Raw genomic sequence first — 141,071 nt, 5'->3', positions numbered from 1 at the left:
TTCTGAGAACTTAGACTTTTGCTATAATTAGCCCCTTTTTTTCCCAGGCCATGACCTTGGGCCAGTGCCACCTCCAAATCATAAACACTAGGATCTGTTCCCAATATGGAAGGGGCTTGACACATGGACAAGGCATGACAGAAGCAGTCACCAGCGCTATTTTTAACTCTGAAAATGCTACGTCACACTCTGCTGACCACTGAAATGGTGACCCCGCATCACCCGACCTATGCACGGGTTTTGCACTACTGGCACATCCACAAATAAACCTTCTATTATGGGAGCAGAGTCCTACAAAACCCGGCACGTCTGTAAGAGTCTGTTGGAATTGGCCTGCTCTGCCCAGTTTAGCTTCCTTTCCATCTGTGGAAATTCCCTCCTCACTGATTGTGAGCCTGTGACAATCAGAGTCCAGAGGCCCCAGTGGAAGAACAGGGAGTCTGAAACCCCTAAAATAAGCAATTGAATCAAATGGTAATATACAATATTCCTGTACAGTAAAAGTGTATTGAGTAAGGTGCCATATAAAAACTCGTGACACACTGGCTATGCATGTGGTGGAATCTCCTTCCTTAGAGGTTTTTAAGGCGCAGCTTGACAAAGCCCTGGCTGGGATGATTTAGTTGGGGTTGGCCCTGCTTTGAGCAGGGGGTTGGACTAGATACCTCCTGAGGTCCCTCCAACCCTGATATTCTATGATTCTATGTCATTGCGGGATGTATGTGCGGGTTGTGTACAAAGAGTTATATATGCGTGCTGGAAATATGTTCTTAAAATGTGTTTGGGAGGCCAGGTGTGAACCTAGCCTGCCCTAGACATACGAAAGTAAGTAGATTCCCCATCTGCCCAGCTCACAGGCAAAGGGCAATGACAGGAGATTGATGGGTCAGGTGAACAAAGCCATTGTAATGAGACTTGTCTCTTCTTTTGCTCAGGATCACTGACATCTGTTTTCTGTTGCGATGATGAGTGGTTTATAGACTGCAGTCCGCCCCAGTGAACGGGAGCTAGATAGTGACTGGCAGTAGCCACTGCGGCAAGGGAGGGATAGGGGGTTGGGGGTTCCCCTGGGTGGAGGGACCCAGACTGAGGGGGTACTGCGGTGGGCAGAACCCCTGGGCAAAGGGCACCGGGGTCTGGGAAGGATATGGGGGGCCAGCGGCAGGCGAGACACCAGCCAGCAGAGGGCGCTCCGGAGCTGGAAAAGAGCTAATTCCCAGGACAACCAGCAGGAGGCACCGCAGCAGTGAGTCGTCACCCCGCCACAGGACCCCTCAGGGGGTTGTGAGGTTATTACATGGGGGGGTCGTGAGCTGTCAGCCTCCAGCCCAAACCCCGCTTTGCCTCCAGCATTTATAATGGTGTTAAATATTTTAAAAAGTGTTTTTAATTGATAAGGGGGGGGTCGCGCTCAGAGGCTTTCTGTGTGAAAGGGGTCACCAGTACAAAAGTCTGAGAACCACTGGGCTAGAGGCTTGGTGTTTTGCAGCCTTTTCATATAGGTTGTCGGCTTTGGCTTAGCTGATCAGTCTGGCAAATCGAGCTCCTCCCTTTTTACTATATAAATCCATGATATGCTCACAGAGAATCATAGAATATCAGAGTTGGAAGGGACCTCAGGACGTCATCTAGTCCAACCCCCTGCTCAAAGCAGGACCAATTCCCAACTAAATCATCCCAGCCAGGGCTTTGTCAAGCCGGGCCTTAAAAACCTCCAGTCTGCAGGGGTGGAGTGACTGTTTTCACGGCCCCTGCCGCCCCCCCTTCTTGGGACTTTGGGTGAGGGGGGGATGGGACTTTGTGGCGGGGGAGGGCGGTTAGCGATAGAATACAGAGGGGCTCTCTCCTCCTGCCTCCAGTCCTACAGAACATCTACAAGGCGCCGGAGCATGTCCGTTTGCTCCCTCATTAGTCCAGGCAGCGTTTGAGTCACCTGCTGGTCTTCCTGCCGCCACCTGTCCTCCCATTCGCTGTGTGGTCACTGGTATTGCGACATGTTCTCCCTCCACTGGGTCTGCTGTGCCACCTCGGCTTGGGAACAGACCATAAGTTCTGAGAACATCTCGTCCCGTGTCCTTTTCTTTCGCCGCCTGATCTGCGCCAGACTCTGGGAGGGGGATGCCGGGGTAGCTTGGAAGACACTTGCAGCTGTGGGATGGGAAAAAGGGAGTGAATTCCTCAAAAAGATACCTTTTTGCAAACAAGGAATATAGTCTTTCTCTGTGAACAAGACCATGCACAGTACCTATCACATGTGTACTCAGTACAAGGTCGAATTTTCTGTCTTCACATTGAGTGCCTGGGGTCTTGCTGTACAGATCACACAAGCGGGGCCAGACAATGGAATTCTGCTAGCAGGCGGCCATGGTAAACCGTAGACTTTTGGCTGTGTAAAGCTTAATTTACAGCAGTGCCCTCCTTTCACGTTCCAAGCAATGCTCCTAGCGTTGGCCAGTTCCTGCTGCCGGTGATCCGGACAGCATGAACTCTGCCTCTGTCCCACCCCCATTGCGGCTGTCCCCGGGAAAGATCCCTGCATGCTGCCGGCGAACCGCTCAGCAGGAACGGTTCGCATCCCCGCCACCACCGCGTGGCTGTAAACCGCTGGTTACAGTTATTTAAAGGAACAGGCAATCAGTCCCCATACTAAAATTCCCCTAATTCAAAGCAGGTCACCATGAGTGATATCACTCTGATGAGGATTACGGAGACAGAGAAAGACTGCATGGTGCGTGAATGCCACCAGGGGCCGTATGCCACCATGCTTTGCCAGGCAATGATACCGGAGTACCTGCTGCTAGCCTGGCGCGGAAAAGTTTCCTACCATGGAGGAGGCAATAAGGCCGCTCTCCCCAGGAACCTGATGCAAAGGCTTTCACATTACCTCCAGGAGAGCTTCGTGGAGATGTCCCAGGAGGATTTCTACTCTATCCCCAGACATGTTAACAGACTTTTCCAGTAGCTGCACTGGCAAGGACTAAAAAGTTAAGCGCCTAGGGCAAACTAATCATTAAAAACCCATTGCTAACATACCAGGCCTATTCTATTCAACATAAATGTTTAAAACACTTACCTACTGATCCTTCCCCTGATTCACGGTCTGGGTTACCGCCTTGGGAGGGTTGGTAGGGGATCTCCGTGAGGGTGATGAAGAGATCCTGGCTGTTGGGGAAATCAGCGTTGAAAGCGCTGTCGACTGCCTCATCCTCATCATCTCCTTCCTCATCTTCCCCGTCCGCGAACATCTCCGAGGAAGCGGCCGTGGACAATACCCCATCGTCAGAGTCCACGGTCAGTGGCGGGGTAGTGGTGGCGGCTGCACCTAGAATGGAATGCAGTGCCTCGTAGAAACGGCATGTCTGGGGCTGGGATCCGGAGCATCTGTTTGACTCTTTGGTCTTCTGGTACCCTTGTCTCAGCTCCTTGATTTTCACGCGGCGCTGCGTTGCATCCCGGCTGTATCCTCTCTCCGTCATGGCTTTGGAGATCTTCTCGTAGATCTTCGCATTCCGTTTTTTCGATCGCAGCTCCGAAAGCACGGACTCATCGCCCCGCACAGCGATCAGATCCAAGACTTCCCGATCAGTCCATGCTGGGGCCCTCTTTCTATTCTGCGATTGCATGGTCACCTCTGCTGGAGAGCTCTGCATCGTTGCCAGTATTGCTGAGCTCGCCATGATGTACAAACAGGAAATGAGATTCAAACTGGCCAGACAGGAAAAGGAATTCAAATTTTCCCGGGGCATTTCCTGTGTGGCTGGTCAGAGCATCCGAGCTCGGACTGCTGTCCAGAGCGTCAACAGAGTGGTGCACTGTGGGATAGCTCCCGAAGCTATTAGCGTCAAATTCCGTCCACACTAACCCTAAGCACTACTCTCCTCATCGGGAATCAGTACAGAAATCGATTTAAAGAGACCTCTATGTCGAAATAAATAGCTTCGTTGTGTGGACGGGTGCAGGGTTAATTCGAATTAACGCTGCTAAATTCGACATAACCTCCTAGTGTAGACCAGGCCTGGGACTTGTCATCTTGGAAAAGAGATGACTAAGAGGGAATATGATAGAGCCTTATAAAATCTTGACTGGTGTGGAGAAAATGAATAAGGAAGTGTTATTTACCCCTTCGCTTAACACAAGAACCAGGGGTCACCCAATGAAATTAATAGGCAGCAGATTTAAAACAAACAAAGGAAGTATTTCTTCACACAGTGCACAGTCACCTGTGGAACTTTTTGCCAGGGATGTTGTGAAGGCCAAAATTATAATAGGGTTCAAAACAGAACTAGGTAAGTTCATGGAGGTTAGGTCCATCAATGGCTATTAGCCAGGATGGGCAGGGATGCAAAACCATGCTCTGAGTGACCCTAGCCTGTTTGTCGCTCATTCCCTGCGTCTGACAGGGGATGGATCACTCGATCATTCCCTGTTCTGTTCATTCCCGCTGAAGCACCTGGAATAGTCACTGTCGGAAGACAGGATACTGGGAGAGATGGACCATTGGTCTGACCCAATATGGCCGCTCTTACGTCTTACATAATAAATAATTATAAGAATCAAAACGTTTAGTACAGAAACTCCCCAAGATAACGACCTCTTGAGATAGCGATGATGTGAGATAATGACCTTGGCAAATAATGCATTTTAAAAATCTTGGCCTACTAGGAAATGTATTTATATAAGTTTCCGAGTCACAAATCTAGCATTCTGCAGCAAAGTCACTAAAACATAGTCCACTGCTCTGGCCGCTGTTGTTTGTTGTGCCTCCGTTCACTCCACCGCTCCGTCCCCAATGGCCCTGGACTGTCACCTTCTGCTGCCACCTGCCACTGTGACCTCTGCGAGTCGGTCTCTCGAGGTTCCACCGGCTCTCAGAGATTTCAGCTCTCAGGGGGGGAACCCACTACTAGTGCAGGCTGGGCTGTCTCAGTTCAGCTGGGGGTGACCAGTGCTTAATTTGTAACGAAGGAGGTGCCGGGGCTCAAGCAAGCTGGTTACTTTCATAGCTGATGTGTCCAGCCCAGAGGTCCCAGGGCTCTGAACTGCCCAGCCTAGAGGTTCTGGGGCTCGGCCCTGACAAGCCCTAGCACAAATTAAGCTGTGGGAGACCCCCTCATTCAGGCAGGCTAAGTACAGTTCTGCTGCCCTTTACTCACCCAATAAGGAGAAGAACAGTTCATGACCCCCACATTTAATACTTCCGTGATTTGTAACCCAACAGTCTGGTATGAACGTCAGTCCAGACTGGGAGTTTTGTGGCTGGGCTTTCCAACCTGCCTGGACTCTTTGCAGCTGCTGCCTGGACAAAAGATTTTATCTCTGACCAAAGTCACTCTCAGCCCCTGCCGAGAAATGTCCAGATGTTTTTTGCGAACTCCCAAGCTCCCCTTTTAGGTCGTGTGTAAATCCCCTGTGGCCATCGGTGATTTCTGAGGGCACCTCCATTATTTGTTCCATTAAGGGCAACAGAAACACCAGCTCACAATTTCTTTCCTTGAAAACGGGATCCCAGTGTTACCACTTTTTTAACCTCAGTGGCTAGGCACAATTCAGGACCTTGCGGGTTATTTCCACTAGGCGGAGAAATTGGTGGTGGAGTCAGGGGTTTCTTTGGTGCAATCCCGTTTATTTTACAAAGTCCTGTTTCCCTGAACACAGAAGAAATCAGACAACAGGAGAAAGTTTCTTTGCTCAGAGCCCCACGCCTCTTTTCAGCCAGCACTTTGCCCCAAGAGCTCTCTCTTTCTCTTAGCTTTTTCTCAGGGCCACGCTACCAGAGCTTCTGCGGTGTTTGTTTCCTGGGCAGCCTCACTTGTGCCTGCGTTTTGGGTGGTGACATACAGAGCCGGCTTTAGGAAGTGCGGGGCCCGATTCAAACAGTTTTGACGGGGCCCTGGCAGGGATGACTGAAAAAAAAAAAAAACCACATAAAAAAACATGTGGGGCTTGTACTCACCGGGCGGCACTCGTAGTCTTCGGCGGTTTGTCCTTCACTCGCTCCGGGTCTTTGGTGCCACTAAAGGACCTGCTGCCGAAGTGCTGCCGAAGACCCAGAGCGAGTGAAGGACCCGCCGCTGAAGTGCCACCAAAGACCCGGAGCACTGCCGGGTGAGTAAAAATTAAAAAGGAGCCTCTAGCCAGGGAAGGGATTCTCGGCCACTTGCCCCCACCCCGGCGGCCCTGCCACTGGGCGCGGGGCCCTCTTAGGTGCGGGGCCCGATTCGGGGGAATTGGTGGAATTGGCCTAAAGCCGGCCCTGGTGACATATTCTTGTGCGTTGCAATGAGGTTTTAACACAGCCCATAACACATGAGTCAGCACAGAAGCCAGCCCTCTGCAAACGGCTCAGGACAATGTAAGCATGTTGCCCTGGCACCCTGCAAACTCTACTGTTTCGCTGCCTGATCCTGCTCTGAATTCGAAGCACGGGTCCTACCACGCTCCCAGGCCCTGGGCAGATGGGTAGGAATGTCCCTGCAGACTCCCTCTGAGATCTGCCCTTTGCAATATTTGCAAAGCCACGGTATCACCCCCCCTCCCCTCTGCTGTGACACTGACACAAAACTGGACCCTCTGTGGTCCCCCACTGGGCTGGCCTGGCTGAGCAGAACTGTTTTTTTCTTCCCCTGTGTTCCCCCATTCTGTGTGTATCTGCCTCTTGCCTCATGCTGAGGTTGTCAGCTCTCTTTGTGCTGTGTTTGCACAGCGCCTGGCCCAATGCAGTCTACCATAATACTCCTAATAGCCATAAAAATGTACAGCACCTAGCGCCATGGGATTGTGGGCCATGAGTGGGGCTCCTAGGTGCTACCGTAATACACCTATCAGTAGGGCCAGTGTTGTCTGGAAATTGCTGCGATTGCCGCTCCCCCCTACCCCCCGAAATCACCCTCCATTTCTGGAATCGCCAACCAGCGGCGACGTGTGAGTGGAGCCCCCGAGATTTCTTCCAGGAGTTACCCAACTCCTCCCCAGGACGCAGGGCAGAGGCTAGGGGCTGGCTGATATTCAGATTCGCCGCCCACTTCTCCCACACAGGCCTGGGCTCAGCAAAACTGCCACGGAGCTTCCCTGGGGCTGGCAGGGCGCTTGGCAGTGGGGTGCCAGGGCTCCCTCGCCATGCTGCAGAGCGGACGGCGCTCACACCTGCTCTCGGCAGCATCTCCAGCACCTCTCCCTCCTCCTCACCTTCCCTGCACACCGCCAGCCTGGCCCTGGCCCAGCAGAAGGTTAAGATTTATTGGGGCCCTGGGCATGAAGACTATTTCCCCCCCACCTCCAGCCCCCACCGCCACATTAAAAACACCAATGGATCAAAATGTATTAACACAAAGACTCCTTTCGGTCTTTACATCCTGCATTAATAACGAAGCAAATCAGATCCCCGCTCGTTATGCCTCGATTAACGGCTCAAGTTTTCAACATAGAAAATGAATCTGGCTCGCTATTATCCGTACCCTTTCACAAGGGCCTTCGCTGCTAATCTGGACAACACCGGTGTGACTAGAATCAGTCGTTCCCAGGCCAACAAGTGGTTTTTTCGTCTCCTCCAATTGTCTTAAACCTGGCGGTGACACTCTGTACCTCAAAATAGCACCCCAGAATCCCCATATTCACCACTGTGATATGAGGGCAATGTGTTTTGTACAATGCATGCCTTGAGAGGTATCACTTGAAAAGTCTTGATCGATTCAACATTAATATCCTGTTGGATTGTGTGTACTATCATTGTATAGGAAGTTATGAAGTATTGCTATGTGTCTGTACCTGAAATATGTGGTTAGTCAAAAACTTACTTTAGTTCAGGCCTCAGACCTCACACCGGGCCTCTACAAGGCCTTATGTCTCAGGCTTTCTATCTACTACAGCCCATAGCCAGCCTTTCAGTGGCAACAAAGGACACTGACAAGACAAATTTACATCAAGATTAGCCTGACAGCCATTGATGTCCCATTAAGGAGAATCCACTCTCCCAAATGGTACACGATGGAGGTGGCCGAACCCCTCTGACACAGCAAAGATCTTTCTAGCAGCTGGAAGAAAGTATAAAAGAGGGACAGTGACACATCTCTTGGCCCCTCTCCTCCCCTATCTCAACACCTGGAAGATCGCTGGGAAGACAAAGACTTTGAACTGGGGAGATTGGTCCCAGGCTGAGAAGAGAATTCAGCCTGGAACATCCAGTGGGGGTGAGTAAAGGTGCTTGATTCATGCCTTGCGTAGTCTGCTAGTGTTTAGGGTTTAGACTGCGATTTTATTTTTATTTCGCATGTAACCAACTTTGACCTTTACGCCAAACACTTGTAACCACGTAGCAGTCAATAAATGGATTTGAGTGCTTTATCTTTACCAGTAAATTTCCCTAAAGGGTTTGGGGAATCTGCTCCGATTGCAAAGACCGGTGCATGTCCACCATCTTCATTACTGAGTTTGCCTTGTTCAAGAGAAGGTCTCGAGCCGTGTCAGACAGCACATCACTGGGGTGCAAGGCTGAGGCTGGAGGGCATTGACTAGCGTTTCCCTGTTTATAATTCATGAGTGGCTTAGACGGCATTCATGCAACTCAGCTGGGTGTGTGTCTTCACATGGTGACGGCTGAGCGATCACAGCACCTGGAGGGGTTTGCGGCTTGTCACTTGCATAGAATTGTGATAGCCCAGGATGGAGAGTTTAAGGGGACGCAGAGGTCCCACAGGCTAGGTTGTACCCTGGGGGGACCATTACACATTCCCCCCCCCCCCCATCGATCGTGTTACAGTCCAGTTGTTCTACTGTGGAAGCGAAGATGTTTGAAAGACAACGGTCGCAATTCCAGAAAGTAACGTTATTAAAAGAAATAATCCTAACCTGAGGTAAAACGACTCCATTATTAAGAACTTTACGTTTCAGATCATGGTGCAAACTGGTTTAAAACAAAGTTTGCAACCGATCACATAAGCTCTGAAAAAGTGTCGAAAGACCCTGACAGGTGCCAAATCGACACTTCTGGCTTTCTGCCAAAGGTTATTCACCTCAAACTGTGAGAAAGTTGACATTTTACCAGTTCAGTTTTAGAACTAACTATTTCAGTTAATCAGAAAGTAGCTTATACCAATACATTAAATCCCACTTTTAAGAGGCCAGGTACGGATTAGCCAGCACACACGACCGCATGGTCAGTCATTACTAAACCAAGGCGAATATAGTTTTTCCAATAATACTGCAGGGGGAGAAAAGTCATCACTCCATTCTACCAATGCCTCATCGGTGGTGTATTAGGATCGGGTAAATAATGCAGGGATAGGGGCAGCCAAAGGTCTCGAAACCACAAATGGAGGCATAAAAAACTGAAACAAACCAAAAGACACGGGGCGGGGGCGGGGGAACTGGAAGAGGAGGGGGGAGACCAGGTCACGCCCCGGGGGAGAGAAGTGATTGAACACTGAGAGGCAAGGAAGAGGCGATGGGGGTGGGCGCGGGGGGAGGGAGGGTTGGGGGTTTCCAAGTTTCCTGCCTTTAGCAGGACAACAACGAGTCCTCTCATTTGGCTCCCCATATGTATGTGGGGGTTGCATTTCCCTGGAGGCTGACCCTATGGGTTGAGGTCATGGGGATTTCCCTAGCCTGGACAGTAGGGGCTGTGTGGGGGATTTTCCCGGCTCCCTTGGCTGCCCCCCCCGCCCCACTTACTTATGTTCTCCCTCTCGCTGACATGCAACGGGTTTCAGCCTGTGCCCTGGCAGCTCGGCTCGGGGCGGTAGGACTGCAGCCAAGAGGGGGCATGTCCCGTGCAGCTCGGGGCTGGAGGAGACGCGGGCAGCAGGAGGCGTTGTTTCCACTCTTCCTTCGCCACCTACCTCCGGCCGCCCGGCACGATGCAGGGGGAGCCCGTCACCGGTGGCGGCGAGAAGAAAACAACAAGCAGGAGAGGAAGGGGCAGCGGAGCAGAGGGCGCGGCAGCTAAATCATCCTGCCCTACAGGCTCCCTACAAGTGGGGGGGCCACCAGCGCCCAAACCGTGGCCCCAATGCCCCTCCTTCCAAGCCTCTGCCCTCTCTCCGCCCCCTTCTCCACAAGTCCCTGCCCTTGCACCCAGGGCCGGCTCTGGCTTTTTTGCCGCCCCAGGCAAAAAAGCGTCCGGCTGGCCCCCGCGTGGCAGGGGAGGGCGGCCGGAGCCCCGGGGGGAGGGCAGAGTGCCCGGCCGGGGCTCCGCTCTCCCCGGCGGCCAGAGCGCCAAGGGGGAGGGCGGCGAGTCCCGGTCGGGGCTCCGCTCTCCCCGGAGGCCGGAGCCAGAGCCGGAGCAACGCACCGCGTCGCCCCCCTCCAGGTGCTGCCTGTGACAATGCGGTTCTGGCGGAACCCAACTGAGAGTGCCAACTCAGGACAAATTGCTCAAACAGGGCAGTTACAGCCCAAGGCTGGGGGTTTTCCACCTCTAAGGCAAACCAAACCAGCCAGACTAAGAGGACTTTGGTCTCACCCCACTGGCTAACCGCAAGTCTCACAAGCAATTCCCTTAGACACTCCAGTTTCCCAGTATTACCACCAGTGCCACTCGTTATGGGGACAAATGGTTATGAAAACCAAGACCCCAGTAAAAGAAAAAAAGTTTTCCCGATCCCAAAGGACCAAGCCCCAGACCCAGGTCAATATACAAATCAGATCTTACCCACAAATCATGCTGTTGCCAATCCTTTAGAATCTAAAACCTAAAGGTTTATTCATAAAAGGAAAAAGATAGAGGTGAGAGTTAGAATTGGTTAAATGGAATCAATTACATACAGTAATGGCAAAGTTCTTGGTTCAGGCTTGTAGCAGCGATGAAATAAACTGCAGGTTCAAATCAAGTCTCTGTAATACATCCCGGCTGGGATGGGTCCTCAGTCCTTTGTTCAAAGCTTCAGCTTGTAGCAAAGTCCCTCCAGAGGTATGAAGCAGGATTGAAGACCAGATGGAGATGAGGCATCAGCCTTATATAGTCTTTCCCAGGTGTAAGAACACCTCTTTGTTCTTACTGTGGAAAATTACAGCAAAATGGAGTCTGGAGTCACATGGGCCAGTCCCTGCATACTTTGCTGAGTCTCAAGGCATATTTGCCTTCTCTCAATGGGTCCATTGTATAGCTGTTGGTCCTTAATGGGCCATCAAGCAGGCTAGGCAGAGCTAACACCAGTTTGTCTGGGATGTCACCCAGCAGCATAGCATAAGTTTGAAATACAGACAGTATAGAGCCAATATTCATAACTTCAACTACAAAACTGATACACACATGTAGACAGCATAATCATAACCAGTAAATCATAACCTTGTCTTAGACACCCCATTTGACCCCCTTTATACAAGATTTGGTGCCACTACAAGACCTTGGTTGCAACAATGATCTATACGGTCCCAGATTATATCAATAACGTCACACCGCCCGCTTGGTGGGCTGGTGCCTGGAGCCGACCCTGCTTGCACTACCCCTTCCCCTCCCCGAGGTCCCTCCCCCATGCTTCCCCTTCCCCTCATGTCCTACCCCCCCATGTGCTGCCCTTCGCCCCCGAAGCCTCGCCCTCGTGCTACCTCTTCCCCCCCTGACACCCCGCCCTCCCACTTGCTCCTCTTTGTCCCCTCCCCCCCGTCGCTCGCCCTTATGGCCAGTAAAAAATGATGGGGTCCTGGCCCCCCTGTTCCAGTGCCCCTGCTGCCCTAGCATCGTGAGATTTTTCCAGGGGCCCCCAAATTGGCTGGGGACCTTGGGCACGGCCCCGTGGGCCTGTGTGTTAATCTACTCCACTGCTCTAGCCCTCAGGGCCCAGCTAAGGTTACCACCTGTCTAAGTACACAAACCCAAACACCCTTGCCCTGCCCCGCCCCTGCCCCAAGGCCACACCCCCTGTCCCGCCCATTCTCCGATGCTCCACCTCCCCACTCACTCCAGCTCCCTCCCTCCGTCGCTCGCTCTCCCCCACCCTCACTCACTTTCACCAGGCTGGGAGAGGGAGTTGGGGTTCGGGAGGGGGAGTGAGCTCTGGGCTGGGGCCAAGGGGTTGGGAGTATGGGAGGTGTTATGTAAAGCCTCCGGTCAAATGTAATTATAAGATCTGTAACGTGTATCATTAAGTTCTGCAAACTTTTTGCAGACTCATAAACTTTAAGGTCAGAAGGGACCATTGTGATCATCTAGTCTGACCTCCTGCACAACGCAGGCCACAGAATCTCACCCACCCACTCCTGTATCAAACCCCTAACCTATGCCTGAGTTACTGAAGTCCTCAAATTGTGGTTTAAAGACCTCAAGGTGCAGAGAATCCTCCAGCAAGTGACCTCATGCTACAGAGGAAGGCAAAAAAAACCCAGGGCCTCTGCCAATCTGCCCTGGGGGGAAATTCCTTCCTGACCCCAAATATGGCTTTGTAACTTCAGTGATTGTTAGCATAGCCCAGGGGTCAGCAACGTTCGGCACACGGCTCGCCAGGGTAAGCACCCTGGCAGGCCGGGCCAGTTTTACTTACCTGCTGACACGGCAGGTTCGGCCGATCGCAGTCCCCACTGGCCGCGGGGACTTTGCCATCCCGGGCCAATGGGGGCGGCGAGAAGCCACGGCCAGCACATCGCTCGTCCGCGCCGCATCTCGCCGCCCCCATTGGCCCGGGACCTGCTCAGCAGCCTGGATTCGTGACCGCAGGTGGACACACCAGATCCACCACGCTTCGGCTTCTCGACCTCCATGCTGTCTCCGGTAACTCTCCGCCTGCGTAAGTGAGTGGGTGCATGAGGGTATGAATGCGGTGAATGTGTGCATGTATGAATAAGCGCCATCTCTTTTCGATCTGACCCAACAGCAGCATTGTAATAAAACTAATACAAGTGTGTGACCCTGGGTTGGTGTTTAGGGGAACAGAGGTAACATTAGTGGTGGAGATGCCGGGGAACCACCGATAGGGTACACTAGTGGAAAGGGGCGAGACGGAGTAGAGATCGCGTGTGGCGCCTGCTCCCCCTTCCAGGTACACTAGTGGAAAGGGGTGACACAGAGTAGCCGCGCCTCCGCTTAGGAGCTGCTGCCAGACAGGCCAGCTGCTTCTGGGAGCGGCACAGAGCCAGGGCAGGTAGGGAGCCTGCCTTAGCCCCGCTGCGCCACCGGACTTTTAGTGGCCTAAAATCTCCCAGATTGGCTTCAGTGGCCTCTGGGAGCTCGAGCCCAATTCTGGGAGACTCCTGGCCAAACCGGGAGAGTTGGTAACCCTATGCCTAGCATCTGTTGGAGAAAAATAGAATTTTTGCTTTACTTCCACACATCTGTCTCCCTTCCCCTGCACACAGCTGTCTCTTGGCCTTCCCACTAGTACACCACTGGCTCAAGGCGCCCGCCTCACATCTCGCTCCCACACACAGCTGGACCTTGGCCCAGCTGCTTGCAGGCTCAGTGAAGTTCCCCCACAGCTAGAGCCTCTCCCCAACCCTCCTGAAAGCCGATTCCTTCCTGTTTTTCACCTTGTGCTTCGGCTCTTCAAAGCCGCTTCCTAGCAATGCCTAGAATGGTTCAGCCCGAGGGGAGAGTTAAAGCATTCAGCAAAGATGTGCTCCATGTGGGCGGAGGGACGTTATTTTGTACCGTTTTGCAACCAAGGGCTTGACGGTGTGAAAAAGGACCGCACAGGCAACCACAGGAAAGGCGCCGTGACAGCAGCAAAGCCCCAGCTCACAATGACTGGTGTGCATACACGGCAAAAGGAAAACCAGACATACAGGGAAAAGATAGCACGAGATCGGGTGGAGGCCGGTGGCCGTGCAAACATCCCATTAGAAAAAAACGGACCATCCCCAAATGCGAGAATTCCTAAATGAAACGGGGGCTGTATCCCACAAGCGAGTCCATCTTCCCTGCCCGCCCCCGCCCATCTTTGAACAAAACCAGCGCCGAACAGAAGGATCAGACAGTAGCCGTAATTTTGGATGACTACACAGACAGCCTACACGGGCACGCTGCAAATATTCAAACACAGCGCATGCAGGTTTCAGACGGTTGCCCAGCTGCTGCCAAGCTCGTCGAAACAGTGGAGTTAGGACGTGTTAACTACTCCCTAGTTGCACGAGCTGTTACAAAGACCCTGGTACAAGATGACATTGACTTGTCAAATGCAGGGGCTTATGTGGCAGGTAATGCAAAATCCCTGTGGACGTCGTTCAAAGTGGCATTTTAACCAATGCATTTCTGTGACTTTCTGGGCACGTGTTACAGCTTTACCAGGCACCGTTTCTGTACCGAAGTGGATGGTCTGTGTGCTCTAATAAACCCTCCACTCAGACCTGCTCGCTTTAGAGACTACCTTATGGACCAAAGAGTTGAAAGCCCGACATTACCTCGGGAACCAGTTGCAACAAGGTGGAATACTTGGTTTAAAGCTGTAGACTATCACAACCATTGTGTGGAGTACGACAAGGGGTTCGTTGCTCAGGAAATCGACATGGAGGACACAACCGCCGTTTTAGAGGAGCTACATGTTTTATTGCAGAGCTAATCGCTTGTGGCAAATTTAATTTATCCAACTCCACTTGTTCAGACACTACTTACGTTTGAATCACAGTCGGCATTATCAAGAGCAGTGTACAACCTTGCATCTGATTTGCCGGCAATGCTTCCGTTCAAAGGACGGCGTGCACTGCACAATCCCAAGGCTCAAGATTTTCAAAGCCGTGCAGAGAAAATGCCGGGTACATAAATACAGACAAACGGCCAGCCTAGGTTGCCCACGACGTGAGAATCCTCGATCTCAAGCAAGTTTGTGTATTCTCCCACAACTGCAGTGACTGGGAATGGAGTATTTCACTGCTGCGCTTTGTACCTGTGGGTGAGTGGGCAGTTTATCTGAGCATTGTAAATGAACTTCCTCGTCCCAATGACATTTCTCTCTCCAGGTTTTGGTAAAAGCATGGACAAACATTTGCCAAAACCTAGCCAGACTGCTCGTGGTCTTTTGGCAATCCCATGCAATTCGGTTGACGCTGAACGTGGTTTCTCCAAATTTGGACAAGGGCTAACCCCGCCATGTCATTGGAAAGCGTGACGATGTACTTGTAATGTGCCCTAAGCGTGTCAATGAATATTTGTATGCTGATGCAGGCGATATGCAATAGAACATTGGTTTACTTTAAGCAGAAATGTAATTATGCCAAATTTCCCTGTGCTGTTAGATTATATTAATTGCATAGTCTTGCGCGGCAAGAATGTTGTTTTGTGTTGATAGCGATGAAGATGATCACTTAATACATTTGTTATGTTCTAAAACTGACCATTTCAGATGTCAAAAACCATTTCAAAAGTGTCTGTAAACATTGTAATGCAGGCTACTGCAGTCTGGTGCTGTAAAGGATTCCAGCTTGCTCGGGTTTGTCGATCTGTGTATTTTCTGTATTAATATAATGCATATCTGATATTTCCAAAATATACAGCTTTGAAAATCTGAAATGACTTTGTTTTCATTGCTGCAAAAACCCTGGGCCCTACCTATCAGCAACGAAAACGTACAGCACCGTTGTATTAATTTAGACGGAATATATGGGCCAAAGGTATCAACACAACCCAGTCACTGTCCAACATTAAACAATGTCCAACAAGGTTTGGCGTTTGGTATACAGAGACGTCAGCCTGCTTCGTCCCATGGCAAACACACCATTCAAAATTCTTGTAACCTTTTATTAAAGATAAAGAAAAGAAGGAAAACCAGAGACAGCATTTGCAATGTCAGTATTAAATAAGGCTTTCGTTTTAACAACATCCCTAGTTCCCCTTAGCAGGAGAGAGTTTTAGAAGGAAAAACTCCCTTCTTTGACAGTTTCTTAGATGGTTTGGAGTCTTGTTATATATAACTTGTTGGTTCCAGAATGAGAGAGAAACAGAGTGGGTGAGGTCATATCTTCTGTTGGTCCAATAAAAGATATTACTTCACCCACCTTGTGAGTCACTTGGACGGTGTTGAGGATTCAGCTGGCGCCAGCAGAGGTCACGGTGTCAGCTGGGTCCCTCTCTCTGGCCCAGTCTACTCAGAACATAGATTTAGGGTGACGAAATTCCAGCATCCCAGGAAACAGTAGGGGGGCGGCCGCTGTGATGGTCTTCAAATATTTGAAAGGCTGCCATAAAAAAGATGGAGAAAAGTTGTTCTCCCCTGCCACCGAGGGCAGGACAAGGGGCAGTGGGTTCAAACGACAGCCCAGCAGATTTAGATGAAATCTCAGGGAAAAACTCCCTCGCTGTAAGAGCAGTAGGAGAATGGAATAGATGCCTAGGGAGGCTGTGGAAGCTCCCTCACTGGAGACTTTCAAAAGAGGCTGTCTTGGATGGTTTAGACACAACAAATCCTGCATCTTAGACTAGATGACCTTGGCAGTCCCTTCGAACTCCATGGTGACGCTCACTCCAGTAGCATCCGTCTGTGCTTCCGTATTGTGCCCACAAAGTCTTTTTGTTTAATAGCCCCTCCCCTCATTATTTTGTCCACCAATCAGGCAAAGGCACCGCAGCAGACTGGCACGGCATGGCTTCGGCTGGGAGTGGAGAGGCAACTGGCAGAATCTCTGAGCCACCAATTTTGATTCATTGGCTTCCGAATTTACATTTTCTTGGTCGTCGGGCACGGACTTAACCCAGTCCCGGAGTTCTATCGGAAGCTGTTTTGTGCCGGCTAATTCCGGTTTGCTGTCTCCTTGGCGTGCCTCTTCCCACCAGCTTTTGTGATCATAAATTATTGGGACTTCTTAGGAACGTCCTCATGCTTTTTACAGCTGAGCTCACAACTGGAATAAATACTCAGGCTCAGTTGTTCAGTGGGGCCCACGCCTGGGGCATCGATGCCGACCCCGTGGGTGCTCTGGGGCTGGAGCACCCATGGGGGAAAATTAGTGAGTGCTCTGCGCCCACTGGCAGCCAAACTCCCCCGTGCCCCACCTCCTCCGCCTCCACCTTTGAGCGCGCTGCGTCCCTGCTCCTCCACCTACCTCCCAGCGCTTGCCGACGCCAAACAGCTGTTTGGCCGCATAGCAAACTCCAGGAGGGAGGGGGAGGAGAGGGAATGTGGCGCGCTCAGGGGAGGAGGCGGGGAAGAGGCGGAGCTGGGACGGGGATTTAGGGAAGGAGTTGGAATAGGGGCGGGGAGGGGGCGGAGTTAGGGTGGGGACTTTGGGGAAGGGGCGGGACAGGGCAGGTAAGGGGTGGAGTTGGGGCGGGGGGGGGCTCGAGCACCCGCCGGCGCGAGCAGAAGTCGACGCCTGTGGCCTGGGATGCTGGTAGGGTGACCAGAGAGCAAGTGTGAAAAATCGGGACGGGGGTGGGGGGTAACAGGAGCCCATATTAAAAAAAGCCCCAAATATCGGGACCGTTCCTATAAAATCGGGACATCTGGTCACCCTAGGCCCTGGGGTGCTACTGTAATACACCTAAGAGCAATAAAAATGTACAGGGCCTAGCACAATGGGATGCTGGGCCATGGCCTGGGTTCCTAGGCGCTACCGTAATACACCTAATAAGCAATCCTCACCACATCGGCACGGGAAAAGGAATGTAACTTGGCTGCCGCCAGCTGCCTCTCCAGCCCGGGAGAAGCCGGGCCGGGCCAGTCTGCTGCCATGCCCTTGCCGCCGAGCACGATGCGTCGGGGGAACTGAACAGTGAGCAAAAAAAGTCAAAATCAGCAATTTCGTCCGCAGTTCCCAGAGGCACTTCCCGCCCGTCCGGGACTCCTGCAAGTCCCTCGCAGCTCAGCTGAGTTCTCTTTGGCCTGCATAAGGGCCGGGTGCTTTCAAGCCATCCCCGAGCCCTAGCCCCACGACTAGGGTTACCATACGTCCGGATTTTCCTGGACATGTCCGGCTTTTTGGGCCTCAAATCCCCATCCGGGGGGAAATCCCAAAAAGCCGGACATGTCCAAGGAAATAGGGAGGGGCCGGCGCCGCTGGGTGCTGGGCTGGGGGCCGGGCCGGGGGTGCTCGGCCGGGGGCTGGCCCGGGGGTGCGGGGCCGGGGGCCGGGCCAGGCGGTGCGGAGCTGGGGGTGCTGGGCCGGGGGCCAGGGCCGGGCCGGGGCCAGCAGTGCTGGGCCGGGGCCCAGGCCGGGGCCGGGGGTGCTGGGCCGGGGGCCGGGCCGGGGCCAGCAGTGCTGGGCCGGGTATGCTCGGCCGGGGGCTGGCCCTGGGGGTGCGGGGCCGGGGGTGCTGGGCCGGGGCCGGGGTCTGGGGGCCGGGGCCGGGCTGGGAGCCAGCAGTGCTGGGCCGGGGGCTGGGGGTGCTGGGCCGGGGCCCGGGCCGGGACCGGGGGTGTTGGGCCGGGGCCGGGGCCGGGGCCGGGGCCGGCAGTGCTGGGCCGGGGGCTGGGGGTGCTGGGCCGGGGGCTGGCCCAGGGGTGCTCGGCCGGGGGCTGGCCCGGGGCCGGCACCCCAGGAGCCGAACCAGGCTGGAGACACTGGGGCCGGGGCCGGCCACCGTAGGGAGCCACTCGGTTGTGGGGTCCAGACTGGGCCGCGCCTCCTCCCCGCACTCCCCCCAGCTTACCTGCTGCCTGCTTCAGGCTTCCCGCGAATCAAATGTTCGCGGGAAGCAGGGGAGGGGGCGGAGTTGGGGCGGGGACTTTGGGGAAGGGGTGGAGTTGGGGCGGGGGCATGGGCGGGGCTAGGGGCGGGGCCCCATGGAGTGTCCTCTTTTTGGACACTCAAAATATGGTAACCCTACCCATGACCACAGCTGGGAGGCAGCCGAACAGTCACGGGAGGAGCTGAGACCCTCTCCCCTTAAAGGGCCGGTCAGCCTGTGATATACCCGCCTCCCCCACCCGCGCCGTCCTCACCCGCCAGGGGATGCGCTCCCGCCCACACCAGGAGCCAAGGCTCAGTCTGCCCCCAGCTCCTCCTCCTTTCCTACCCGGCTGGGAGATTTGAGTCCCCAGCTTAGCCAGCGGCTGCTGCTGCTCCCAGCCCCCAGTGTGCCCCCCCCCAGCTCTAGTCTGGAGTGGGTCTGCCCGCTCCAGCTGTGCACAGGGAGCAGCGGAGAAGGGGATGAGGGGCTCATGCACCGAGTGGGGCTGCTGGTACTCAGGCAGGTATCCTGGGCCACTCATCTCCCACCCTCCAGCCTGGGGATACACTCCCCCCCGTCCATCCCAGCCCAGGGAGACCCCCAGCCCACCACACAGACCCCACGGGGCATCCTGCCTTCCCTCCCCCAAGCCCTGGGGGCTGCAGGACATCCTGTCTGTCGCCAGCCCCGGGTTGACCCAGCACGGCTGCTAGGATGGAGAGCCGGCAGACGAGTGCTGGGATGTGAGAGGCCCTGGGGCTGGTGGGTGGGTGGATGAGGGGGGTCAGGGCCTGGGGCTTGGGGGCAGGGGTCCGGGGTAGATTAGGGAGACAAAGGGCCTTAAAACCTGTTTTGGAGGGTGTCACGGAGTCCCCGGGCAATGCTCTGGAACTGCTCCCCACAAAGCCAGTCAGGACTTTGGGGAGCCTCCTCTCCCTCGGAGCAGACTGTCTTCAGGGCAAGAAGCTCACACGGCTTCACCTCCTGGGTCTCTCCTGGGAGCATTCAGCATATGCCCCTCCGTGCGCTTCCAACAGCGAGTCCACCCAGGCGGGGTCCTGGGGAAGCCAAAGGGTTCTGCACCCCCACTTCGCAGTCAGACGTGACTCTCAGCCAGCCAGTAAAACAGAGGTTTATTAGATGACAGGAACACGGTCTAAAACAGAGCTTGTAGGTACATCGGCGAACGGGACCCCTCGGCCGGGTCCATTATGGGGTTCAGAGAGCCAGACACCCACGTCTGCCCTCACTCCTAGTCCCCAGGTAGTTCCAACTCTCAAACCCCCTCCAGCCCCTCCTTTGTCTCTTTCCTGGGCCAGGAGGTCATCTGATCTCTTTGTTCACCTTTAGCTATTTCCTTGCAGGGGGGGGAAGGGGCCCTGGCCATTTGTTGCCAGGGAGACAGAGTGTCAGTGATTTATGCACACTGGCCTTTCCCCACCACCTAGAGACTTAAGAAATGCATAGGGGAAACTGAGGCACCCACACAGTATTCAGAGGAAACATTAAGAACCGTCCCACTTCATCACAAAGGGCAGTAAAATCAAGCTGTTCTGCATGGAGAACACCCAGCCGGCAGCATCTCCCGCCACGGGACCCCGGCTCATTAACCCCCTGACTCCAGCCTGGCAGGATGGCCCAGAGGGAGAGGCTGTCTCTCAGGGAGAGCCCAAGCCACTTGGGGCTTTGTAGGTCCAAACTACCACCTTAGCTTTCACCCCAAACGGCAGAGAGCTGCTAGCCCAGAAGCCTCTATTTACCCATGGAGCAGGTACAGCCCAGGCCGGGCACGTCGCTCGCAGGCGGCTCCAAGTCCGAACGTTGTCTGCAGCATGTCCCCGGTTAACACCGTCTGGCCTCTCATCCTGCCACAGGCTGGGCGTCTCTAGACTGCCGCGTGGGCCGGCAAGCTGGCTGGTTTCTACGGTTTCCTGCAGCACTCACGAAGCTGACTCCATCTGCTCCAGCCACCTCTGGAATGCGCTGGAGCCCAGCCAAGAACCGCAGTGCCATACGGAACAAGCCGGGGATAGGAGCCGTTCCCTTTCCATAGCGTGATGACAGCCAGAGGGCTCAGCTGAGATCGGGGTCTCACAAAGCCGGACGCTGCCCAGACCCCAACTGAGATCGGGGTCCCACGGAGCCAGGCGCTGCCCGAACCCCGACCGAGATTGGGGCCCCACGGAGCCGGGTGCTGCCCAAACCCTGACCGAGATCGGGGTCCCACAGAGCCGGGCGCTGCCCAGACCCCAACCGAGATCAGGGTCCCACAGAGCCGGGCGCTGCCCAGACCCCAACCGAAACCGGGGCTGCATTTGTGCCAGGCGCTGCCCAGATCCCGACCAACATCAGGGCCCCATCTTGCCTGGCAGTGCCCAGACCCTGACTGAATCAGGGCCCCCACCGTGGGGGCGCTGCACAGACCCTGGCTGAGATCAATGCCCCATTGTGCCAAGCACTGTCCAGACCCAACTGAGATTGGGGTCCAACTGTGCTGAGCACTGCCCAGGTCCTGACCGTGCCAAGGGCTACCCAGACTCCAACTGGGATCAGGGCACTGTCATGCCGGGCGCTGCCCAGACCCACAGTCGGAGACAGTCCCTGCCCCAAAACACGCACAAACAGATCTGATGACAGAGGGTGGGGGACAGACGGGGTATTCTCCCCACTCACGTGGGCGTCACAAGAATAAACCATTAGTGCTTGCGAGGTGCTTAGCTACCGCTCCGCTGGGAGCCCGACAAACCACGACAAGAACGCTAGGCAAGCCGGTGAGCTGTTCCGCTTCGGGCTGTTTTCCTGGCTTCTGTCTTGACTCGTGGGATGGGGAGGAGAGCGCTACACCTTATCTGTTTTGGCTGGGGAGCTGCCAGCCTCCCTCCAGGGTGGGACACGTCAATGCTGTGATCTGACCTCCTGGCTGGGCTGTCTTCACCTTCTCTTCCCAGGGGCATTCCCACCTTGTCACAGAGGCGTGGCCTCGTCCCGCTCCGGCGCCTCCTACTGACCCATCTGGGAATTAGTTCGCCACATGGTCTGATGCCTCGTCCTGCAGTTGCTGACCTTGTCGTGCGTCCTAGCTCCCCACCAGGTGCAGCCTTTGGCTAATTGGCCTCTCTTGCCTATATTAACCCCTCCAAGGCTAGCGTGAGGGTGAATAGCACCTGTTCCCTGACGGAACCTGTTCCCTGACTGTGGGGTGGCTGCCTCACATAACCCATGACAGGCGTGGAAAAGGAATCTAAGCAGAGAAGAGGCCATCATCACCACGTCAGAGACAGGGCAACCAAAGCCAAGAGAGAGGGAGCGATTGAGCCCCACAGGACACATGGAGGGCATGAAGCCAGGACTTCCCCAGCCATTTCCAGCCCCACCAAACCAGCCTTGGAGACATCATCACGGGAGCTCCTTCAAACAGGGCCGGCTTTAGGCCAATTCCACCAATTCCCCCGAATCGGGCCCCGCGCCTAAGAGGGCCCCGCGCCCAGTGGCAGGGCTGCCGGGGGGGAGGGGAGAAAGAAGTGGCTGAGAATCCTTTCCCTGGCTAGAGGCTCCTTTTTAATTTTTACTCACCCGGTGACGCTCTGGGTCTTCGGCGGCACTTCGGCAGCGGGTCCTTCACTCGCTCCGGGTCTTCGGCAGCAGGTCCTTCAGTGCCGCCGAAAACCCGGCGCGAGTGAAGGACCCACCGCCGAAGACTAGGAGCGCCGCCCGATGAGTACAAGCCCCACATGTTTTTTTACGTAGTTTTTTTTTAGTGATCCCTGCCGGGGCCCCGTCGAAACTGTTCCAATCGGGCCCCGCACTTCCTAAAGCTGGCCCTGCCTTCAAAGCCGGGGGAAGAACTGGTGGCTCACTAGGCACTTACAACCTCCCCGGTCTCTGCTCCTCACCGGTAACGCTTCTCCAGACGTTTGCCTAATGACCTATGGCCCAAAGTCAACATTAGAGCCAGGATCAACCCACCTGCGAGACTTGGGCGTGGACACCTGCTGTTACCCGCACACGCTGGGACACCCCACCTTTACCCTTCCGTGGGCTCAAGGCATACCCCGATTAATTTAGGCACCTCGAGGTGTACCCAGTTCCTAGGGCTCAGGGCATACTCTTCTGTGGGTTGGCAGGGCCTTTTCCCAGTGAAAGAACCTTACACAGTAATTTCCTTAACCTCTATTTATTAACAATCACCACACGCTAAGCATACAATGCTCACCCAACTCCAGCACACAGGTGGACTTTCCTTGTTGGCCAGGCAAGGTTGGGCTCATCTGGTTTCTGGTCATGGTCATGCAGAGGATTCTAGCTGTTCTGATCTTGGGCTGTGTCTTGGAGATGAGTTTTTCTTCTTCATCATCTTCCAGGTCTTTCCTTCTTCTTCTTCTTTTTTTTTCTTTTCCTTTCTTTCCCAGCTGGTCTCCTTCTTGGACCCCAGTTTATATAGTGAAACTCGAGTCCCACTCAGCTCTCCCTGAACCAATCATTTCCCTAAAATATTACGAAATCATTCTTTGACCAATCCTAACATCTTGTGAAACAATTCTTTAACCAATCCTACCTCACTCCCTTAGTTTATTTAAATCTGGCAAAATGATTTATGCAACCGACAAACAATGGAAAAAAACCAGATGGAAACCATACAGATCAACAACAGCGAAGTAGGGACCATAAAGAAGGAGAGATTTCACATTCACACTGTTGATAAGTGATTCCTTGCCAGACGGAATGCCGTCGAACAATGTTTTCTTTAAGCATCTGTTTCCAGAGGCGTCAACTTCCCCAGTTCACCGGGGGGCTCGACCCCCGCTCCACCCCAGGCCCTGCCCCAGCGCCTCCTGCCCACCGCTGAACAGCTGAACACTGGCGGGCAGATGGCACTGGGGGAGGAGTTGATCTGCAGGGCTGCCGGTGCACCCACAGAGTTGGCACCTGCGTCTGCTTCTTTGTCTGGTGATGGTGGGCCCTGTTAGGACAAGCGCCTTCTAAACAGGCCGATTCCTCATTGTTTTAATGGAATTTAGGAAGAATGTGAGGATGGGACTTTCTGCTTTTTAGTTCATGGCTGCTGGTGTCCTACTGTCGCGGCAGAAAAAGGCCTCAGGCCTTACATCTGAGACTGTTTCCCCTCTGGGTGACCATCTCAGAGGAACACCAGCCAGCGCCTGGTTGTGTTTGGGGCCCCCAGCTGAAGACACCTGATGTTCCAGAAGCGCTGAGCACCCCCTGCCACTCTGGGAATCAGGCCCTTTTCAGGCAGCCCAAGCAGGGAAACCTGTGTAGACTGGATACACCCAACCTCACAAGCTGCCTGTTGAAAAGCTTGGCTGCTCTTAGCATTACCAAGCCCTGTGATGCAGCAGTGGAAAAGTCCTGTTAAGCCATCTTGCTCCTGCCCCTGTCTGGGATTGCTCTCTGCAGTACTGTACATTTGCTCCAGATTTTCCCGGGGGAAGGCAGTGCATGAGACGCTGTTTACAGTGGGGGCGGCCTTCCCCTGGGAAAATCTGGAGCCAATGTGGGGAACGTTCCTCTGGCGCTCAGCTGACATTCTCCCAATTCTGCAGTGCATTCTTCGGCTCCCACTAGCTCTGAACCACCCATGATTCTTCCTGGAATTTGCAGATGCATTTCCATCACCTCCCCAAAATACCACACCGGATTCCTCTACACTCTGTTTCCTCCCCCCTCCCTCCCCAGTTGTGAGAAAGTGGGGATTTTCCCTTGTTATGTTGTATGTGAGTCTTACTGTTTGAGTTTTACTGTTTTGCATGAATCATGTGGGTGCTTCAGTTTCCCTGTGTGCTGCACCAATACCCCGGTGGTGGGAAGAGGGGGGTGTGATTTTGGCTGAGACCTCTGGGGCGGGTGAGGCTGCTCCAACTGTCTGCATGGATGGTATGACTGGGGCCCTTTGTAACCTGAGACCCAGGAGGGGGACGCAACCAGGTGATGACCAGGTACCTCTTTGCCCAGGAAACGGGACAAAGACAAGGGGGAGGAGCAACGGGGGTGTCTGAGGTCGGGTCGCTGGCAGTCTGCTTGGGGGGACTGGAAGAGAGGGAGGCCCAGGACTTCCCAAGATGGACTTGGCTGAAAGTCACTGATTTCTGTGCTATCAAGTTCTGTTCTACGGTGTGTTCCTGTCGACTAATAAACCTTCTGAGGGGTACCAAAAGAAACTACACCATCTGCTTAAGAAACTCTGCGATAGCACAGGAACAAATCTACACAGACACATCCCTAGAGCCCCGACCAGGGGTATTCTATCTGCTACCCAAGATCCACAAACCTGGAAACCCTGGACGCCCCATCGTCTCAGGCATTGGCACTCTCACAGCAGGATTGTCTAGCTATTTGGACTCTCTCCTCAGACCCTACGCTACCAGCACTCCCAGCTATCTTCGAGACACCACCAACTTCCTGAGGAAACTACAGTGCATTGGTGAGCTTCCTGAAAACACCAGCCTGGCCACCATGGATGTAGAAGCTTCTTTACACCAATGTTCCACACGAAGATGGACTACAAGCTGTCAGGAACAGTATCCCTGATGAGGCCACGGCACACCTGGTGGCTGAGCTTTGTGACTTTGTCATCACCCACAACCACTTCAGATTTGGGGACAACTTATACCTTCAAGTCAGCGGCACTGCTATGGGTACCCGCATGGCCCCACAGTGTGCCAACATTTTTATGGCTGACTTAGAACGCTTCCTCAGCTCTCGTCCCCTAGCGCCCCTCCTCTACTTGCGCTACTTTGAGGACATCTTCATTGTATAGACCCATGGGAAGGAGGTCCTTGAAGAATTCCACCTGGATTTCAACAATTTCCACCCCACCATCAACCTCAGCCTGGACCAGTCCACACAAGAGATCCACTTCCTGGACACTAAAGTGCAAATAAGTGATGCTCACATAACACCACCCTATACTGGAAACCTACTGACCGCTATACTTACCTACATGCCTCCAGCTTCCATCCAGGACACATCACACGATCCATTGTCTACCACCAAGCCCTAAGATACAACCGCATTTGCTCCAATCCCTCAGACAGAGACAAACACCTACAAGATATTTATCAAGCATTCTTAAAACTACAATAGCCACCTGGGGAAGTGAGGAAACAGATTGACAGAGCGAGACAGGTACCCAGAAGTCATCTACTACAGGACAGGCCCAACAAGGAAAATAACTGAACACCACTGGCCATCACGTACAGCTCCCAGCTAAAGCCTCTCCAGCGCATTATCCACGATCTACAACCTATCCTGGAAAATGATCCCTCACTCTCACAGACCTTGGGAGGCAGGCCAGTCCTCGCTTACATACATCCCCCAAATCTGAAGCAAATACTCACCAGCAACTACACACCACACCACAGAAACACTAACCCAGGAACCTATCCCTGTAACAAACCCTGTTGTCTACTCAGTCCCCATATCTACTCTAGCAACAGCATCAGAGGACCCAACCACATCAGCCACACCATCAGGGGCTCATTCACCTGCACATCCACTAATGTCATATATGCCATCATGTGCCAGCAATGCCCCCCTGCCATGTACATTGGCCAAACCGGACAGTCTCTACGTAAAAGAATAAATGGACACAAATCAGACATCAGGAATGGTAACATACAAAAGCCAGTAGGAGAACAGTTCAATCTCCCTGGACATTCTATAACAGATTTAAAAGTAGCCATTCTTCAACAACAAAAAACTTCAAAAACAGACTGCAAAGAGAAACAGCAGAACTAAAATTCATTTGCAAACTTAACACCATCAATTTGGGCTTGAATAGGGACTGGGAGTGGCTGGCTCACTACAAAAGCAATTTTCCCTCTCTTGGTATTGACACCTCCTCATCAATTATTGGCAGTAGACCACGTCCACCCTGACTGGATTGGCCTTGTCAACACTGGTTCTCCACTTGTGAGGTAACTCCCGTCTCTTCATGTGTCAGTATATAATGCCTGCAGCTGTAATTTTCACTCCATGCATCTGAAGTGGGTCTTTTCCCCAAGAAAGCTTATGCCCAAATAAATCTGTTAGTCTTTAAGGTGCCACTGGACTCCTCGTTGTTTTTGCGGATACAGACTAACATGGCTACCCCTCTGATAATAAACCTTCCATTTTACCAGCTGGCTGAGGGTCACATCTGATTGCAGAACTGGGGTGCAGGGCCTTCTGGCTTCCCCAGGAGCCCCGTCTGGACGGACTCACTGTGGGAAGCGCCAGAGAGGTGGGCAAGGCTCAGGGGAAAAGCAGTGAGGTGTAGAGGTAGTGGAGAGAGAGCCTGGAGCACGGGGCCTGGGGCAAGACAGCAAAGCCAGGCCATGCTAGGAGCCAACGTCAGGCGCTGTCTAGAGCAGACACTTGCTTAGAAGTTCACCGTCTGGCACATGAACTTGGCAAAGGCCTGGCTAGCGGGGTGAGAGCCAGGAGCTCCTAAGGACTAGGCCCTGGGTGTTCCTCCCGGCACAGAGGTGCAGTACAAACACTCCTGGGAGATGGCACAGGGACACAGGACCCCAAGTCAGACCAGGATGGGAGGACAGGACGGTGCACTGGGAGGTTTGGGACAAGGCCTCGGGTTGGAAACTAACCTCAGGAGTGTAATACGGGACGTGTTTGTAGCAACGGGTACAAGGAGAAGTCATGGGAGGGACACCTTTGTCCAGCGGCGAGGGGGCAACTGCGGACTGAGCTGGTACCATAGTCATGGGCACAGATGCGTTGGCGTACCTGAGTGCTCGAACTGTCCTTCGTCGGCAATAAACCTGGCCAAGCACCTTCACCGCCCAACCGAGGCTATTGAGGTCTGCTGGGCCGGCACCCGGAGACAACTGACAACGTACAGTAGGTCAAACCTTGGCTGTCAGGGAGAGGGCCCCATGCCTTGTCTACCTCTCTGGCTCTCCCCTTTCTCCGGGCCTGCCAAGCCCCAATCCCTCTTCCCAGGGAGTAACTGTAGGCTACTTGCCTCCAGGCCCAGACACCCCACACATCCCTCCAGACTCTTCTGTTGCCAGCTTCCCCTAGGCTCCTCCAGTGGAGTCTGTTTCCAGTCAATTCCTGGCTGTCTCCTTCTCCAGATGCAGACTGTGGTGTTAATTGGCCCGTCTGGCCATCTTAACCCCTTCCAGTCCTGGGTGTGTGTGTGGGGTGGACACCCCATCGCAGTCCCCCTAATAAAACGGGGGACTCTATCCTGGAGCTCCATGACTCGGGAAAGGACCCCAGGGCCGGGGTGGACAATGAGAGGAGCAGATAGTGGAGGTGCCGGCTGAAAGCAAGAAGAGCTGGCCAAGAGAAATGAAATCATGAGCTGGAGACTTCTCAAGAGACATCAGGTGGCTTCCCATAAGGCGACTCGCCAGCAGACATAAAATCTTCAGTGTGACAGAAGCTACAAAGATTCTGGCTAGACTGGAAACCCCAGCTGCAAGATTCCGGCTGGACGGTTGTGGGGGGTCAAAAAGTTATCCAGGAAATAGGGGGTGACTACGAAAGCTTTGGACATCTGGGAACTTGCTAACAGGCCAGGGCTTCGTCTGTGCCTTTCCCAGCCCCTAGGACATTCAGTAGCCAGATTCCTGCTGGGATTGTTGGACTGCCCAGATCCAGGGCCGTGGGTTGAGGGGAAAAGGCTGGGGCCACGCTGCTGTGCTGCTTGCAGGGTTAAGGAGGCCACCACAAGGAGTGGGCCACGTACAGCGCGTGTGGGGGGCGGGCTTGTGCCACAGGCTGGGAGTGGTAACGTCTCACAGGCAAGCCCAAAACCACAACCGATCTGGATTGTTACCCACCAAAGGGATGGGGAGAGGGTGAGTCTCTATGGAGAACATCTTAATAATAACACGCTCTTATCTCGCGCTTTTCAGCCACAGATCTCAACGTGCTGTACAAAGGAGATTGGTACCATCACCCCCCATTTGATACATGGGGAAACTGAGGCAGGACGTGACTTGCCCAAGGTCACCCCGTGGCCAAGCCAGCAGTCCTGAGTATCAGACCTAGTGGGTGCACTACCTGTAACAAAAAGGAGACGTTTGCTGTAATATTTTTATGAACTGTGTCTGACTCTGTGCCTGACCCCTTGGTATCGCTACCCCTTGGGGCGGGGGACAATGGATTTACTCCCTGGGACATGGGAGATCAGGACTAGGTGTTTAGGGCATGTAGCCACTGTGGGTACGTTTACAAAGCGATCACACACCCACAGCTGGCCCGAATCAGCTGACTCTGGCTTGGGCTGCGGGGCTATGAAATTGCAGGATAGACTTTCGGGCCTGGGCTGGAGCCTGGGCTCTGGGACCCTCCTGCCTCGTGGGATCTCAGAGCCCCGGCTCCACTGCAATTATACAGCCCCAGAGCATGTGCCCCACAAGCCCAAGTCTGGAGAACCAGGCTCGGAGACTTGCTGCGGCTGGGTGTAGACATCCCCTCCGGGGACTGACTCCGCTAGCTGCAGAGAGCTGTAGAGAGAAACAAGGGCGGATGCAGCCCAAAGGCCCCATCTCCAAATCGTGGAGCCCACGTGGCCTGCCCTGGTGGGACAATGTGGCTGCCTCGGGTCCAGCATGCGGAGGGGGCTAACCCCCAGAGACTGGGCACGGACCAGGCGCTGAGCGTGCAAACCGGCAACAGCAACTCCTGGTTCTCGTGTCAGCGAGGGGCCGGGCTGTCCAGTTCAGGGCTTGCACTGCTCACAGCTGTGCGTGGCTGGGAGGCGGGAGGGGGCTGGCTTGGCAGCTCTCATTTAAGGCTAGACGGTACCTGGCAGATTCCTGGCCTGGATCCTAAAACTCTGGCTCTTGTCTTCTTCTTCTCCCCCACTCCCCCCCCCAGCCTCCAGCTCTAGGGCTGGGGGCTTGAAAGTGAGATCTGGCCTGAATCGTGCAGCCCTCGATGGAGCCCGTGCGCAGGGCGTGGGCGGGAGACGGATGCGGGGACGGGTTCTGTGGAGAGGAGCAATTGGGAGGGAACACACACACAGCCAGGAGTCTCCTCGGTCACACACACACACACACACACACACACAGCCCTGATTCTCCTGGTCTCTCCCCACACACACTCCTGCCCGCTCATGGCATTTCCATACCAAGGTGAGAGGCATGAGCGGGCAGGAGTGTGTGTGTGTGTGAGACTGGGGAGACTCCTGGCTGTATGTGTGTGTGAGAGACCAGGGGAGAATCGGGGCTGTGAGTGTGTGTATGTGTGTATGAGAGAGAGAGAGAGAGAGAGAGAGAGAGAGAGCAGTGGAGATTCGGGGCTGTGTGTGTGTGTGTTTTTGTGTGTGAATGAGAGACAGAAAGAGACATGGAAAATTAGGGTTGTGTGTGCACATGTGTGTGTGAAAGCAGAGGAAAATTGTGTGTGTGTGTGTGAGAGAGAGAGAGAGAGAGAGAGAGACCAGGGGAGAATCAGGGCTTGTGTGTGTGTGTGTATGTGACCAGGGGAGAATCATGGCTTGTGTGTGTGTGTGTGAGAGAGAGAGAGAGAGAGAGAGACCAGGGGAGAATGGGGCTCTGTGTGTGTGTGTGTGTGTGAATGAGAGAGAGAGACACACACAGAGAATTGGGGTTCTGGGTGCATGTGTGTGTGTGAAAGCAGAGGAAAATTGTGTGTGTGTGTGTGTGTGACCAGGGAAGAATCGGGGCTTATGTGTGTGTGTGTGTGTGAGAGAGAGAGAGAGAGAGACCAGGGGAGAATGGGGCTGTGTGTGTGTGTGTGTGTGTGTGTGTGAATGAGAGAGAGAGAGAGACACAGAGAATTAGGGATCTGTGTGCATGTGTGTGTGTGAAAGCAGAGGACAATTGTGTGTGTGTGTGAGAGAGAGAGAGAGAGCGCAAGGGAGAATCTGGGTTGTGTGTGTGTGTGTGTTTGTGTGTGTGACCAGGGGAGAATCGGGGCTTGTGTGTGTGTGTGTGTGTGTGTGTGACCAGGGGAGAATCCGGGCTTCTGTGTGTGTGTGTGTGTGTGAGAGAGAGAGAGAGAGAGAGCGAGAAAGAAAGAGAGCGAGAGAGAGCAGTGGAGAATCGGGGCTGTGTGTGTGTGTGTGTGTGAATGAGAGAGACACGGATAATTAGGGTTGTGTGTGCATGTGTGTGTGAAAGCAGAGGAAAAGCGTGTGTGTGTGAGAGAGAGAGAGAGAGAAAGAGAGAGAGATAGGGAGAATCGGGGCTGTGTGTGTGTGTGAGAGAGAGAGAGACCAGGTGAGAATCGGGGCTGTGTGTGTGTGTGTGTGTGTGTGTGTGTGTGTGTGTGTGAGAGAGAGAGAGAGAGAGAGAGAGAGACCAGGTGAGAATCGGGGCTATGTGTGTGTGTGTGTGTGTGTGTGAGAGAGAGAGAGAGAGAGAGAGAGAGAGAGACCAGGTGAGAATCGGGGCTCTGTGTGTGTGTGTGTGTGTGTGTGTGTGTGTGTGTGTGTGTGTGTGTGTAGAAGCAGGACTGGTGTGTGTTGGGCACGTGGGTCGCACTGCAGGAGGAGTGTGTTGACGTGTGTGTGAACGTTGTGCAATGCAGCCTGGCCATGTGGCGCACAGCTGGACAGTTTTGCCGAGTCAGCCCGCTGCTCGGCATCCAGGATCACTGCCAGCCGCTAACGGGGCCCTCGGGGGCTCTCCGGTGCCCCGTGGGCACAGCACCTTGGGGCTCGGGTAGTGCAGTGAGGTTGGCACTGGGTGGCAGCGGGGCAATGGGGGGCGAGCTAGCAGGGAGCACTGGGGTCGGTTTGGTGTAGAAAATGCCGTTAGGTTTCTTAACTTGTGTTGGTGTCAGTCAGGCCCACCCCCTCCTGGGTTCTGTCTCCAGCTCTGGGAGGGGAGTGGGGTCTAGTGGTTAGAGCAGGGGAGATCGAAGCCAGGCTCCTCTGGTATGCCCACCTCTGGGAGAGGAGTGGGGTCTAACGGGTTAGAGTGGAGGGGCTGGGAATCAGGAGCTCTGGGCTCTATTCCTGGCCCTGATGGGTGACCTTGTCTCCTGTGCATGACTCAGTTTCCCCAGCTACCAACTGAGGCTCTGTGGTCAGCATGGGCCGTTCCTCCTGCCTCGGACCACATACGTGCTATATGTCACCATCCCTGACCCTGAGGTGGGATCCAGATTCCAGGAGCGGCTCCTAGGTCGCTCGCCAGCGGACGGGACCCAACAGCTGTTCTCAGCTTCATCTGGCCTCTTTTAAGAGCACCCCACCCTCCCCGCGAGTCACTGATAGGAAACCAGGCCACTTCCAGACGAAAAGAGCTGCATTCTAGTAAACAACCACGGCTACCACCAGCCAGCCCCAACTGCTTCTTGTGTAACCCCATTCCCTTCGCAAGCGCCATGAGCAACAGAGCCAGAGATGACGCAGGACAAGGGCCAGATGGTTCCGATAATGCAGTTGCACACGGCCGGAATGCAACATCGGCCAGGGAGTTTGGGGGCTCAGGGAGAACCCCTCCCCCCCTCTTTGCCATCTTCAGCCAGGGGCCCCTTTCTTTGTGTCTTAAGGACAGGGCCGGCTCCAGCATTTCTGCCGCCCCTCTCCCTTGGCCGCCCCAAGCACCTCTGGCCAGAGGTTTAGAGCTGCGAGAAAAAAAATGTCACCTGAAATGTGGTTGTGATGATAAAATGCAGATCCCGAGATGCCAATTTCAGGTCAGTTTTGCCAGCTTGTTCTGGGAGGGGGGAGAGGAGAGGGGGAAGAATCCGAAACAATCAAAATGTTTTCATTTTTTTGGTTAGAAATTTCCTTCTGCTTTATTTGTTTTTTTTTAAATCGAAAATGTAAATAAACCCCTCCCCCCAAACCAGGGGCGCTGGAACGGGGGGGGGGGTGTGTGTGACATGGCCCCTCCCACTTTTTACAGGCGGTAAGAGCGAGCGATGGAGGGAAGGAGTGGAGAGGAGCGAGGCGGGGGGGTCTTGAGGGGAAGAGGCGGGGCGGAGTTGGGGTCTCAGGGAGAAGGGGGCGGTACGAGGGCGGGGTCTCAGGGAGAAGGGGCGACCCTCTGCTGCCCCCTCGACTGGACCAAGGTGCCCCCCCTCTGATTGCTCTTTCTAGAGTGGCCAACAGTCCCTTCTTACATCTCCGTACAAGACCGAGAGTTGCAAAAAGCAGCAAGAAATACCCCTGGCCAGTGGCCCGCCCCAGTGACCGCATTTGAGAAGCGCTGCACGAGGTCATGATTCAGGCTACGATTTAGTCACGGGTATTTTTAGGAAAAGTCATGGAGAGATCTTGGGCAATACACGAAAATTCACGGCCCGGAACCGGTCCATGATTTGTACTATAAATACCCCTGACTAAAACTTAGCTGCTGTGGGGGGCCTGGGGTCAGCTGCGGAAGTGTCACAGAATCCGTGACTTCAGCAACCCTGCATAACAAACCCGCAGCCTTAATCGGGATGGTCCCGTGGGACCTTAAAGCCCATGTGTCATGACTCCCGGGGCACAAACCCAGCCCCACAACGTTCATAGGAGCACCCACCTGCCAGCCGCCAGCCTGCTGCCCCTAGCCACTGGCACCCTCGATTGGTGGAATCCCGCCTGACTGATGCCAGCAGATGTGCTGGAAGCTGTACTAATAAACTGGGCTCCACCCTGCTCCTTGATTTCCTGGCATCCAAGACTGGCTGGACGCCTGGCTCCCGATATCCAGTTTGCCTCCTGCTTCTGACGTGCCAGTGTCCTGATTTGCGACTGTGGTCTCTGGCTCTGACGGTAATGGCTGGCCGCCCACAACCCAGCCATGCACGAGGAGTCTATGAGCTGAAAAATTCCGTTCTGCAGTTGAGCCTCAAATGAATTTTTTCCCCCGGATTTTTCAGACTAGCAGCCAATGAACCGATCGGTCCGTTAGTCTCCTGGCTCTAGTTAGAGCGAGGGTGGGAAATCTGTCCTCGGGGACACAGACAAGACAGACAGACACAGATGCCTGCTAGCGGGTCTCCTGAAATTAGGTGTTCCTAAATACAGACGTGTGTTTAAGCCTCTTGTTCTTTTGAGATCCTTTTCTCTTATGTTGCCCCTGGGTACTAATTTCACTGCTATAGACAGAGCATAAGTTTCTACGGCCAGAAGGCACGCCGTTACGGCCCGGGAGCAGCAAATGGGGGGGTTGCCAGGGAGCCCACCTGGTGAAGGAGGAGCTGTTACATGGTCGTGGGGGTGTTGCTGGGTGCTTGTTTGCTTGCCAGGTGCCTGCTTGAGATGAAATTCAGTGCCGATAAATGCAAAGCAATGCACACAGGGGAAACCATAATCCCAGCTCTGCATACGAAATGATGGGATCTAAATTAGCTGCTACTACCCAAGAAAGATCTTGGAGTCACTGTGGATAGTTCTCTGAAAACATCTGCTCAACATGCCGCAGCAGTCACAAAAGCGAACAAATGGAAAGGGACAGATAATAAGACAGTAAATATCATATTGCCACTAGATAAATCCATGGTACGCCCGCACTTTGAATACTTCATGCAGTTCTGGTCACCCCATCTGGAAAAGGCTATATTAGAATTGGAAAAGGTACAGAGATGGGCACCAAAAATGATGAAACAGCTTCCACATGCAGAGACATTAAAAAGATGGGGACTGTTCAGCTTGGAAAAGAGACGACTAAGGGGGGATATGAGAGAGGTCTATAAAATCATGACTGGTGTGGAGAAAACGAATAAGGAAGTGTTATTTACCCCTTCACATAACATAAGAATCAGGGGTCACTCAATGAAATTAACAGGCAGCTGGTTTAAAACAAACAGAAGGAAATACTTCTTCACTCAACGAATTGTAAACCTGTGGAACTCATTGCCAAGGGATGCTGTGAAGGCCAAAAGTATAACTGGATTCAAAAAAGAACTGGATCAGTTTCTGGAGGACAAGTCCATCAGTGGCTATTAGCCAAGATGGTCAGGGACACAACCCCTGCTCTGGGTGTCCCTAAACCTCGAACTGGCCGAACCTGGGAGTGGACAACAGGGGGTGGATCACTTGATAATCACCCTCTTCTGTTAATTTCCTTTGACACATTTGGCACCAACCACTGCTGGAAGACAGGATACTGGGCTAGATGGACCACTACTCTGAGCCAGGAGAGTTATGTTCTAGATTACATCACTTCCATTAAATTAACCACTTGCCCAAAGGCAGTCAATGAGTAAGTTGCAGAGCTGGGAAATGAACTCAGGCTCCTCAAGTCTGCAGCCGGTGCCTTAACCACAAGCCTGCCCTTCCTTCCATCGGGTCTGGGAAGAGCCTCCCAGGCTCTGCCCCCCTCCGGGAAGAGGTTAGTGGGATTACATCCCGCTGCACTCGGGGCTTTGCCAGCAGAGGGGAGCCTGCTCTGAAGGACGTCTGGGTCTCTTGGAACCGGACGGCGCCACACTCAGATCAAAGGAGCTTGCTAGCAGAGCGGGGGTGGGTCTTGCGATTAAGGCCCTGGCCTGGAATGCCGATGACTCGTTTTCCCTTTGTGTCTCTGCCACCCACCACATAACCTTTGGGCGTGTCCCTTCAGCCCAGATCCCAAGACCTGGCTCTTCATTATTATTATTTGTATCTGTATTTCCCAGGAAGACCAGGACCCCACTGTGCCAGGTACTGTACATTTCTATTGCTTTCACAGCTCACGAGGGGATATTGACCCCAGCTCGGGAAATCATCGTTTCTGCAGCTCAGCTCCCCTGCTGTGAAAGGTGAGAGTCTCACGCGCCCTTTCCCCCACCTGGCCCGGTTCGGGTGGAAGAGCTCGTCTGCAGGGGGGAGGTGTCCTGGCATGAGGGAGGGAGGGAATTTAAAGTGCTGGAGCTATTCTGAGATAAAGGTGTCCGGGGTGGGGTGGGGTGACTATTTCAGAAAAGCTGCTCTAGGCAAGGCCTCAGCGCCCTCCTCCGGGGATGGGCAAGGGTGCTACATTGATCGGGATCCTTAAAATGCCTCGTGAGAAAATAAGAACGGCCGTACTGGGTCAGACCAAAGGTCCATCCAGCCCAGTGTCCTGTCTTCCGACAGTGGCCAATGCCAGGTGCCCCAGAGGGAATGACCAGAACAGGTGACCATCAAGTGATCCATCCCCTGTCTCCAGTGGTGCAAGTGGAAATCATTTCTTGCTGGTACTGCACTCATGGGAGGGACACAAGGGGCAGCACATGACCTCCCCACGTGACCCTCCATGTGACACCTCCCCCCCCTCAGCCTGGGGCCCCCACGCTCTCCCTGTCCCCTCCTTACACCCCCCTTTGTATATACAAACATCAACATGCTTAACTACTCACTTTCCCTCCACGTAAGTAGTATTCAGTCTGTTTATATGGAATATGGGAGTTGGGTGAGGCGTCATTTCAGCATATGTCTGACTTATTCAAAGACAAATTTTAAGTAGAACTGTATCCTAAACTGCAATATGATATTGCACCCAAACATTGCATTTCAATGGGAGATTCCACTTCCTTTATAAGAACGGAACAGATCCCTGAAACTCTTACCAATCCGCAAAAGTAGTACATACTCATGCAAATAGTCCCATTGTCTTCAACGGGATTGATCAAATGATTACGGGTTTATGGGATTAGGTTCCAAGTCTGGAAATTGTTCTCGATGAAACTGACCATGCTTCAGCTGTCAGCTCAGAAGCAGCGTCATTCGAATAAAGGTGGGCAGCTGTGTGATAAGTCTTAGCTCCATTGTTAAGATGAGGAACATATTTTCAGCAAAGTTCTTGGCAGATGCTGGACAGCTGGAGAAAGCAGGGAATAGACAGAGCCCCCTCTACCAGCGTTAGAGATGGCTTCCTGGGCTGGCTAGCGACCGTCCTGCTGCCGCAACGGAGATAAAACATGTTCCTGCAGGGGGAGTTTTTGGGGGGGAGGATTAATGTAACTCCCCCCCACATTGAAACAATTAACTCCCCCCACCAAGGCATCTGTCCGTCAGTGTGTGTGGCATTATAACCTTCACTTATAGTTCTCTCACCCACAATGCTGAAAAACGAGGCATTTCTTTTCTTTGTTTTGCTGCTCCAGTTCCAGTTAACAAAATGTATGTTAGATTAGTTTGGCTGCAAAGACGAATTCTATGTACACTGGGGACAACACGTAATTCCCATCAGGCTGCAGAACTGGGCTGACATCAGAATCCAAACATCCTCTGGTCAGTGCAAGCAGAGGCATTCCTCTACTGAGCTGGACTTGATGTGATGCAATATGGATATCATGGATAATTCAGACCAATGGGGAGAAACAGAATCAAAAACACTCTTTAAACAGCTTCCACCCCCCTACCGTTCCCCTCTCGAGGACTCCTGGCCAAAGCCTTTGTTTAAGTTTGTTAGCATATATATTGTGCTGTTAAAGACATTTAAAAAATGAATGTCCTTCCTAGCTGTGTTCTGCTCCTTTAAGGAGCAGAGCGCAGACCCACACCCTCCGGAGGGAGGGGCAGGCTAGCCCCAAGTCTTTCCGGTACTCCGTACCTGCTAAAAATTTCTTGCCGGTACTGCATACTGGAGGGGACTGCCCTACCTGCACTGTTGCCTGTCACCCATTCCCAGCTTCTGGTAAAGAGAGGATAGGGCAGGGATGGGCAAACTTTTTGGCCCGAGGGCCACATCTGGGTACGGAAATTGTATGGCGGGCCATGAATGATGTAGAGGCTCTCTACACAAACATCCCACATACAGATGGAATACAAGCTGTCAGGAACAGTATCCCTGATGATGACACAGCACAACTTATTGCTGAGCTCTGTGACTTTATCCTCACGCACAATTATTTCAAATTTGGTGACAATATATACCTCCAGACCAGTGGCACCGCTATGGGCACCCGCATGGCCCCACAATATGCCAACATTTTTATGGCTGACCTGGAACAACGCTTCCTCAGCTCCTGTCCACTCATGCCCCTTCTCTACCTACGCTATATTGATGACATCTTCATCATCTGGACCCATGGGAAGGAGGCCCTGGAAGAATTCCACCATGCTTTCAACAGCTTCCACCCCACCATCAACCTCAGCCTGGACCAATCTACACGGGAGGTCCACTTCCTGGACACCACCGTACAAATAAGCGATTGCCACATTAACACCACCCTATACCGAAAACCCACCGACCGCTACGCCTACCTTCATGCCTCCAGCTTCCACCCCGGTCACACCACACGATCCATCGTCTACAGCCAAGCACTGAGGTACAATCGCATCTGCTCCAACCCCTCAGACAGAGACCAACACCTACAAGATCTTCACCAAGCATTCTCAAAACTACGATACCCACACAAGGAAATAAAGAAACAAATCAACAGAGCCAGACGTGTACCCAGAAGCCTCCTGCTACAAGACAGGCCCAGAAGAGAAACCAACAGAACTCCACTGGCCATCACCGACAGTCCTCAGCTTAAACCTCTCCAACGCATCATCAGTGATCTACAACCCATCCTGGACAATGATCCAAAAAAGTGCCACCGTGCTCAAACAGCAGAGTAAAAGAAGCAGTTAGAGGCAAAAAGGCATCCTTTAATAAGTGGAAGTTAAATCCTAGGGTACGTCTTCACTTACCGGAGGGTCCGGCGGCAGGCAATCGATGTTCTGGGATCGATCCCGGAAGTGCTCACCGTCGACGCCGGTACTCCAGCTCGCCGAGAGGAGTACGCGGCATCGACGGGGGAGCCTCCCTGCCGCGTCTGGACCCGCGGTAAGTTCGGACTAAGGTACTTCGAATTCAGCTACCTTATTAACGTAGCTGAATTTGCGTACCTTAGTCCGAAGTGGGGGCTTAGTGGGGACCAGGCCTAAGTGAGGAAAATAGAAAGGAGCATAAACTCTGGCAAGCGAAATGTAAAAATATAATTAGGAAGGCCAGAAACGAATGTGCAGAACAGCTAGCCAAAGACTCCAAAAGTAACGGCGAAACAGTTTTAAGTACATCAGAAGCAGAAAGGCTGCTAAACAACCAGTGGGGCCACTGGACGATCGAGATGGTTAAGAAGCACTCAGGGAAGACAAGGCCATTGCTGAAAACCCGAATTCTGTGCATCAGTCTTCACGGCCGAGGATGTGAGGGAGATTCCCACATCTGAGCCCGTTCTTTTCAGGTGACAAATCCGAGGAACTGTCCCAGATGGAGGAGGTTTGGGAACAAATTGGTAAATTAAACAGTAATAAGTCACCAGGACGGGGTGGGATTCACCCAAGAGTTCTGAAGGAACTCAGATATGAAATTGCAGAACTACTAACTGTAGTCTGTAACCTATCATTTAAATCAGCTTCTGTACCAGATGACTGGAGGGTAGCTAATGTGATGCCAATTTTTAAAAAGGGCTCCAGAGGTGATTCCGGCAATTACAGGCCATTAAGCCTGATTTCAGTACCAGGCAAACTGGTTGAAACTGTAGTATAAAGAAAAGAATTATTAGACACATAGATGACCAGAATTTGTTAAAAGCAACAGAGGGTCCTGTGGCACCTTTGAGACTAACAGAAGTATTGGGAGCATAAGCTTTCGTGGGTAAGAACCTCACTTCTTCAGATGCAAGTAATGGAAATCTCCAGAGGCAGGTATATATCAGTGTGGAGATAACGAGGTTAGTTCAATCAGGGAGGGTAAGGTGCTCTGCTAGCAGTTGAGGTGTGAACACCAAGGGAGGAGAAACTGTTTCTGTAGTTGGATAGCCATTCACAGTCTTTGTTTAATCCTGATCTGATGGTGTCAAATTTGCAAATGAACTGGAGCTCAGCAGTTTCTCTTTGGAGTCTGGTCCTGAAGTTTTTTTGCTGTAAGATGGCTACCTTTACATCTGCTATTGTGTGGCCAGGGAGGTTGAAGTGTTCTCCTACAGGTTTTTGTATATTGCCATTCCTGATCTCTGACTTGTGTCCATTTATCCTCTTGCGTAGTGACTGTCCAGTTTGGCCAATGTACATAGCAGAGGGGCATTGCTGGCATATGATGGCATATATAACATTGGTGGATGTGCAGGTGAATGAGCCGGTGATGTTGTAGCTGATCTGGTTAGGTCCAGTGATGGTGTTGCTGGTGTAGATATGTGGGCAGAGTTGGCATCGAGGTTTGTTGCATGGGTTGGTTCCTGAGTTAGAGTTGTTATGGTGCGGTGCGTGGTTGCTGGTGAGAATATGCTTAAGGTTGGCAGGTTGGCTGTGGGCGAGGACTGGCCTGCCTCCCAAGGTCTGTGAAAGTGAGGGATCATTGTCCAGGATGGGTTGTAGATCACTGATGATGCGTTGGAGAGGTTTAAGCTGAGGACTGTAGGTGATGGCCAGTGGAGTTCTGTTGGTTTCTCTTCTGGGCCTGTCTTGTAGCAGGAGGCTTCTGGGTACACTTCTGGCTCTGTTGATTTGTTTCTTTATTTCCTTGTGTGGGTATCGTAGTTTTGAGAATGCTTGGTGAAGATCTTGTAGGTGTTGGTCTCTGTCTGAGGGGTTGGAGCAGATGCGATTGTACCTCAGTGCTTGGCTGTAGACAATGGATCGTGTGGTGTGACCGGGGTGGAAGCTGGAGGCATGAAGGTAGGCGTAGCGGTCGGTGGGTTTTCGGTATAGGGTGGTGTTAATGTGGCCATCGCTTATTTGTACGGTGGTGTCCAGGAAGTGGACCTCCCGTGTAGATTGGTCTAGGCTGAGGTTGATGGTGGGGTGGAAGCTGTTGAAAGCATGGTGGAATTCTTCCAGGGCCTCTACATCCATGGTGGCTAGGATGGTGTTTTCTGGGAGGTCACCAATGCATTGTAGTTTCCTCAGGAAATCTGTGGTGTCACGGAGATAGCATTCTTATGATGTTTTTTTTTTTTAATTTGGGGTATAAATACAGTCGGGGTATTCGCCTTTATGATGATGTCTTTAGAAAGTTTCGACGCAGCTTGCAGGGATTTCACTTTTGGCAGTGTACCTTTAATTTCTGTTTAAGTAACATCCTCATTTTTGTGCAGTTCCCCTTTCTGAAATTAAATGCTACTGTGTTGGGCCGCTGTGGTGTTTTCCCCACCACAGGAATGTTAAATTTTATTATGTTATGGTTACTATTACTAGCTATATTCACCTCTTGGACCAGATCCTGTGCTCCACTTAGGACTACATCAAGAATTGCTTCTCCTCTTGTGGGCTCCAGGACTAGCTGCTCCAAGAAGCCGTCATTAATGGTGTCTAGCATCCTGTCCTGGGGTGACATGTGCCCGGTCAATATGGGGATAGTTGAAATCCACCATTATTAATAAGTTTTTTATTTTTATAGCCTCTCTAATCTCCCTGAGCATTTCACAGTCACTATCACCATCCTGGTCAGGTGGTCAGTAATATATCCCTACTGCTATATTCTTATTGTTAGAGAATGGAATTACATGATGGAATTACTATTACATCATGAGTGATGTGGAGAAAGTGGATAAGGAAAAGTTATTTACTTATTCCCATAATACAAGAACTAGGGGTCATCAAATGAAATTAATAGGCAGCAGGTTTAAAACAAATAAAAGGAAGTTCTTCTTCACGCAGCACACAGTCAACTTGTGGAACTCCTTGCCTGAGGAGGTTGTGAAGGCTAGGACTATAACAGCGTTTAAAAGAGAACTGGATAAATTCATGGTGGTTAAGTCCATTAATGGCTATTAGCCAGGAGGGTAAGGAATGGTGTCCCTAGCCTCTGTCTGTCAGAGGGTGGAGATGGATGGCAGGAGAGAGACCACTTGATCATTGCCTGTTAGGTTCACTCCCTTTGGGGCACCTGGCATTGGCCACTGTCGGTAGACAGGATACTGGGCTAGATGGACCTTTGGTCTGACCTGGTACGGCCTTTCTTATGTTCTTATGTACTATGCATAGAGATTCTTTGGTACAGTTTGGTTCATTTAAGATTTTCACTTCCTTTGATTCTACGCTTTCTTTCACATACAGTGCCACTCCCCCACCAGCATGACCTGGTCTGTCCTTCCGATATATTTTGTACCCTGGTATTACTGTGTCCCATTGATTATCCTCATTCCACCAAGTTTCTGTGACGCCTATTAAGCACTGTCCTCATTTAATATGGGGCACTCTAGTTTGCCCATCTTATTATTAAGACTTCTAGCATTGGTCTAGAAGCACTTGTCACTTTTTCGCAGGGTGGATAAAAATCAATGATTTAAAAAAAATAAAAAAAATCTGATTTTTTTTATTTAAATCAGATTTTTTTTTGATAAAATGCTTTTTGAGGAAAAAACCTATCTAAAGATAGTTTTAATTATGATGATGATGGGCGATCACTCGTTATCAAGTATGATCATCTTCCATGGGAGTTATGGGTCCTCAGGTGGCTAATAAGACCAATCCTTGAACCACAAGTTCTATTACAATGAGAGCAGATGTTTTCAGGCTCAGCGGGAAGCTGTTGACCATGACTGGAGACCAGTCTCTCCTTCCTCCTGTCCTCTTTGTCTTGTCAGCGAGCAAGTTCAAAATGCAGGGGACCATCACGTAGGACTTCACTCCATTTTAAGCGATCCTGGGCAAGTGTCTCCCAAGGATCAACGTCAATATTACATTTTTTTAGGTTGTCCTTAAGCAAGTCCTTATAACGCTTCCGTTGTCCACCCATGTGATGGTACCCTTCTTTCAGCTGAGAGAACAGGACCTGTTTTGGGAGGCGATGATCTGGCATCTGGACAATGTGACCCAGTCCAATGGAATCATTGCCTCGATACTGGTGGTCTTTGCCTCTTCCAGAACACTAATATTGGTGTGCCTGTCTTCCCCTTTGATCTTCAGAATCTTACGAAGGCAGTGTTGATGGTACCTCTCAAGGACTTTCAAGTGGTGTCTGTAGGTTGTCCAAGTTTCAGACCCATACAACAGTGTTGGGAGAATAACGGCTTGATAAACAAGAAGCTTGGTGTCTGTTTAAATGTCATGATCTTCAAAGACCCTGTGCTGTAAATTAGAAAAGGCTCCACTGGCACAGCTCAGGTGATGTTGAATTTCTGCATCAATGCAGAATGGATGAAAGATGACTTCAGAGAATATCAGGGTTGGAAGGGACCTCAAGAGGTCATCTAGTCCAACCCCCTGCTCAAAGCAGGACCAATCCCCAGATTTTTGCCCCAGATCCCTAAATGGCCCCCTTAAGGATTGAACTCACAACCCTGGGTTTAGCAGGCTAATGCTCAAACCACTGAGCTAACCCTCCAAGGTAGAGGAAATGATCAACATTCTCCAGTGCCACTCCATTGATTTTGATAGCTGGGGCATGTAATACCTCATTTGAAGAGGGCTGATAGAGCACTTTAGTCTTCTCAATATTAAGAGTGAGACCAGGCCATGCGTAAGCATCGGCAAACGCATTCAAGATAGTGTGAAGATCTTTCCCAGAGTGGGCAAAGATTGCGTTGTCCTCAGCGTACTGAAATTCCACAATAGAGGTTGTGAAAATGTTACTCTTGGCTTTCAGCCTGCTAAGCCTGAAAAACTGTCCGTCCATTCTGTGAGTGATTTCAACGCCAGCTGTAAACTTCCCAGCAACTAGGTAACGAATGACAGCAATAAAAACCGCAAACATGGTTGGAGCGATGATACAGCTCTGTTTGACTCCTGTTTGTACTTTGAAAGGTTCGCTCTGGGAGCCAGTGCTGCTCAGAACAGTCACTTTCATGTTATCATGAAGCAATTTTAGGACATTGATGTATTTATCAGGACATCCAATCTTAGAGAGTACAGTCCAGAGGGCACGGCGATTCAAAAAGCTTTAGTTAGATCAATAAAAGCCACGTACAGCAGTTGGTTTTGCTCCTGACACTTTTCTTGCAGCTGCTGTGCTGTGAAGATCATATCTGCAGTGCAACGACATGGTCAGAAACCACTCTGTGACTCCGGTAAAATTTCTTCTGATGGGGCAGAAGGCGGGTTGCAAGGATCCGTGCCAGAACTTTGCCTGCAGTGGGTAGGAGGGAGATACCATGATAATTTCCACAATCCACTTTATCCCCTTTCTTGAAGAGGGTGACCATCAAGGCATCCCTCATTTCACTGGGTATCTCCTCCTTTATCCAGATTTTAAGGATAAGCAGGTAAAGCTGGCAAATTAGCTCTGGTCCACCGTTTTTGAAGATTTCAGCGGGGATCCCATCTAGACCTGCTGCCTTGTTGTTCTTCATCTGCATGGTGGCATCGTGTACCTCATACAAACTGGGAGGGTCTCCGAGCTCGTCCCTAAATGGTCGTTGAGGGATTTGCTCAAGAACTTCATCTACAACCATAGAATTATGGTTAAGGAGATCGTCAAAACGTTCTTTCCAACAAGAATTGATGGCTTTGTTGTCCTTCAGAAGTGTGGTTCCGTAATTAAGATCCATTATAGCTCAAAGATATAGGAATAGGGATTATAAATTCTAATTCTGTAGTATGAGACAATATATTCATGTCATGTTTAAGAAAAGTTTTGTACATGAGTTCCAATAGTTCATGGATTAGGGACCCAATCTTATGGGGTTCCAGGGGCTTCTGTTTAGATTATTTAGGTTAATCTTTCTATCTACCCAATGGGACTCAGTGCTCAGTCTAGAAGATACCATCAGAGATGCTTAGTTTTGCAGTTCTCAAATGGTGGATTTGTGTTTCCAGAGATAACATGCTTGTTAACCACAAAAATGTTTTTAAATAAATAATATAGAGAGATGAGAAATAACAGACTTCAACCCTATTGTTCCTCTGCAAATTTGCGTACACAGAGTCAATCCCTTGCCTCTCTCTAAAAGTGCAAAGTTTCAAAAAGTTCAATGACGAGAAGATTGTTGGGGGCGGAATAGATCTGGACTAGGAGAAGAAGTCTGGAGATAAATGTGAGAAGCGAGGGACATATGCTTGGTTTGTTAAAATATTGTCTGTTTGCTGTTGAAAAAAAAGCCAGAATACTTAATGTTGTTGTTTTAGTTAAATAAAACAATTTAAATGTCTGTCTGGTGATGTTCTCCTCCTAATACAGCATGGCAAGAAAATCCTCCAAATATTAATGATTAACCTGTTGAATTGGAAATAGTTCACCTCCCAATGACTTCATAAATATCTGCTTCAGTTACCTTTGGTAAATTAAATAACCAAACCATCATTCGTTTTCTGATATAGCTGTAAAACTAATCTGAAAAGTTTTCGAAATAAATCACTGTTCTAAAAATCTATAGTGTGTACCTTCTAAAAATGAAATCTACATCTATCTCTGAGTTGTGAAGAATATGTATTAAGGTTATAACAACCAACAAGAATGCACTTTTATGTAGAAATCCATGATTAAATCGAGTCTTCCTGACTAGTGATTTAAATCAAATCCACCCTGCTTTTTAGCTGTCTCCCGTTACGTAATGTAATTAAATGGGCCTCTTTTTCATTTGACTGTTCCTCATCAGATCCTACCCATATTTTATCATCTTCCATCCTCTCCTTCTTACTAGGACATAGAGAATCTCCATTAACAGATCCTCCCCTAAGGGATGTCGCTGTCGGCTTTCCCCCGCCCTTAGTTTAAAAACTGTTCTACGACCTTTTTAATTTTATGTGCCAACAATCTGGTTCCATTTTGGTTGAGGTGGAGCCCATCCTTCCTGTATAGGCTCCTCCTTTCTTAAAAGGTTCCCCCAGTTCCTAATAAATCTAAACCCCTCCTCCCTACACCATGGTCTCATCCACGCATCGAGACCCTGCATCTCTGCTTGTCTAACTGGCCCTGTGCGTGGAACTGGGAGCATTTGAGCGAATGCTACCATGGAGGTTCTGGACTTCAATCTCTTACATGGGCAGTGGGTGAAGCTTTCCCATGGGGGAGGTTAGCTCCCTGTCCTGCCTCTTCCGCCCTCAGCCCCAGCCACACTCCACGCACCCCCACCTGGCCTCCTCCCTGCTCAGCCCCCGCTCCGTTGCAGTGTTCCTCCTCCCCCCCGCCCATGGCGAGACCCCCCCCCACAGCCTGCCGTTCACCATTGGCTCACTGCATCCCTCCTCGCTCCCCCGCCAGACCCTCCTCCCGCTGCAAGACATCCCCCACCCTCCTGTGGGGGGTGGAGAGTGAGGAGGGATGCTGCGAGCGGTGGGGACCTTAGGAGGTCGGGGGTGGAGTAGAAGAAGACTTGCCAGGCAGCAGCAGGCGGTGGGGGCCTCGGGGAAGGGGCGGAGCAGGGAGGGGAAGAGGCGGGGCCACCACGGTCCTGGTGTCCACCGGTGGCTGCACCTTCCCTGGCCTATTATACCCACCGCCTGTGATCTCTTACCCTGAACATCTTAGAACATCATCATGGTAGGCTTTTGTATTGGGCCATGCCTGGTGCCCGGACTGATGTCTCTCCATGCCCCGTGTGGAGCACAGGGTGCGGTTGTATCCACCGCCCCATCTCGTAGCTGGCCCGCTAGAGGATAACAGCCTACTGCTGCCACCGGCGATGGGAGCCGCTCCTTTAGCTTCGGCAGCAGACCTGCTATGCTGGAAGTTCAACGGCTGCCGAAATCCCACGCAGGGGCTAGTGAACCTGGGTGATAAAGCACCCCTGGGCCCCACCCCAGAGGCAGCATCCCGCAGCAGGCACTTGATATGGAGAATGGTTTCTGGCTCAGCCACTAAAGTGACCCGCCATGAGTCCCTTTCATTTCCCCCTCCTGCCCTTTGGTGCCCTCGCTCTGTCTGTCTGTGCAGCACATGGTGGATTCCCACAGGCTAATATACCATAACAATAGCAGCTGACTTCTTGCTTGAGAATAACTCCGGGAAGGCAGGCAGGGAACAGTGGGAGGAGGCGGGGGGGGGGCGGTCAGGGACATAGGCCATGGGGAGCCCGAGACAATCCTCTGGAAATCAAAAGAGCACCAAATACTCTCACGCGAGCGCTGGGTGCTGAGGGGCTGATGACAGGCTGAAGGGGAAGACTATGCTGCCATTGTAAGGCCGGCTGGTGGGTTAAATTTAGGGCTGCGGTAAAAGCAGGAATGTTCCCAGCGTTTTGTTGCTTTCTTGCTTTGCTTTGCTTTCCCCCCACTCAGAACAGGTTGGGCTTTTTCCCCCTCCCTTCCTCCTTTATGGGAAGTCACTTCCCTCCTTGCTGCAGCTGGAGTAGCAAACATCTGGCCGGCTCGGGAAAGTGGCGAACGAAAGGGGTGCCAAGCGGCCGGTTTCCATCATCCCCCCAAGGGAGGAGCGGATCTTCCTCTCCAGCGCAGTGGATTTCGGCACCACTTCAGCTGAGGAGGAAATCCATATTATTGTTCCCGGCGCTGCACAGACCCCAACCAAGATCAAGGCCAGGGGAGGTGGAGCCTTCCCAAAAGTGGGGGTGCCCGCTCCTCTTCCGCCCAAGCCCTGCCAAGCCGGAAGCCGGAGCGGGCCAGGAGCGGCGGATCCTCTACCTGCCCAGGGTGGGGGCACCCGAGAGCAGCCCCCAGACCATGTCCCTGCCCTACGGACCCCCCGCCCTGGGCAGGTGGAGGGTCTGCGCCTCCCCACAGCTGCCTGGGCTCCCCAGCCAGGCTCCTGCTGCCGGCCTAGCCGTGGGGAACCCGGGGGGGGATTTTGGGGTGGAGAGGAGGAGCAGGAGCGGGGTGGGGCCCATGGTGAAAAGTGGACATGACAGGCTCATCCACTTTCAAAAACTGGGAGGGGCAGGGCCCCCTCCCGCCCTATTCCGAGGCCCTGCTCAGGGCCCCCATTGTGCCAGGGGACCCTGACCGAGATCAAGGCCCTGTGGTGGGGTGTCCACCCCACACAGGACTGGAAGGGGTTAAGATGGCCAGGCCAACCAATTAGCTCCACGGGCTGCACCTGGAGGAGGAGCCAATTGGAAGCAGGCTCAGCTGGGCAGGAACAGGTGGGGCCTGTATAAAGCCAGGTAGCTGGCAACAGAAGGCGGCTGCAGGGACGTCGGCTGCAGTCACTCCCTGGGAGGAGGGAGTTGGGAGGCTGGCAAACCCAGGAAGGTAGGAGAAGGCTCAGGGGAATAACAGTGCAGACCCTGAGCTGGAACCTGGAGTGGAGGGTGGGCCTAGGTGCCCCTCCCAGCCACTGGGGACGTGGCACAAGCCAGGCAGAGGATAGCAGACTGCCTGGGAGGCCTGGACAACCTTTGTTACGGCTTCCCTGGAAAGGGGGAGGACGTAGGGTGACCTGGCCGGAGGGCTGAGCCCTGAAGAGGGGGCTGCGGTTCCTGGAGTGAGAGTGGGACAGATCCTGCCGGAGGGGCAGGGGGCACAATGGCTGGCCAGAGCTAATTCCCGGGATGGCCAGCAGGAGGCGCCACTAGCAGTGAGTGCACCCTGAGGCCAGGGCACTGGACTGGGCACGGGGCTCCCAACGGAGGCCAGGGCCCTGGCTGTACCGGGTACCGGGCTCCCGCCCGAGGCCAGGGCCCCCCTGACCCAGGATGTGAACCAGTCCCGGCCCAAAGAGCTTCCAGTCCAAGTCAACAGGCAAGACAGAAATCCTCTCCCCATTTCCCCGCTGGGTGAACCGAAGCTCGGAGAAGGGGAGGGACGTGCCTGGGCCGCACAAGGCGTCCGTGATAGAGCTCAGCCTTGAACCGACAGCTCCTGAGTGCCAGCCGCAGGACGGCACTGCCTCTCGTCGCTCCTTCCACCTGGAGCAGCTGCTCCACAGATGGGGTCAGCGCGTGTGGGACACGTGACCGCTCGGGGGGGGCCACTTGTGATTCTAACGCCCCTGCCTTTGGCACCGGGGACGGGAGGGGGGGCTGGTGATGCCAGGAGTAAAGAGGGACGTGTCAAAAGGACCCACTCTGCTCAGGAGCGGGCAGGGTCCTCTCCTTCCTTTCAGCTGCTGGCCTTACGGCTTCTGCTTTAACACAGGATCCCAGCTGGGTCCTGTTAAGGCCAGGGTCTGTGCCAGCAACGCCGGCCCAAGCCACCGGGCGCTCTGCCTCCTGCAGCCAGACGCTGCCTCTGGATTTACTCCCAGCCTCTCCGACACCAGGGCTGCGTCACTCCAGCTGCAGGGAACGGTCTGGGTTTGGCGGGCCCGGCCCCACCCGGGAGCAGACAGACCGAGCCAGACGATCCGCTTCGCAACGGGCACAGCTTGTGCATCTCTAGTGATTTCCAGGAAGTCACACCGATGCCTTCCATGGGTTCCTACTAGTTTGTACGTGTGTATTTTATCAAACAACCACGGGGCAGAGCAGCAATGCGGTGGGGTCTAGCGGTTCGAACGGGGGGGGGCCAAACTTTTTGGCCTGAGGGCTACATCTGGGTATGGAAATTGTATGGCAGGCCATGAATGCCCACAAAATTGGGGGTTGGGGTGCGGGAGGGGGTGCAGGCTCCGTGTGGGGCTGTGGGATCTTGGGTGGGGTCAGAAATGAGGAGTTCGGGGTGTGGGGGGGGCTCCAGGCTGGGACTGAGGGGTTTAGAGGGCGGGAGGGGATCAGGGCTGGGGCAGGGGGTTGGGGCACAGGAGGGTGTCAGGGGTGCAGGCTTCGGGCGGTGCTTACCTCAAGCAGCTCCCAGAAGCAGCGGCATGTCCCCCCTCCAGATCCTATGCAGAGGTGTGGCCAGGCGGCTCTGCGCACTGCCCTGTCGGCAGGCACCACCCCTGTAGCTCCCATTGGCCACAGTTCCCAGCCAATGGGAGCTGCGGGGGCAGCACTTGGGACAGGGGCAGCATGCAGAGCCCCCAGGCTGCTCCTACGCATAGGAGCCGGAGGGGGGACATGCCGCTGCTTCCGGAAGCCGCACGGAGCGGGACAAGCCCCGGACCCCACTCCCCGGCGGGAGCTCGAGGCCGAATTCAAATGTCTGGAGGGCCGGATGTGGCCCCTTGGCCGTAGTTTGCCCACCCCTGGGTTAGAGCAAAGAATTGGTTTTCAGACATATGGGTTTTTCCGGATCCCAGTTTTGGGCTAGAAGGGGAGTGGGGTCAAGTGGTGTAGAGCGAGGGGAGGGTGAATCTGTTTGGAAGTGTGTCACATCCTCTCGGGCCAGCAGCAATCCGGGAATGTGCTGAACGCGCTTTGCCAGGTCCGGTACGCACCTGGGAGAAGCCCTTCTCCTGAGCCACGACTAACCAAATTCCCAGCTCCCACATGCATCTGGGGCTGCTTATCAAGACACTTGGACGCAATAGCCCATGTGCTGCGACCGCGTGTAAAGCCCTCTTCAGTTCTCAGGAACTGGCTTCTGTCAGTCATGACGTCCTTTCACTTTCATGCGCTGACGGTGCCGCGGACACATTTAGGGTTATATTTTTCTAAAAGGGCTCATGATTTCGGGGGCCCAACCGAAAACCCCCTAAAGGGGCCTGATTTTTAGATATTCGGAGTAACCCCTAGCCCTCAGAATCGGTTGATCTCAAAGAGGGAGAGATTCAGAGATGCCGTGAAGGAGAAGGGCAAGTTGGTTCTCATGGTAGGAGACCTGGAGCACGAACGGGACGACTTTGTGGGCCCAGCTACGACAGTTCTGGGGGAGAAGGTACCTTCCCACTCAAGAGTTGCAGTCTTGAGCGGGAGGGTTTGTGAGGGGGTGTCCACCCCACACAGGACAGGAAGGTGGCCAGGTAGGCCTATTAACTCCACAGGCTGCACCTGGAGGAGAAGCCAGGGAGTAGATTGCAAACAGGACCACCTGGGCAGGAACAGGCAGGGCCTATAAAGCCAGGAAGCTGGCAACAGACAGGGGCTGCAGAGCTGGGAAAGGGAAGCCACTCCCTGAGCATTGGAAGTTGGAGGGGGTATACCCAGAGAAAGCGGGGGGATGAGGAGTGGCGGGAAGCAGTCTGGGGAAGGAGCAGGGAGGGCAGAGAGACTACAGCCCAGAACTGCTGTGTTGAGGGGTCCGGGTTCCCCTACCCGCCTCTGGGGAAGTGACACTGGCGGGCTAGCGAACGGGAAGACTGCCTGGGTTACTGTGGGAGCGACAGAGAATGTGAAGGACCCCGGAAGGGGAAACCACGGCCGTGATCAAGCCGGAGGGCTGAGTCATAAAGAGGCAGCTGTGGTTCCTGGACTGAGCGAGTGGCTGCAGAGAGACGACGCGACGACGGGCCAACTGTGGGAAGGGGCGTAGCACCTGGCAGAGCTAATCCCCAGGACAGCCAGGGAGAGGCGCTAGCCAGTGATGAAGAGAGCACCCCATGACATGGGTCAGACCAATGGTCCATCTACCCCAGTGTCCTGTCTTCCGACAAGGGCCACTGCCAGATACTTCAGAGGGAATGAACAGAGCACAGAAATTATCAAGTGATCCATCCCCTGTCATCCCATCCCAGCTTCTGTCAGTCAGCAGTTTAGGGACACCCAGAGCAAGGGGCTGCGTCCCTGAGCATCTTGGCTAACAGCCATTGCTGGACCCGTCCTCCAGGAACTTATCCAGTTCTTTTTTGAACCCAGTTATACTTTTGGCTTTCACAGTATCCCCTGGCAGCGAGTTCCACAGGTTGACTGTGCGCTGGGTGAAGAAATACTTCCTTCTGTTCGGTTTAAACCTGCTGCCTATTCATGTCATTGGGTGGCTCCTGGTTCTTGTGTGATGTGAAGGGGTAAATAACACTTCCCTAGTTACTTTCTCTACACCGATCATGATTCTATAGACCTTTGGCCTATCCCCTCTTTGTCGGCTTTTTTTCCAAGCTGAACGGTCCCAGGCTTTTAAATCTCTCCGCAGATGGAGGCTGTCCCATACCCATCTGCAAAAAATAACCCTTCATACTATAACTTATATAGTGCTACTATAACTTAGCTAGTCCACTCTCTTGGGACATCTTTCTGCTGTCTTTGTACATCACCTGGCACAATGGGGGCTGGCTCCTCGGTTCTAACACAAAATTAAGAATAAATAACGGACTACAGCATCAGGAAAAGGAATAGATCCCAGATGTCCTGAACACCGGTCCTCTCCTCTAACCACTAGTCTCCATTCCCGTCCAGCCCCAGGATGGGAACCCAGGCATCCTGCGCGCCAGCCGCCTCCTCTCACTGCTCGTTCTCTCCTGGCTGCACATTGTGCAGAGTGACCGGGCCGCCCTGTGTTTCTTGATGGCTTCACGCGCCCCAGGGACAGAGCGAGTGGAAAAGCGTGACCAGCAGAGCCTGGTTCGTAGCTTGATTGTGATCTCAACCCTGACGCGTGCCAACAGACCCGTGGCGGTATCTCTGTATGTGCATCACTCGCGTAGGCAGAGTCAAATTGGTTCAGCCAACCTCATTCATAGACCATGGGGACTTTGATAAGCTCGGGGGACTTCCTAGCTTAACGAGATCCTAATCAAAGCCCGGACAAATGGCTAAAAGCCAAGGAAATTTACAGGAAACAAACCTCGAATCGTTCGTTAGACTGGACCGTGGCTGCTATGGGGTTAAGAGGCAGCAGCACTTATCCCCATCCACCCACCCTGAAAAAGGTCAAGAGAAACAAATATTATTTTTTGAACAAGCTTCTCAAACCCCCAAAATGTTCTTTCGCAGCAGCCAAAAGCCAACATGTTTTTCAATTTAAAACAGATACCGCAAACTCAGCTATTTTCAATGGGAAAAAATAACACTATGAGGAAACTGAGGGGGAGTGGCTTGCCCAAAGTCAGCCAATGGCAGACCCTGGAATAGAACCCTGAGTTCTTGAGGCTCAGGCCACTAGGCCACGCTGCCTCTAAAACAGCATGTGATAAAGGGAGGGGGATAGCTCAGTGGTTTGAGCATTGGCCTGCTAAACCCAGAGTTGTGAGTTCAATCCTTAAGGAGGCCACTTAGGGACCTGGGGCAAAATCAGTACTTGGTCCTGCTAGTGAAGGCAGGGGGCTGGACTTGATGACCTTTCAAGGTCCCTTCCAGTTCTAGGAGATAGGATATCTCCATTAATTTAAAGACTGCTCCCAATGATGCACACAAGGTGGGGCAGCATTAAGGTTATGAGGACATCCTTAAACCTAGTGCTTGGTAACAGCTATGTGCTTGTCTTTGCAAGCTCAATACAGTTCTTTTAGTATCACTTTTGGGGGATGCAATTAACTACAACAAAAGGAAAGAGTCAGGGAGGGGGTGGAGAGGAGGAACTAAGACTCCCCCACCTGCCAAGCAGGAGATACCCAAGAGGCAGGTTAGAGGGTGAGGTGGCCATGTTTGTTGTGGGCATGGGGTTCTGAAGCCAGGAGCAAGGTGGGGAGAAGGTTAGAGGGTGAGGCAGCCATGTTTGTTGTGGGCATGGGGTTCTGAAGCCAGGAGCTAGGTGAGGAGAAGGTTAGAGGGTGAGGCAGCCATGTTTGTTGTGGGTGAGGGGTTCTGAAGCTGTTTTCTGAAGCAGATATGCTGAGGAACTAAATGCAAAGGCCATTTTCAGGGCAGCACCGGAGTATGGATTTGGGGGATCAGGCCAGTGAGTCTAGAGCTGGGCAAACAACAGATTTTTTTTTCAGTCCACTGGCAATTCCAAAACTTGGGGGGGGGGGGGGAATCATTTGGAGTCAAACCAAAACTGAAATTTTTCGACCAATTGAAAAGTTGGGGAAAAAATGAGGGTTGGGGCAAATGCCACATTTCACGTGGACAAAATTTAAATTTTTCACTAAAAAGTAGTTTTAGCCAATTTTTTTTTGCCAACGCCGACTGAGAGCCTAGCTAGAGTCTCTTCAGAGGCCCTTACGCATCCTGTTCTATTGTCTCCAAGCCCCTCTGCCAACACGAATGCCAGCAGCAGGTGTGTGATCAGTAGTGGGCTGAGGATATCCAGGGCAGGGACTGGGGGGTCAGCTCTGGGCTGAACTGCAAGCCAGCCCCCAACCAGGAAAAAGCTCCATCGCCCCTTCCCCAGATCCACCCAGTCCCTTTCATAGCAGCTGATCACGAACCCTGAGCGCCATCCTGCAAAACCCCACCGCCCCTCCAACGTATGGCCCGAGGAGCAGGAGGTAAGCTGACAAAGGGCTTGGGGAAATTGATTGGCATCACTAGGGAAGTAGAATCATTCTGCTCTCGCTCCACGGGTCAATTTCCCTGGGTAGATGGGGGCCTTTGGCAGCCCAGGCCAGTCCCACTCGGGGGGGAGGACTTGGCAAGGTCTGAGGAGCACTCAAGAGGCCCTCGGGAATGGGACAAAGCGTTAGTTCAAGGAGCAGATGGAAGCAGCATCGTGCAATGGTTAGAGCACAGCACTGGGACTGACTGCGTTCCCTTCCCAGCTCTGTCTCTGCGTGGGAGGCCGCAGGCGCACTCCTTTCCCGTCTCCGTGCCTCAGTTTCTCTAGCTGTAAAACAGAGAGGAGGCTGCCCCGAAATCTCCGGCCAGAAAACACAAAGCACCGTTCGCAAGGCTCAGGGCCAGCGCAGGTTAAAGGTTGAGTTGATGCTTCAGCTCCATGTGTGGTTCGGGACGACGCTGCCACGATCTGCCCAGTGGGAGATCCCACCCGGAGCTCAAGCCTGCCATACATTTTCTTGGTCCCCGCCAGCTGCTAGCACTGGCAGCTGATTGCGTAAGCCCCCAGGGGCGCAGCTTCCCTCGCTTTCCCGCCGCAGAGCTGGCAGACCAGGAGGGGGCGCTACAGCCTCTCAAGGCACGGGCAGGCCAGGACACAGGAGTGGCCAGCTAGCCCGCAAGGCTTATAATAATTACTTTATTTTAACATCTTTAATTACAGACAGTAAAACAGCTCGAGAGGTGGCGGTGGGGGGCGGGCTCCTGGATCCGGTGGTGCGCACGGCGACACCCAAGTGCTTTGGACGCATCTGCGTGTGGCACAATAGGCCGGTCGCTCTTCCTCGAGGAGGTGCCCAACGCTCCCCAGGCTGAGAGAAGGGGGCAAAGGTGGGGGGGTGGGCAAGTGAGGTAAAGCACCCCGAGAAATCCAGTCTGCTGCCCCCACTACCCCTGCTACACACACACCCCCACACACTCCCGGCCTGAGTTGGGGGCTGGGCCTCTGCCAGCCCAACACCCACACACCTATTGCTTATTTGTAAGGCTAAGATTAGGTCACGGGTTCCAGGACTTCCTGAGACCTCCGCGACATTTTCTGCTTCAGCCCTTGGGCGGTGGGACTTCAGCTGTCAGCCAGCAGGGGGCCCCCTGGAGCTCTGAGCCACCATGGTGGGGGGAAAGGGGGGGGCAGCCCGCCACAGACCTCCCGCCCTTACCTCCCCTGCAGCAGGGCTCGGGCTCTCATCCCACCCGTCAGCCGCATTTTGTCACAGCTCGGTTGAGCGAAAGCCAGGGACAGGTCACAGGCTTCTGAGAATTTTTGTTTATTGCTTGTGACCCGTCCCCGGCTTTTCCTAAACAAACTGACAGTCTTAACCTTACTTCTTTGTTGTGGCGGGCTGGAGGCAGACGCCTGGGGAGAAGGAATGTCTCACGGGGAGGGAGGGGCGTATGCTGCCCCTGTCCTCTGGAGCAGGGAGCTACACGCCTCAGATCAGAGAGCTCACACGGGACCTAGAAGAGGGGCACTCTGGGGTGAGAGCGCTCCTGGGAGACTAGGAGCTGGTGGTCCTGGGACCAAGACCCCAGCAGCCGGGGTCCTGGATCCAGATCCCAGCAGCCAGGGGTCCTGGGACCCAGAACCCAGTATTAGAGAAGTCCTGTAAGACTGGTAGCCAGGGATCCCAGGCCCAGATCCCAGCAACTAGGGGTCCTGGGAGCCAGATCCCGGTATTTGAGAGCTCCTGAAAGACTGGCAGCCAGGGGCCCTGGGGCCCAGATCCCAGCAGCCAGAGGTCCCGGGGCCCAGGTCTCGGTATCAGAGAGCTCTTGTCAGACTGGCAGCTGGGGATCCCGGGCCCAGATCCACCGAGCACAGACTGCCTCCAAGGATGTGATCTTTGATCCCTACTGGGCTGAGCTCTCACCCCCCACCCCCCCCCGAGCGGAGCCAGTGAGTGCCTCTGAAGCTGGTGAAAGCAGAGCCCTGCCTGTCCACCCTGGGTTTCTGATGCAGAGGGAGAGGATGACTATGGATGGGACCCCCCCGCGCCGACACCTTGCTTCTGCTCGTCCCCTGATCCTAACCTCTGACCCCACCTAGCCCCCTCGCCTCTCCTGAAACCCCCAAGCCCAAAGACCACCCGTCAGAGACACGCCTCAAAGCCAGAGCACTTGGGGAAGGGAGGGGAGGCCTCCGTGCTCCACCCTGCAAGCCAATACCGTCTGCCGGGAGAGATCGGGCCGCAGACAGAGCCGGCTTAGGTCCAGCGGCCTCTCTGCTCCAGGCCGGAGTCTGAGCGAGCCCTGGGAATAAATACAATCTTTCCAATATATTAAAAAAAAAAATACTCCTGCCTCTCGGCTGTGCGGCGCCAGCTCACGGCAACACTACAAATGGGCTCGGCGTGGGGGGGAAGAGAACCACGGCAACCCCCCCTCCCCGCCCTCGGGATGGACGCTCCGGCGCCTGGGCAGCCCGGGCTGATGGCAGAAGAAAGTAAAAAGGCCGAGGGGCCGTCTCTGCCTAGCATGGGGGGCCTCCAGGCGGGGGCGGTGGTGACCGGGGAGGTTACATCATCCCCAGCTGGAGGAGAGTGTTGGCGTAGGCCATCGGTTTGACGTTCGGGTGAGGCTGAAAGAGAAGAGGCAGCCAGGTTAGGGCCCGGCGGGGCTCTGGGGGCAGCACTGTCCCCCCTCCCGTGGTATCTGCAGAGCCCCCCGCCCACTCGGGGAGCAGGAGCACAAACGAAGAGGCTGTGGGGAGACTGTGATGGTAATCAAGGTGCTGGCTAGGGGGCGCTGTCCTCTCTCAAGCAATGTCTCAGTGTGGCACTAAGGGGCGCCATGCTCCAGGGAGCAGGGTGGGGGGCACTCTCCCCTGGCAGTCAGTGCTGGCCCCAATCTCCTGGAGCTGCAGTAGGGGGCGCTGTGCTGCAGGGCGTGTTTTTGGGGGTAATAGATAATATCAAGGTCTTGATTGCTTGTGGTTGTCAGAGGTGAAATGGGATCTCCCCTCCACACCCGAGCTGGGGCATTTGCCTCTTCCCAGATAAATTCTAATTGGATAAATATGGTCAGTGTCCCTATGTCAGGCCCAGGGTTTCTGTTCACTTTCAGCCCTGAACGGGGGTGGTTTTGCTGACAGCTGTTGGCAAACTTCTGTGCTTTACAGCTGTGCTTCTGCGCGGGGGGAAGTGACGGTGACGCACACACGCTGAGCCATTAAGCACTGTGGGATCTCAGACGCAGGACCCGCTCCAAGTTTTTTGCCGCCCCAAGGAAAAAAAATTTCCTGTGCTCCCTGGTCCCGCCCCAACTCTGCCCCTTCCCCACCCCATTCCAACTCCTTCCCCAAATCCCCGGCCCCGCCTCCTCCCCCTGGCGTGCCGCATTTCCCCTCCTACCCCTCCCTCCAGGAGGGAGAGGGGAGAAGCGGAGCGGCGGCGCGCTCGGGGGAGGAGGCGGAGGTGAGCTGGGGGGGGGGGGGGAGTGGTTCCTCTGCCCCCCCCCAGGGGTACTTCCTGTGACCCTCCCCGTGCCCCCCCCGCTCTGCCTGCTCCCCTGTGCGTGCCGCCGCCGCTCCGCTTCTCCCCCCTCCCTCCCAGGCTTGCCACAAAACAGCTGATTCGCGCAAGCTGGGATGCGGGGGGAGAAGCGGAGTGGTGGCGCGCTCGGGGGAGCAGGCGGCAGTGGAGCAGAGGTGAGCTGAGGGGGAGCAGTTCCTCTGCCCTCCCCTCCCCCCCCGGGGCTACTTCCTGCGGACCGCCGCAGCTCACCTCCACTCAGGGCCGGCTCCCAGCGCCCGAAGGAAAAAAAAAAGAGCGGGAGTGCCACCCAAGCACATGCTTGGAGGGCTGGTGCCTAGAGCCGGCCCTGCTCAGATGCTCCAGGTGGGTTGTAAATTAATTATTACAGGGGCTCACCAAGGCCCCAGTGCAGAGCCAGGGGGCACGGGGCAGATCCCAATGCCCAGGCAGGGTGTCAGGAGGCACTGGGGGGAAAAGGATTGCCCACGCAGCTGGTAAAAACGTAACATGGGGTGCCACCACAGACATGTGGATCACGACCCTCGACTGGGGATTAGAGCTGGTGACAAATTGACTTTCCCGTTCAGCGGCTGAACCAAAAAAATCCAAAACCACTTCCGTTCAGGTTGACCAAAACGAAAAACGGGGGAGGAGGGGATTCCATTTTGGGTAGAACTAAAGGGTCCGTTTTCTGGTGGGTTAATGGATGTTTTCACTCTATGTCTACACTACCCCCCGGATCGGCAGGCAGCGAATGATCCAGCGGGGGTCGATTTATCGCATCTAGTTTAGACGCGATAAATCGAGCCCCAAGTGCTCTCCCGTCGACTCCTGTACTCAGCCGTGATGCAGGCAGTTATCCACGTAGCTGAAGTCGCGTAACTTAGATCGACACCCCCCCCCGTGTAGACCAGGCCTAAACTATTCAATTTTTCTGGAATGTTTTTTACCTGTTATTCTTTTCAGCTGAAACTATTAACCAAATTTGACCTCAATTCACAAACAGTTTCGCTCCACCTGAAACTGCATTTTTCACCCAGAACTGCCCATCTCTTTTAGCCAGGGCTCCTGCCCCTTCTCGAAATCAGACCCTTTAGGAGTCTCAAATTGGGCCTTGAAGCACTAGGCACCTTGGCAAACATAACCCCGGAGGGCCTGTTCTCCCCCCCCCAGCCAAGTTACGGGACACTTGTCTCTCCCCTTCCCTTTGCTGGGGCAGAGGTTGCCCAGCTATTCTGAGAATTGGGCCCTGTCCCTTTAAGACCCCTCAGACCCCCCTGCCCCACAGGAGGGGTTAAATAGCCTTTGTCTCCCATGGTTCATTCCCCTCAGGAGCCTTGTTGCCAATGGCTGACTCCCCCCATAGCAAATGATTGCTGGCCTCTCGCCAGCGGGGCTGGAAAACTCCCTCAAGCCCAGAGATCCTCAGTGCAGATGACTTCGTGGCATGTAGGCAGCGAGGAGCAGAGCTGGGAGAAGGGTAAACATCCCCTCACAGCCCAGGGCTGATGAAACCTCAGCGCAATTCCTCCTCCCAGGGCGGAGGGTTAACACTGCAGCTCCCAAGCAGCTGGTGCCTGGCTGCTGATCGGCCTGTGTCCAAAGCATCCGCCGGAGGCGGACTCCATCGGCTGGGAGATTCGGAGGGGCACGTGGTGGGCACGTTTTTCCAGGATCCGGCCTCGTTCCAGTGACACTGGGCCCCATTCCCAGCTCCCCTGTCTCTGGGGAGAGGGACAGGGGGCGGCCATATTCTGGGCCCCTGAAGCTGCTGTAATTAACTCACGCTCTCTGCCCCCTATGGGCCCTGGGGGGCAGAAAACAGCAACGGCGCCGTGTGCTCTGAGCACAAGCCCGATCTTCCCTATAGGCCTTCGAGGGGGGCAGAAACATCCCCCACGTCCCCAGCACAAGGGGCCTCCCCACTGGGTGGTGCGGGACAGAACAAGCACATCCTAGAGGCCAGAACAAGCTCAGAGAGTTCACAATAGGTCTGGTTGCTCGGAGCTGGGTCTGGACGGGCAGGGAACCGCAAGAGGCAGGCGGCAGGAGCAGGGGAAGGACTGGGATTGTCGGCCTAGCCACGGAACCAGGCAGTGCCAACGAACCGCGCCCCTGGGCAGTGCGACAGCAGGAGGGGGTTGCCCCAGGTGGGCAGGCCCACAGGGGCGGGTGCAGTCAGTGCCCGGAGGCCCCGGGAGGACAAGCCAATCACTCACCACGGCTGTGAACTGGTGGAATTCGGGGCGCAGGTCCGACCCCCGCAGGTGGATGTATGAACCTTTATTCCCCATCTGGTCGCTGGGGAGAGAACGCACAGAGGGCTGGTCACATCCAGCAAAGGAAAGGGGAATCCCATACCCCGCCCACAGAGACCTCCCTGACCTTTACCCAGCGGGCCCGGACCACCCCGACCATGCTGCTGTGTGGGAGAAAACAACTGGCTGCTGCATCTGCTTCAGGAGTAGGGCGAGCAGTGCTCAGCATTTCCATTGAACCCTCAGGGCTGGGACCCCCATTCGACAGATGGGGAAACCGAGGCACAGAGCAGTACCGTGCCCAAGCACTTGCTGAGTCGGGGATAGCACCCTTGAGTCTGCCTCCCCTGCTCTAACCACTAGACCACACTTCCCTCCCAGCTCTAACTACTAGGTAATGCTGCCATTTACAACATGTGCGCACAGTCTGTTGGTTGCTTGCTGGCCGCACTGCTCCCCTTTCCCAGGCAATCCGCCCTCCCCGGGGGGGGGGGGGGGGAAGAAGAGGAGGAAATGCAGACGCTAATCAAGCTGGCTTTGCTCCTGCCCAGAAAAGACCAGCCTGGAGCCCACTGAATTTCACCCTGGAAGCTGGGCTAGGTCAGTACCTGTTCCATGACTTGAGACCTCCCGGAGGAAGCCAGAAACTGCCGGGAGGGAGTGGGGCAGAAGGCTCAGCAGGGGGTGCGCTCCCTGCTGGCCGCAATGCCCCAGCGCGGTGTTAGAGGGCGCTGTGCTGCAGGGACTCAGCTCTCCCCTCACGCTCAGTGCTGGCCAGTGGTGCTAGGGGGTGTAGGAAGCGTGGACAAGATTGACACATGAGATCCTGACCTCCTGGGGGTCGTTAAGAATCGACAGCACTTCTCACTGGAGCACAAAACTCGGCTTCATGGGAAAATCTAGCAAATTCCCCCGGCCATAGGCTTCTTTACGTCCTGCCCTAACCTTGTAGAGTGTTGTGTTATTGCTGATAAACAACTGCCACGCCCCAGAGGTGGCTGCATCTCAGCAGCAGGTGAGCCATCCCTGTACAAGCAGTGGCCATGTTCCTCCTCAGAGGTGGCTGCATCTCAGCGGAGGGGGAGAGGGAGGGTGGGAGCAGTGATCCCTGGGGTTGAGACTTCACGAGCTGAATGCAACAGGCTGGACAAGCAGCAGGGGCCCATACAGGCCAGGCCCTGGAGGAAACAGAAACGCTCCCTGCTCACTTCATGACGTGGCCACCCAGGGGTCCGCAGGGCACGGCCCGGAGCACTCACCAGTAGTTGGGTGCCGAGAAGACGGTGATGCACTTGCCCTCGTGCGTCACCTCGTAGCCCTCAGGCTTGACCTCGTGGCTCCGGATGATGTAATCGAGCTGGTTCCGCTCCAGGAAGCTTTTGGTGACGTCGGGCCCGAACTGACAGCTCACGCCGCGCTTGCTGACCGACCGGCCGTTCTGGAAAGGCGGGGGGAGGGGATCCCGTCGGAGTCACTGAACATGTCCAGATGCGGCTGAGCGGGGGGAGGGGTCTGCACGTGGGGTGGGGAGCAGAGATCCTACAGACGCAGGCTCACAATGCAGTGTGGGCGCCCCCACCGGCTCTCAGTCTCCTTTCCGACCTCCCAGATGCCGCTTAACTCCCTCCTACCTGCCAGAGCTTTGGGCTGGCGCTAGGTACTACAGACAGCCCTGGGCAATCTCCTAGTCATCCCCGCACTGATAAACCTCTAGGGGGCGAAGGGGAGTCAGTGTCCACGGCCCTCAGCCTCACAGCAAACGAGCTTGTGCTAGTGGAGCCGGGCAAGCCCCTGCCACGCCTCTGAGCCCACTAAACTTACCCACCCCAGCCACTGTCAGAGGGTGAGACTGACCCTGGGCTAGCACCAAGCAGAGCAGCAGATGGTCCCTCCCTCCCCCTGCAGTGAGCGGTCAGCTGGGGTGGAGAACAGCCCCACACAGCTCCCTGGATGCCCCATGCTGGTGAGGGCCAGCAGAGGCCGCTCTGAGTTAGCCCACCGGACCCTCCACCCTGAGCAGTGACCCGCTCGGCCTGTGATCGGCAGATGGGGGGGGCAGAGGACAGTGGCTCGGCGCAGAGCCCGCACCGGGAGCTGAACTAGCCGCACGCCCATGGTGCGGGGCATTTCACTGGCACTCACCTGAGGCTGCGGGTCGGACCAGAGCAAGTCGCACATGGGACCTGCCAACGAGGAGAGAGCACATGTCACTCCACGCAGGGCGTGCTGGGGGAGCGCCACCCTCGCACCAATCCTACACCAGCTAGCGTCTATGACTGAGTGAGCCTTCCTCCCCCCGCCCTGTCCCCTGGGCCCCTCCAGCCCAGACCCTCCCCCCGCCCTCCCCAGCTCAGTCCCCTGGGCCCCTCCAGCCCAGACCCACCCCCGGCTCAGCCCCCTGGGCCCCTCCAGCCCAGACCCTCTCCCCCCACCCTCCCCAGCTCAGCCCCCTGGGCCCCTCCAGCCCAGACCTCCCCCACCTTTAGGGAAGGATTTATTAAAGTGGACACTCTGTATCAATGGTTCTCAACCTTTCCACATTTCCGAACCCTGTTCAGGAGTCTGGTTTGTCTCGCGTACCCCAAGTTTCCCCTCACTTACAAACTACTCGCTTACAAAATCCGACACCGAAATACACAGGTGTCCCAGCGCACAGTTACTGAACAACTGCCGACGTTCTCATTTTTACTATCGAGTGATAAACGAAGGCGACTGGACTACGAATACGGTACTTTCATTTCCAACGCGCTACCTGAGCCTGGTTTCCACTCGTGAGCCTGGTCACTCCGGGAGGCGGCGGAGCAACACCAGCAATTAGGTTTTTCTCCACCCTGAGTGTCCTCCTGCTCTTCAGCTTGCTGGCAGTCAGAGCAGAACACGAGACTTCACTGATATGTTAACCCGGAAGGTAACAGAACATCCAACGCCTGGCTCCCAAGGTCAGTGTCCTCCCTCTGCACTAAACACCAGAACTGGGCGAGTGTGGAGTCATTAACATCATTCGCAGACCCCGGTCTGAGGATAGCTCAAGAAGGTATTCTTGCAGGCTGGCAGAGAGCGAACATCTGACAAAATGAATGGGTTTTTTACCGACCTGAGCGGAGTTGTGTTGAACGGCCTAGCGTGGACAAATTTAGACCATTCCGCTTGCTAAATATATCTGTGAGGCGGGCAAGTTGAGCTAACCACACGTGTTGTCAAAGACAGAAGCAAGAGGGGATGAACGATCAGAAAGAAACACGAGAGCTTCCGTGCGTAATTCAAACACTCTGTTCAGTACTTTCCCTCTTGAAAGCCAGTTGCTGATGTTCGGACCCCACCTCTTCGCAAAGAACGGGAAACAGGCGAGCACGGAGCGGCCTGGACCGGAGAAAGTGTTGACAGTTTTGGCAGACTCATTTAAAACTTCATGCAGCTCAGAACTCATCTCTTTTGAAGCAAGTAGATGGCACAGTGCAGGCGCTGCAAGGAAGGGTTTTCTGTCCTGATCCCAGCTATTAAAGTCCGTTCACTCTCCGGGTCAATGCAGCAGCCCCGTTAGGGCAGATGAATCTGAACAAATTCCAACTCAAATCGTGTTCAGAAAAAAAAAAGTCAGTTAAACATGTCCTCTCCAGTTGAGCGGACCCTGGACGGTGTGTGAATACCCCAGCCCCCTTTTGGGGAAGCTAGCCCGCCCAGCCTTGCCCCTTTCGCCTGAGGCCCTGCTCCCCCGGCCCGCTGAAGCCCCAAGTCCCTCCCCCCCATGGCAGGAGTAGCCCCGGCCGACCCGCCCAAGCACTGGCCCGACCCCTGGCCAGCCCAAGCAGCCCCTGGCAGCTCCGGGCCACCACCTGGTTTGAGCCCCGAGCTCCCGGCTGCCAGCTGGAGCTGAGCCCCTACCAGCTTCAGGGGAGAGGGGGAGCGTGGGTGGGACCTCAGGGCAGAGCGTGGGTGGGGCCACAGCCTGGGTTAGAGGAGGCGTAGCCTCCCCTGGCCTCTGATACGTGCTGCCGCCCATGGAGTTGTCCTTTATCCTTTTGCAAAACAGTATGTGCTCATTGCTATCAGTGGTTTCCGGTATCGAACATAAGCTTCTCCACTGATATCCGTGGACTCATCAAGCTGAAGAGCAAATGTTTTTGCCATTTTAAGTTTCCCTATAAGCTGAGATATATCCTCAGCCATTTCTTCACTTCTACAGCACATGGTGTCATTTCATCAGGGTACTTCCTGGAGCGTATCGGCTGCTTTTTTTAAAATCAAGCATGGCGCCACGGCGGCAGGCAGAATCAGATTTCCTGCAATTGTGTACATCTTCTTTGATTTTGCGACAAGAAGGGAGACCGCAGATGAAGCTTTGAGTGCATCTGTAAAAGCAGTTGAAGCTTTTTCCATTTTAAGCTGGTAAGTCTGGACCTCAGAAAGCTTTCTTTGAAAAAATTCTACTGGCTTACCCGCATGCACAGGGCGGATCTTCAAATGTCATTGCAAATGCACCGGCTTCAGACTGTTATTGGATAGTTTCTCCATAGACGAAACATGGGGTTTTTCCAGTCATTTTCAATTTCCTACAGTTTTCACCATCGCCACTTCCAGCTCCTCATTTTAAAAAAATCTAGGCACTTTTACATCCACACCATGACAACTGCAGCCTCGTTAACGTGCTTGAATGCCTCAGGGACATAAAACGCACGTCTAATACAGTGCGGATACGCACGTTACATTACCGCATAATAGTATATAAAGCAGTCTAAACAAGTCATTGTCTGTACGAAACTTTAGTTTGCATTGACTTCGCTGGTGCTTTTTATGTAGCCTGTTGTAAAACTAGGCAAATATCTACATGAGTTGACGTAACCCCTGGAAGACCCCTATGTACCCCCAGTTGAGAAGCATTGCTCTGCGTCCTAGTAAAGAGGAGAGGGTAGAAGTTGGTAAAGTACAGGTAGGAGCTGAAGAGAAACAATCAAACGAAAGAGAGTCCCATTCAATTACATCAGAGGAAGGCAGACAATTATATACTAACAAATTTTATAAGTAATTGTATACCTGTGCTAGAAGTCTAAACACTAAGGCTAGGATTACACTGGGGAGGGGGGGATCGATTTAAGATACGCAAATTCAGCTACGCAAATAGCGTTGCTGAATTCGACGTCTCCTATTCGACTTACCCCGCTGTGAGGACGGCGGCAAATCGACCGCCCCGGCTCCCCCGTCGACGGCGCTTACTTCTCCTGACGAGGTGGGAGTACGCGCGTCGATTCGGGGATCGATTTATCCGTCTAGCTGAGACGCGATAAATCGATCCCCGAGAGATCAATTTCTACCCACCGATCCGGGCGGGTATTGTAGACTAGCCCTAAGATGGGTGAACTAAGGGGTGGCATTAAATGAGGATATTGCTACAATAGGAACCACAGAAACTTAGAAAATCAGGGTTAGAAGGGACCTCAGGAATCATCTAGACTTGGTGGAACAATGATAACCAATGGGACAAGGTCATACCTGGGTACAAAATACATAGGAATAATGAAGTAAGTCGTGCTGGTGGGAGAGTGGCACTGTATGTGAAAGGAAGCAGAGTCCAACATAGTAAAAATCTTCAGTGAATCAGACTGTGGCACGGAATCTCTACAGACAGAAATTCCACGCTTGAACAATAAGAGCATCGCTTCAGGAATATACACCAACCACCTGACCAGGATGGTGATGGGGAAATGCTCGGGGGAGATCAGAGAAGGTCCAAAACCAACAAATAAGGGGGGATTCCAATAATCCCCATACGGACTGGGTACATGTCACTTCAGGACAAGATGCTGCGTTAAAATATCTAGACGCCGTTAATGACGGCTTCTTGGAGCAGCTAGGCCTGGAACCCACAAGGGGAGAGGCAATTCCTGATTTAGTCCTAAACAGAGCACAAAATCCAAAACGTTAGCGGAACCATCCAGTAACAGCGACCATAAAATTATTACATGAACATCCTTCGAGGGGGGAAATACCAAAAAACCCACATCTCACGTAGCATTTAACTTCAAAAAGGGGAACTAAACAAAAATGGGAAAGTTAGTTAAATGGACATTAAGAGAGAAAAATGCCTGCAAGCTGCAAGGAAACTATTTAAAAACATCATAACAGAGGCTCTAACTAAATGTAAACGATCAATCCATCCATCCATACATACGAACTGTAAAAGGAGCAAAAAACCAAAGGCCATTATGGCTAAACAGCAGAGTAAAATGGCCATTAGAAGCAAAAGGGCATTCTTTTTGGAAGTCAAATCCTAGTGAGAAAAATAGAAAGGAGCATAAACTCCGGCAAGTCAAGTACAAACGTATAATTAGGCCGGCCAAGACAGAATTTGAAGAGCAACTAGCAAAAGGCACAAAAACTAGCAGGAAGGGTTTTTTTGTTTGTTTTTTAAGTACATCAGAAGCAAAGAAGTGGGCCGAACAATGAGTGGGGCCACTGGACAATTACGATGCTCAAGGAGCACTCATGGAAGACTAGGCCACTGCGGAGACGCCAGATGGATCCTTTGCATTGGTCTTCACCACAGAGGATTTGAGGGAGATTCCCACAACTGAGACATTCTTTTTAGGTGACAAATCTGAGCAACTGTCCCAGATGGAGGTGTCGATAGAGGAGGTTTTGGAACAAATTGATAATTTAATCAGTAATAAGTCACCAGGACCAGGTGGTATTCACCCACAACTTCTGAAGGAACTCAACTATGAAATGGCAGAACTACTAACTGTGGTATGTAACCTATTGCTTACATCAGCCTCTGTACCAGGTGACTGAAGGGGAGCTAATGTAATGCCCATTTTTTAACAAGGCTCCAGAAGCAATCCTGGCAATTACAGGCCAGTAAGCCTGACTTCAAGACATGATTTCCTAATTTTCAGGCAAATTGGTTGAAACTATAGTAAAAAGCAGAATTATGAGACACACAAATGAACACGATATGTTGAGGAAGTGTCAGCATGGCTTCTGCAAAGGGAAATCACACCTCAATCTATGAGAATTCTTTGAGGGTGGCAACAAGCATATGGACAAGGCTGATAGAGTGGATATAATGTACTTGGACTTTCAGAAAGCCTTTGACAAGGTCCCTCCTCAGAGGTTCTTAAGCAAAGTAAGCAGTCATGGGAGAAGAGGGAAGGGCCTTTCATGGATCAGTAACTGGTTAAAAGACAGGAACCAAAGAGTAGGAATAAAGAGAGGTAAACAGCAATGTCTCCCCAAGATCTGTATTGGACCAGTGCTGTTCAACATATTCATACATAATCTGGAAAAGGGGGTAAATATTGAGGTGGGGAAAGTTTGCAGAGGATACTAAGGTATTCAAGATAGTCAAGTCCAAAGCAGGCCATGAAGAGTTACAAAAGGGATCTCACCAAACTGGGTGACCGGGCAAAAAATGGCAGATGAAATGCAAAGTAATGCACATTGAAAAAAATAATAATCCCAACTATTCATACAAAATGATGTATTAACTGTTATCATGCAAGAAAAGAGATCTTGGAATCACTGTGATTAGTTCCCGGAAAACATCTACTCAACATGTAGTGGCAGTCAAAAAAGCAAACAGAATGTTGAGAACCACCAGGAAAGGGGTAGATAGTAAGACAGTAAATATTATAATACCACTCTATAAATCCATGGTACGATCACACCGAGAATACTGCCCGCAGTTCTGGTCACCCCATCTCGAAAAAGATTTATTAGAATTGGCAAAATGATGAGGGGGATGGAACAGCTTCCAAATGAGGAGAGATTAAAAAGCCTGGGATTGTTCAGCTTAGAAAAGAGACAACTAAGGGAGGAATAGGGAGAGGTCTATAAAATCATGACTAGTGTGGAGAAGATGAATAAGGAAGTGTTACTTACCCCTTCACATAACATAACAATCAGGGTCACTCAATGAAATTAATAGGCAGCTGGTTTAAAACAAACATAAGGAAGTACTTTACATAAATCACAGTCAACATGTGGAACTCATTGCCAGGGGATGTTGTGAGGGCCAAATGTATAAACTGGGTTCAAAAAAAAAAAAGAGATAAGTTCCTGGAGGGTTGGTCTATCAATGGCTATTAGCCAAGATGTCCAGGGACGCAACCCCATGCTCCAGGTTTCCCTAAACTGCTGACTGCCAGAAGCTAGGACTGGATGACAGGGGATGGAATGCTATATAATTGCCCTGGTTGTGTTCATCTAGCACCAGCTACTGTCGGAAGAGAGGGTACTGGGCTAGACAGACCACTGGTGTGCCCCAATATGGCCACTCTTATGTTCATTCCCCCCCGAAAAATATTGGGATTTCATCAAAAAAACAAAAGCTTTTTGGTTTCCCAATGAAGAACAGAAGATTTCCCAAATCACTTCACCTCTCCTGGTACATAAGAATGGCCATAGTGGGTCAGACCAATGGTCCATTTAGCCCAGTCTTCTGACAGTGGCCGATGCCAGATGCTTCGGGGGTGTACACAGAACAGCGCCCAGTGGTTAGAGCGCTAACCTAGTAAGCACTTGGGCTCCGTGGCCAATTCACTGCTCTGCCACAGACTGGTCTACGCACCTTATCGCCATCTGTAAAACGGGATTACAGCACTGCCCTGCCTCTTTGGAGGGTTATGAGGATAAATATGGTAAATATTGTGGGGTGATGAGGGCGAGACAAAAACCTGAACGAGGCGGAGTGACTTCCCGGTACTTAGGATCACAGAGAGTTGTAGTGCTTTAGAGACAGGCTGGGCATTGAGGCCTTTTCAGGCTAAACGTAAGATGTGGCAGGCGGTGAAACTACAGGGGGGTGAAGGATCCAAGTGGGACCCCGAACGTGCTTTTAAAGTGGGCCTCACACTCGAAGGAAAAGTTAACAAAGCTTGGGGAAAGCAGTCAGTAACTGGTTTGTTTTGTCCTTAAAACAGCATTTCCTGCAGTACAGTGCCCCCTAGAGCGCTGGTGCTGTATTGACGCAGGGCAGCTATGTACCAGCCCCACTTCCTGCAGCATGGCGCCCCCTAGAGCATTGCTCCTGTATTGATTTACAGGGGAAGTTACCTACCACCAGCCCCACTTCCCGCAGCATGGCAGGACTCCCTTTCCCTTGGTCTCCCATCCAAGCACTGAGAGGGCCTGGCTCTCCTTAGCTAGGGGTGGGATGAAACATATTACAGCATGCGGCATAAATCTACGATACCGGCTCCCTGACACTTTTCTCTGACGTTTCTATCCAGCTGAAACCGTACCGCCCTCTGGACTCCCACGCAGGGCACGTCACAAGCACCGTGGCCTGGAGGCAGCCCCGGGTGACTTTACCCAAGCTGGTGGGTTGACAGCAGCGATCAGTTTGGCCCAGCGCACGACTACAGAGCTGACCATTAACTCCCTCCAGTTTCCAAAGGAAAACGCTCCACTCTGCAAGCCAAGCAGTCCCTCGTGGAAATGAGCAATGCAAAGTCCGCAACACATGTGATCACTTTCCATTCAGTGCAGAGTCAGTCCCTAGCCGGTGTTTTCTAATATCTTATTTAGCCTTGTTTCAAAGACCCCAGCTGCCAGGTTTCCCTCAGCTCCCTTGGAAGGGGGCCATGTTATCTGGCCAAAACGTAATTCCTTTACATTTCTCAGACCTGCCTCTTTAAACGGCCCATGTTACTGCCTCCAGATTTACCAAGGTGACCGATCCAGGGGATCCCTCCCTCAGTGGTTTCCACACTTCGCTGCATCACCTGACACCAGCACGCCTCTGATAAGCCTGGAATTCTTGAAGCCCGGTCCCATGGGGTGTCAAAAGCAGCAAGGGAGGAGGATCTGGTGCGAGATGGCCGAGCTGGGAACAGGGGTAAGGTCATGCCCAGCCCCAGAGCGTTATGCGGGCCAGCTCCCCACTGATGTAAACCAGCACAGAGCCATTGTAGTCACTGAGGCGACACGGATTAGCACCAGCGGAGGTGCCCACGTACTACAGGGACGGGTGCTTCACAGAAGCAGGCGGCTGCTGACGACTCTGCGGTACAGCCAAGAGGTCTCCCCATCTCTCCCCATGGGCCAGGATCTGTGCACCCAAGGGACCGTCCCACCCCACCAGTGCAACCTCTAGCAGCGGGAAAGGCCCGGCCAGAGACAACACCCCACCCCGCGCATGGCGCGCCTTCCTGTCCTGACCTGAATCCGGAGGCTGACGATTCCTCTCAATCTTCCGGATGTCGTCCAACGTGACCCCATCTTCGCTGAAGAGCCCGCCGTGCATTATCTGGCAGGGAGCAGAGCACAGGTCAGGGGCGGGGAGAGGGCGCTCAGATAGGTCAGGCCCTAGCGACGAGCTGGCCTTAAGCTTCCACACGCCCCAATGGGAGGGGGAGTACATGGCAACGGGGCGGGTCGGAACCCTGCTCTGACCGGGGTTTAACACGCTCAGTGTCCTCCCAGACCAGCTCCGAGAGAGGTAACGGAGGGGCTACAGCAGGGGGGTGGGCAAACTTTTTGGCCCGAGGGACACATCTAGGTATGGAAATTGCATGGTGGGCCATGAATGCCCACAAAACTGGGGGTTGGGAGGGGGTGAGGGCTCCGTCTGGGGGTGCGGGCTCTGGGGTGGGGCCAAAAATGAGGAGTTCAGGGTGCAGGAGGGTACTCCGGGGGTGGGACTGAGGGGTTGAGAGGGCGAGAAGGGGCTCGGGGCTCGGGTAGGGGCATGGGAGGGTGTCAGGGATGCAGGCTCCGGGCAGTGCTTACATCAAGCAGCTCCCAGAAGCAGCGGCATGTCCCCCCTCCGGCTCCTACGCAGAGGTGTGGCCAGGCAGCTCTGCGCGCTGCCCTGTCCGCAGGCGCCACCCCTGCAGCTCCCATTGGCCACAGTTCCCAGCCAATGGGAGCTGTGTGGGCAGCGCTTAGGACGGGGGCAGCATGCAGGGCCCTCTGGCTGCCCCTACGCATAGGAACCGGAGGGGGGACATGCCGCTGCTCCCGGAAGCTGCATGGAGCGGGACAAGCCCCGGACCCCACTCCCCGGCGGGAGCTCGAGGGCCAAATTCAAACATCTGGAGGGACGGATTCGACCCCCAGCCATAGTTTGCCCACCCCTGGGCGACAGGTACATCCAAGCCATGGAGGTGCCCAGGATTACACACAGGGCCTTGGGCTACTCTCCATGCCCACTGCCAGTCTGGACACGTGCCCCCCCCCCGAGGTGCTGCGTTCTGCTCTCACCAACACTTTGCCATTGATGCATTGCGCCAGGGGCAGCCACTCAAAGACCTCGCTGAAAAGCGCAAACATCTGGGCTGTGTATTTGGCTTTCACCTCCCCCTCAAACCCGTAGATCTGGTTCATGTTGTCCGTCTCGTGATTCCCTGTGGGCCAAAGAGATGGGGAAAGGAGGAAAAAAAAAACAAAAATCAACCAACCAATGGGGGACCAGCTGGAGAGAGGAGAGCCGCCCAGCTCCGGCCGACAGACAGCCAAGACTGGCTGTCGCCCCTCCCCAGGGCAGAGGTTGGGGTCTGAGCAGTTCACTGCAGCACGGAGCTGCCAGAACAGCAGTGAAAGGTTTAATGCATTAGTAAAGGTCAGCGTGGCTGTTCCCCAAGGAAGCCCCCGGGTCACTGGGCTAATCTGACAGCTCTGCCGTTCCCAAGCTTCGCAAATGGGCTGCTTACAGCCAGCAGTAACAAGCGGGAGAGGGCGAGTTTTACTGCTTTAGAGGTTCACTGATGCCAAGGCCAGACAAGAGCATCTAGTCTGACTCCTGCATAGCACAAGCCAGAGAATTGCCCCCGAACAATTCCTAGGACAGCTTAGCCATTCGAGCTGGGCCCACTGGATGTGGGGTCACCTCGTTAACCCTGCGCTACCTGGCTCCCTCATGCATTTCTAAGTGAAATTCAAGCAGTGGCTTTTAACCTGAAGTTAAACCTGGCCTCCCACACTCCAGCATCTGAGCACCTCTTAATCCTTAATGCATTTATCCTCCCAGCTCTGCAGTGAGGCCAGGCAGGACGAATATCCCTATTTGAGAGATGGGGAAATGGAGGCACAGAAAGACTAGGGGACTTGCCCCAGGTCACACAGGGAGTCTGTGGCAGAGCTGGGACTTGAACCCAACTCTGCCAACAGCTAGGATTGTGCCCTAACCACTGGGCCATCCTTCCTTCCTCTCTGGAGGCTCTACTGAGCCCCAACTGGCTTGTGAGCTGGGATGCTTTCCTGTGTTCGTACAGTGATCAACCAGGATTGGAACGCAGCTCCCACACCTCTATGTGTTTAGCTGAAAGAGAAGGTGAAGGGGTGACTTGATCACAATCCGTAAGTACCCACATCGGGAACACATATGGGATCCCAGGCTCTTCGATCTAACAGACAAAAGTCTAACAAGAGCCAATGGCTGGGAGTTGAAGTGAGACAAATTCCGACCAGAAATAAGGATTTTTAATTTTTCACAGTGAAGAGAATCAGCCAATTGCACCAGTTTATCAAGGGCTGGGCTGGATTCTCCATCAGTGGCCATTTTAAAATCAAGACTGATGGCTTTTCTAAGGGCAGGTCTACGCTACGGCAGGGATCCACTCGGAGATTGATCCACCAGCGGTCGATTTAGCGGGTCTAGTAAAGACCCCCCAAATCGACTGCAGATCGCTCTCCAGTCGATCCCTGTGCTCTACCCCCGACCAGAAGAGTAAGGTAGGTTGACGGGAAGTTTTCTCCCGTCGACTCCCCTCTCCCCCCACAGTTAGACCCCGCTGTAACTTGACCTAAGGTACGTTATTCACGCAGCTGGAGTTGCGTAGCGTAGCTCGACCGGATGATCACAGCGGGCCCCTCTGGCCTTGCAGGAAGTGATCAAAGAAAACAAAGCACTCTGGGACTGGCAGGCCTTAAATGGGGCTCTCGCAGCTGCTGCTCAGTGGAGGGCCTCTAGCTGGGGTAACCGCTCCCCTCGCAAAAGTCATCTAGCTCCTGGGCTGGTTGGCAAAGCTCAACTTCTCAAGCACGCGGAAGGGTGTGAGTGGAGACGCCTTTCTCTCGTTCCTGGCAGGGAAGAGGTTAATATTGCTGCCCAGCGGGAGTGGTGATAGCTGCTAGACAGGCGTGATCGCCCTGAGGAACTTGGTTCTCTTGTGGACGGGGGCGTCAATTTGGGTGGGTTTAACTCAAAGCAGACTTTGCGATTGGGCTGGTGAATTTTCTGGTTTGGCTGAGTTAGCTTTAGGGGAGGGATTCACCCAGGTCTTTTCAGATACGCAGGCTTAGATACAGCCATGAAATAATAGCAATGGGTGGGTCACAGTCTCCGAGCCAGAGACCAACTGAAAGGGCGTGAGATAGCTGGGAAAGGAGAGGAAAGGAGTGAAAGCCAGAGCACCCAGGAAATTCTGCATTTCATGATGATCCCTATGATCCTCTCCAGCTGGGGAATCCCGGGGGGGGATTTGGAGAAGCCAGTTTTGCTAAGAAAGGGAACTCCAACTCTGGGTCTCAGCTGCAGGCTGGGGAAGCACCAGGAAAACAGTCAGCGGAGGGGACAGTTTGGGGAGTTCTTGCCCCGACTTGAGTACAAAGCAGAGCTCTCCAGTGGCTTATTCCCCCTCTCCCACCCCCCCACCCCCTCCCCCCCAAGGTGGGATGGGACTGCACTTACCACGGAGTAAGTGGAAATGATCCGGATACAGCAGCTTAAAACCGAACAGCGTTAATATCACTTCCACGGAGAAGGAGCCGCGGTCAACGAAATCCCCATTGAATATCTGCCAAGGGGGCTGCGCTCAGGAAAAAGGGCCCAGGCGTCACTCTGGGATGAAGAACACTGCGATCCACCTTAGGTACTCGTGTGCCCCCCACAACACAACCACGCACACACACACGGTACTGGAGCAAGCAACCCTGGGAATTGCCATTTTACAGAACCAAAGCAAGGAGAGGCTAACAGATTGGCTCAAGATCACACAGGCACTTAAACCCTGGTCTCCAAGCCCTAGCCACTGGGCCGGCCTTCCTTCCCGCCCTTTCTGCGCCTTTCCTCTCCCCAGTGATGTTTTTCTGAAGCCTCTTTCCCAGTCCCACCCAAAGGCCTGACAGATGGTGGGTGACCCCCCCCCCCCGCAGCTTCTCTCCCCAGAAAGCATCTCAGAGGCATCCCAGCACCAGCATTCCCTCTAATTTTTCCCATGCGTATGCGGAATGAATTTTGTTAAGTGCACCAATATGGAGGTGGTGTGTGACACGTCACAATTCATGTGGTGGGGGTGGGGCCAAGGGGTTAGGAGTGTGGGAGGGGCCTCAAGGCTGGGGCACTGGGGCCTCCGGCTGGGGGGTGTGGACTCTGGGGTGGGCCTGGGAATGAGGAGTTTGGAGTGCAGGCTGCCCCGGGGCTACAGTGGGGAGAGAGGACTCCCCCAGCTCTCTCTCCCCACAGCAGCACCTGGGCTGGGGGGGGAGAGGTGCCTCTTCTGCAGCAGGTCCGGGGCTGGGCTGGGGTCAGGGCGCCTCTCCCCCGGCCATGGGGGATCCGGGGCTGGGCTGGGGCCAGCGGGAAGAGGCGTCTCTCCCCACCACGGCAGGTCCGGGGCTGGGGGAGAGGCATCTCTCCCTGCCACAGCCCTGAGCGCCTGCGTGGCACTTAATAGGCTGCTGAGTGACTGCGCAGCTTAGAAAGAATTTAGCCCAGCACCACCAAGATGTAGTTTGAACTCATTCCCGAAGCCCTCCGACTCGGGACTCGTGCTCGGTTGTCAAGCTCGACAAAGGAGCCACCCGCCCCAGCACGGCAGTCAGCAATGGGTCACTATGGGAGTATGACCTCTATGCCGATCAGGACCGTTTCCCGCACAGTATAAATGGGGAAACCGAGGCACAGGAAGGGGAAGCAATACATCCCAACGCTGGAATAGAACCCAGGTCTGTCTCCTAGCCCTGTCACCTCCTGTTCTTAGAGAGCGCCTCCATCCGCACACGTCACATGCTGGATCAAAGGGGGAACCAGCCAAGGATACATATGGGTTCGTTTCAGACGGCAGCCCATTCAGTTCAAATATATTCAGCAAGTCGTAATACTGCCCGTGGGTGTCTCCACACACGGTGACCTTCTCTGTCTGGAAGAAGAGAGGCCGAGAGAGGAGAAGAGGAAAAGGAGACAGAAGAAAAGTAAAACTCAAGCCAGACAGAGCTCCTCTCGCCCTGCAGGTTCCCAAAGCACTTTGCAAAAGTGGCTTCAGCCCACCGTGGAGACACAGCCACCTCTGAGGTGGGACGCGGCAGCTGTTTCTACTGGGATCCCTCACCCAGCACAGAAACTCAACCACGTCTGGGGTGGAGCGTGGCAGCTGTTCATCCAGTGATCGCTTCCCCATCCACCTCTGGAGGGGGTGTGGCAGGTGTTTAAACAGGGATTGCTCACTGTTCTAATCATTGGGCCTATAAATTTACCCTAATTGCAAGCTCAATTCTAAAAAGTGAGTATATGTTTAATAACCTATAACAATGACTGTTGATGGGAAAAGGTGCCAAAGGGAGACAAAAAGACTGAATCAGTCTAAACCCAAAGGCCTACTGATATAATTCAACGACTGTGTTAAGATCATGCCTGGGAAACAAGTGTGGGACTGGAAATCAACGAACCAAAATTGGCGTGTCGGAAAACAGGCTGAACGGCGGACAAAATAATGAGAGGATGGGCTATTCCAGCCATCACACCCTTCCGGGGTCCTCCAAAACAGACTTCAGGGGAGGAGAAAGCTAGCAGCCATGGGAACAATTTACCAAGACTCATGGTGGATTCTCCATCACCGATAAGTTTTAAATCCAGAACGGCTGGTTTCCCAAAGGATCTGCTCTAAGAATGACTGTGGGGAAGCTCGCTGGCCGGGGTTATGCAGGAGGTCGGACTAGATGACCGCAATGGTCCCTTCTGGCCTTGGAATCTATGAAACCGTGAGGCTGGCTGACTCAGACAGATGCTTCACTATCATGACTGCTACGCCCACCATCTCCTGGGACCCTGGAACGTCGTCATCCCAATCCCGAGACCAGACCGGGTCAGAGAGAGGAAGCCAGATGTCACCTCCAGCAGTTCCGGCTAAATCCTGAATACTACCTGGGACTTTGTCTCCTTCCTCCAATGTGCCCTTTCCCTTCCCTACCTTATTTCTTCTCTTTCCTGTCTCTCTCCATTTTCCTTCTGTCTAATGAGTCTGGCTTAGCCGGCCAACACTGCTGTAAGTCTGGGACCAGAAAGAGGCAGCCCAGAGTAAGGCCCTAAACAGCCCGATGCTGGTACGAGTTTGCCAGGTCTCAGAGTGGCTGATCAGACCAGGGGCTGGGCATGAGTTTTTCCAGCAGCGAGGCTGCAAGTGAAAGTTAACCGCAGACAGAAGCTGCCTTTTCTGTCTTTCCTCTTGTGGCTGTTTGTCTGGTCTCCTCTCCTCTTTCAGACTTTAACAGCGGCCGCTCAAGCGCATCTCAACTAACTTTGTCTCTTTTCCCCAAAAGGTACAGTAACTACCATCTGTAATGCCTTCTAAAAGACCGGCAGAGACGGGGAGTTTCTTTCTAAAATCTGTCCAGCTAAAGGGAAGGGGAACAAGGGATGCTGTTAAAATGAAAGCTCGACTTACTATTTTACATTTCAACCTGTTTTTCTGTATCTTGAATAAAAGATTAAAATGCCGTTTAATAATGCGCTTGCCGTGATGCTAAGCAGACTGCGGTCCCCACACCTTGTTTAATTCTGTTTAATGTCGGACAGTTGCAGGGCCAGGTTAACGCTTTTGACTCGTTGGGCCCATATGCTCCATCTAAATTAATACATCAGTGGTGAAATGCAACCACCTCTGGGGTTGGACATGGCAGCTGATTAACAGGGCACAATAACACTGCACGCATTGAAGACACAAGGAGAAGACTGGGTCCAGTGTGACCAGCAGGAATTTAGGGGGACAAGGCGGGTGAGGTAATAGCTTTTATTGGACCACCTCATCTCTCTAATATCCTGGGACCAACACAGCTATAACTATACTGCATCAAGGAATTTAGGGAGGGAGGTTGGAATCACATGCATCTGAATCAACGATAACGGCATCACCCTGCTGGGGCAAGGCAGGAAGTATGTAACTCAAGGGGAAGACCATGGCCTATTTCAAACAACCCCGCCCCTTTGTGGGCTCTGACCCTGGTTACAACAGCAATGGGTGGATCAAAGGACAGACAGGTCAGAGCCTCCCACTGCAATCCGGAAAGCTGTTAAACAGCTGTTCAACCAGCTGCAAACGCTCTCAGATCAGGGTTGGACACCTTTCCCCCTCCCACTCCACTGCCCCATGCTGCACCAAGAAGCGGCTTAGCCGGCCAGGGATGGATCTCCACTGCTCCAGGGCCCCATACAGGTTAGCCGGGCAAGCGCCAAGGGAGGTGAGGTCAGATGTGGGAGGAGACATGGCATGGATTGAAGAGCTGCTCATAGGCAGTGCAGGCAGGCCGTGGCTCAAGTTACACCACAGGTGTTTTGGCCCCCAAGCAGCCTGTGGGGCTGGGGTATGAAGCCACCGGAGCTTCTGCTCACTCAGCACTGCGGGTTTGGGATCCGAACCCACCCCCCCCGTTATACAGAGCACATCCCAGGACCTGCCATCCCCAAGCTGCAGAGAAGGATACCCACCTCTTTTAACGTGGTTTCTACTAGTGTGGGAAGTTTGACAAGCACCTCCTTCACCTGCACCAAGATCTGCCCAAGGGGAAAAGGGAAGAGTTAGCAAGGGCAGGAAATGAACGACACAGCCCTATCTCCAGATACACAGGAGATAGCCCTGTCTCCCGCCCTTTCCCAGCGACTTGCTGGGCGAGTCCCTGGCCTTGCAAACAAGGGGCCTGACGCGCAGGATGGACAGTCCAGCTCCCAGCATGCAATGTGCCATCTCGATGACTCGGAAGCACTGCATGCTGGGACATGTAGTCTTTGTGGCTCCCTCTATGTTACAGGGTGACACTGGCTGGCTCCATTTTACACCCTGGACTCCTGTCGGCCTGCCGCGGCAGTCTTTGTCACCCACAGCCGGGAAAGAGGATGCCAGCTCCTTCTGAAGAAGAGGCGCAGGATTCCACGCATGAGCCTCCCGCCCTATGGCAGGGCGGGCGGGCAATTACCTGATAGGCACATTTTCTGTGGAGTTTCTTTTGATCCTTGTACCACTGCATTAACTCCTTCATGAACGCTAGCGTCACCTTCCCGTTGTCCAGTTTGGGGCCACTGTACTCGTCCTCGATGGCTGGCAGACGCGGAGACGGGAGGAGAGCAGAATCACTCGTTAGCGACAGGATGGCACCCAATAATCCAGAGCCCTGCGGGCACTGCCCCACCCGCCTCTGCTGCTTCCACGGGCTGCCCGCTTCCACCCAGCTGCACCCTACACATCCCCAGCTGCACAGGAATCCACTCCTTCGTGCATCAGCTCCAAGTGCTTAAACGCCGAAGCTGCCAAAGGCAGTGTCGTCAGGGGACTGATCCTGCCAGAGGCGGAGTCCCCTTGATTCCCACTCCAGAGGGCGCTCGACGCAGCATGGGATGAAGCCCCATCGGCTCAAACAGGCCCTGGAACCAAAGACATTCACCTGACAGAGGGACACTGATCAAAAACCCTCCATGAATTGTCCAGGGGAGCCTGGTAGAGGAGACTGAGCTGGGACAGGCAGAGAAGCGGATTAGATGCATGTTTCGGGCACAGGAGCTGCTCTCAGGTAGGAAGAACTGATTCCTACCACAAGCACAAAGCTCTGCTGAGCTGAAATCAACACGGGGGCGGATGGTCCTGTAGCCATTTGCCCGGTAAAGGGGCCGGCACTCGGAATTTGTAAGCGCTCCTCTTCCCGAACGTTGAACAACAAGGGCAATTAACCACTGGAACCAACTCCGAGAGAAGGGGTGGATTCTCCATCTCTCGACGGCTTGAGGTCAAGACCTTTCCGGAAGAGACACTTAGCCCATCATATGTTAAGGGACTCGGCACAGGGGTAGTGGGATGGGTGTTATACAGTAGATCAGACCTAACAATCCCTCCCGGCAACAAAGTTGAGGAATCGGTGCCCCCAAAGGGTCAGAATTTCAAGAGATCTCAGCACCCAATCGCATGAGCTCTTCAGAAAAATCTGGCCTAGGTGATGTTTTGCTCTGATGCTGGAGTCAGAAAATCCTGTTTCCTTGTAATTTTTCCAGCTGGAGGGCTATTTATAGACACCCTGGGATCACTGCTTAAACGGCTCAGCTTTTCCCAACCGCTGCGGCCTAGTTACTTATTGGCCTTTCCCCATATTATCTGTATGACTGTAGCACCTTGGAACCCACCCCATTCCCTCAGCTCAGCAAGACAGGAATGCTGGTCCAATTCCCAACAGCGTGTGTTCGATTTACACAAGCAGTGACTTTTATTGTCCTGCACGACAAAGTTCACTTATGGGTGAGGGAAGTTAACCGCAGTTTGTGGAGTCAGGTCTGACTCAGAGAACCAAAAAATTGGAAGTGAAGAGCCCCAATCAACCAGAGCTAATCCAGTGGCTCCCAGCCAGCTGTCTGCCCTGCAATACGTGACAACACATCTACTATCTTCCGCAGACACACCCTTGAAAGCAAAGAAGTGAAAAGGAGTGAAACCATCAGCGGCGCTCCAGCCCCTTTACGCAGAAGAGCCAAAGTGGTATAAAGGGGCCTAAACCCCACCAGATCCAGCCAGGCCAGGATTCTCCCCGGTGCAGGCACTGTGGAAGACAGCTGTAAGGCTGTCAGCAGAGGACCCTTTCAGAAGCGCTGGCATAAGGGGGTGTTGGGGTCAGGACGCAACCTATAGTGCTGTGACTTAGACTGGCCCCCAGGACTATCTAAGATATGCCGGTGGGGCCTTTCCAGCCCCTGAAGCACCCCAAGATTGGGAGGGCATAAAAGTGGCTCAAAGCCACCTTAGCGCCCCCCTACTCTCAGCTGTACCCTAGCTCTCAGTAGACCCCCCAAAGGCACCCGGAGTTTGTATCTTCTACTCCTCCAGCCAGACACCCCCCTCCACAGCCAATACACCACAGCCTTCGCAGTTCCCCCAAACACACCCTATGAAGGACACTGCCAAGTCACGGATTGTATAAATCTGGCGCTCTCTGGTTGGAAGAGGACACACATTCCTCTCTTGCCATGCCGACTGATTGGGTTGACACAGGACCAGGCTGACAAATCTAAGACCCCAGAATGTCTGTAAATAGCCCGGAAGCCAGAAGGTTATGAGGAAAAATGATTTGGGTGATTCATCCATAAAAAAAAAAAAAAAAAGGGGGGGGGGGGGGGAAGAGAGCAAAGCCAAGCCACCTCACCTGCGTGGTGTGTGAAATAGATGGCTTTGATCCTACAGCCTGGTTCCCCGAGCCACCAGACTACCTGGGCCTCTTCCTGAGACATCTGAAACATCAAGGGGAAGAGGGAGCCTTTTGCTCTTATAAATGAAGCAAATTTGATCGAAGTCGCTGACAGAAAACAGCCCACAATGCTCTTCTGGCAGAACCCCTTTTTACAAGCTCGGCACGGCACTCACTCCGAGGGGCTACCAGTTGAGTCTGGTTTCCAGAGTCGGGAAGCCTGCGTCCCTGCCACGGGCCCTTCTGATACTCGCAGGAGAACGGGGGAGAGGGTTACAGCCCCTGATCGGGACTTGGCAGAGCTGAGTTTAATTCCTGACTCCGCCATGAACTCGCTGTGTGGTCTGGGGCAAGAATTTTCAGAAGTGACTACACAGGTTTTCATTAAATCAACAGGAGTTGGGTGGCTCAGTCCCTCAGGGCTGGGTTTTCAAAGATGTTTAGGAGCCTAAAGATGCAGCTAGGTGCTTAACTAAGGTGGGATTTTCCACGGTGCCTGGGCAGGTGAGGTGCCAAAACCCCCATTGATTTCACCTGCTTAGGTGCCTCTGAAAATCCCACTAGGTGCCAATCTGCCTCTTTACGTGCCTAAATCCCTTTGAAAACCTGTCCTAAGGGTCTGAGGTGCCCGAGTCTCCATGACTTTGGATGTTTTACAAATGGAATTAAGGCACTTTTGAAAGATTTATCCCTAATCTTTCTGGGTCTCAGCTCTTCATCTGTAAAACAGGGATAGCGATTGTTCCTTTTCCCCCTCACCTCATCTGTTCAGACTGCAAGCTCTCACAAGCAAGGACTGACTCACTGTGTACATGCACTGCCTGGCAGAACGGGGGCGCTGATCCCTAGCACATGTTACTGTATAGATAGATTCAAAAGCAACCAGGATTTTCCAGCTTCCAATCCTGGGTTTTAGTCATGAATCAGCAGCCTTTGTGGTCAGGGTAACACCACCCTGAACCTGCCCCAATTCTCTGTAAGGATGCCAGAGGCGCATGGGATCCGGCTTTCTCGGAATCCTACACACATATTCCTCTCCAGCAACGTCCTTGCAGTCTCAAGCCGATCACACACACAAGGTGTGGTGGGGTGATCGTGGCGTGAGAGCCCAGATTAAAACTACACAGAGCAGAGGCGACACAGAGGCCAACTAGCTATTATATTAGGCCCAGAGCCACACCTTTTGGTAGCTGCGTTCATGAGACATGCATCGTTCACGAGGCACTTATGGCAAGATATCCATGCAATAGGAAGCAAGACCAGATCATAGTCTCCTCTGACTTCCTGTACAGCGCATGCCGGAGTATTTCCCCTGTACCGAGCCTAATCCCTTGTGTGGGACTGAGACGTCTTTCAGCAAGGCAGCCGGGCTGGACTGGGAGACATCAAGGCCTGGAGAACCCACCACTTCCCTGAGCTGTTTGTTCCAGTGGTTTTGGCGCCGATTTCCAGCTGGAATTTCTCCGGCTTCACCTGCCAGCCACTGGTCCCCGTTCTGCCTTTCTCCGCAGACATCAGAGCCCTTCATTTCCTGGCTCTTTTCTGCACCCTCGACAATTCTGCGACATCCTTTTTTAAAATGCAGGCACCAGAGCTTGGACGCAGGATCCAGCGTCAGCTCGCCAAGGCCGGGTACAGAGGGAAAAGCCCCTTCCGGCCCCTACTCACTATCTCCGTTTCAACATCCAAGGGTTCCATTAGCCCGCTGTGCCCCAGCGCTGCTCCGGGAGATTGTGGTAACTGCCCCTCCCTCAAGTTAGCCAGTTCTCCCCCAGCACCCCTGGAATCCACGTGACCAGAGAAGCCAGGCCCGGAGCCCCGCAGCCCAACTCACTCATGCTCTCTATGTCCAGGGAGTCGACCACAGAGCGCTTGTGCTCGTCGCTGGCAATGGCGCGCTCAAATGCCTTCTGCTTCACGATCTTGTTGCACTCCTGATACTTCATCTTGGCGTCTTTGTCGTTTGGCTTCACCTTCACCACCTGGAAGGGGGAAAGCACAGAGTCCATTACAGGTCAGCGTCAGGTAGGAGGGAGAAATGGAGGGAAAGGCAGACAAAGGGGCATGACAAGTAGAGGCCCGGGGAAGTGTGAGACTTGGCATTAGGCTGGCTCTGGGCGGGGATTGGGGCCTAGTGCTTAGAGCAGGGCAGGCTGGGAGGCAGGACTCCTGGGTTCCCCTAGCTCTGTAGTGCTGGGCACACCGCTTAGTCTCACCCACTGAAAACACGGTGACCCCCTTAAAAGGCACCGTCATTATTGTTTGAGGGAGGCGGGGCCTGCGCCCCACCTAGTGGCACTATAACACTGCTGGGGGAACCATGAGCAGGCGGGACCTGGACACACATGGGGCAGAAGTTAGGGGACTATTTTTCTGGACATCACCGCACCTGTGTGTCCCAAACGATGGGACCTCTCCCTTTCCCCAGGGAGACAGTTCAGTCTAGCCTGCCTGACTGATGGGAAACATTCCCCAGGACAGGGGCTAAAGATCCCTTTGTTCAGTTCATCCCAGTCCTACCTGTCCCCCACCCCGTTTCAACCCATCACCTTCCTGGGTGCAGACGCCCTCCACGGCTAGCTCTGCTCTCAGCTACACCCAAGTGACGTTACCGACCAGGTGTTGGCAAAGGCAGAACTCGAGGCAGAGCGTTGCAAGGCCGGAGGGGACCGCGGCGCTGACGCTGGGTTCCCAGCAGAGCTCCCCGGCTCGCACTCACCGTCTCATAGTCACGCAGGGCGGCCTTGAACTTGCCCAGGGCCATGTTGCTGGTCGCCCGCCGATAGTAGCCTTTGATGTACTTCTTGTCCAGCTCGATGGCCTTGGTGGCGTCGGAGAGCGCGTAGCCATAGCACTCTGTCCGCAGGTAGGCCAGGCTGCGGTTGCCGTAGTAGATGGCATTGGAGGGGTTCAGGTCGATGGCCTCGCTGTAATACTTCACAGCGTTCTCATAGTCCTTGCCTGGTGGGGGAGCAGAGCAGAGACGGGGCGTCAGCGGGATGACCAGGACCGAGCAGCACCGGGGGACCCAGGAGGATTTTGCGGGGGTAACAGATCCATTCAGGGGCAGCAACAGCAGCAGGAGGCGGCCTACAGCCCTGGGCTGTCCCCGAGCTCTCTCTGACGCGCCTGTCAGGATCGAGGGCACGAGTCAGCAGAACTGAAGTTCCCCCACCTCAGCAGTGACAGTGCAGGGCACTCTCCCCAGGGCACTGCCAGCTACCTCCCCAGCGGTGCCAGCCAGGACTTCCAGAGGGGGTGAGCCTGCCTGCCCCAGCCATGGCAAGCCAACAGGGCCCCTTTCCCACTCCTGCAGCGCCTCCCCACTGTAAAGGTGGCACCTACGGGTCCATCCAGCGTTCACAACAGCCCTCAGGCACCCAGGGCTCCCCTGCACCTCTCCAGAACTCAAGCCGTCCCCCAGCGATTTTGCCAGAACGTGGCCGGGGGCCCCTCCCCACCCTGAAGCAGAGCATGTTGGGATTGGCCCAGCCCCACAGTGCTACATCTCAGGCCCAGAGAGGAAGGCAGAGCCTATAAAGCCTTCGTCCACCCCCAGCCCCCTCAGAGAGGCGTTCTGAAGTACAGTGGAGTAGAGGGAGAGAGCCTGGAGCATGGGGCCTGGGGCAAGACCTGACGCCTGAACCACTGTCAGCAAAGTCAGGCCATGCTAGGAGCCAACGTCAGGCCCTGTCATCGAACAGACACTTGCTTACAAGTTCACCATGCGGCACATGAACTTGGCAAAGCCCCGCTAGCCATGCCGGAGACCCAGGTGCTCCTGAAGCCTAGGCACTGGGTGTTCATGTAAACACATCCCAGAAGAGAAGACTCACCCAGGTCCACCCTAATTGAGCACAAGATAAGATGGTTTGACAGAAGTGATGAATCGGGATGTTTTGTCCGAGACATCAGCAGCAAGGTACAAGGGGAGGTAACTGATGTCAGGAAGCACAGAAGGTGGTACATAAGATGTTTGTTGACCGTACCAATATCAACGTACCACCCCCGATTCTTCGTGCTGGCTTAGGGGACAACTTGACGTTGAACGTGCTGGTACCTTGTCACGAGTGCACCCGTGCAGCGTATGGGACGCTGATCACGTGCTTTGGAGACAATAAACTTGGCCGAGCCTTTCTGCCACTGAACCGAGCCAGTGGGCTTTCTGGGTAGTACTACTGAGGTCTGCTGAACCAACTATCTGTGCAGAGATGGGACAGCATGCAGTGAAAACTCACACGTACGTAGATGTGCAAAGCGAACACGCGTTCAAAAAGGACAGTGGGGAAACGTGGCCTGGAGTCTGTCCAGTGGACTCACACTTCAACTTGATGCATTAAAGATTAATGAACCAACTGCTTTAGTGGGAACCATTCCAAAATTGTAATGAATTTCTGTTGCGGAGACCCAAACGTTCCCAGTTGCTGCAAGAGGTGGGAATCCATTTGGAGGAGGAGCTGTTGCTTTTTCAAACACTACTGGGCTCTTTAAGTACCCACACATTTGGGTTTGAGAATAACTTTACTCAAATGATTACTCGGGTAACTCAAAACCATCCTGTGATGTAGGAACATCACGGGGAATTGCACCTGCAGGAGTGCTTTTAACGTAAGCTGCACTCAGAGAAGTGTGAAAACTAATGAAAGGAAAACAAACTACAGATGCCCCCCAGGTTACGCAAACCCGACTTACGCAAATCCGCACTTACGGAAAAAGTTCCATAACCTAGAAATAGGAAGGTTTTGTTTGTTTGTTTTTTTGGCGTAATGGTCAGGTATACGTTTCCGACTTATGCAAAATTCGAGTTACGCAAGGCGTTCCGGAACGGAACGCTTGCATACGTCGGGGAGCGTCTGTAAAGTCATTATTGGGACCAATTCGGACTACGTGTACAAAGGTGTGACAATCTACCTTCCCTGGTAGAGTTCTACAAACTGTACAGGAACGGACGGGCCTGAGATTAAACACAAGCCACTATGGCAAAGATTAGAGAACCTGGCAATTAGCTATTAAAAAAGGAAAGTCAGAAGGGTTAAAATAAAGTCACATTAAAAAAAAGGGGGCCACTGCAGTGGGGGAAACGAACAAGCAGATAGATTAGCCAAAGCAGCAGCAATTGAGGATACTTTGTGTGAAACCACCCCTGTAGCTGTAACCACCCCTGCTCGGGCAAGGGAAGAACAAAAGAGAAGTAGAGAAAATCAGGAAGGAACACGGACGCTGCAGAAAATGCAAGATGACTTATCAAGCAATGGATTTCAGAATGCCCTTCAAAGCGGCACGGGGTTGCAATAAATAAAAAAGAATTTACTCTTGGCCAATCCAGAGAACAACTGGGTTTTAGTAATTCCACAGCAACGACGACATTTATCAGTGATCTGGATACGTGACTCTCTTGGAGGGGGACACCCCAAGTTAGAAGAGGCTATAGGCTGGTGGCCAAGGATAAGGGAAGACATGGAAATGCATACACACCGCTGCTTAACATGTGCAAAACAAGATCCTGCACAACGAAAAAGAAGAGGTGAGCTAATGCATCAGGCTTCGAAAGGGCTGTTCTGAAGCCTGCGGGTGGATTTTGTAGGGCCACTGCCTATAACATCTAGGAAGAACTGATTTTTGTTTGTCATTGTGGATCATTTCAGTAAGTGGGTGGAGGCATTCCCCACAAGAAAGGAAGGTAGCAATCTCACCGCAAAGCCTTAATGAGAGAAGTATTTCCTAGATGCGGTTTACCTCACAGTGTCGATTCTAATAATGGGCCAGCATTTATTGGACATGTACCAAAGCATGGGAGCTCGGACTGGTATTCCCTTACCATTGCATATCCCATACCACCCTCAGGCCAGAGGACAAGTAGAAAGAATAAATAAATCTCTTAAAATTGAGTTATCTACGGTACGTGATGAACTAGGCACAAATTGGGATCTGGATCTCCCATGGGTGCCCATGAGAATCCGTAGTCATCCAAACCATACGACTGGGCTTAGGCCACATAAAATACTGTTTGGAAGGCCTATGCCTGCATCAGAAAATCTATTATATCCCCCAGATTGGGAAGCCATAGCAGCATTGGCCACAAAAACCTGGATGAATAGTTTTAAATATTGACTGGGCCCGGTCCAGGGGTCAGCCGCAGCACCGGCAAAAAGTGAATCAAGCCTTTCCTGAAAATAGTGGCAATTAGGGACTAACTAATGGTTAAAACTGTCCCACCACCCAAAAAGAAATGGAATGGCCCGGTCCACATCAGACTATAAATAAACTGGGACCATCACTGTACCTGGTCAAAAGAGAGAACCAACCTTGGTGGAAACACGCCATGCAGTTCAAAGAGTTCAGGGCTTAAACTGTATGTTTTATTAAATTTGGGCCTATGGGCCGTATCGGCGCCCCAGGCATTAACACAAGTAGCTTGGAATCAAATGGCAACCGTTGAATTAAGTAGGCCTTATCCTGTCAGACAAGTTAACTGGAAAAGCATGAATATGGTGGAAAACAGACAAGGTACTAACTATTTGGTGAAATAATAGATACACAACAATATGGAAAATGGAACAGGAAGGAAAGAAAACACTCTAGATGCTGGGTCCAAAGGTTGGATGGACAAGTGCCGGGCCGATATCCAACCAAATCCTAGTTTGGTTTTTTTGGAAATCCCATGACAGAGGATGAAATTTTGTTTGAATTGGATGTGGAGTGCTGGCAGGAAAATGGCTTTTGCACTTTCAAATGTACCTCAATCAAACAAGGTTTACAATACATACAATTAAGCCGCTTTAAAAAAAAAAAAAAAAAAACCCAAGAAGTGATTGTTTTTGTTTTCACAGGTCATGAAATTAATCTGGATACGAGGACTTCTGAGTGTAATGGTAGTGATCCAACATGCAGAGGGACTGGCTAACGCCCAAAGACTAAACCAGACACGTTCCATGACCAGAGAATTTGGGTAGAAATTTCAAATAATCCCACTGAACTGGAAGCGGCCAGCCAAGCTCATCCCGCAGGAACGGTTCTAAATGTAATATGTGAAACAGAAGGAAGGCTGTAGTCAGGCTACGTCATCAAAGAGTGGCTGAGGGGCCGGCAGCAGAGTTCCGGGTGCAGGGCGTTAGCGGGGAGCCTGGGCCCGGGGCGGAAGCTGGGATGCCGGGTGCGGGCAGCAGTGGAGCCCCGCGTAAGCCGTGGGGGTGCTGCAGCACACCCCTCCGCACCCCTAGTTTCCTGCCTATGTGAACTCCTTAACAGTTAATGTTTAACCGATAGAATTTTAACAGGTTAAACTGTTACTATTTTTAAATCCTATTTACATCCCTAGCCGTTACCCGTACTTTAGCTCCCCACACTGACTCAGCGGTTACAGAAAACACTGACACACCTGCAATTAACAGCCCCATTGTACAGGAATCCCCGCAACCTAAGGAAAAGGAAACCGGAATTCAGGAGAGGGAACAAGTCTCACAACACATCAAAGAGTGGAACGTCCAATTACAGCAATAGTACGGGATAACCTTACTTTGCCGTTTAATATTAAATCATACCCACATGAGAATGTTGATGTAGCAGTTGATTTTATTTAAAAGCCGTCAACCCAATCACGAACCATGTGGAAAGAATCATTAAAACATACAGGGCCTTGACAGACAGAGTAACTTATCAACGTAGAGGATAAGTGCAGTGCATCCATTTGTATTAATTATCTCCAGTTGGAAGATGAGGCTTTATACACAGGAATTTGGGTAACGTTTCCAGGTATTAGCAAATATATTTATCATGTGAGGGTATTACGGACCTGTCCGACCGTGGTACCGATCTTATCCCCGCAACTTAGTCTACCACTATCACTGCTCCATCAATGAAATGCCACATTTGCAACCGTGGCCGGAATTGGGCATCTTCCTACATCCTACCACTGAGTTCCTGGTGGAAAATGTGGGATGGATGGATGTGCCACTCAAATTATAATTTCACCGGTATGGCTATGCACATCCACCAATACGACTGGTTTAATACAGAGATTAGGGTACAGATACAATATTGGAAAGGTTTTCAAAATCCTTTAATGAAGCGACAAGGATGGGAAAAAAGACGTGTCACAGACGCAATGTGGGGAGGCTCAAGCCTCGGCCTGTCTGTATGGAAGACAGGAGATATTGAAAACCTACATCTAAAAATGAACAGCATCATCAATGGGGTAGGAAAGGCAGTGAAAACTGGGCGACGTATTCACCTGTTGCTTTATCAACATGCAATAACCATTGATAACATACATTTCATTGCTCCCGGGTTTGAATACCTCAACGCCACTATCCTTTCAATGACTTAGGCCTGGATGAATTCTGTGCCAAAAATTAAAAATTCTGCACCAAAAAAAATAAAAATTCTGCACACCTTTTAAAATTCTGCAATTTTTTTGTCAAAGGAACGCAATATAATCAAGCTGGTTTCAATTATTATGGTAATTTACTTAAACTATAGTACAATACATGGAGAATGGGAGTGGGGAGCACTGGCAGAAATTTCCAAACCCCCTCTGTCTAATAGTAATGTAGCGAGTATTAACCCTTTACTTCTAGTTATTAGCCAACAAATAAATGCAGCTGTATGCTCAGTGTTACATCACAGGAAACTGAAGAGCAAGTGTGGGCTGGTGACTCAAACTCACCATTTATATTGGCTATTGGCCATCTCCAAAAAGATCAGCAGCAAACAGTTCATGGAGCACATTTTGATAGGAATTTTTTTCAGCCCAAAAATGTAGACCAGTTCTAATCACTAAAGCACCACAAGCATTTAAAAGGCCATACTCTGGCAATGTAAAGGACTCTTGAAATTTTTACACCCGTTTTATACTCCTGGGGGAATTCACTAAGAACAATGGGAACAATTCACTAAGCGGGCAGGCTGCTACATTCTGCTCTGCCTGAGGGAACAGAGCCTGCCCACCCCATGCATACCTCTTCAGAACCATCCCCAAAGCCCTGCCCTTCCATGCCGAGCATGCCCATGCCGCAATAGCAAGCGAGAGGGACAGTGTCTCTCTCTCACACACACACACACAACTGCCCAGCCTCCCCTCCTCGCTTAGTGGTGATTTACATTTCTGCCGGCTGCTTTGAGTGCCCAAACCAACCTGCCTGCATTGCTGGGCAGGGAGCGCATGACCACTCTTGCGGCTTCCCTTTGCTTCCCCGTCAGAAGTCATTTTTCTGTGGGGAAGCAAAGAAATATGCGGGGACCATGAATTCTGCACACGTGCAGTGACGCAAAATTCCCCCCAGAAGTAAATAATCAATAGTTTGGAAAATAATGATGTTTTATTGGCAGTGGCTTGGGTAACCTATGGAGACAGGGTAATTGAAATAATCAAACAAGGGTGGTTACATATAAGGCTACAAAAATGGCCCCGCTTATTAAATGGCACCGCTTTTATAAAACAGATACAGGAGCAGGAAATAAAGAATATTACCCCAGATTTCTTACAATTTGTTTTCTAGACAGTAGTAAGAAGAGTAAAAATATTCAAATTATGATGGCTGTCCCAAGGTGGACCCAAGCTCCAGTAAAGGTATCTTACGCCAACAGTGTAGGAACCTTAGTAAACAACACTTATGTGCAACCCTATTGTAGTGTGCCAAGGTGGATTTGATTTAAATCAAATTGATTTAAATTATGATTTAAATCACTAGTCAGGAGAACTCGATTTAATCATGGATTTCTACATAAAAGTGCATTTTTGTTGGGTGTTGTAACCTTAATACATATTCTTCACCGGTAGAGGAACTTCATTAAAATATTCCCAAACTGGGTCTCTTTTATGGCCTGCTGCCATTATAGGTTTTCCCTTCTAGTGAGAGAATGGTATGGTAGATCTCAAATCAATGAAGACTACACTCAGAAAGCCCTCAAGACTTCTGGAATATGCTGCTCAAACAGTTTCACTTTTGTTTCTATTGCCTGTCCCTCCCTTCTCACATTTATCTCCAGACTTCTTCTCCTTGTCCAGATCTATTCCGCCCCCAACAATCTTCTGTTCATTGAACTTTTTGAAACTTTACACTTTTAGAGAGGGGTAAGGGATTGACTCTGTGTACATAAATCTGCAGAGGGACAATAGGGTTGAGGTCTCTTATTTCTCATCTCCATATTATTTATTTAAAAACATTTTTGCGGTTAACAATCACGTTATCTCTGGAAACACAAATCCACAGTTTGAGAACTGCAAAACTAAGCATCTCTGAGGGTATCTTCTAGACTGAGCACTGAGTCCCATTGGGTAGATAGAAAGATTAACCTAAATAATCTATACAGAAGCCCCTGGAACCCCATAAAATTGGGTCCCTAATCCATGAACTATTGGAACTCCTTTACAAAACTTTTCTTAAACATGACATGAATATATTGTCTTATACTATAGAATTAGAATTTATAATCCCTATTCCATGATGAGATATCTTTGAGCTATAATGTATCTTAATTAAAACTATCTTTAGGTAGGTTCTTTCCTCAAAAAGCATTTTATGAAAAAATTCTATTTAAATTAAAAAATCTGATTTTGTTTACATTTTTTAAAAAAATCATTGATTTTTATCCACCCTGGTGTGCACCTGGTGACAGAAATAGGTTCTGAAATCAACCAGGCTGGCTGCACAAAGAATAATGGGTGGTAGCTGTGTGAATGCTACGCGACTATTGACATTAACAGTACAAAAAATGGCTGGCCTTGACGGGTACAGAAAGAATTGGTCAAGGATTTGGTTTGTGCATTGGGAGACATCAGCAGCAAGGTACAAGGGGAGGTAATAAGCAGATGTCAGGAAGCACGGAAGGTGGTATGGAAGAAGCTGTTTGTTTCATCCCATAAATATCGAGGTACCACCCCTAGATTCTTTGTACTGGCTTAAGGGATGACTTGACGTTGAACTTGCTGGTACCTTGTCACAAGCATACATGCAGTGCACCTGTGCAGCGTATGGGACGCTGATCACGTGCTTTGGAGACAATAAACTTAGCCGAGCCTTTCTGCCACCAACCCGAGCCTGTGGGCTTTCTGGATAGCACTGTTGAGGTCTGCTGAACCGACTATCGCTGGGACAGCCTATGAAGAAAACTCACATGTTCGCCAACTGACAACACACAGAGCCCCTCGCACGCTGACCGCTTCCTCCCAGAGAGATCAGGCTGAAGTCACCGAACAGCCCCCCAAAATACCCTGCAGAGCCTGGACAGCCCAGAGTTGGGGTACATCTACACTACCCGCTAATCCAGCGGGTAGTGATCGATCTATCGGGGATTGATTTATCGCGTCTCGTCTAGACACGATAAATCGATCCCCGAACGAGCTCCCCATCGAATCTGGAACGCCACCGCTGCGAGAGGCGGAAGCGGAGTCGACGGGGGAGCGGCAGCCGTCGATCCTGCGCCGCGAGGACGCGAAGTCAGTCAGTCTAAGTCGATCTAAGATACGTCAACTTCAGCTACGCTATTCTCGTAGTTGAAGTTGCGTATCTTAGATCAATCCACCCCGGTGTAGACCAGACCTTGGACACAAAGCCTGGAGGTTGTATCCCTTGATGAAGACTAGGCACCCAGCTCCTCCTCCCCCAGCAGAGCCCTGGCTGATTGCTGCTTTCCCACAGGACACAGCAGCTGCTGTATTTGGAACACTCGCTCGCTGGCTGGCACCCCATTCTACATGGAGCAAGCTGGCATGGACAGATGCCCAGCCTGGGCACCCCCGCCTCCCCACCCATCACCTTTTAAATGAGGTCACTGGTCAACACAGAGGTCACTGAAATCAGGGAAGGGCACAAGCTACCACATCGCACTGAATCCAGCATGGCACTCCGGCCCAGACTTTCCCTTCACTATGGTGATTCCTCCAGGGCTTTGTCCCGTTCCGATACAATTTCCATCCCTTCCTGGGGTTGAGATCCTGTTATCCAGGAAACTTCTCCCTGATACTCACCCCTTGCTTTGCTTCATCCCCTTGTATCGCAGTAACGTTCTCTGCCATGAATGTGACTAGGTCATTATGTACCACCCCCCCACCTGTGGTCATTTGGCCAAACTAGGCAAGTTTCCCTCTCTCAGCCTTTCCCTATAAATCCGTTCCCGTCCAGCCCCTTGACCGTTTGTTTGCTTTTCTCTGAAATCACTGCAATCTTATTGACACCCTCTTAGCACTGACGCCTCCAGACATTAATACCGTATATTTTAAAGGGCTGTGAAGGAAGCCCCCTAGTGGCCGATTCATTGCAAGTCACAAACCAGAAGTTTTATCAAACCAAAAATAGGAACTTGGATAAGATGACTTTAGCAAAGCTTTTGATACGGTCTCCCACAGTGTTCTTGCCAACAAATTAAAGAAGTATGGCTTGGATGAATGGACTATAAGGGGATAGAAAGCTGGCTAGATTGTCGGGCTCAACAGGTAGTGATCAACGCTCAATGTCTAGTTGGCAGCCGGTATCAAGTGGAGTGCCCCAGGGGTCGGTCCTGGGGCCGGTTTTGTTCAACATCTTTATTAGTGATCTGGATGATGGGATGAATTGCACCCTTAGCAAGTTCGCAGATAACACTAAGCTGGGGGGAGAGGTAGATACACTGGAGGGTAGGGATAGGGTCCAGAATGACAAATTGGAGGATTGGGCCAAGAGAAATCAGATGAGGTTCAACAAGGACGTGTGCAGAGTCCTGCACTTAGGAAGGAAAAATCCCATGAACCGCTACAAGCTGGGGACCGACTGGCTAAGCAGCAGTTCTGCAGAAAAGGTCCTGGGGATTACAGTGGACGAGAAGCTGGATATGAGTCAACAGTGTGTCCTTGTTGCCAAGAAGGCCAACAGCATATTGGGCTGTATTAGTAGGAGCATTGCCAGCCGATCGAGGGAAGTGATTATTCTCCTCTATTTGGCACTGGTGAGGCCACACCTGGAGTATTGTGTCCAGTTTTGGTTCCCCCACTACAGATGGGATGTGGACAAACTGGAGAGAGACAAGCGGAGGGCAACGAAAATGATTAGGGGGCTGGGGCACATGACTTATGAGGAGAAGCTGAAGGAATTGGGGTTATTTAGCCTTCAGAAGAGAAGAGTGAGAGGGGATTTGATAGCAGCTTTCAACTACCTGAAGGGGGGTTCCAAAGAGGATGGAGCTTGGCTGTTCTCAGTGGTGGCAGATGACAGAACAAGGAGCAATGGTCTCAAGTTGCAGTGGGGGAGGTCTAGGTTGGATATTAGGAAACACTATTCCACTAGGAGGGTGGTGAAGCACTGGAATGGGTTACCCAGGGAGGGGGTGGAATCTCCAACCTTAGAGGTTTTTAAGGCCCGGCTTGACAAAGCCCTGGCTGGGATGATTTAGTTGGTGTTGGTCCTACTTTGAGCAGGGGATTGGACTAGATGACCTCCTGAGGTCTCTTCCAACCCTAATATTCTATGATTCTATAATACCTCTCTCTTGTACAGCACTTTTTATCCCTAGATCTCAAAGCGTTTCCCAATACTTAGTGTACATACTCCCACAACACCCCAATGCGGCAAAGCCCGGAGAGGCAAAGTGACTTTCCAAGGTTACACAGGGAGATTGTGGCAGCACAGAGAACTAGGCCTGTGTCTCTACAGTCCTAAACTAGAGTGCCACGATCACTGTACCGTCCTTCCTCTACACACGTTTAACTTCGACCATTAGAGCAACTCCACGGAACTCAAGGGAACCAGTCACAACGCGTGGAACTTTGTGTGTGCAGTTTAGGGGCTTCACTTCTAGTAAAGACATACCTGATCACATGATCTCACCAGATGCTAAGCCAGGTGATCGCTTCTAGATAGATACACTTCCCTATTGCTGCTCTCCATACGTCGGTTAGACACAAGTCAAAGCATTTTTTAGAAGTGTTATCAGCAAGAGCCAAATCGCTGACTGATGGGGAAGAACCTTCTGCTCTGATCAGTTAATTCCACCATTGCATCTTCCTCTGAAGCAGCTGGTACTGAGCACTGGGGAGAGATGGGAAACTGGAACTACCCCCCATTAGGTCTGATCCAGTTTGGCATATCCACTGTTCCTAGACTCAGTGGCAGTGACAGGGTTTGTTTAAGTTCCAGGACGGGAAGCACAGACTTCCTCATAGTCCTCCATCCTGCCCCGGAGAGATCATATCTAGAGGTAAGAGCGGTACCTGGGGTTGGGGAAATGACTTCCAGTCTCCCCCTGAAGGGCTGCCTGCAGAGAAGAGGGTTACAGTGATAAAGAAATGGCTGACGAAGAGCAAGGAAGAAAGGAGGCCATCTCCTGCTGAAAAGCTCTCAAAGCTGAGGAGATGGGGTCTCTTCAGCACAAGGCCAGCCACACACTCCCATGGACAGAAATTCAGGGCTAAGGACAAGTGGCCTTAAAGAGCTCACACACATGGCTTATTCCAAGAGGGCCATGTTTGCTCTCAGACTGGACATTAACCCCTCCAAATACCGAAAGAGGGAAGTTAAGCAAAGCAACAATTGAGTTAAAGTATTTCTTCAGGCGGCTCCCAGCTGGCAGGGTACAGCCAGTCTCTTCCTGTTTATGCCAAAGAAACAGGCCAGGCGGCTTCTGAAGCATTCAGAACCAAGCCACAAGGTGGGAACCTATGGGAACCAGTGCCCTATTCGTGACGCCCATCCGCAATGTCTTCCCTCTCCCGCCAGTCGCTTCCTCCAATAATTTATTTCATCTCACTCACTATTAAGCTCAGCTCCACAAATCCTCCCCTGAGAGAATATGCCCTCTGTTGCATCAGATGGTACTGCCCTCACCTCACCTCAGGACTTGTCTACACATGAAAGTCACTCTGGAATTAGGTAGGGTGTGAATTTAAAGCAGAACAGCCATTCAGGAATAACTCCACGTGTGCAAAAAGAAGAACAGGAGTACTTGTGGCACCTTAGAGACTAACAAATTTATTAGAGCATAAGCTTTCGTGGACTACAGCCCACTTCTTCGGATGCATATAGAATGGAACACGTGTGCACGCTCTTATCCAAGAACAAGAGGGCCTTGCTCCGGTTTGGCTTAATCCATTTCCAAAACAGACTAAGGCTGGGTCTACACTACCCGCCTGAATCGGCGGGTAGAAATCGACCTCTCGGGGATCGATTTATCGCATCCCATCGGGACGCGACAATCGATCCCCGAATCGACGCTCTTACTCCACCAGCGGAGGTGGGAGTAAACGCTGTCGACGGGAAGCCGCAGAGGTCGATTTTGCCGCCGTCCCTACAGCGGGGTAAGTCGGCTGCGATACGTAGCTATTCGCGTAGTTGAATTTGCGTATCTTAAATCGACCCCCCCCCTGTAGTGTAGATGTAGCCTAAGCTAATTTGGAAAAAGGCACTCTTATTCCAGAATAAGAACTTGTCTACATAAGATACTTTGGAATAAGGTAGGATGTGAATTTAAAAGAATAACTGTGCATGTGGATGGTCTTATTCTGGAATAAGGATTTGTCTACACAAAAATGTTGCATTGGTTTAACTTGTATCTGATTTTAAACCAGATATAAGTTTTAATCTGCCATGTGGATGTTTGATTTAAGAGGGGCTTACTTTTGGTTAATTTAAACTGATTCTTAACCAATTTAAGATCAACTGAAATAAGCCTGGTTTAAATGGAAATAAGAGTGTCCACACACACGGTTTTCACTGGTTTTATTTTAAACTGATTCAACCATGGAGTTATTCCAGAATAGCGCCATATGTAAACAAACCCTCTGACACACCAACGTCTCCTCTAACACTAACCCCATCAACAGATCAGATCGTTATGCTAGTCACTTCAGCTGAACACCCTCCCCCCCACCCCACCCACACATCCTGAGGCCCTTGGCTAGCTCAGCCTCTCTTACTCTGATTTAATACCCCAGTGATGGGTACCAGGGAACATCTACACATCAAAGCTGAATCACTTTAAGTGTGCCAGCACAGTTACAACAGCACAACCCTATTGGGTGGACACACTTATATCAGTATAAATGAGCGTAGACCAATATAGTTTATTCTCCTAAGTGATCCTGGTGTAACTGCTTCTACATTAGGGCTTGCACTGGTGTAACTATTTCAGTTAGAAAATAAAAATCACTTCCCGAGTCACAATAATTATACCCATAAAGCTTTCCCGTGTAGAGCAGACATCAGCAGTTAGAAGAGGGAACTTGGAGCCAGAACTCCTGGGTTCTACTCTCAACTCTGCTACAGACTGCCTGGGTGACCCTGAACAAGTCATCTCCCCCACCCCATGGCTCAGTTTCCCCAGCTGTGAAATCAGGAGGCCCAGGGGGATGTAGCGGCGAATTAACAAATCCTTGCAAACTGCTTGGGGATCCTGGATAAAGAGCAAGAGAAGGGGAAAGCATTCGCTCTGAAACCATAATGCCCTTTCTGTTGGCACCCCTGCAAACGGAGCGGAGCGTGTAGGGCAGTGTGCTTCCACCGCTGGCATGAGGCCTCTGCCCTGCACATAACTACAAATAATAGCCATGGTGATAATCCTGAGCTCTTCTCCAGCAGATCTCAGAACACTGTACAGAGCAGAGCAGTATCATTATCCCCATTTTACACATAGGGAAACTGAAACGCTGAGCAGGGATCCATCCTGCTCATGGTCACCCCACACACCATTGGCAGAGCCAGGAACACAAACCAGGAGCCAGTCCCTGCTCTAATGACTAGACCCCACAAGCCTCCCACTTCCATCCATCCTACATAAGGCATGCATTTTTAACGGTGAGGGTAAACCACCTTTGGAACAAGTTACCACGGGTCATGGTGGATTCTCCATCACCAATCATGTTTAAATCAAGACGGGATGGGTTTACATAAGAACAGCCACACTGGGTCAGACCAAAGGTCCATCTAGGCCCGTATCCTGTCTTCCGACGGTGGCCAATAGCAGGTTTCTAAGAGACCTGCTCTGGGAATTATCTGGGGCAGTTCTCTGGCCTCTGCTGTACGAGGGGTCAGACTAGATGATCTGGTCCCTGCTGGCCTTGGAATCCACGACTAGAACGCAGGAGCCCCGAGTCCCACTCCCCTTCCCTAGCCACTAAACTAGGCTGCCTCTGGCGACCTACCATCTTCTCTGCTCCCCACAGAGGGCTCTCTCTCTGGTAGCCCCTCCCCCACAGCTGGCAGGCCCCGCCCACCGTCATCCCTCCCACTCGCCCCTTGGTTCCCCATTTAGCTGCCCCTTCCCTAACCCCGCCCTACAATGGCTCCCTGGGTGCCAGCCCGCTCCCCGCTAGGACTCTCCCCTATGGCTCCCTATCTGGCAGCCCCGACTGCCCCAATGGCTCCCCATCTGGCAGCCCCTCCCCCCCCAGACTGCCCCTATGGCTCCCCATCTGGCAGCCCCTCCCCCCCGGCTCCCACCAATGGCTCCCCATCTGGCAGCCCCTCCCCCCCCCCGGCTGCCCCAATGGCTCCCCATCTGGCAGCCCCTCCCCGCTATGACTCTGCTCTATGGCTCCATATCTGGCAGCCCTTCCCCCCCCCCCACCACCACCGGCTCCCGCCAATGGCTCCCCATCTGGCAGCCCCTCCCCCCCGGCTCCCACCAATGGCTCCCCATCTGGCAGCCCCCCCGCCGGCTTTCCCCCGCCATTGGCTCCTTATCTGGCAGCCCCCCCGCTACCTTTGAAGTACTCGTTGGCCTGGCTCTTGAGGGCCTCCGCCCGCTCCAGCGCCCCCGCCTCCCCCTCCCGGGGGGGCCGCCCGAGGCCGCCGTTCTGCTCCGCCCGCTCTCCCTCCGCCATCGCCGGGCCGTAAAGCGACCCTGGCAACCGCGCGCACCCAACCGCCCCGCCGAGCGCTGCCGCAAACAGCAACGCGAGGAGCGGGGGGGGGGGGGGGTGTCGCAAACGCGCGCACGCGCGCTGAGGCGCCAGGACCCTCTGACGGCGAGGGGGCGGGGCTCGGAGCTCGGCCATAGAGAGGCGGGGGAGGGAGAGAAGGGCGACTCCGCACCATAGAGTCCAGGGAAGGGGGGCTAGAGTGGCCATGCCCCAAGGCTCCATTGGGCAGCGCCCGGTGGGACGTGATTGGGCATCACCTGGGCCGGGGGAGGGGCATGATTGGGCAGCACCCGGGGGAGGAGGCGTGATTGGGCGGCATCATGGGGGCACATGATTGGATGGCACCGGGGGGGGGGGCATGATTGGGCAGCACCCGGGGGAGGAGGCGTGATTGGGCGGCATCATGGGGGCACATGATTGGATGGCACCGGGGGGGGGCATGATTGGGCAGCATCCAGGGGAGGAGGCGTGATTGGGCGGCATCATGGGGGCACATGATTGGATGGCACCAGGGGGGCATGATTGGGCAGCATCCGGGGGAGGAGGCGTGATTGGGCGGCATCATGGGGGCACATGATTGGATGGCACCAGAGGGGCATGATTGGGCAGCATCCGGGGGAGGAGGCGTGATTGGGCAGCATCATGGGGGCATATGATTGGATGGCACCAGGGGGGCATGATTGGGCAGCACCCGGGGGAGGAGGCGTGATTGGGCGGCATGGGGGGCTTAGGCCAAGACATGGCATGGTTATGACTGGGCGGCACCAAAGGAAAATCTCTGAGCCAACATGGGAGGTGTCCGCTCTCACCGAGTCCCGTCATGGGACGCGTGGCCATGGGCCACAGGACCTCAGCAGGTGCAGAGAGATCCAGCGTGCGGCCCCATCCCAAAGCACCTGGCTTTGATGAGTGCCATGGGCTCTGAGCTGATGCAGAGTGGGGCTTGGGGCTGTCGTCCCCTGAATGAGCCTCCCAACCTGAGAGCTCTGCTGAGGACGTGTGGCCGTGCTGAATACTGCAAGCCCCCATCTGATGCACGGGATGATTCCCCCACCGCATCTATTGTGGAGTAATAATAATATCATCCCCAGCTCTTATCTAGTGCTTTTCACGGGTACATCTCAAAGCACTTTGCAGAGGAGGTCAGTATCATCATCCCTATTTTACAGATGGGGAAACTGAGGCATAGAGCGAGGAAGTGACTCGCCCAGGATCACCCATCCGTGGAGCCAGGGACAGAATCCAAGTGCCCTGAGTCTCAGTCCAGTGCTCAACGCGCTAGGCCACGCTGCCAAATATCACTGGAGCTGCCCCTGGGGCTCTGAACGCAGACTTTAGGCTATTTCCATGATCATCTAGACCAGGGGTAGGCAACCTATGGCACGCATGCCGAAGGCGGCGCGCGAGCTGATTTTCAGTGGCACTGACACTGCCCGGGTCCTGGCCACCAATCTGGGGGGCTCTGCATTTTAATTTAATTTTAAATGAAGCTTCTTAAACATTTTAAAAACTTGTTTACTTTATATACAACAATAGTTTAGTTCTATATTATAGATTTATAGAAAGAGACTTTCTAAAAACCTTAAAATGTATGACTGGCACGCGAAACCTTAAATGAGAGTGAGTAAATGAAGACTCGGCACACCACTTCTGAAAGGTTGCTGACCCACTGATCTAGACCCACCCAATCGTTAGGTGCTCAGGGTAAACCTGCATCTTGACCCACCTCCCCAGGAAGTTCTCCAAGGGGAGCGTTTTCAACAGCATGGGTCATTTGGGAACCATCTAGGGAGCTGAGAACCCAGAACTGGTGGTTAGCCATGGTCATGTTGTGCGAGGGCCCAAGAGAGGGGTGCAGGGTCAGCGGGTCTGGCAGCTGCTCGTCATTAACTTCTCTGTGGCTCATGCATCCTGAAAACCGTGCACAGAGCTAGGGGCCTTTATGCTCGTTTGAGGGTAGAGGTCTGATCTACGCTACAGAGTTAGGTCGACGCAAGGCAGCTTTAGTTGACCTAACTATGGAAGCGTCTACACTAAAATTTTGCTCCCGCCGATGTAACTACCCCGCCACACTGACTTAATAACTCCACCTCCACGGGCAATGTAATGAAAGGTCGATGCAGTGTCAGTGTTAAGGGCAAGCGACGAGGGGGACGGAGTGGAGAGGAGCAAGCAGAGGGTGGGGTCTTGGGGGGAGAGGCGGAACGGGGGCGGGTCTTTGGGGGAAGAGGCAGCGTGAGGGCGGGGCCTTGGAGAGAAAGGGTGGCGGGGCATTGGGGGAATGGGCGGCATGAGGGCGGGGGCTCGGGGAGAAGAGCAGGGCCTTGGGCGAAGGGGCGGTGCATGGGGCAGGGCCACGGGGGCCAACTTTCCTTGGTGCTGGTGGGAGCTTGTGCCCCTCCACCCCCTGCCCTGCCCTGCCCTAACTCTGCCCCTATTGGACCTCTCCCCAAATCACTGCCTCTTGAAAAGAAAAGAAAAGAAAAGAAAAATATGGAGATATCCTATCTCCTAGAACTGGAAGGGACCTTGAAAGGTCATTGAGTCCAGCCCCCTGCCTTCACTAGCAGGACCAAGTACTGATTTTGCCCCAGATCCCTAAGTGGCCCCCTCAAGGATTGAACTCACAACCCTGGGTTTAGCAGGCCAATGCTCAAACCACTGAGCTATACCTCCCAGCGCTTGCTGCGAGAAACAGCTGTTTCGCGGCGCAAGCGCTGGGAAGGAGGGGAGAGAAGCAGAACGTGGCGGCACGCTCAGGGGAGGAGGTGGAGGCGGAGGTGAGCTGGGGCGGGGCGGGGGAGCTGCTGGTGGGTGCAGAGCACCCACCAATTTTTCCCCGTGGGTGCTCCACCCCCGGAGCACCCACGGAGTCAGCGCCTATGGGCTGGGCCTCGGTTCGGGCACCAGTGGCCCCCCACTTTTAGGAAGCTTCCACCACTCCTAGTACAGCTGTGTCGTGGTAGCCCCTGTGCCAATGGGAGGGGTTCTCCCAATCAGCGTAAGTAATCCACCTCCCCGAGAGGCGGTAGCTAGGTTAGTGCTGTCTGCTCCCGGGGTTCGGTCGGTATAGCTGCATCTCTCGAGTGTGGATTTTTCATCCCCCTGAGGGACATAGCTATCCCAATATACGTTTCTAGTGTAGACGGGGCCAGATTCCCAGCGGCACTGCTGTTCAGGGAACAGAAAGCATTTCTGGGGAGGAGCTGGTAAGCACGGTTTCTTTCGTAATGCGAACGTGCCGAATCTGAAAACGATGCGTGCCACGTTGAATGGAAACCGCAAATTGGCTACCGTTTGGAAAATAAACAGCCAGTAAAGGGGAAGTACTCCGTGTGGAATAGGATCTCCAGTTGGAATGCTGCGCTATCAGCAAACACAGGGTGTGGTCTCTGTTGAAGATCATTCGCTTGAGTTGTGTTGGTGTTTGTCGGGCATCAGGGCCCGCCGCAGAGCTAGTCCCGAGGTAGCCTTATCAGCGCAGCTGGCCGGCAGCAGGCTGCCTGATTGGCCACGCCACCAGATTGGCCACAAGCAGCCAGCAGGCTGGCTCTTAAGCCAGCAGCCTCTTGGTGGCTTCTTAATGCTCCTGTCCACCCCTGTGCCCACTCCTGTGTGACCGGGTTGCTCCTGCCCCGGCCTTGCACCCAGCCTGGCCTCTGTCCTGCCCCTGCCTTGAACCCCTGGTTGCCGGCTACCCTGCTCGCTCCAGTTCTTGCCCTCCGGTTCGACCCTTAGATCTAGATCCTGGATAGTGACTCTGACTCTGACCTCAACCCCAGAGAAAGAGAATTCAGCGCTGGGGACGGGCAGGGCCCTGGGGGATTCTGGGTAACTGGGAATGGGACGCTGGGGACGGGCAGGGCCCTGGGGGATTCTGGGAAACAGAGAATGGGGCACTGGGGATGGACAGAGCCCTGGGGGATTCTGGGTAACAGGGAATAGGGCCCTGGGGGATTCTGAGTAACAGGGAATGGGGCGCTGGGGATGGACAGGGCCCTGGGGGATTCTGGGAAACAGGGAATGGGGCGCTGGGGACGGGCAGGACCCTGGGGGATTCTGGGTAACGGAATGGGGCGCTGGGGACGGACAGGGCTCTGGGGGATTCTGGGTAACAGGGAATGGGGCGCTGGGGACAGGCAGAGGGGTGGGACCTAGCATGAGTCTGTCTCAGAGCTGTGATTGGAACCACGCTTTCCTGATGCTGCGCACAGACTCCCCTGCGGGCTAGGCGGGCTTTACTTTGCCCTGGGGCTCCCCCGTTGTTCCTGGTGTCCTCAACACAACCCCTCCCTGCCCCCCCCCCAGCCACGCGAGCACCTCTGCCCTGTGATGGGATGTCAGCGCAGCATCCCACCTGTCCTGGCCCCACAGCGTTCCGTCCCGGGCCAGAACCAGGGCCTGGAGACGGGTGCGTTTGTACGAACCCACTTGGAAAAGCCAGCGCTAGGGGGTGAAAGGAAAGAATTGGTACAGGGAGAGAGATGGGGGGCGGGAGGAGAGGCGTTTTCAGTGGCTGTTGCTGGATTTGAACACCAGGTGCTGCTAAGTGTCCGCCAGCCAGGACTCAGCCCTTCTGTAGGGTCCAGTAGAAGCCACTTCCACCAGAGGGCGTCTGTGCCTGAGGCGTGCAATGCAGAGTGTGAGCATGGGTGTGATGGAGTGTGAGTGTGATCATGGGAGGCGGTTTGTGTGTATGTGCATGTGAAAAAGTGTGCATGTGATTGTGCGTGAAAGAGCGTGGGTGTGATTGTGTGTGACAGCTTGTGTGTCTGTGTGATGGAGTGTGCTCGTGTATGTGTGTGAGATACAACAGGTGCGTGATCGAGCGTGTGCATGTGTGATTGTGCATGAAAGAGCATGGGTCTGATTGTGTGTGACAGCTTGTGTGTCTGTGATGGGGTCTGATTGTGTGTGACAGCTTGTGTGTCTGTGTGATGGGGTCTGATTGTGTGTGACAGCTTGTGTATCTGTGTGATGGAGTCTGATTGTGTATGTGTGTGAGTTACAGCAGGTGCGTGATCGAGCGTGTGCATGTGTGATTGTGCATGAAAGAGCGTGGGTCTAATTGTGTGTGACAGCTTGTGTGTCTGTGTGATGGAGTGTGCTCATATATGTGTGAGATACAACAGGTGCGTGATCGAGTGTGTTTTGTGCGTGATGTGTGGGTATGATCATGTACGCTGTGAGAAAGTTGTGTGATAGAGCATGTGTGTGTGAGCGTGTGTGGCAGAGCACATGCCTGTGACCATGGGTACGTTTCTACAACAGACCACACCAGATGTCCGTAGCGAAGTGGCTAAAGAAAAGACGACTGGCTTGTAGCTTCACTTGCACCCTCCTAGAGCAGCTCTTGGGTGCTGGCTCCCAGCTGGGAGGGGGCTGAGGACGCGGGTTTGACCCCTTCTTTCTGTTATTAGTTTGCAACAGAGGGGCAAAAAAGGCCAAGTTAGCCGGCTTCTACCGCAGCGACAGCTGGGGACCCGGGTCGGGAGGCCCCTGTCGGAGCCATTGCACGTTTAGTAGAAGGAAAACGTCCTCCCTTATCCCTGCAGTGAACCTGCCGACCGGAGTGGGGCGGGGAGGGTGTTGGTTTGGGGGCTTTGTGCATTTTAGCGAGGGGAAATTATCAGGCTTGTAAGGGAAAGTCAGTTGCAGTCTTGGAAGTGTGGAGCATCTACTGCTCCTCCATTGTGTGTGTGTGTCCTTTTTGTGTGTATCTGGGTGTGCGTCTCTAAACATCTGTATAGCTGTGTCCGCGTGTATGTCTGCGTATCCATGAATGTCTAGATATCTGTGTCTGTGTGTATCTTAGTGTGTAAATCTAGATATTTCTGTAGCTATGTGTGTATCCATCTGTGTGTATCTCTGTGTGTCTAGATATCTGTGAATCAGTGTGTATGTGTCTGAGTATCCATGTGTGTCTAGATATCTGTCTGTGTGTAGCTCTGTCTAGATATCTGTGTAGCTCTGTGTATTGCTGTGTTTGTGTGTGTGTGTGTATCTCTGTATTTGTGTCTAGATATCTGTGTAGCTCTGTCTGTATCGCTGTGTCTGTGTTTCTCTCTGGGTGTGTCACTAGAGATCTGTGTAGCTCTGTTTGTGTGTGTACGTATCTAGGGTCTGTGTGTATGTGGGTGTGTGTGTAGCCCTGTGTGTACATTCCAGAGTGATGCTGGAGGCAGAACCGCTCCCATCTCTGCCCGCTGCTCTGACGTCTGCTGCTGACCCAGCTATTCCCCCTGGCCTGTGCAGTCAGTGGCTGAGAGCTCCTGTGAGGCGTGGGAAGAGCAACGAGGGCTGGGCCCAGCCCCAGCGGGGAGAGCAGCAAAGAACTCACCCCTCCCGTCCCTGTCGTCCCCCGCCCGCCCCGGGTGCCCTTGGGAGCAGGGTCACTTCCACCTGCCTGCTGCCCTTCCCACCCCACCTGCATTGGATGGAGCAGCCTATGCGCTGGAGGGGGAGAACAGGGACAGAAGTCAGCCCCATGGCAAAAGGACCGTCCACTAGAGGGCCAGTCTGTCTGTCTGTCTGTCTAGAGACAGGTGGAGGCGGGTAGCTCAGGGATGCCAGGTGGCTCAGCCTTGAGCTTTGGGCTGGCAACTAGGCCAGTGTTATGGAAAAGCCCAAGGAATGCTTTGTAGCTGAACCAGCAGGGGGCGCTCTCCCCTTGCACTCAGGGCTGGCTCCAATGCCCCCGTGCAGCACCAGGGGGCACTGTGCTGCAAGGAGTGGGGTGGGGGGATCGGTAGGGGGGCGCTCTCTTGCTGTCAGTGCTGACCCCAATGCAGCACTAGGGGGCAGTGCTGCAACGAGCGGGGCTGGGGTTCAGTAGGGGGCGCTCTCCCCTCACTCGCCCAATGCAGTGCTGGGGGTGATTAAACAGGGGGTGCCCGTCACTCTGTTTAGCACCTGGACTCTGCCCCATCCCCGGGCTAACACCGCTCTACCCCATAGGGACACGCTGAGCAGGGGCTGGGGCCGGGACCCCCCTTGCAGTGCGCTGATGCCTCTGGTGGCCGGGAAGTTGATGGGATGGCTCCAGCTCCAGCCGCCTCTTGCAGCTCTGGCAGGCCGGGGCCCTGATCTCGGTCGCTGTGTGTCTGGGCGGCGCCCGGCGCAACAGGGCCCTGATCTCGGTCACTGTGTGTCTGGGCAGCGCCCGGCGCGACGGGGCCCTGATCTCGGTCGCTGTGTGTCTGGGCGGCGCCCGGCCCGACGGGGCCCTGATCTCGGTCACTGTGTGTCTGGGCGGCGCCCGGCGCGACGGGGCCCTGATCTCGGTCACTGTGTGTCTGGGCAGCGCCCGGCGCGACGGGGCCCTGATCTGGGTCACTGTGTGTCTGGGCAGCGCCCGGCCTGACGGGGCCCTGATCTGGGTCGCTGTGTGTCTGGGCAGCGCCCGGCCTGACGGGGCCCTGATCTGGGTCGCTGTGTGTCTGGGCAGCGCCCGGCCTGACGGGGCCCTGATCTGGGTCGCTGTGTGTCTGGGCAGCGCCCAGCCTGACGGGGCCCTGATCTCGGTCACTGTGTGTCTGGCAGCGCTCGGCCTGACGGGGCCCCGATCTCGGTCACTGTGTGTCTGGGCAGCACCCGGCCTGACGGGGCCCTGATCTCGGTCACTGTGTGTCTGGGCAGCACCCGGCCTGACGGGGCCCTGATCTCGGTCCTGTGTGTCTGGGCAGCGCCCGGCCCGACGGTGCCCTGATCTGGGTCGCTGTGTGTCTGGCAGCGCTCGGCCTGACGGGGCCCTGATCTCGGGCACCATATGCCCGACTGGGCTGCGATGTCCCATTCCTCACCATGCCACGCTCTGCGGGGTGCTGGAGCCTGCCCTGCCGGGAAGGCAGAGCCCTAGCTGGGGGGGGGGGGTCTGAGCTTTGCTGGCCCTTCACCATACCTCCCCCCAGTGCCCCCTATTAGCACCACGGCCCTCGCCCCTGGGGTAAGACTGCACCCGTGCAGCTCCAGCCAGCTGCTCATCTCTGACCAGCTGGGCCACAGAGCCCATGGGATACCAGGGGGCTCTATGTTAAGGGGGCAGGGCTGCGGCCCCACCCTCTGGTCCTTTGGGAGAAGGAGCGGGGTGGCCCCTGCCGGCACCCCTTTGGCAGGCACCGGCAGCCAGTTCCGGGTTCCCCCCGTGCCCCCTGGGTACACGCCCGCAGTGCAGTTCACCAGCTGCTCATCGGGGGCATTGACCCAGAGACCGCACAGCTGACTCCCACCCCGCCCATGCCCCCTCCCCCCACCCTGCTCATCTTCCCCCCCACCTCTGAGGGGCTTTGTCTAGACTAGGGCTTCTGTCAGACTGTTGGTGAGTTAGAGCAGGGGGCTGGGAGCCAGGACTCCTGGGTTCTCTCCCCAGCTCTGGGAGAGGAGTGGGGTCTAGTGGTTAGAGCGGGGGAGGGGGGTGGCTGGAGGCCAGGACTCCTGGGTTCTCTCCCCAGCTCTGGGAGGGGAGTGGGGTCTAGTGGTTAGTGGGGGTGGGGGGGTGGCTGGAGGCCAGGACTCCTGGGTTCTATCCCCAGCTCTGGGACTGGGATCGAGTGGTTAGAGCAGTGGATGCTGGGAGCCAGGACTCCTGGGTTCTCTCCCCAGCTCTGGGAGGGGAGTGGTATCTCGTGGTTAGAGCCAGAGAAACGAGCTACCTCCAGGTGCCAAGTTCTCACTGGACTGATTTTGTAAGAAAGCCAACCCAGAACACCGAAGTGTCTAGCAGCCTCAGTCTGTAGGCTCCTAGAGCTCCCCTTTCCTGGTGGGCTTGGCACAGAGGGGTGCTCCTCACCCCCACGTCAGAGCCCACCCCCAGCTTGGTCCCTGCAGCCAATGACAAGGCGAGCCGAGGTTTGTTACCAGACGTGTTTATGTCTCACAACAGTGATAGGTCCAGAGGGTGCCGGAGGAGTCCGGCCCCAAAAGAAACCGGACGCACACGGGGAGAGGAGACGATAGAAAAAATACCCACGCCCCAAAGCCTGGCGCCCGCCAACCCCCATGGGGCTGCCCCCCTCACCTCCTTCGCCAGAAATCCCTCCTCTGGGCGACCCGATCCTGATCGGCCAGCACCCCACTGGAGTCACTCCTGATTAACACCCATAGACTTCAGTGTCCCAAGGTGTCAGCAAGATCCGAATCAGACCTGACCCCAGCTCCAGGGTGTCAGACCCTGGGCTTCCTGGCTCAGAGCAGGGAGGCAAAGGTTGGGGTGGGGCTGCGAGGAGCCAAGATACACAAGGTCAAGAGCCGCCCCCCCCCCCCGAAGGAATTGCTCAGCTCTAAGGCAAAACAATGTGGGGGGGCTCCAAGTTCTACTGGGGTATCCCCCTGCTCCACCATCTCCCACAGATTTCCCCCCCCCATATTACAGGAGGGAAAGAGGGGATCCAAGTCACAGTATTTCTATTGCCCCCCTAATTAAAAATGGGGTGCTCCTAAAAGAGGGTTGCCCCAGTGTGGAGTAGCTGCCATGGGGTAAGGTAAACACCCCAGGGATTTGGGGGGGCTAACTTGGATCCCCATTGCCATGTACCTGGCAGGTTGCTAATGGGGGAGCCATCAGAGGGTTCACACCCCATTGGAAGAGAGGTGGGTGGGACGGGGGCATCAGACACCCCCCCAACGGTGGGGCTGGCTGGGGGGGCGCCAGGCTTGGGGGAGGGCGTGTGCGCGTAACAACCCGACAACAAGGAAAACGCTAACCCTACAATAATAACGAACGACAAGAAGAAAAAGAGAGCACCACCGTCTCGGAAAATGAAATTAACGAAACAAAACCAAAAACGCCGGCGCCGGGAGGGCGGGGCAGGGCCACGGCCGGAGAAAGGGGCCCACGGCCCTGCCCCCACCCCCAGCGCGTCCTTCTCCGGGCTCGGAGAAGGCCGTCGGTCTGTGCGTGTGGCCATGTGCGGCTCTGAACAGCTGCCTGGGTGGGCGGAGCCCGTCTACAGATTGTGCGCGTGTGTGGGTGGGTGTGTTGCGTTCGCAACGCAATTAACAGTCGGCGTTGAAACATGGCGCCCCATGCGGGGCTTGGCTCAGCCCCCCTCTTTCCCCTTCCTCACCCCACTTCCCGCTAAGGTTGCCAACTGTCTGGGATTGGCCTGGGGTCTCCAGGAATTCAAGATGAATCTTTAATTAAAGATTATGGCAAGTGATCAAACCTCCAGGAACACGTCCGATCAAAATTGGCAACCCTACTTCCCGGCAACTGGCATCGGGAAAGATAACGGCGGGGGGGCAGCCCCGCAGGGAAATACGGTAGGAAGGGGGAGGTAGAGGAGGCATGGCCATGATTGCTTAAAGGGAACATCTGGGGGGAAAGAAAAACAAAACCCACTGCCATTAAGGAAAAAAAACGGGGCTTGAATCACGCCTTGTGCAACCATCAACCCCGGTGCCCAGCGAGGAGCGTAGGCTCTGCACTAACACAAGCGATGGCACAAGGAACCAGGGTGGAAGCATCGTCCCCTGTCCCACCGCTGCCACCATTCCTGTAAATCCAATTTAATACCAAACAAGAAGCAAGTCCCCACATCTTGGTTTGGTAAAGGGGAAAAAAAAAAAAAAAAAAAAAAAAACAATAAACCCCCCCCCAAAACTTTCGTTCCCCCCAACTTTTGTTCAAAGAATTCAAATCATGGTGAAACTTTCCCGCTAAGTGGCTTTGAAAAGGGGACAGTGAAAACGGATTTTAAATATCCATCTAGTTCAATTTTCCCCCCCTGGTGACCCAAGGGCTGGAGAAGTGGAACTGATTAGGTGGGAAAACAGAGGGTTATGTCACACAATAATTACCCTGCCTTAACAGTACCGGGGTAATTAACACATTACAATGCCCCCTAAGGTGGACTCAGTAGACCCAGGATAGCTTATTCCTGTATAGGAAGGGGAACACGCTTCACGGATTTAACTTAATCCAAGTGTAATTGCATCCACATTCGAGATTGGACTAGTAGAACGCTACCAGTAAAAACACAACCCTGACATATTTGCTGCTGCAATCGGCTGGCCCCGTGGTTTCCAACCTGTGACGGACTCTTAAACCATTTCAAATGGAGGTGCAGACCCCTCTGGGAATCAGGCTGCGGACCCCCAGGGGCGTGCGGACCACGGGTTGAAAACCACTGGTCTAGTCTGATCAATTCGGACCTGTTTGAACGAGAGCAGAGCTTTTAGGAAAACATCCCATTGTGACTGAAAAAATTGTCCAAAGCGGGCAGGGGAGTAAGGTCTTGCCCCGGCCGAGTGGAAGGAAAGATGGGGGTAGGGGAAGGAAAGAAACGCGGTGGGAAGGGGGTCCAGAGCGGGTTTGAAACCCTGCTGTGGGATTTCACCGGGATCGGAACAAGAAAATTTCCCCTGCCTACGTCCTTCATCTCTCAACGTACTCGACTTCGCAGACCCGATTCTGTCCCGATCCTGCAGCCCCTCGCCCCGCCACACCCAGTTCACCATCACCCACCCCGCTCGTGCGGAACCCGGTGCCGAGTGGCAGTGAGCACGAGCCATCGTGAGCTGGCAGCGTGCGGTGCAGGGGGACGGGGAGCTGGCACCGCTCCGGGGCACGTGGTATCCGCAGGGTGGAGGCGCTCGGCTGGCGCTGCTCTCCCTTCTGGCGTCAGCGTGAGCAGAATTGGACCCGAGGCTGGACTCTGACCCTAAAGGGTGGCTGGAGATTCCCTTGCTCCCAAATCAACCAGAAACAAAGCTTAAAAATAACCCATTTGAAAAGAGAATTCTCTGCCCCCCCTATGAAATAACACACCCCCCACTTTGCCAGAACATCCTGGACAGCCAAAGGAACACACCGGGTGCAGGATGGATTGCCCCCATTCCAGGATCCCCCCGGAAAATGGGGTCCCCTCTTAGGCAGAGCGAGGGGGCTGTGGCTACAGACTGTGGGAGCCGCCAGCTGGAAAAGGGCCATTCGGGGCCATGAGGCTCAGACGGGGCAACTGGTTTGGAAAACACAATCCCGAGAGGCCGGGGGGGGGGGGGGCGGGGGGAAAAGAGAGTGTGTCCCTGCTTAATTGGCCTCTGCAGCATTTGCACTGCGGCTACCAAAGCCACCGTTTTGGCCACTAAAAAAAAAAAAAAAAAAAAAAATGGAGAGATTTGGGATCCTAGGGCCAAATTGTGCCAGGGGGAAAATAGCTGCCAGTTGGCGATTGATGGGGTGTTGTCCCTTGGGCCCCCCATTGTGCTCCCTCCCCCCACGGGGGGCAACAGGAGACGGCATTGCTGAGGTAAATGCGGCAAGAGGCACCAGGAGGATTCTGGGTAAGGACCGGGGGGGAAGGAGGGGAGGGGGAATATAAGCAGCCCCAATCCCCCAGGGTGGTCCCAGTTAGGGCAGGGAAAGACGGCTGGTCTGGTGAGGTGAGCAGAACATAGGGAGAGCCAATCTCGACTCCCCCCAACCGCACTGGGGGAAGGGACCCCACCCTGCACCCTGCCCTGAGCAGGAAAGATGAGGGGGACTGTCCGTACCCCATCACCAGCCCCGTCAACATCCCCTGGCTATCGGGATCCACCCCAATTGGAGCCAAGATCCAGCCAGCACGACAGCCTGGCTCTCTGATCCAGACACGGCTCCAGAGCCCGGGGGAAGCGGGGGGGACGGACTGCTCCCTCCCCCATTTGGTTGGCTTCTATTGCAATCCCCAGCGTCACCTCTAGGGGGCAGATTTCCCCCAGCACCATTAAGGGGCGGCCAGCATTAAAGGGAGATTCGCCTCGCCCCTCCCCACCCCCCAGGGCAGGGCTGGTGAGCTCCCCTCCCTGATGCACCCCAATATTTCGGGGGGCGGGGGAGGCCTAAGGAACAGAATGCCCGGTTGGGGGGGCAGGGCTGAGGTAGGTAGCATTCTCTGGGCCCCGGAGGGGAAGGCGAGCAGGTGAGTGTTGCTGGTGGGGGGATGGCGGGGAGAGGCAGGTGCCTCCCCCCGGAACGGACTGGGGTCAGGTTTGGTTCCGTTTGTCCCATCTGCGGAGTGGGAGCGTCGGGCGGGAGCCCGACCCATCAGGTGGCCTGGTCCAGCTCCCCCAGGAGCTCCTCGCCCGGCTGGAAGTGCCCGCCACTCTGCTCCAAGGCCTCATCCTCACCGTCGTATAGGGCCAGCTGGGAGAGTGCTGGACCATCTACCATGAAGGGCAGCATGTCACCCAGTAGGGCTGGAGGGGGCGAGGTGCAGGGTGTGAAAGATAATGGGATGGGGGTGGTTAGGAGAGGACAGAAAAAAAAAAAAAAAAAAAAAAGAGCGGGAAATTAATCTCATGTGGCAGGGAGTTCCGCTGGTTAACAAGGCAGGCGAAACAAAGCGTGCCAGCCAAGGAGTGCAAGGAGCGAGCCAGTAAGTGTGCTGCTGCCCTCTGCTGGATGCAACCAGAATTGCTTGCCTGTGTATGCCCTGTACTGTTACGGTTGATTCTCCCATAAGCCCCAGAGGCAGGGGGCCAGGCTGGTCCCCGCTGAGAGCAGTGTCTGCTGCGACCTTAGCTAGGGCAGCAGGTCCCTCCCCTCCCACATCGGGGCAGGAGTGGCTCCCCGGTGGGGGCTCAGGAAGGAAACCCATCCCGGGGCAGAATCTGCAGCGAGGTGCCTCCTGGGGGGACAAGATGGGCTGTGGATGGTCGGATCCACTGCCCTGCCCCCCAGGGATGCCCCAGCCTCCCCCACCGTGACGCAGACTGAGCCCCGCCCCCACGCCGTGCAGCACTCACCCATTGGTTCCTCCAGGGCCAGCAGCTTCCGCCCTAGCACCATGCCGCCCCGGGAAACCCCGGCGTCCAGCCCCTCCTCCACACTCAGCAGGAAACCCTGGTGGGGGGGGGGGGGGGGGGAAGAGTAGTGCAGCTAAGAGGATGGGGGAAATCACCAAGCCCCATCTCCCCAATTCCCTCAGGCTTCCCCCCACCCAGCCTAACCCCAATCTACCCCCTCCCTTCCCATTCCCCCACCAGGCCCCCTTCCAAGCACCCCAACCTGACCCCTTCCCCCACCCTTTCCTTGATACCCCTGGCCTGCCCCCCACATCCCTGAATCTCTCAGACCAGTTGTCGGTGCCAGGGCGCCAGACGTACCAGGTTGAGGGAGGGCAGCAGGAAGCCGTCGGGCTCGGAGCCATGGGCACGCTTCAGGGGCGCCGCCTCCAGGAAGTCGGCCCCTTCCTCCTCCAGGTTCAGCTCCAAGGCCCTGGAGAGTGTGTGGGGGAAGCGGAGCACGTAAGGAGCTGGCCAGATGGGCCCTCCCTGCCCACCTCACTCCTGGCGCAGGAACAAGGGGGACCCAGGGCAGGGCACCTGCAAGGCAGACAAACCTCACAGGGACCAACGGCCGCAATGAATTTACCTGTGGGACTCCCTGCTGCAGGAATTTACTACAGTTAAAATTTGGATGGGGGGGTGCCAGGTTCATGGCCCCTGTGGCCCCAGGTGGCAGAGATGGGGGGATACCAGGTTCATGGCCCCTGTGGTTCCTGCCCCACCCTGTCCCCTTTGCCCCACCCTCTCACCTCTTCCTAGCCCCCAGGTGTGAGGCTGGGTGATCCCTGCGGTTGCCTCCTGGGGGCGCTGTCGGTGGTGACCCAGGCCCTTCCAGCTCCATGGGCTCCTCCTCTGGGGGCTGGAGGGACCGGGACTGGCTCAGGCTGGTCTCACTGCCCCAGCGGGGCAGGCAGGGCAGGTCGGGTTCGCGGGCAGACACCCCATGGAAGCTGCTGGAGCGAGGACGCGGTGGGGGCGAGGCAGGCGGCGGCGGGGGGCCTGTTCCCCTGGCCGCAGCAGGATCCCCTCGCTTCTCGGCCAGCCAGGGGGGCTGGTCGGTGCTGCTGAGCTGAAAATCGTCGTCCATTGAGATGTACGGAGCCAGCATCTCCAGGTCGAGCGCTTCGTAATCCTGCAGCGGGAGCACGGCATTAGCAGCGGCAGGGACCCCTCGCCCAGCACCAAGATGCAGCCACCTCTGGGGCCAGGCCCAGGGGCTGCTTATATAAGGACTGGGGTGGGATCACGCGTGGATCCAGGAGTCAGTAACTGGGTTTGAATCTCAGTGGCGACTGCCTGGCTGTGTCCAGCTGGGGAACTGTCTGCCTGGGGGGTGTGGGAGCAGGGGCTGGGAGCCCCAGGGGGACAAAGTCCCCGGCAATAGGGGTCACTGCCTCCCCGCCCCAGTACCTGCAGCGCCGTCTCCACGGCCTCCTGGGTGGAGGCGAAGAGCTTCTGCACGTTCTCCATGTCAAAGAGCAGCTCGGCCTGGGGAGAGAAGGGGAACAGGGCTGGAGGGCTGGGAGCACGGGCCAACTGGGTGCCCCCCGCTTCACGGCACCTGGACCCAGATAGTGCAACCCCGGTTCCCATCCTGCACTCCCCCAGCCCCTCCCCCCACCCCCATTCCACCCCTCCCCCTATGGACACAGCTCACTGCACCCCAGTGATGCAGCCCCCATGGACGCAGCACGCTGCCCCCAAATCTCCCATGATGCAGCCCTGCTCCCCACTTCCTCTCCTAGTCCCCCACTGACAGTCCCCCTCCTGCCCGCTTTGCCCCTCGCTGTCCCTGTCACCCCCCATCCCTGCAAACCCCACCCCCATCACCCCCGCTGCCCCCTAGAAGCACAGCCACTGCCCCCCATTTCCCCTCACTGGCCCCAGACACATCCTCTGCCCCCCGATGTGAAGCAGCCCCTCCCCCCATTCGTGAGCCCCCCATTTTCCCCCACACTAGCCCAGCCCCCTTGTTGCCCCACCGCAGGCTCCTTACCGGGGCGGCGCTCTTGGCAGAGTCCTGGGGTGGCAGGCCAGCCTCGGGGGGGCGGGGGGAGGACCGTGTCCGCGGGGCCCCCTCCCCGTTGGCGCGGGCTCCAGGCGGGTCGAAGATGGGCCCCAACAGCCGCTGCAGGTCGGGGCTGCAGAACCGGCGCGGGTCGCGCTGCAGCTCCACTTCGCTCACGTGGGCCGGGCGCAGGAAGGCCAGGAGCCGGGGGCCGCGCCGCTCTGGGGGGAGCGGAGGGTCAGCCGGGCGATCGGGACAGCCCGCTCTCTGAGCGGTGCCCCTCCCGGCTCCCGGCCCGGCCTCCCCCAAACACCCTGCCCCAGTCCCCACATCTGCCGGCCCTCACTCCCCCTGACACCCGGAGACCCCTAAAAACCCTGCACCGTGCCCCATATCTGTCACCCCACCCTCACCGCTCCCAACACTCTGCCCTGCGCCCCACCTCCGCCGGCCCTCATGCTCCCCAGCCCCCTACACCGGCACCCGGAGACCCCCAAACACCCCGCACCATGCCCCACAGCAGACTCCTTACCGGACCCCCACCTCGCACCCCACCGCCCCTTGACACCCTGCCCCACCCCCACTAAATCCCAACACCCTGCCCCATACCCCACTGCTGCCCGCTGCCCACCTCACCCGCACTTGCCCCCAACGCCCTGCCTCATGCCCCACCTCTGCCACCCCCACACACACCCCCAACACCTCGCCCTGCACCCTGTCTCTACTGCCAGAAACCCCACTGACCTTGTCCCATACCTGACCAACCCCCCAACCCCCACCACTCCACATGGCTCACTCCCCCGGCATCCCAGAGACCCAGCACACCCACCCCATACCCCACTCCCCTCAGGTACTAACTGGAGCCAGACTGCTCCCCTTCCCAGTGTCCACGACTCCCGTTCCCCATGCTCCCTACCGAAGCTGAAGTTGAGGATGGTCTCCCCGGTGTCTGGCTCCAGTTCCTCAGGGCTCCCGTTGGCCTGGCGGGCAGGGTCAGGCTCCGGGGGCAGGCGCCGCCCCTCACCCTGGCGTTCGGTCTGCTCCAGCGACAGAACCACACCCGTCTCCTCCACCTGGCTGTAAAGGAAAAGAGGTGCGGGGGGAGGGGGGAGAGAAGTGAGGAGGGGAAGGCAAAGGTATCAGGGTCCAGCAGCTCACACCAGTTCCAGTGCTGCAGGACGCAGTCAGGGGCACGCTGCTGTGTGTCATAGCCCCTATACTGCCGGCAGCTGATGGGGATTCTCCTTCAGCTCTGCTGTGCAAGGCAATCTGGGTTCTGTCTGGGGGAGGCCGAGTGGCTACAAAGCACCAGCCACAGGATGGCCAGGAAGCCCCTGGTAACCGCAGGTTTGTTACAGCTCAGCTCCTACCAGCACAACCAGGGGATACGGACAGAGCGGGGTCAGGGTCACCCCCATCCCAGCTGAGTCGAGTGCCCCCCCACTCCCGAGCTGGTTCCTGAATCAACCTCCCCAGCTGAGCTGAGCCCAGCTGGTCCCTGGGGTCAGCCCCCGAGCCCCTCCATCCCAGGGTCAGTCCCTCCCCCCAGACCCTGGGCCAAGCCAGCGGGGGCCACACAGAGCAAGAGTGGCTAGGTGCTGGGTGGGCCATGACCCTGCTCTCCTCTGAGCTGCTGCACGTCTCTGGGGGGCCCCGGGACACAACCCCACCCAACAGACGGACCCCTCCTCCTCCCCGACATCCCGGCCCCTCCCACCTGAGGACGAAGTGGACGCAGACGACGCTCTCGGGCTGGGAGTTCTTGCTGTTGGAGATAACGGTGGCCTGGGTCTGGGCCCACAGGTAGCCCCCGCTCTTGGCCAGGAAACGGTACTGGCCCGTCACTGCCTGCCCTTTGCTCAGCACTGCGGGGAGGAGCGGAGGGGTCAGAGCCGCCCGCGGGGAGAGACTGGACAGAGACACAGACGGAGAGAGAGACGGGACAGAGAGAAAAGGGATGAGACAGGATGGGACGGGACGGAAGAGACGGGACAGGAGAGACGGAGAGTACAGGCGGGACAGGACGAACACAGAAAAAGAGAGAGAGGATGGACAGACGGACTGAGAGAGACGGCATGGTCAGATGGATGGCGAGAGGCGGGGGCTGTAGGGAAGGAGGCTCTCGCACTGACTGGGCGGGGGATACCAGGCTGGATGGGCCGTGGTCTGACTGCTGGGGGTGTGCCCCAAGCTAGAGGGCCACTGGTCGGATCTGGCACACCTTCTCCCATATACTGCAACGCACTGGCTAGGAGGTGCACTTTCGCCCCCTGCTGGATGCAATGGGAACTGCTCCGCCATGCGTCATAGCCCCAGTACTGCTCATCGCTAATGGGGAGTCTCCTTTAGCTGCAGCGGGGGAGGGGGACTTTTCGAGCAGGGGGATTCGGGGCTCTCTCTTCCACTGCAGGGGAGGGGGAGGCTGGGAGTCACTTACGGGTGTGGACGCTCTTGCTGACGGCGTCGGAGTCCAGGGCGTGGATGTACTCGTAGATGGAGCAGCCCAGCAGCTCGTCGGGCGTGTACCCCGCCACCTCTGCAATCCTACCCGGGAGACCGGGGGGGCAGGGAGGAGTCCAGTCAGGGAGACACTCCTCCCCCGCTCTCGTATCAACCCCCTCCCGCCACCCTGGCTGGATCCCACGCAGCTCTGAGTAATCCCCCGCCCACAACGTCACGCCAGGGGTTCCCCCAACACAGGGGTGGTGCCCCAGTACCCTGGAACAGCCGTCACCCCCAGAGCCATTGCAGCATCAGAGTACTGGGGGAAGGGGAACTCGGAGTGGGGGGCTGCGAGGAGGAGAAAGGAGGGGGCCCTGTGGGGGAGAGGACGGACAGAGAGGAGCAGAGGGGACCCTTGGGAGCGCCAAAGAGCAGCATGGGGTGAAGAGAGGGGACCCCAGGGTAGAACCCCCTCCCCCCAGGACAGCAAGGTGGGGGAGGGGGAAGCAGTGGGGGTGGCTCAGGGGCGGAACTGTGCCCTCGTGGGGGTGGGGCAGGGGAAGTGGTGGGGGCGGGGCCCCCAGCGGCCACGCCCCCTCACCTCTCATCACAGTAGGTGAATTTCATGTCCATGCTGTGCTGGCTGAGGAAAGTGCTGCTGTCCAGGGGGGTCTCGATGTTGGCGGGGTGGGGGATGGCCTCGCAGATCAGCACCAGGCAGCGCAGGGGGGGCTCCGCATACGCCCCCTCCGCCTCCTCCAGGCCCTCCCGCGCAGGCGTGTAGGACCGCATGTGGCCGGCACAATGCAGCACCTGGGGGGTGGGGGGAGGGGTGACCAATCAGAGCCCTCTTGCTCCAGACTCCACCCACAGCTCTCACAAGGCTCCGCCTTGGGACACCACGCTGGAGGGGGTCTAGAATCCCGTCTCCATGGGAACCCGCCCACCACTGTTCCAAAACCATCGTTCCCCAGCAACTCCTCCGCTGCTGCTCTAGAACCCTGTTGTCATAGCAATCCCGGTTTCTCTTCTAAAACCGTTTCCATGGCAACCCACCTGCCCACCCGCAGCTGTTCCAGAACCCTGTTTCCATAGTGGCCCATCCCCCAATGTTCCAGAAGCCTGTATCCAGGCCAACCTCCTCAGCCCCCATTCTCATCTCACCCTAGTGCGGCTCTAGAACCCCATTTCTACAGCAACCTACCTACAGTTGTTCTGGAACCCTGTTTCCATAGTGACCGACCACTGGCCCAGAACCACATATCCATGCCACCTTGTTCTAGAACCCCATTTCCGTAACACCCTGGTACTGCCCTAGAACCCGGTTTTCACGGCCACTCCGATACTGTTTCCATAGCAACCCTTCCACTCCCATTCTAGAGCAGAATTCTATGGGGACTGCTCCAGAACCCAGTTCCATCTCCCCCCTCCTGCAGCTGTTCTAGACCCCTCCCGGTTCCAGCCACCTCCCCCGCACCCCTCACCTTCCAGGTGGCCGACTTGAGGTTGACAGTGCGCCCCCTGCTGGTCAGTGTGCTCTTCATGCGCAGGGAGAAGCTGCGCTCGGTCTTCACCTCCTTCTTCTTAGAGAAGCCTGCGGCAGGGAGAGGGCAGGGCAGCGTCAGGTGGTGGCAGGAGGGGAGGCTGGTGCCCATGGGGGGGGCGATTGGGGGGCAGGGAGGAGCAGTGGAGGCTGTGGGATTGGGGGGAGGGTAATCACAAGAGTGGGGTGAGTGTGGGGGCGGTTACAGGGGCTGCGTGTGGCAGTGGGGGTGAGAAGTCAGATCTTGGTGACTGGGGCTCCAGGATGGGGGGGGCTGATTGGACAGGGTGCGTATGGGATAATGGGGGGAGGTCACTGACATGGGGACACTCACCTTGCGCAGGGGGCTGAGGGGAGCACTCAACCTGGGGGGGGGGGACTCCTGAAGGGAGGGGGGAAGCCTGGGGGGGCACTCACCCTGCCGGGGGCTCAGCACATCCTGCAGCTCCTCCTGGTCACAGGGGTGGATGAAATCGAAGATGCTGTGTCCAATCAGCTCCAGCTGGGGGGGGGGGGGGGGGAGGGGAAAATCACAGCCAGTGTTTGGGGGGGGGGGGTCACCCTATGCCAGACCTGCGCCCCCCACCCCCACCCCATCCCGGCTACACACTCAGTGCCTCCCCCTCAGGCCCCTGGTCCCTGCCTACCCGAGCAGGGCGACCAGCTGATGGATTAACACTCCCCCCCGCAGAGCAACCCCCCCCCCCCCCACACACACACACACACACACTCCTTTCCCATTCCCAGTGGTGACCGCGGAGGGGATCCCAGAGTGGGGCCGGGGATGGAGCCCCCAGCCCTGCTCCCTGCCGGCAGGGGGGGTACCCCCCCCCCCACACACACACACACTCACCTGGGTCAGCCCCAGGTGCTTGCTGACATTCTCCGACAGGTACGCCATGTCGCCCTCCTCCGTCAGCACCATGACAAAACCGTCCAGCGCCTTCAGGTAACAGGCGTCCACCTGCTCCGGCTGCCCACGCCACTCCTCTGCCGGCCACAAGCACAGGGGTCAGGGCGGACCCCCTGCCCCAGGGCAGGGGGGGCAGGGCTCTAACGGGGGGAGGGGCAGGTTCCAGTCTGCCCCACAACCCTCCCCCAGTGATAAGAGACCCCTGGTGCCCTCCATCAGGGGCCCATCCAGCCTGGTATCTCTCTCACTTCCCCCCCACCAGCTCAAACCCATGGGCCCCTCCAGCAATGGTCAATCCCGGATGCCTCCGCGCCAGCCGAGTCTCCCCAACGATGCCCAGAGGGGACCAGATCTCCTTCCTGACCCCAACCCCACCAGCGCCCTGAAAGCCTGCCATCCCATTGGGCCCACCCGGCTGCTGGGAGCAGGCAGAGCTGGTGCCGCCCCTCGCCCCCGTCCGAGCGCCGGCGGGGAGCCGGGAATGTCCTGGCACCCAAAGGTGGGGAGGGGGCCTCACCCGAGGTGATGAGTTTGTGCATCCGGAGGTAGCTGATGGTGAGGCGCATGATGGAGGCCTTGTCCAGGTGGGCGCTGACCCCCCGGGCGAAGGGCAGGGTGTGGGCCAGCTGGTAGAACACTTCCGTCTCCTTGCTCCGCCGGCATCGCGCCGCGTCCCGCGACTTCTCTTTGCGGAGCTCTGTCGTAGACCGGCTGCCGGGGGGGGGGGGGGGGGAGACACGGACGAGACACAGCGCCAGGTCAGGACACCTGCTCCGGGGGGACGCTCGTTCCCCCCTCTGGCACACACAGACCAGGCCCCAGAGCGAAGCCTGACACCTGAGTTCTATCCCCGGCTCTGGGAGGGGAGTGGGGTCTAGTGGTTAAAGCAGGGGGCTGAGCACCAGGACTCCTGGACTCTCTCCCTGGCTCTGGGAGGGGAGTGGGGTCCAGTGGTTAGAGCAGAGGGGCTAGCAGCCAGAACTCCTGGGTTCTATCCCCAGCTCTGGGAGGGGAGGGGAGTCTAGTGGTTAGAGCAGAGGGCTGGGCGCAGGACTCCTGGGTTCTATTTCCAGCTGTATTGCTGACTGGTTTGATTTTGGGAGGGGCAGGAAGGCTCCATGGTCTGACCCCACTAGCCCCCGACCCACCCACGCCAGACATGGCCTCCCCTGATTGTACTCAGCCAAACAGGGTCACCCCAAGCCCCGTTCACCAGGTTCTCCCAGGGCCCCTCGGGATATCCCTGTGGGGGAAGGGGGACAGAGCAGGGGGCCAGGGCAGCCCCCTGCACAGGGACACCCCCCAGAGCCCCCCGCAACCAGAAAACCCCCAACACACACCACCCCCCAGCAGCTGCAGGATTGCTCAGAGCCAGGTCCCGCATGGGGTCCCAACAGACCGTTAATATTAGGGGTGGGGACCGGGGGAGGGGGCAAAAGGAGATGTGGGGGAACCTCGAGGAGAGGGGGACAGTGTGTGATGAGGAGAGGGGAGTCTAAGCCAACTATGCATAGGAAAGAGACTAGGACCATTCCCCCCCACCCCCTCACACATACAATATCCCAGTGCCCCCTGCCCGCTCCCCACCCCAGCACCCCCCAATATCCCAGTGCCCCCTGCCCACTCCCCACCTCTGTACCCCCAATATCCCACCACCCCCTTCCCACTCCTCAACCCAGCACCGCCCAATTTGCCCCCTGCCCACTCCCCACCCCTGTACCCCCAATATCTCACAGCCCTGTCCACTCCTCACTCCTGCGCCCCGATATTGCAGTGCCCTCTGCTCGCTCCCAACCCCAGCACCCCCCCAATATCCCATTGCCCCCTTCCCACTCCCCACCCCAGCACCCCCCCCAATATCTCAGTGCCCTATGCCCGCTCCCCACCCCATATTCCCAAATATCATGGTACCTGCTGCCCACCCCAATATCCCAGTACCACCCCCCCCCACTCCCCGGCTCCTACCCAAACCATCCCCCGTCTCTGCGCCCCCAGCGTCACAGGCGCAACTCCAGCCTGGCACCCCCTCCAGCCTGGCTCGCCCTCCTCCAGCCGGACCCTCCCACCATCCGCCGGGCCCAGCTGCCGAGCCCGCCCCCTCCCCCTCAGCCGTGAGAGAACAGCCTGTTCTGCCTCTGTCCTTGGCCCTTTGCCCACTTCCCACCCCACCCTGGGAGCCGGGCGCCCGGGGAGAACGTGGGGCTTTGCCAGAGGTATCCACGTCTTAGCCGCCAGCGACGTACCGCGGGAGTGGGGCTCGGGGCCAGCTGTGGGCGGAGATGGGAACCTGGCACCGGAGGCGGGGGGCAAAAGCTAGCCCCCAGCTGGGGATGCTCCAGTGCCATCGGGGGGAGCCACTCACTCATGCCCCGAGTTGCAGAGTTCTCTGTCCGACAGGTACTGCGGGGCGTGTTGCAGGAGAGGGGGTGGGGAGGAAGGCGTGGCTGCGAGCTTCCTCACAGCCGTGCCCTGCTGCCTGTCCCAGAGCAAGTGTGTGCAAGGGAGGAGGGGGGGATTGAGATGTGTGGCTGAGAGTTTCCTCACAGCAGTGCCCCGACACCTGCCCCAGGTGAAGCTTGTGTGGGGGAGGGAGCATTCCCTCCCCTGCTCCACGTTATATTCGGACAGCTGTGAGTTACCTCACCAAGCACGTGACAGCAGGTGGCCCAGCCCCAGGGAACAGACAGCTCAGAGGCCAGGACACCCCCCACCCCCCCCAAACGTGTGCACCCCTTGATTTCACACCCTCACTGCAGGCCAGGGCTCAGCTAGCACCTTTGCTTCTCAGCATGGGCTGGAGTGGTGAGCTTCCCCGGAGCAGTGCCCTGCTTGGCACCCAGTGTGGGACCCGGAGCGGTGAGCTTCCCCAGAGCAGTGCCCTGCCCGGCACCCAGTGTGGGAATCTTCCTTGGGTGAGTTAACCCACTTCTCCACCATCTGCCCATGAAATACAGCACCTCGGCCCCACGCCTCCCTCCATAGGTCCTTCACTCCCAATAAGAGCACACCTGCCCCCGAGGGCACCCAGATCTCAAAATCATGCCTCCCTCCCCCCCACAGCACAGACCCCCTCAAATCACGCCTCCTCCCTCCCCCCCCACAGCACAGACTCCCTAAATCACAGTTCCCCATCCCCCATAGGAGAGCTCCCCTCCCCTCCCCTCTAGTCCACTCCCCCCCCCCCCCCCCCCGCGCGCCGTGTCCGCACGTGCACTTGGCAGCCTGTCCAGGACACCATGTTCTGCACACCGGGCTGGGTGCCAGGCCTGGCTGCCTGGAGCAGCGGGAAGGGCTGGGGGGAGGGGGGGGAGCTGTCAGCCTCCAGCCCAGCCACTCTGCTAACCAACCCTCCCTCCAACCCCAGCAGGTCCCTTCCAACCAGCCCCACCCTCCCAGGCAGGATCACCCCCCGGCCGGGGCAACATCCTCCCCTCCCCTTACAGTCTACCGCCACCCCCTGGGGTGGGATCGGCCCCTCCAGCCTATTCCCTAGCCCACCTCCCCTCCACACAATATACCCCTGGGCAGGGGTCCCCTGGCCTCTTAGAAATGCCTGGGAGTGGGGGTCTCCAGGACCCCCTTTCACCTTCCCCCCTCCCCAATCTACCCCTGAGCGGGCAAAAAGTCTGAAGCTCCCGGCCCCTCAGGGCTGGGAATGTTCTGTCCCCGCTGCCCCACCTGAGGGGGTGCAGTGCAGTGGGGGGGGGGGAGGGGGCCCTGTACCTGAGGCCTCCCAAGGGCTAAGGTGCGTGAAGCCCCACTGCCCCCCTCATCCAGCAAGGGACTGGTACCACCCCCTTCCCTGCCCTCAATCGCCCTCCGCACCTGCCCAGCCCCCTCCCCTGCACCAAAAAGGGTTGGGGGCAGCAGGGAAGGGTGGGGAGACCCCCCCCCCCCACACCGGCACGGGTGGAAGGAGGGAGGTGGTGCCCTAGGTAGTGAGAGAGCCAGTGGGAGGGGGAGGAAGAAGCCCCCGCCCGCCCTGGCAAAGGGCACATCAACTGCAGCCACAGCAAGGGACAGACCCTTTTCCCCTGCTCCAAATGAGAATGGAGAATCCCTATCAGCTGGGAGCAGTACGGGACTTATGACACACAACTGTGCAGTGGTACACACAGCGTTTTAAGGATTGGTTGGTACAGGGATCCCTCACCCAACACTGAAATGCAGCCAGTTCTGGGCTGGGGCTTGGCAGCTGTAACTTCGCAACAACGTGCTCAGGAGAGGAAGAGACCGTGCTGGGGCACTGAGGCCGGCACTGACTGTGAGGGGAAAGCGCCCCCCTACCGAGCTCCCTCCCCACTCCCTGCAGCACAGCGCCCCCTAGCACTGCACTGGCTGCATTGGGAGAGCACCCCCTACTGAATGACCAATCCCACGTCACACAGCCGACAGAGCATCTGTCCTGGGTTTCCCATCCGATCCCGTGCCACGCCCAGCCCAGCCCGTGCACGGGTGCCGAGCCAACAGCACGGGCCTGGATGGCCACGGGCCACATTGCTGCATCCTGGCGCTGCCGGGAGCGGGAGGGACGGCCGGCCAACACTGGCAGGCAACACAACCTTTCCTCGGCACGATTCCACGGCCCAGCCGAAGGAGCCAAGAACACTGCGTGGGAATGAACGAACTGAGCCGGGACAGAACCAGACCCAGCTCAAAACAAGATCGGAGCCAAACCAGACCCAGAAACAGATCCAGATCAAAACCAGATCAAAGCCAAACTAGAACCAGAACTGAGCCGCATCCTGAACAGAACCAGAGTCGGCGCCTTCTGGATCCCAAACCCAGCTCACGGCCCCCTGGATACCTTTTCCTTTCCCCTCCCCAGCGCTGGCTCTCTAGCTGTTGTTTTCATGTAAAAGCAACTCAACTTGGAATTTGCCACCCAGACATTCACTGTTCAGCGCAGGGCTGCCCCACCTCGATCGCAGATAAGGCGGGAGTGAGATCTAGTGGTTACAGCAGGGAGGGGGCTGGGAGTCAGGACTCCGGGGTTCTTTCCGCTCTGTGACCTCGGGCAAGCCCCGCCCATGTCACAGCTCCCCCCAAAGTCGGGGGGTGCCCTGGACCCATGGGAAGCCCTCCGCTAGGGAAATGTGGCTGGGCAGAGCTGAGCTAATCCTGAGAAGGGGGGGGGGGGTTGCCTGAGTGGGGGGGGGGGTCGTACTCCGGGGGGGTCGTTAACCCCTTCCCTGGAGGGGCAGGGCTCCGGCCATCCAGAGAGCACCGATGCGGGAGGGGGGGCTGGAGGAGTGCTAGCCCCCGCTTGCCCCCCCCCCCCACTGCCCTTGGCAGGCGGCCCAGAGGCCCCTCTCCGGGCTGGGCCTACGTGAGCCGGGCGAGGGGAGGGGGAGGCAGCGGCCAGGCCAGGCCTTTTCCTGTCTGCTGCTCCCAGGGCCCGGCTAATTTTGGCCAGGAACAGGGTGCTGCAGTAGGGCGTCACGGCTGGGCCCGAGCCCCCCTTTGCCCTCCCCCGCCAGCTCTCCCTGAACCACGGCCCCGCTCCAAGGAGGAGGGTGGGCGAAGGCAGCGACAGGGGGATTTGGGGGCAGGGACCAGACAGGGCGAGGGAGTTTGCCCGTCCGGGGATGGGGGGGGGGGGCTCATGCCCCTTTGCTGAGCTGGAGGGAGCCCCCACACCTCCTCCCTGCTGGGTTATGGGGCACACGTTGAGCAGGGGGAGGGGACCCGGTGTGGGACATAGAGGACAGGGTGTGGAGGGGGGCTGGGCTCAGACATGGGACAGAAGTGGGGGGAGGGGAGACAAATTGGCTTCCCCCGCACCCCTGCTGGGCTCCAGGGACAGAACTGGGCAGGGCAGCAAGGGAAGCAGGAATCCGGGCTGCTGACCCAGCGCCCCACCCACAAGTGACCTCCCCACCTTCCTCCGTTGCTCCCACCTGCCAACCTCACTGGCCCCCACCGAACTCCCTGCCCCCAGATCCAGCTGGGAGCTGTGCCCGGCCGGCTGGCTTGGATGCCAAGCCCCGGGCGCCATGCTGGAAGTTGGAGGCGTCAGTTCATGGAAACGTCGCCCACCCTCCAGCTGTGGGATCAGAGAGGGGGTCAAGAGAGGACAGGACTCGGGGATTCATGCGGAAAAGGGACCCAAAACAACCATGGGCACGTCTTAGTGCCCGTTACACCCAGATCTCCAGCTCTCTGGGCTCAGGACTGTAGAGATGGCCTTGACGATAAATACAGGGCTAGGAGGCTGGACTCCTGGGCTCTATCCCCAGATAAGAGAGTAGGGTCTAGTGGTTAGAGTAGAGGAGGCTGGGAGTCAGGACTCAGGGGTTCTATCCCTCACTGGGTGATCTCGGGGGTGTTCCCTCCCACTTCTGATTCCCCAGCTGTAAGATGACACTGAATCAGGAAAAGCACCTTCCATCAGAGGGTCACAAAGAGCTGGATGAACAAGATACACACACACCCCGGCAGATGGACACCAGCCCATGCTGGGGCGACTCCCTGCAATTTCCTCTTCTATTTTAAGGACAGAAGCAGACACCTGCAAGCTGAGCAGCTGGTCCGAGAGGCAATACCTCCACCCCCAATCCTGCCCCCTGCTGGTCACTCCCACAGACAGAGGCCTGCGCACCCACAGCAACACGATCCCATTAACCTTTCCGCTAGGAAGCCGGAGGTTCTGCAGAGGTGGGAACAGCGGCACAGACAGGGGATGGGAACTGGCCCAAAGTCCCAGAGTCGGGAATAGAACCCAGATCCCCCCTGCTCTAACCACTAGACCCCACTCCCCTCCCAGAGCTGGGGAGAGAACCCAGGAATCCTGACACCCAGTTCCCCCTGCTCTAACCACTAGACTTCACTCACCCACCTACGCTGCCAAGCAGAGAAAAGGCCCAGAAGAATAAGGTGCCTCTCGAGTGACACGCCATCTGGATGGCTTCTCAGGCTGGAATTGGGAACAGCAATAGGTGAGGGGAGCAGGACCTCACGCACGGTGCCCGTAGCTCAGTCCGCAGCAGCCCAGATGTGTGCCGGGGGCAGCGGGAGATCACCCCTCTGAACTTGCTTCTTGATCATCCTTGCTACGCGGCTCCCAGCTTCCCGCCGGATCGTGCCCTGCTCCCTCCCAGCCACCCCCCGACCGAGCTGGGCTCAGAGAACGCCACCTGCTTCAGTCCAGCCGGGACAGCAGCACAAGCCCAGCTCAGGTGACAGAAAGATGCCCGCCGACGCCAGGGTGGGACGCAGCTAAACAGCGACCCTGGGGGCCTCCAGAGGGCCGTGAGTGGGGTAGCGGGGACAGGAGAGAGCGCGTGAATGAGACAGAGAGGACAGAGGAGAAAAGGCAGAGGATGGGTGGGAAAAGGAAGACAGGAGGGAGGAGAAGGAAGGAAGATGCTGGTGAGATACGCGAGGGGTGCTGACTCACCCCACAGGTGCCGCTTCCGCCTGGCTGCCATGCCAACATCCCACCGAGTCGCCCCGCCGGCCCCGAATGCCAGCACCTCCCGCCAACCTCCGCCACCAGCCTCGGATCAGCGCCGCCCCGATCAGCAGGACTTGGCTGCTCCGTATGGCACCAGAGGGCGCAGCTCCTCCCCCCCCCCCCCCCCCACGTCACGGCTTGGCACCGGGCTGGAACATGTGATGTACACACACACACACGTGGCGCGCTCCCCCTGCACCCCCCCCCCCATGAAGCACCCGCGGGCAGCCGGACGGCCGCGTTACGCTGGGGAGGAACCCAGGAGTGAGAGAACCAGCTGCCTGGGTTGGACCAGGCTTGGTGCCAGGCGGGGGCACCCTCGAGGGGAGGAGGGAGCCATGCCCCAGGGATACATGCCCAGTTCTGGGAGTGCCACAGCGACCCAGGAGAGCACTGCGGGCAAGGAGCGCCCCCTGTGCCAACCATACGGCGGGGGGGGGGGAGAAGACGGAGGAGCATCCTGGGGGCAGACCAGTGTGCCAGCCGCAGGAGCAGGGGGTGGGATACCCAAGTGCAGCTTGGGCAAAGCGGGCCACCCCGACCTTCAGTCCCAGGGCTGGGAAATCTCTGTCGCAGGCCCGCAGGCTGCAGGGACCGGCGAGGGGCTGGGGAGGCAGCGATCCCCACCCCGGCCAAGAGGGGGCAGCACGGAGGAGATCGGCACACAGGGCTTCTGGATTTCTGCTGCAGCTACAGTCATCCCCCGCACCAGGCGGGTCAGGGGTTTCTTGTGTGCCCCGTACACTGGCAAGGGTTACAGAGCCACCAGCAGGAGCCAGACCCCCAGCTGGTGTAGACCGGCCCTGCTCCATTGGCATCATGGCCCCCTTTACCCCAACGGGCCAGGAAAAACTTTGACGGCGGCCTCCGATCCCAAAGAAACAACAGCCTGACACACCCACCTGGCACTCAGCCCGCTCCCAGCACAGCCCAGCACCTCCGGCCCGACAGCCGCCCTTGGATAACTTTGCTCGTTAAACGGCGGGGCGGCTGGAAGGCAAACTTCGGGGCTGGCCGCCCCCCACTCGAGCCCCAGACCCGCTCTCATCTCCGTAAGCAGCGGAGACAGTCCCGGGACGCGATCCCCGCACCAGAGATCCAGGGAAAGCTCCGATCCTCACACCAACCTCACACCCTCCGGCCCCGTTCCTATAACAGAGAGGAAACCAGACACCCGGCCCCCGAGACCCAACCCACCCGCCCCACCCCCGGCGGTTCTGATCCAAGTACTCGGACGGGACGGTGATGGGCGGGGTGCAAGAACCCGGGGACAGTAAAGCTCCCAGAGCCATTGCCTGGCTGGGATCAACCTCAGGGAAGTGAGCCGCACCTTTGCTCAAGGGAGTGTCCATTCAAGGCCAAACTCCCCACCTAACGCCTTCCAGCACCAGCTTCCCCCACCACCACCACCACCACCCCCCCCCAGCTCTAGGGAAAGTTCTGATCTGGGTCCAAACTCCCCCGTCTATGAAGGAATCGGACTCGGATGTCAAGCACAGCTCAGGTACATTTCAGCCCCAACCCACAGGGCGCTGCCTGGAAACCAGCAGGGTTTAAAAAACTAGCAAAATTCAGCCCCCCAGGTTCCGCACAAGCCTGTCTAGACCCAGCCCCCGCCTGGCACCAGAGAGGTCCCTGCTGTGATCAGACACCTGTCCCCATGGTTCTCGGGGAGGGCGGAGCGGGCTGCATGTCTCTTCCCCCCCCCACCCCTCCACGCACAGCACCCCAAATCCCCATTACTCCAGTGGGGGCAGCTCAGGGAGACGCTCAGGGCAAGATTGCAATGAAGGAGAGTGTGTATGGGGGGGGGGGGGGGGAGAAATCTGTTCACACCCACTCCCTCCTCATGCCCTGGCTACAGAAACTGGTGAGCTTAGCCCTGGAGATGAGATGGGGGGGGGGGTCTTCCAGCCCATTCCCCCCCCCCCCCCCATATTAGCAAACCAGCCCTGGCACAGCTGTAGCTGGGTGCATCCCTGTCGCCCCCCCCCACACACACACAAACAACTATAACCCCCCGAAACCCCTCCCCTCCACATACACTCCCCCGGGGGAAATTCACCCGCTGACGTCACAAGGAGCCAAACTTTGGCATTATCAAGTCATCGCCCCTCCCCCACCCGCAATCGACCATGTCTGCAAAGACTCGCCCCCCCCCACAACCTTCCCCCCCCCCTCCCCGAAAGCAGCCAGAGAACTCAATGCAAGCCGGGGAAGGGGGCGCTTGTGACTACTGCCCCACTCCAAGCAAAACTGGGGAGGGGGGCGGGAGGGGGACACTGCAAAGCGGGGGGTCATTTCAGACAAATTCCTGGGGGGGGGGGACATAGAGACCTATGAAAAATCCAGGGGGGGGCCTGCCCCCCCGTGCCCCATACTAAATATGCCCCTGCTTGGGATCTTGCTGACTCGGCAGTTCCCAAGCCCCCCGGCCTGGGGGGGGGGGGGCAGGGGCTGCATCGAGCCGGCTGCAGCCCGTGCCCCCCCCCACTAGGCCCCGGGCCCCCAGATCGCCCCGCCGCAGGCGTCTCATGGGTTAACCCCGGCGTGCCTGGGCAGCGGGTGCCCCCCCCCCCCCGCGCCGCCCCCCGGTACCTTGCACACTGGAGGCTGCTGCTCTCCATGGCTCCGCGGCGCGTCCCTTTGCACTGCTCCGTCCTCCCCCACCAACTCCAGCGAAACCCACTCCCCTGCAAGCTACACCCCCTCCGCCGCCCCTCCCCCAGCCGTGCCATTGGCTCCCCCTCCCCCCCCCCCAGCTCGGGGCCCCCTCCCCGCCATGCAGCCCTTGCACACTCGCAGGGCCTTTGTGCTGCTGCGCGAGGGGATTGGGCGGCGGGGGTGTCACTCCGGGGCCACCCGCTCCCCCCCGCTGCTGGCAGATGGCTGGCCACGAGAGCCCCTCCGCGGCCGCCGCCGGGAGCTGCGGGCCACGAATCGGCCCCGGGCCAATCCGGAGTGACCCCCGACTGCAATGGGGGCAGGGCCAGATCCTGCTCTCAGCTCTCCTGGAGTCAATCCGGAGTCACCCCCCAACTGCAATGGGGGCAGGGCCAGATTCTGATCTCGGCCCCCTCCCCACCCCTGGTTAATCCAGAGTCACCCCCAACTACAAAGGGGAGTCAGGGCCAAATTCTGATCTCAGCTCCCCTGGGAAACTGGGGGAACTCAATCTGGAGTTACCCCCTGACTGCAATGGGGTTTAACAGGGTCAGATTCTGATCTCAGCTCACCCCGGGGGTCAATCCGGAATTACCCCCTGACTGCAACAGGGTCAGGCCAGACTCTGATCTCAGCTCTCCCAATCTGGAGTCCTCCCCTGGCTGCAGGGTTTGTCTACACTTAAAAGTTAATTCGGATTAAGGTAGGGTGTGAATTTAAAGGGGAATAGCTATTCCTGAATAACTCCATATGTGGATGCTCTTATTCCAGATTAGGGGTGCCCTTTTCTGGTTTATCTGAATCCACTTCCAAAGTCAATTATGCTAAACCAGAACAAGGCAGGAACAAGATTGTACACACACAGTGGTTCTGGATTAGCTCCCCGGGTAGACAACCCTTCGTTATTATTATTAATCATGTTTATTCTAGCAGTGTCATGGGACCAGCCAAGATCGGGGCCCCAAACAGTCAGAACCAGATTCTGATCCGTTACATTGAGTTAAATCTGGAGTGACTTCAGCAAAGAGGAGGGAGTCATGGCCCAATTTGGATCTCATGAGCTACACCATCTGGCCTCACTGCAGTAGGTTTAGGGCTGAATCCTGATCTGTTTCCTGGTGTCAATCCAGACTGGCAATTCAGAACCAGTTCTGACCCGATTGGGAAATACACTGTGATCCTATTAACATCAGTGGAGCTGGAGCCTGATCCTGCTCGCGGTGACCCAGGCGTAAATCTGGAGTGACTCTAGTGGGGATCACTCTGGAGTTACACCAGTGTCAATTGAGAGCAGATTGACCCAGGAAGTTCCTGGCTACCGTAGAATCCTTTCTGGGTCGGGGGAGCTGGGTCAAGCAAAATCCCCCTTTAAAATGTGATCCGCACAGCCGAGGCTAACCACATCCCTGGAAGTATGTGTGGGCACGTGGCCCCTGACACGGTCCCCATGCACTTCAGTGTCGTCCTACCCACGAGACAGAGAGGTGTCAGGGCCGTGTCCCCCAAGCTAACACACGGGAACCCGAAAACCAGAGCACCATGACAAGTGTGTGTCATCCCCAACATGGTTGAATCATGCAACGCAGAGGAGACCGACACATGTTGTAACCATGTTCCCATGACGTGTGCACACATGGTGCATGGCGCGGCCCTGCAGTGGGGACAGGGATGGAGCTGGGGTCTAATTCTGTTCCCCTCTCGTCATTGCATGTGGACACGAGAGCCAAACTCCCCTCCCAGAGCAGGGGATAGAACCCAGGAGTCCTGGCTCCCAGCCCGCTTGCAGCTGGGAATACCCCCCCCCCATGAGTCAGTCACAGCCAGGGGGGCTATGAGGCTCATGACGGGGAAGGGATGGAGCCTGTATCTCCCAAGTCAGCGGCAGCACCGGATGCTGAGCCAGGCAGGTGCTAAGTCACAGAGCGCTGCAGCTACCAAACTCTCTGGGTTGCACCCGGAACCCCCAGGAATCCGCCGCCCCCCAGTTCGCAGCGTCAGCTCTGTGCGTGGCCTAGTGGAGTTGCATTGGGAAAGTGACACAGAGGGTGAAATCTTGGCCCCATTAAAGACGATTTTGGGATCTAGTGATGAGAGCAGGGTGGGGCTGGGAGTCAGGACTCCTGTGTTCTCTCTCCAGCTCACAGAGGGCAGTAGGACCAAGGCACAGAGCCGTGGACACCTAAGCCACTAACTCGCTGGATGACTTTAGGATAAGCCACTTCCCTGTCTCGTGCCTCAGTTTCCCTCTCTGAGGCCTCCCCCCTCCTGTGGCTGTTCAGGTCCTCGAGGGACCCAGTCCTACTCCTATGACTAGGGCATTAACTGGGAGACCGATCATCCCGCTGTGCCCAGCAGGGGGCAGCGCCGCATTGCCACACACCCCTTTACTCTGAGGGAAGGGGGTGGTCGAAAGAAGCCCCCATTGAGCAGGGAGTGGACCGAGCTGCCAGGGACTGGAAGGGGGGTTGAGCCATCGTCCTCCTGGAGATACCGGGGTGAGGCAAGCACCCCAGGTGCACACCAGCAGCATGTCCACACTGCTCCCCCTCTTTTCTGGGGGACCCCAGAGTGGGGCAGGGGGCCAGGGCATTTCCCCTCCTCCCCCTGCCCGAGGACTCGGGGCTGGCTCATGCCGGCCCTGCAGCAGCTACCGGCCTTTGCTCCAGAGCAGGGCCTGACCAGCAGGAGACGGGCACATCCTGAGACTAGAGAACCAGACCCCGACTTCAGGGTGGGGGGAGTCCGGCCCGGAGGGGTGGGGTCTTTGCTGGAGCGGCCAAGCTGTCTGCAAAGCCCTTAAAGCTCATCTCTCCAGCTGGGTCTATGCGAGAGGGGCCCCAGGCCTTCACCCCAGTCCCGGGGATCGAACCGGTGCCTCCAGCGCTGACAGCACAAGCTGCTCTGCTTGAGCTAAAGAGTCAGCCCACCCGCACACAGAGCCCCCCTCATTCCCCCTCCCCCTGCCAGGGGCTCTGTGTGCCCCCCATTTCCGCTCCCCCTGCCAGGGGCTCTGTGTGCCCCCCATTCCTCCTCCCCCCTGCCAGGGGCTCTGTGTGCCCCCCATTCCTCCTCCCCCCTGCCAGGGGCTCTGTGTGCCCCCCATTTCCCCTAGCCAGGGGCTCTGTGTGCCTCCCATTCCTCCTCCCACCTGCCAGGGGCTCTGTGTGCCTTCCCCCTCCCCCTGCCAGGGGCTCTCTGTGCCCCCCATTCCCTCCCATTTTCCCTTCTTTTGTCTTTCAGCATGTCCACATTGTTAAGCTCCATTGGGAGGGAGAGCAGCGCTGAGGGGTCGGATTGTTGTACGGGAAGGTGTTGATGGCGACACAGTTGCAGAGCCAAAGCTGCTACCTCTGCTACCAGAGGGTGGGGCCCCGGGGGGCCCTCTTTTGCCCCCTTCCCTGATTTTCCCCTAAATCAAAAGGGCTCATAGATTCCAAGGCCAGCAGGACCAGTGTGGTCATCTAGTCTGACCTGCCAGATAGCCCAGGCCAGAGACCTGCCCCAACGTAATCCCTAGAGCAGATCACTTAGGTAAGACTGTTTTGTAAAGGAAAATCATACATCACCCATCTATTAGAATGCTTTGAGGGAGTCGGCACGCATGAGGGCAAAGGTGACCCAGTGGATATACTGTACTTGGACTTTCAGAAACTTTTGACAAGGTCCCTCACCAAAGGCTCTTAAGCAAAGCAAGCAATCATGGGATAAGAGGGAAGGGCCTCTCCTGGATCAGTAACTGATTAAAAGATGGGAAACAAAAGGTAGGAATGAATGGTCAGTTTTCACAGCGGAGAGAGGTAAATAGTGGGTTCCCCAAGGGGGGACCAGGGCTGGTCAACATATTCAGAAATGATGTGGAAAAGGGGGTAAACAGTGAGGTGGCAAAGTTGGTAAATGATACAAAATTACTCAAGAGAGTTAAGTCCTAGGCAGACTGCGAAGAGTTACAAAGGGAGCTCACAAAACTGGGTGACTGGGCAACAAAATGGCAGATGAAATTCACTGTTGATCAATGCAAAGTGATGCACATTGGAAACCATAATCCCAACCCTACATATAAAATGAGGGGGTCTAAATTAGCTGTTACCACTCAAAAAAGATCTTGGCGTCATCATGGACAGTTCTCTGAAAACATCTTCTCGATACGCAGCGGCAGTCAACAAAATCAAATAAACGAACACAATGTTAGGAACCATTAGGAAAGGGATAGATAATAAGACAGTAAATATCATAATGCCACTATATAAATCATGCACACTCACATCTTGAATACTAACCGGAGTTCTGGTCACCCCATCTCAAAAAAGATATATTAGAATTGGCAAAGGTACAGAGAAGGGCAACAAAAATGACGAGTGGTATCGAACAGCTTCTGTATGAGGAAAGATTAAAAAGACCGGCACTCTTCAGTTTTGGAAAGAGATGACTAAGGGGGATATGATAGAGGTCTATAAAATCATGACTGGTGTGGAGAAAGTGAAAGTGGGAAGTGTTATTTACCCCTTTACATAACACAAGAACCAGGGGTCACCCAATGAGGCAGCTGGTTTAAAGCAAACATAAGGAAATATTTCTTCACCCAACGCACAGTCAACCTGTGGAACTCCTTGCCAGGGGATGTTGTGAAGATGAATAGGTCCATCAGTGGCTGTTAGCCAAGATGGTCAGGGACACAACCCCATGCTCTGGGTGTCCCTAAACCTCTGACTGCCAGAAGCAGGGACTGGACAACGGGATGGATCACTCAGTAATTGCCCTCTTCTGCTGATTCCCCCTGAAGCAGCTGGCACCAGCCATTGTCAGAAGACAGGACACCGGGCTAGATGGACCATTGGTCTGACCTAGTATGGCCGTTCTTATGTTCTTATGAAAACATCCCATCTTGATTTAAACAATGTCAGTGATGGAGAATCCACTACAACCCTGTGTAACTTGTTCTAATGGGTAATGACTCTCACCGTTAAATACGTACGCCTTATTTCCTGCCTGATTTTGTCTAGCTTCAACTTCCAGCCACTGGATCATGTGACACCTGTCTCTGCGAAACTGAATGTTCCTCGTGTGTGTACTGATAGACGGGGATCAAGTCACCCCTTCACCTTCTCTTTGCTAGGCTAATTAGACTGAGCTCCTTGAGTCTCTCGCTACAAGGCTGGTTTTCCAATCCTTTAATCATTCTCGTGGCTCTTCTCTGACCCCTCCCCAATTGATCAACATCCTTCTTGAATTGTGGCCACCAGAACTGGACACAGGATCCCAGCCGGGCCAAATACAGAGAAAAAATCACCTCTCTGCTCCTGCTCCCCGTTTATACATCGGTGAGAGAGCAAAGGAGCGAGGGAGCCGCCTGCAGGAGTCTTGAACCCTGGTTCAGGAGTCCTACAGGAGCCAACTAGAGGCACTTGGCCCAGGGACAGGTTTGGGCTCTTAACCAGCCAATTCTTGATATAAGGGAGCCCCGATGGGGGAGCTGATTCTGGGACGTCTGCAAGGGTGTCGGCACCAAACAGGGCAACCGCAAGCCCAACCCCAGAGCGGGTCACCTCATAAAAAACAGCTCAAAAGACGTCTAAGAGACCTGCCCTGGGGAGATGGAGGGGGCGGGGGGCTTTGAGTTTTACTTCTGACGTTAATTTCTCTGAATCAACCCAGACCCCGAGAAGGGGGTTGTGATGGGATGAGCCAAGTGAGGGGGCAAGTCTCTGCCAAAGGGCCTGGAAAAAGGAGACGAAAGCGCAGGGCTGGGGCAACCCTGCCATGGGGGCGGGGGGGCACGCAGGGTGGCAGCTAATCTGATTACAACATCCCAGGATGGCATTAGCCCTTGTGGCCACAGAGTGGCAGTGGGAGCTCATGCTTAGCTGACTAGCCGCCTCCCTCCCCCACCAAATCTTTTTCAGAGTCGCTTCCCAGGAGACGGTCCCGGCCTGTAAGTGCAGCCGACATTCTCTGTTCCTAGAGGTGCCCGTTTACGTGGTTGCTTGTGCCCGGCTTCCCCAGCGATCCAGATCGTCCTCTTCCTTATTTACCACTCTCCCAATTTCTGTGTCCTCTGCAAAGACAGAGACAGACCCGCTCGATGTTGATCTTCCTCGTACCGTTACATTCCGAGACCTGTCGGATAGCCAGTTTGTAATCTATTTAATGTTTGCCATGGTCACTTTAAATCGTTCTGGTTTTTAAATCAAAATACCATGCGGTACCACATCAAACGCCTTACAGAAGTCTGAGTATATTACATCGACGCTGTTACCTTTCTCCACCAAACTTGTAATCTCATCAAAAAAAGGTATCAAGTTAGTTTGACAGGAGCTGTTTTCCATAAACCCAAGCTGATTGGCATTAATTACATCACCCTCCTTTAATTCTTGCGTAATCAAGTCCTGCCTCAGCCGCTCCATTATCTTGCTCAGGATCAATGTTTGTCAGGATGAGAGACCTATAATTCCCCGGGTCATCCCATGTACACTTCGCACAACATTAGCTTTCTTCCAGTCTTCTGGAATTTCCCTGGTGCTGCAAGACTTATTGAAAATCACCAGTAACAGTCCAGCGAACTCGTGAGGCAGCTCTTTTAAAACTCTTGGATGCAAGTTATCTGGGCTTGTTTATTTTAAAATGTCCAACTTCAGTAGTTTCTGTTTAACATCCTGAAGAGATACTAATGGAATGGAAAGAGTGGTATCGTTGCCATATGATGAGACTATATCTGTTTTTCCCCGAATGAAGACATTTATTGAATGCTTCTGCCCTTTCTGCATTATTATTGATAATTCTACCGTTTCGATCTAGTAATGGACCAATACCATTGTCAGGATTCTTTTTGTTCCTAATGTATTAAAAAAACCTTCTTCTTATTGGCCTTAACTCTGCTGGCCATAGAGTTCGCCTTATGTCCCTTGGCTTCCCTTATCAATTTTTTACAATTTCAAACTTCTGATTTATATGCATTATCAACTTCCCTTTTATTCCATTTGTTATTTATATTTATATTTTTTACAGTTGCCTTCACTTCCCCTCTAAACCAGGTTGGTTTTGTAACCATCACAGCCTTCTTCCTAGAGTGTGGCTTTTTGGCCATTTAGTAAGGTCTTCTGAAATGATTCCCAATTATCATTCAAATTTTTCTGATTAAATTCTTCCTCCCAGCTAATTTGGCTCATGATCGTTTTCAGCTTTGAGAAACTGGCCCTATGAAAGCACCAAAAGTATATAATACTGATCTGGACTTTATTGTGCATGCATATTATAAATGCGATCAAGTCATGATCACTTGTACCTAAGTTAAAACTAATTTTTAGTTCTGGGGTCAGTTCCTCTTGATCAGTTCAGACAATAGTATGACAGAACACATCCCTGTATTCACACCCTACACACTATTGTAATAATCTTTGTGCAAAGTATGCCTTGTAAGGTATAATCTGAAAACCCATAATCTGCTGAACAATGTTGTCCTGGTAAAATATGTGTGGCAATATTGTATGTGAAGTTAGAAGATTCCCCTGTATGGTGCTATAACATATGTTCCAAACCCCACCGCCCTGCACAGACAGGTCATAGAATCATAGAATCATAGAATATTAGGGTTGGAAGAGACCTTAGGAGGTCATCTAGTCCAATCCCCTGCTCAAAGCAGGATCAACACCAACTAAATCATCCCAGCCAGGCCTTTGTCAAGCTGGGCCTCTAAGGATGGAGATTCCACCACCTCCCTAGGGAACCCATTCCAGTGCTTCACCACCCTCCTAGTGAAATAGTGTTTCTTAATATCCAAAATAGACCTCCCCCACGGCAACTTGAGACCATTGCTCCTTGTTCTGTCATCTGCCACCACTGAGAACAGCCGAGCTCCATCCTCTTTGGAATCCCCCTTCAGGTAGTTGAAGGCTGCTATCAAATCCCCCCTCACTCTTCTCTTCTGGAGACTAAACAATCCCAGTTCCCTCAGCCTCTCCTCATAAGTCATGTGCTCCAGGCCCCTAATCATTTTCGTTGCCCTCCGCTGGACTCTCTCCAATTTGTCCACATCCCTTTTGTAGTGGGGGGACCAAAACTGGATGCAATACTCAGGTGTGGCCTCACCAGTGCCGAATAGAGGGGAATAATCACTTCCCTCAATCTGCTGGCAATGCTCCTAGTAATACAGCCCAATATGCCGTTGGCCTTCTTGGCAACAAGGGCACACTGCTGACTCATATCCAGCTTCTCGTCCACTGTAATCCCCAGGTCCTTTTCTGCAGAACTGCTGCTTAGCCAGTCGGTCCCCAGCCTGTAGCGGTGCATGGGATTCTTCCGTCCTAAGTGCAGGACTCTGCACTTGTCCTTGCTGAACCTCATCGGATTTCTTTTGGCCCAATCCTCCAATTTGTCTAGGTCACTCTGGACCGTATCCCTGCCCTCCAGCGTATCTACCTCTCCCCCCAGTTTAGTGTCATCTGCGAACTTGCTGAGGGTGCAATCCATCCCATCATCCAGATCATTAATGAAGATGTTGAACAAAACTGGCCCCAGGACCGACCCCTGGGGCACTCTGCTTGATACCGTCTGCCAACTAGACATCGAGCGTTGATCACTACCTGTTAAGCCCGACGATCTAGCCAGCTTTCTATCCACCATATAGTCCATTCATCCAGCCCATACTTCTTTAACTTGCCAGCAAGAATACTGTGGGAGACCGTATCAAAAGCTTTGCTAAAGTCAAGGAATAACACATCCACTGCTTTCCCCACATCCACAGTGCCAGTTATCTCATCATAGAAGGCAATCAGGTTGGTCAGGCATGACTTGCCCTTGGTGAATCCATGCTGACTGTTCCTGATCACCTTCCTCTTCTCCAGGTTCTTCAAAATGGATTCCTTGAGAACCTGCTCCGTGATTTTGCCGGGGACTGAAGTGAGACTGACTGGTCTGTAGTTCCCCGGATTCTTCTTCTTCCCTTTTTTAAAGATGGGCACTACATTAGCCTTTTTCCAATCGTCCAGGACCTCCCCTGATTGCCACAAATTTTCAAAGATAATGGCCAATGGCTCTGCAATCACATTAGCCAACTCCCTCAGCATCCTTGGATGCATTCGATCTGGACCTATGGACTTGTGTATGTCCAGCTTTTCTAAATGGTCCTTAACCTGTTCTTTCACCACTGAGGGCTGCTCACCTCCTCCCCAGTGCACCAGTCTGGGAGCTGACCTTGTCTGTGAAGACTGAGGCAAAAAAGCATTGAATACTTCAGCTTTTTCTACTTCATCTGTCACTAGGCTGCCTCCCCCATTCAGTAAGGGGCCCACACTTTCCCTGACCTTCTTGTTGCTAACGTACCTGTAGAAACCCTTCTTGTTACCCTTCACATCCCTTGCTAGCTGAAACTCCAATTGTGCTTTGGCCTTCCTGATTACACCCCTGCATGCTCCAGCAATATTTTTATATTCGTCCCTAGTCATCCGTCCAAGTTTCCACTTCTTGTAAGCTTCCTTTTTGAGTTTAAACTCACTGAAGATTTCACTGTTAAGCCAAGCTGGTCGCCTGCCATATTTGCTACTCTTTCTGCACTTCAGGCTGGTTTGTTCCTGCAACCTCAATAAGGTTTCTTTAAAATCCAGCCAGCTCTCCTGGACTCCTTGCCCCCTCATATTAGCTTCGCTGGGGATCCCACCCATCAGTTCCCTAAGGGAATCTAAGTCTGCTTTTCTGAAGTCCATGGTCCCCCATGAGAACCAGGGCCTGTGATCTGGAAACTGCAGTTAGTTGTCCGAAGAAAGCCTCGTCTACCTCATCGTCTTGATCCGATGGTCTATAGAACACGCCCACCACGACATCACCCTTGTTGCTCTCGCCTCTAAACTTAACCCAAAGACTCTCAACAGGCTTTTCTCCAGTTTCATACTGGAGCTCTGAGCAATCGTACCACTCTCTTACCCACAATGCAACTCCTCCACCTTTCCAGTGGCGTAGCCAGCTTCTAAGTGTAGGGGGAGCAAACATAAAAAAGGCGCCCCCCTTGGCTCCTCCTCTGGCCACGCCCCCGGCTCCTCCTCCTCTGGCCACGCCCCCTTTGGCTCCTCCTCTGGCCACACCCCTTTGGCTCCCCCAGATTAACCCAGGGGCCCGGCTCAGGACTCCTGTGGGCTTCCCGGGGGTGGGGATACCCCCATCCCCCCGTGGTCCCAGGAGAGTCTCTCCTGCCCAGCCCACTCTGCACCGCCCGGTCCCACCCGCGGGGTCCCGTCCCCCCCGCCCCGGGCTCCAGGCTCCTGCACCGCACCAGGGCCCCCCATCCAGACAGCGCGGCCTGCGCCCCTGCCCTGCGGGCCCGGCCCCGGGGAGCCCCTCACAGTGCAAGGCCCCAGACCCCCGCCGCTCACCTTCCATCCTGCGCCGCCGGGCCAGGCAGGAGCATTGTGCACATGAGAAAACCAGGAGCATGGCTGTGGAGGATCCCGCGTGGGTGTGTGAGCCCAGCTCTGTGTGTGTGTGTGTGTCCCTGCGGGGAAAGGGGGGGCCGAGCTCTATCCCCGGCCGATCCCGGCCCCGCGCCGCGGGCAGATCCTGGCTCCGGCTCGTGAGTCGCTGGCCGAGCCTCACTCCATGGCGCTGCTGGGCCGGGCCAGGCTGGGCCCTGACCCTCCCATCACTGTTCAGGGTAAACGCCAGCCCAGATCCACAAGCTCGCCCCGCTCCCGGCGCTCGGTGCGCTCCACGCGGGGCTCGCCAGCCAGGCGGCCTTAAAGGCGCAGGGGCCCTTTCGCCTCCCCCTGCCCGCTGCGATGGGATGCGGGGGCCGCGGAATATTTCACTGGGCCGCGAACTGCCGCTGGTGCTGCTGCCGCATTAGCAAGGGGCGGGGAGCGCTTGGCCGCCGAGCCCTGAGCCGCCGCAGGAGGTGGCTGCGGTGATGTTGGGGCTGCGCTGAGCGTGGGGCGCGATGGCCGAGGAGCCGGCCCCTTCGCTCCTCCGGCCGCGCCTGCCGCCCCCCCCACCCATGGCTCTTCCGGCCGTGCTGCCCCCCAGCGCCGGCCCGGCAGGCGCCGCATTTGGAAAATGTGCTGAGCGGAAGCGGCTGCTTCCCCTGCACCCCGCTAGCTACGCTACTGCACCTTTCCTCCCGTACCTGTCCTTCCTGAACAGTTTATACCCATCCATGACAGTGCTCCAGTCATGTGAACTGCTCTACCAAGTTTCTGTTATTCCAATCACATCATAGTTCCTTGATTGTGCCAGGACTTCCTGCTTGTTTCCCAGGCTTCTTGTTAGGTCCTAAACAAAGGAATGTGTGCTCTGCTTAATTAGTGTTTAAGCAGTAAACAGAGTCATCAAGCAGGGAGGGAATCAAAGGAAGTTCAAACAGGTGAGAAAAAGCCGGCAGGGAACCTCCTTCCACATTTCCAGCAGGGCACTAGGAAAACTTTGTCTCCTAGTGCCCCACTGGAAATGTTTTTCAAGAGGGGCTCTGAAATGTTAAAAAAGGGACAAACAGCCCCAGGGACCCCTCTCTCTCTCCTTGTCCAGTGCATTCACTGCACCTGAAGAAGACAAAGGAAGCATTCGTTGGACTCTGAGCGAGGGGTCCTGACCTATGGAGTCTGGACAGTAAGACGTCTGAAAGCATGTGGTGAGAAACTTTGCTTGATTCTGATACAGTTTAAGTTAGGCACTTTTTATCTTTCTGATTTTTTTTTTTGCCTCGTTACTTGTACTCACTTACAATCAATCTCTTTGTAGTTAATCAACTTGTTTGATCTAATCCTGTGTGTTCACATTGAAACATCTGGATAAGTATTTGAGATAAACGGGTATATTCCTTTTAAGGAATAATGGATTTCAAATATTTGGTACGGTCCAGGAGAGGGCTGAGCAGTGCAGGACACACGTTTCTGGGCGGGAATCTGAGACTGGGGGTGCGTTGGGGTCACCCTGCAGTATAACCCAGGCTGGTGAGAGCCAGCACGTGGCTGGCAGGCTGCAATTCCACACAGGGGCTTGCATGCTGGACGACGGTTTGTGAGCCACCCAGGTGGGAGCGACTTGAGTTAGGAAATTGCCATCTCTAACATTTAGAAATTCCAAGGGGGGGTTAGTACGGCCAGCAGGTTGGGTGACCAGATGTCCTGATTTTATAGGGACAGTTCGATATTTGGGCCTTTTCTTATATAGGCTCCTATTACCCCGCCCCCCCCCCCCCCGCCGCCCACACACACACACACACAACCTCTGTCCTGATTTTTCACACTTGCTGACGTTAAAGTGAGGCACATAAGGAGCCGGTCATCCAGTCTCCTAGCGTACTGTAGTGGTCTGTAGCAGACACCAACTAATACCCCATCTTGTGCTTTCTCTGTTAGGACACTGAGCATTCAACATCATTGTCTTCCGAGTTACCAGTGACTCGGAAACAGGGAAGGCCATTTTTGACAGTGTCCCTCCCCTGTGCCCTCTTGATCCTTCCTAAATGGGCTATAACCATTGATTTGAACATTTCAGCCCCTGCGAATCATCCCATCTAGTAATACCAACTAGAGCAAACGTATGCTCCTCAATGAGCAATTCCAGGCTCCTCCCGTTCGTGTATCAGCCATTCAAGAATTTCTTCTCTCGGTGTCCTTTGCTTCCTGGAATAATTTTGTTCTCAACATCTCGATTTTGTGCCATCTGAGTGCCCAGATCGTCCCCCTTTCTACCCTCTTGTTACTAGTTTAACCCCCTCCGCACTATTCTAGCCAGCCTGTCCCCAAGGAGATTGGTCCTGCTTCTGCTATCGCAACTATCCAGCCCCCTCTCCCCATAGAACCAACGTTCCACAAAACCCAAACCCTCCATCCTACCCCACTCCCTTAGACTGCGGCTCCCTTCCAGAATCTTCTGCCGTCTCTCTTCCTTTGCTTGAAGGACCGGAAGTTTCTCAGAGAGGATCGCTGGGACG

The 141,071-nt window shown here is 54.8% G+C and overlaps 2 protein-coding genes and 2 long non-coding RNA genes across 8 annotated transcripts; 1 reads left to right on the top strand and 3 right to left on the bottom strand.

The window, feature by feature from the left end:
• Nucleotides 1-13,865: 13,865 nt before the first annotated feature.
• On the bottom strand, nt 13,866-20,514 carry LOC128826536 (uncharacterized). Of its 2 annotated transcripts, XR_008442851.1 has the most exons (4): nt 20,287-20,514; nt 19,374-19,632; nt 17,499-17,621; nt 13,866-16,758 (listed from the first exon to the last, which is right to left on the bottom strand). It is a non-coding gene; the product is annotated as an uncharacterized LOC128826536 (long non-coding RNA). The 2 variants fall into 2 exon arrangements; XR_008442850.1 differs by having other exon boundaries at nt 19,374-20,514.
• Nucleotides 20,515-54,057: 33,543 nt separating this feature from the next.
• Nucleotides 54,058-97,375, bottom strand: PPP5C (protein phosphatase 5 catalytic subunit). Its single transcript, XM_054009825.1, has 13 exons — nt 97,206-97,375; nt 82,258-82,499; nt 81,373-81,520; nt 77,292-77,413; nt 76,807-76,872; nt 74,147-74,245; nt 72,796-72,901; nt 70,368-70,510; nt 69,324-69,411; nt 61,311-61,351; nt 60,428-60,606; nt 59,130-59,211; nt 54,058-56,015 (listed from the first exon to the last, which is right to left on the bottom strand). Exons 1-13 carry the CDS (start codon nt 97,324-97,326, stop codon nt 55,953-55,955), a joined length of 1,500 nt encoding a protein of 499 aa, XP_053865800.1. The 5' UTR covers nt 97,327-97,375; the 3' UTR covers nt 54,058-55,952.
• Nucleotides 97,376-106,213: 8,838 nt separating this feature from the next.
• On the bottom strand, nt 106,214-128,172 carry HIF3A (hypoxia inducible factor 3 subunit alpha). Of its 4 annotated transcripts, none has more exons than XM_054009668.1 (15): nt 128,093-128,172; nt 118,556-118,749; nt 117,979-118,115; nt 117,543-117,627; nt 117,067-117,176; nt 116,184-116,395; nt 115,578-115,684; nt 114,858-115,005; nt 114,057-114,217; nt 113,129-113,361; nt 112,543-112,620; nt 111,882-112,264; nt 111,451-111,562; nt 111,091-111,187; nt 106,214-110,541 (listed from the first exon to the last, which is right to left on the bottom strand). In XM_054009668.1, exons 1-15 carry the CDS (start codon nt 128,119-128,121, stop codon nt 110,390-110,392), a joined length of 2,238 nt encoding a protein of 745 aa, XP_053865643.1. In that variant the 5' UTR covers nt 128,122-128,172; the 3' UTR covers nt 106,214-110,389. The 4 variants fall into 4 exon arrangements, with proteins under 4 accessions (XP_053865643.1, XP_053865642.1, XP_053865645.1 ...); XM_054009667.1 differs by lacking the exon at nt 128,093-128,172 and adding an exon at nt 126,397-126,601; XM_054009670.1 differs by lacking the exon at nt 128,093-128,172 and adding an exon at nt 125,438-125,555.
• Nucleotides 120,221-134,343, top strand: LOC128826417 (uncharacterized). Its single transcript, XR_008442845.1, has 3 exons — nt 120,221-120,435; nt 120,795-120,950; nt 134,059-134,343. It is a non-coding gene; the product is annotated as an uncharacterized LOC128826417 (long non-coding RNA).
• The last annotated feature ends 6,728 nt before the right edge of the window (nt 134,344-141,071 follow it).

Source organism: Malaclemys terrapin, chromosome 20 (genome assembly GCF_027887155.1).
Source record: "Malaclemys terrapin pileata isolate rMalTer1 chromosome 20, rMalTer1.hap1, whole genome shotgun sequence".
NCBI lineage: Eukaryota > Metazoa > Chordata > Testudines > Emydidae > Malaclemys > Malaclemys terrapin.
Note: the sequence above shows the minus strand (reverse complement) of the source record. Positions and strands in the feature narration are given on the sequence as shown.

Excerpts from the sequence above, each read along its gene's own strand:
- PPP5C (XM_054009825.1), bottom strand. The coding sequence starts at position 97,326 with ATGGCGGAGGGAGAGCGGGCGGAGCAGAACGGCGGCCTCGGGCGGCCC. Across the intron at positions 81,521-82,257 it reads CCCTGCGTGACTATGAGACG|GTGGTGAAGGTGAAGCCAAA; the intron begins GTGAGTGCGAGC and ends TCCCCCTTCCAG. Across the intron at positions 59,212-60,427 it reads TTCTCGGCACCCAACTACTG|CGACCAGATGGGGAATAAAG; the intron begins GTGAGTGCTCCG and ends TTCTCTCCCCAG.
- HIF3A (XM_054009667.1), bottom strand. The coding sequence starts at position 126,542 with ATGAGAGCGGGTCTGGGGCTCGAGTGGGGGGCGGCCAGCCCCGAAGTT. Across the intron at positions 115,006-115,577 it reads CAGCAAGAGCGTCCACACCC|TGCTGAGCAAAGGGCAGGCA; the intron begins GTAAGTGACTCC and ends TCCTCCCCGCAG. Across the intron at positions 111,563-111,881 it reads CACCTGGGGGCTAGGAAGAG|GGCCTTGGAGCTGAACCTGG; the intron begins GTGAGAGGGTGG and ends CACACTCTCCAG.